Raw genomic sequence first — 130,676 nt, 5'->3', positions numbered from 1 at the left:
GGACATGTAAAAACAAAAGGACCAAAATATTTATATGTATACATAGGGTATACACACACATCTTCCCCCAAACCCCTCTCTGTTTCTCTCTCTTCTATCTAAACCTCTTCGATGGGGTACGTCACCACTGCCAACACAGATGACAAGCAACTCTTCAAAGACTCTCTCTCTCTCTCTCTCTCTCTCTCTCTCTCACTCTCACCGTTTCTCTCACTAGCATCGAATTCACTCCATTACAGCCTATCACAATTGATCTCCCCCACCACCCTCACATCCACTGCACTACCGTCTTCACCAATTTCATATTATTCTCGGAAACACAACGCTAATGATGTTCCAGATCTTGAGATGAAGGAGGTTTTCGACGACGTTGGCAACCAAGCTGTCGTCGATCTTGAATAGGAACAATTTGAGAATGATCTGTCTCTCTTTCTTACATTTTCTCTCTCTAAATGTATATATTGATGATGCATGTATTGGTGGTTGAATTTTGTTTCTCTATAAAAACCCTAACATTTTACAATCGGTTGCAATAAATTGATGATATATATTGATGCATGAATTTTGTTGTTATTGTTGATTACAATAGATACAAAAAAAAAAAAAAAAAAAAACAGAAAAAAAATGGTTGTTGTTTGCAACAAATAAAAAAAAGATGTAGCAACAGATAAGAAAATTTGTTGATTGCAACACATTGTAACCTTCTTGTTGTTGTTGATTGCAACAGATAAAAAAAAAAAAAATTTTGACAAATAGCACCTCTCTCGCTCTCTCTCATTTTTTTATGTATATCTACGTGGCGAGTGATTTCAACATATAACAAAAACAAAGTTTATCCTCTCTCCAAAAGGTTCATATATGTTCAAAAATTAAACAGATATGTTGAGACAAAAAAATGAATATATATGAAAATAATTTGAACATATAGATATTAATTTAAATGGATAGGTATAAATTTGAATAGATAGTCAAAAAAATTATACAATTAAAAAAAAGGTCAATAGATAATTATGGGGTAAATTTGGAAATAAAATGTCTTTCAAAATAATAAAATGTAGCTCTCACCATAATATTTCACAAATGTTGGACTTTTCACTGGGAAAAAAGATTAATGGGAGCTAATACCTTATACCCTCTTTAGATTGAATTTTTCAACAATTTTCTCTAAAAATACATCATTATTCACCAAATTGATGAATTATCCATTCACTGATAAAAATATAATTTGTTGTCTTTAGTCAAATTTAAAAGATGTTTTATGTACACAAGTATTTAAAGATAGGGGTTGTTTGGGGTGTTCTAAATAAGTGCACTTTTTGTCTTTTTGGACTAAAAAATTAAGAGAAAATATGGATGTTTAGATTAACTTTTTGACTTTTTATAAAAAAATATGTAATAAAAAATTGTAAAAATTGATTTGTAGAGAAAAATTAATATTGAAAATTATGCAGCCGTAATTGTTGATTTTTAATAAATAGTGTTAACTTTTTAATTTTTTGACTTTTTAACTTTTTACAATACGTCAAACTTGACCTAAGTAAACATATTTTAAAAAATTGTTAGCAGTAGGGGCCAATGGTAAGGATGGTTGAAGTTGTCGAAGGAGCTAGTGGCCAGGTGTTGTAAACACCCAATTTTAATAGGCTATAATAATTACACTAACAATGAAATCACAATCTTATGACCATAGTACCGGAGTAATAATTATAAGTAACACTGCCGAACAGTACTTCCGTGTGGAATTACTTTAGACTAATCCATTTTCCAATTAAAATCGAGTCCATTTTTCGCACCAAACTTGAATTGATCCTTATAAGTGAAGTTTATCAATTCACAAAGATATTATAAAAATTCACAAAGATATTATTTTATAATTCTATGTTTTATAGTATTATTATGCGTTCATTTAAGTATTACTATCTTATATATACTCATTTTATGCATCCGTTATTCATTAATTATCTAACATTTTGAATAGTAAAAGCATCAATTGATGACTTTATAATTATTCCATAAAAAATGGATTTAAATTTTATTGTTATTTGTCAATCACATAATATATAAATAAGAATATTACAAATTCACCCTTATCTACCTATAAATTGCCTAGAAATTAATATTTACCACACCTCACTGTACTGGGATCACACACTACACAAATTAATATTTACCATACAATCACCCACCTATAAAATTTTGGGTAAGTCTGGTTTCTGGACTTTTTCTATATTAAATACACTTACGCTAACTTATTTTGATTGAAAACGAATACTTTGTTAAAAGTTAATAAATGTTAATCCTGTAGAATATATTCCAAAATCGTGAAGAATTATCTTTAAGTGAAATTCCTTAAAACAGTAGATGCCATGCTTTAAAAAAGTGGAGAATTTTAATGTGAATCTTTTTTAAAAACTATAATGCACGCTAGACAAAAATATTAAACTAGTGGATTTTTTTTTTCAAATACTATAACCTGTGTCATGCTAATGGTTGGGACCTTATTTATTCATCTTTTGCTTTTGTTTTGTTGTGTGGTGGTATTTTTTCAAAGCTGACTTTATGAACAAAATATTAACAAATTGGGTTGTATTATGACTTTTGGTATATTTTGAAAACAAGTGAAAATAGAAATTTCAAGGTATTTGCATAGGTGAGTTATAGCGATCCCGGTTGTCCCTTTACTGTTCTGTTGTATTTCGGACTCAATTCCGTGGAGTTGGTAGTTGTATCTATCTTGTTGTCATTCTTTAATTCCATTTGTTCGGGTTTTAGGATGTATTGGGCAGAGTTGTTACAGGTTGGTTAGGCTTTGGTTTCAATTTTTTGTTGCCCAGTTTTTAGGAGGTCCGCTCGAGCGGGTCTTATTGCGCTCAAGCGGAGATTGCATGCTCCCAGTATTTTGGTGCTCTGCAGAACTTTTGCAGGCATGTTTTTCACGCTCAAGCGGGTTTATTTGCGCTCGAGCGGTAGAGCTCGAGCGGGTACTCTGGCGCTCGAGCGGGTTGTACTTTTTGGTGTACGTTATGAGAGGGGGAAATCTACGCTCGAGCGGACTGGTTTTTGCGCTCGAGCGGATATACTTTATTCTTGTATCTTGGCGCTCGAGCGGGCCTTATTGCGCTCGAGCGGACCTAGTTTTTTGTTCTTGACGCTCGAGCATTGTGTTCTCCACTCGAGCGGGAATGTCGTATATCAGTTGGCAGCTGGGCATTTTAAATCACTTTTTACATTCTCTCTTTCTCTCGTACTTTCTAAAAAGACATTTTAAGAGTTTCTCTCTCTAGAAACTCTCTTCTCTCTAGGGTTTGATCTAGTTAGAGTGTTTCCCTTCCCTTCGGCCTTTGTAAGAGTTGGGTTGATCGTCGAGGGCTACGTTTTGATCCGAGTATATTAAGTTTTGGAGCACGTCGAGTTTCTTCACCTTCTTTCCTTGAGCTCCGAATTTGAGGTAGGGATTCCTAATCACTCTTATGGTCTTTGACATAGACTTTTGGTTGTTTTAATAAAGTGTTGAAATTGGGTAAATTTTGGGACGTAGGGTTTCAAAATGTTAAAAGAGGATTTGTTATTTTGAGTCTAAAATGTGTATTGTGGGTTCAAAATAATGATATCGTTGTTGGTTGTTGATATTTGGACCATTGGGTCAATATGTGGAAGTCGGGTAGAAAACCCTAATTTTGGGACAATTATGACTTTATGGAATCGAGTTGGAAATAATGAAATTGATTCATTATATGGTTGAATAGTGGAGTTAGATTTATTAATCGCTCACTTTTGAAAACATTGATATTTTATCTGTTGGAGCTTTTATTATCTGTTTAGAAATAATTGTTTGGGCTATCGGTGGAGGGTAGTTTTGATTGTTGTAGATAATGCGTGATGATTAGGCAAACCAAAACTAATCAATTGGATATGTGATAGAGTATGACGGTTGGTAGAATACATTAACGTTATGTATTGATTGATTGTGTATATGACCTTTGTATATATACGTTGTGTGTGTGGGAGGAGATAGGGGATGTACTCCACGGTTTAGGGGAAGATAGGGGATAGACCTCTAAACCGAATGTTGTTTGGGAGGAGATAGGGGATGGACTCCACTGATACAGCTCATATGCTTGTCAGATAATATGTTGATACAGCTCATATGCTTATTTTTGGAAGTGTTGATACAGCTCATATGCTTATCTTTGGAAGTATTGATATAGCTGATATGCATATCTGTTGAAATATGGATACAGCTTGTATGCTTATCTGTTGGGATGTTGATACAACTAGTATGTTTATCTATTGTAAAAAATGGGGAATGTTTAATATGAGTCACTGTCTCATATAAGTGGTTGGCCAGGTTCTGAGCCGTTGATGTAAATTGTGAAATTGATAAGAAATGGAAATTGAAATGAAACATGAACATAGTGGTCATGAAATGGAAATGGGTTATGAATTGGTTTATGGAAATTGAACATTTATTAATTGCTAATGTCTTAGTCATTGCTCATACTATGTTTAGTATATCTCTACTGGGCGTTGGCTCATCCTTTATGGGACATTATTTTCAGGTACAGGTGGTATGCCACCTCCAAGGACATAGCTTGGATGATGATAAGAGTTGAAGGCTTTTTTTTTTTTTTTTTATTTTGCTTGTATTACATGTATATCAAGCCAATGGCTTATTTTGTATAGAGTTAGTACTATTTTTTTGTGTAACCAGGTGTTGACTTGGAAAGCTGTAAGCCCATAGGGCATTTGCTTTTGTTGCTAACATGTAATACAGTTGTAAGGATTACTCTGATGAATAGAAATGGTTGGTTTCTTTGATATCAATGCATGTCTAAAGTGATGGGTTTTATGTATTATTCTGAGGGCGTTACAACTTGGTATCAAAGCGTACCGGGTTCGAATACTTTAGGTACGTGGGAAGTGATTAGGATCACAATGGGTTTGTCTCACTTGATAGAGACTTAGGTGTAATGTCGTATGTTATGTGCTTAATTGATAACGTGCTTATGTGACTATGTGGGTATGGGATTTAATTTCTAGGATGTTGATTGGATCCTTGGGTTTCTGGGAGTCTTGTTGGAAAAGCACTTGATCAATGCTATTTCTAACTGGAACTCTAGTAACGCCTCGGGACTATCATTATCCGGAAATGAAATTCGTAAGTCCTTATGTGTTTATGTGCTTACGTGGAGTGAATTACAGTTGTCCATGTATTAGGACGCGAGTGTTTAGTTTTGGCACATTTATGAATGTGCTAACGTTCTTCGTTACCTTTATTAGGATGTCAGGGCGAGGACGTGATAGACGAGGCAGACGTGGTAGGCAGGAGATGCCTTTACCGGATGATATTCCGGCACAGCAAGAGGGGGTTGGCCAGGCCAATGTGGCCGAGCCAGCAGGTCAGGAGGCCATGGGCGCTTTAGCCCGAGGGATAGCCGATGCTTTGAGGGAGTCTGTGGGTATTTTCCGAGCTAAAAATCCAGTTCAGGCCCAGGTTGTTGAGGCAGGGCCTTCATTCTTGAAGAGGGAATTCTTCCGGTCCAATCCGGACGAGTTTGTTTGGGATCCGAAGGAGCCACTTAAGGCTGACGAGTGGTTGGAACAGATGGAGAAGACGTTCGAGATGCTTGGCATCGAGAACGGGGCTTTAAAGGTGACCTTGGCATCCTTCCAGTTGAAAGGAGATGCGGGTCAATGGTGGAAGTACGAGAAGGGCAGTGTTGGTGGTGCATGGGAGGCGTTTGTGAATGCTTTCCAGGAGAAGTTTTTATCTTCAGCTGCTAGGGAGAAGCTGAGAGAGCAGTTTTGCCAGCTTAGACAACAGGGCTTGTCAGTGGCCGAGTTTGAGGCTACTTTTACTAGTCTGTCCAGGTTTATATCTGAACTGGTGGCGTCCGAGGAACGCCGTTGTTTTGAGTTTGAGCGGAAGTTGAGGCGTGGACTCAAGTTGAGGGTTGGAGGGTCCTTTATTCGAGAGTACAGACGTTTGGTTGATGCTGCTGCTCATATGGAGATTATGATGCAGGAGGAAGACGAGGGGCAGAGAGGCTTCAAGAGGAGCCAAGATGGTTAGGGTGACGGCAGGAGACAGAAGGGTTCCAACCCTCAGCAGTCTCAGGGTGGTTTGGCTAGATCAACCTTTCCAGTGCCGAGTGCGGGTTCTGGGAGAGGTAGTCATGGAGGCTTGACTTGTTTTGTGTGTGGCCAACTAGGTCACAAGTCTTCGGTTTGCTCGCAGAAGGGAGGGGGTCAGCGAGCTGCTTCTTCTTTAGCTAGACCTCAGGGCCAGAGTCAGGGCAGGGGCCAGCCTTTGTCTTGTTATCAGTGTGGTCAGCCTGGGCACCTGAAGAGGTTTTGGCCACGGTTGAGTGCCACTTCAGGAGCGTCTGGTTCTAGGCAAACGCAGAGTTATCAGCCAACTCAGTCTGTGCAGGCCTCGAGGGCCAATCCGGGAGCTTCGTCGTCTTAGTCAGTGCAACAGTCTTTTGCTCCTAGAGGTGAGCAGGTAGATTAGGGGCCTACATGGCGCGTGTATGCTGTTACCGCGCAGGATCTAGTACCGGCTCCATCAGTAGTGAGAGGTACCTTTCTGTTTTGCAACTCGGTTGCTAGTGTTTTGATTGATACGAGTGTATCTCATTCTTTTGTATCTGCTGCATTTGCATCTGTTTTGGAATTGGAGTTAGCACAATTAGTATCTCCTATATGCGTAGTATCGCCGATTGGTGGTGAGTTGATCTTGAAACAAGGTGTTAGGGGTTGTGATATAGAGGTCGTCGACCATAGGCTTCCTTTTCCTTTTGTTGTCATGCCCATGAAGGGTTTTAATGTTATTTTGGGTATGGACTGGCTATCGTCATACCGGGCTGTTATTGATTGCTACCGCCAAAGGGTCATAGTTTGTACCTTGAGCGGGGAGTGTTTCCATTTCTTGGGGGATCGGGTTGGTAGTGTGTTGCCACCGAGGTATGATCCCCGAAGGCGGAATGAGCTTAGTGGTCTACTTGCTAGCTTTATGAGTGGTGAGTGTGATGAGACCCAGATTGTATTGCCGAGGGTGGTTTGTGAGTATTCGGATGTTTTTCCCGAGGATCTCGTTAGTTTGCTACCTCACCGAGAGATAAAGTTCTCTATTGATTTAGTGCCTGGCACAGCGCTGATTTCTATGGCACCTTATCGTTTTGCCCCAGCCGAGTTGAGTGAGTTGAAGACTCAGCTCCAGGAATTGCTAGATAAGGATTTTATTCGCCCTAGTGTTTCGCCGTGGGGAGCACCGGCCCTCTTTGCTAAAAAGAAAGATGGCACCTTAAGATTGTGTATAGACTACCGGAAGTTGAATCGGGCTACGGTCAAGAATAAGTACCCTATGCCCCATATAGATGATCTGTTTGACCAGTTGAAGGATTCCCGTTGTTTCTCCAAGATAGACTTGAGATCGGGTTACCACCAGTTGAGGGTTAGGGAGGAGGATATTCCGAAGACGGTATTCCGTACGCGGTATGGCCATTATGAGTTTCTGGTGATGCCATTCGGGCTTACCAATGCACCGGTAGTCTTTATGGACTTGATGAACCGGATTTTCCGGGAATTCTTGGATTGGTTTGTAGTTGTTTTCGTAGACGACATTCTTATCTATTCGCCTTCTGAAGAGGAGCACGAGGAACACTTAAGAGTGGTGCTTGAGTTGCTTAGAGCCCATAGACTGTATGCCAAGTTTGGGAAGTGTGAGTTCTGGCTAGGAGAGGTCAAATTCTTAGGCCATGTGGTATCCGGGGAAGGGGTGTCTGTTGATACATCCAAGGTAGAGGCAGTGCAAGATTGGGCACAGCCTAAGAGTGTGTTTGAGATCCGCAGTTTTCTGGGATTAGCTAGGTATTACCGTCGGTTTGTAAAAAATTTCTCCAGGCTAGCTTCACCGTTGACTAGATTGACGCGAAAAAGGGTCAAGTTTGTGTGGAGTGAGACTTGCGAAAAGTCGTTCCAAGAGTTGAAAGTTAGATTGACCACCGCTCCAGTCTTGATTATTCCGGAGAGAGGGTTGGGTAATGCAGTTTATTGTGATGCCTCACGAGAGGGTTTGGGTTGTGTATTGATGCAAGAGGGGAAAGTGGTAGCTTATGGCTCACGTCAGTTGAAAATACACGAGAAGAATTACCCTACACACGACCTAGAGTTAGCAGCAGTGATCTTTGCCTTGAAGATTTGGAGGCATTACCTTTATGGTGAGAGATTCGAGGTGTTCTCGGACCACAAGAGTTTGAGATATCTGTTTACACAAAGGGACTTGAATTTGAGGCAGAGGAGATGGATGGAGTTCATTGAGGACTATGATTTTGAGTTGCATTATCACCCGGGAAAGGCCAATGTTGTAGCCGATGCCCTTAGTAGGAAATCCATTAGTGATGTAACTTGTATAGCCATCCGGGAATGAGAGATGTTAGGTGCACTTGGCGAGTTTGATTTGCTCCTGGGTGAATCTGTTGAGGCTGCGGCCTTGTCTTTTGTTGTTGCACAGCCTACACTTGTGACCCGAGTATTAGAGGCATAGAGAGGTGACCTTGAGGTAGAGTCCTTCCAAGAGAAGATCTCCAGTGGAAAAGTTGAGAAGGGTTTGACGGTGTATCCCAACCAGAGTGTGAAATACCGAGACCGTTTGTTTGTGCCAGAGTCTTGCCGAGAGGAAGTACTCTGAGAGTTCCATCATTCACATCTTGCGGTGCATCCAGGAGGCACTAAGATGTATCGGGATTTGGGTCGCCAGTTTTGGTGGCGGGGTATGAAGAGAGATATGGCTGTTTTCATGTCTAAGTGCCTTACTTGTCAACAAGTGAAGGCCAAGCATCAGAGCCCAGCGGGTTTGTTGCAACCCTTGCCTATTGCCGAGTAGAAGTGGGAGCAAGTCACGATGGACTTTGTTGTAGGTCTTCCGAGGACTCAGCGGGGTAGTGATGCCATTTGGGTGATTGTAGACCGGTTGACTAAGGCGGTGCACTTCATTCCTATGCGCGTGAAAGATTCGGTAGATCATCTCGCCGACTTGTATATTCGGGACATAGTGAGATTGCACGGGGTCCCAGTGACGACCGTCTCAGATACAGATCCTTGTTTTACGGCTAGGTTGTGGTAGAGTTTGCAAAGTGCCTTGGGCACTAAGTTGACCTTTAGTACAGCTTATCATCCTCAGACTGACGGGCAGTCCGAGCGTACTATTCAGATCCTTGAGGATATGCTTCGAGGTTATGTCCTTGACTTTAGTGGGACGTGGGAGAGACACTTGCCCTTGGTGGAGTTTGCCTACAACAACAGTTTTCAGTCTAGCATCGATATGGCACCGTTTGAGGCCTTGTATGGCCGACCGTGTAGGTCTCCAGTGTGTTGGGCCGAGGTGGGTGATGCACCTTTGTTGGGTCCGGAGTTGGTTAAGGAGACGACAGAGAAAATTGAGCTTATCCGTAGGAGGCTTGTTACAGCCCAGAGTCGCCAAAAGAGTTATGTCGACCATAGGAGGAGGCCTTTGGCATTTGAGGTAGGTGATCATGTCTTCTTGAAAATATCACCTAGGCGAGGTTTGATAAGGTTTGGGAAGAGTGAGAAGTTATCCCCTCGGTTTATCTGTCCCTTTGAGATCCTTGAGAGGATTGGCGAGGTTGCTTATCGTTTAGCTTTACTGCTGCAGTTGTCCGGAGTGCATGACATGTTTCATGTGAGTATGCGTCGGAAGTATGAGCTGGATCCGTCCCATGTGTTAGATTGGACCGACTTGGAGGTAGATGAGGATGCCTCGTATGAGGAGAGATCGGTTCGGGTCTTGGATAGGCAGGATCAAGTCCTGCGTGGCAAGACCATTCCTTTGGTGAAGGTTTTGTGGAAACATCACGGAGTGGAGGAGGCCACTTGGGAACGTGAGTTGGAAGTCTGCGAGAAATATCCGGACTTGTTTATTGATGTGTAACCATGTACTGGTAATTTTGTAATATCGTTGAACTTTAAGAACATTATATGTGTCTTAAGTTGTAAAACATTGTGAATGTTTTGGTTAATGGAAATTTGTTATAACATTGCATATGTTCAAAGTATTGTGGAAATGCAAGCATGATGATAATGTTGCATGTATTATGGAATTGTGGAAAATGAGTTGAAATTGGTAAATTTCAAAAGAATGCATGTTGATAATGCAGGTTGTTATGAATAATGTGATATGCCTCTTGAAAAGAGATGAGATGATCGGTAATGGGTCGGATTATTTAATATTATGTTGTAATATTGTTGAGAATGGAGAAAACCTATTTCTTGAAAAGCTTGTGTTTAATTTCGGGGACGAAATTCTTTAAGAGGGGGAGGTTATAGCGATCCTGGTTGTCCCTTTACTGTTCTGTTGTATTCCGGACTCAGTTCCGTAGAGTTGGTAGTTGTATCTATCTTGTTGTCATCCTTTAATTCCATTTGTTCGGGTTTTAGGATGTATTGGACAGAGTTGTTACAGGTTGGTTAGGCTTTGGTTTCAATTCTTTGTTGCCCAGTTTTTAGGAGATCTGCTCGAGCGGGTCTTATTGCGCTCGAGCGGAGATTGCACGCTCCCAGTATTTTGGTGCTCTGCAGAACTTCTGCAGCCATGTTTTTTACGCTCGAGCGGGTTTCTTTGCGCTCGAGCGGGTTGTACTTTTTGGTGTAAGTTATGGGAGGGGGAAATCTACGCTCGAGCGGATGTACTTTATTCTTGTGTCTTAGCGCTCGAGCGGGCCTTATTGCGCTCGAGCGGACCTAGTTTTTTGTTCTTGACGCTCGAGCGTTGTGTTCTCCGCTCGAGCGGGAATGTCGTATATCAGTTGGCAGCTGGGCATTTTAAAATCACTTTTTACATTCTCTCTTTCTCTCTTACTTTCTAAAAAGACATTTTAAGAGTTCCTCTCTAGAAACTCCCTTCTCTCTAGGGTTTGATCTAGTTAGAGTGTTTCCCTTTCCTTCGGCCTTTGTAAGAGTTGGGTTGATCGTTGAGGGCTACGTTTTGATCCGAGTATATTGAGTTTTGGAGCACGTCGAGTTTCTTCACCTTCTTTCCTTGAGCTCCGAATTTGAGGTAGGGATTTCTAATCACTCTTATGGTCTTTGACATAGACTTTTGGTTGTTTTAATAAAGTGTTGAAGTTGGGTAAATTTTGGGACTTAAGGTTTCAAAATGTTAAAAGAGGATTTGTTATTTTGAGTCCAAAATGTGTATTGTGGGTTCAAAATAATGATATCGTTGTTGGTTGTTGATATTTGGACCATTGGGTCAATATGTGGAAGTCGGGTAGAAAACCCTAATTTTGGGAAAATTGTGACTTTATGAAATCGAGTTGGAAATAATGAAATTGATTCATTATATGGTTGAATAGTGGAGTTAGATTTATTAATCGCTCACTTTTGAAAACATTGATATTTTATCTGTTGGAGCTTTTATTATCTGTTTAGAAATAATTGTTTGGGCTATCGGTGGAGGGTAGTTTTGATTGTTGTAAACAATGCGTGATGATTAGGCAAACTAAAACTAATCAATTGGATATGTCATAGAGTATGACGGTTAGTAGAATACATTAACGTTATGTATTGATTGATTGTGTATATGACCTTTGTATATATACGTTGTGTGTGTGGGAGGAGATAGGGGATGTACTCCACGGTTTAGGGGAAGATAGGGGATGGACCTTTAAACCGAATGTTGTTTGGGAGGAGATAGGGGATGGACTCCACTGATACAGCTCATATGCTTGTCAGATAATGTGTTGATACAGCTCATATGCTTATCTTTGGAAGTGTTGATACAACTCATATGCTTATATTTGGAAGTGTTGATATAGCTGATATGCATATCTGTTGAAATATGGATACAGCTTGTATGCTTATCTGTTGGGATGTTGATACAACTAGTATGTTTATCTATTGTAAAAAATGGAAAATGTTTAATATGAGTCACTGTCTCATATAAGTGGTTGGCCAGGTTCTGAGCCGTTGATGTAAATTATGAAATTGATTAGAAATGGAAATTGAAATGAAACATGAACATAGTGGTCATGAAATGGAAATGGGTTATGAATTGGTTTATGGAAATTGAACATTTATCAATTGCTAATGTCTTAGTCATTGTTCATACTGTGTTTAGCATATCTCTACTGGGCGTTGGCTCACCCTTTATGGGACATTATTTTCAGGTACAGGTGGTATGTCACCTCTAAGGACATAGCTTGGTTGATGATGAGAGTTGAAGACTCTTTTTTTTTTGTTTATTTTGTTTGTATTACTTGTATATCAAGCCAATGGCTTATTTTGTATAGAGTTAGTACTCTTCTTTTGTGTAACTAGGTGTTGACTTGGAAAGCTGTAAGCCCATAGGGCATTTGCTTTTGTTGTTAACATGTAATACAGTTGTAAGGATTACTCTGAGGAATAGAAATGGTTGGTTTCTTTTATATCAATGCATGTCTAAAGTGATGAGTTTTATGTATTATTCTGAGGGCGTTACATGAGTGATGGCGTTGGTAAGGGATGGGGTGATGGGTAAGTAGTAGCTTGAGGCAACAAAGGAGCAATAAAACAATAAAAACTTCATGGCAAGAAAAGGGGTTATTTGACTCTATTTATTTGTGATGGGAACACTTGTCAACCAAAAACGTAAAATTAGTGTGGGTAAAATAGGACTGTCAAAAAAAATATATGTTTGCTATTATTATTTGAGTCGGCAAATTACGCCATCCCAAAAATATATTATTTGTGTATGTCAAATTTTTACTGTCTAAAAAGATGCCGTTTTGGGTAGCTGTAACAAGCCCGCGGGGGGACCTCGCTACAGCTCGGACTCGACTTTTCGTTAGTCACGGTTCTAAGTCTGAACCAAAGAGTCCAAATCCGGCAAATTGTTTTGAGAAAACTGATTTTTGAAAGAAGTGCCAAACATGGACTGCTTTGCCAGATACAAAGTCGCCACCTAAATATTTTATTTTGGGAAATTTAGGAAACCTTGACTCGGTGCCAAAAGGCCACGTGTCCGTCATCACCAAAGTTGCCTCGGCTCGGGAACTTGGGTACGATTGGGGAAGGTCACTTCGTGAGCACCCCCGCTCGCCCGGTCATAGACCGGCCTCTACTAACCATGATATCAATTTTTGAAAACATTGTATGTTCTTATTCCGGTTATTAGCCTAGGTTACTATGTGATGCTCGCAGCATATAAATATAGACTGGGTCGTCCGAATTGGAACAAAACATTTCATGCTTGTTTATTTGAAAGATGATTTGCTACTCGCAAGTAGGCTTAAAATGCAAATTTTACCACCCGCAGGTGGGTTTAGAAAAGATGGTTTTGCCACTATCTAGTGGGCTTAAAACAAACAGTCGATGATTTATTCCAATCTAAACAACTCAACCTTCACCCATAGGCATTCAGGCAGATATATCACATAAGCACATAGCCTCATGGTAAGCATGCTATTCATGGCAATCACTCACACGCATGCGAGGATGCTAAAGCATAGAACTTACCGAGTACTCCAAGCCAAAATAGGAACTACATTAGAAATCATGCATGATCCTAAGTATACAAAAATGCTTAATGCAACACATGCAAAATGCAACTATAGTAGGCTCGGCTATTCTAAGATGGCATATGAAATGCTACAACTAACATGTATTCAACTTTGAAATTGAAAGTATGATGCAGTTAGTATGATGCGCCGAGCCCGGTGCATGTAATACAGATGAATGAATGCAAACATGCTGTCATACTGTATGCTAATTTAAATATGCCCTAATCTAACCATCATAAGCGGATAAATAAAAGGGAGAAAGACGTGGGGTTGGAAGACATACAACACACTCACGCACACTTATTACAGTTGTGCCCTCACTCGGAGGGTCCGAATAAATATACAGTCCAAATATTACAGTCCCGAATAAAAGAATATTACAGTCCAAAATATTACAAAATCCTAATTAATTAACAAATTAACTAAGAAAGCAAATAAAACTGGCGTGCAAGCCAGGGACTGCCTTGCTTCTGGTGGATGATGCATGTCCGGACTGTCTTGCGCGGAAATCCACCGGAATGCCCCAATTAGCCTCTGTTTACACCTGTTCTTGGAATGCGTGCCAAGCCCCCAAAGGTTGCTGATTCTTCATTTTTGCTGCAACAGAGAGCAGGAAAGGGGCATAGCAAAGTATTTGCACAGATATATGCATGTCTCGATCCTCGTGCCACCAATCACGCATACCGAGGCATGATGGCCGAGGAGTCGAAATGCACAACTCAATATAGGATGAATGCACATGAAACTACAGCTAAAACCTAACTCCATCATGGGTAATCTGGAGTGTCGGTGACTGGGGAATTGAGACACATTCCGTCACTCGGAGTACGAAATGTACCTCGTTTCCCGTGCCCGGGCTAACTCCTATTCCGGACACGATGCAATATGCATGATATGCGTGAAATGCAACTAAGATGCAATCCTAACATACACAATGCTATGAAAATGAGATGTCTCGAAATGCGTGCACACGGGCACGCAAACCGAGAAAATGACAGAATGCACTGAAAATGAGGTGCCTCGAAATATGTGCACGCGGGCACACAAATCGAGGCGATGATAGGTGTCTCGAAATACGTGCACGCGGGCACACAAACCGAGGCGATGATATGAAAAAAGACAAATGGGCTTATACCAACATGAGTGAGCCTCAGCCACACTCACATAGGATGCCGATGGCAGAAAATGAGGTGCCTCGAAATGCGTGCACACGGGCACGCAAACCGAGGCGGTGCATACGCAATGCAAATGACATGAAAAATGACAAATGGACTTATACTAACATGAGAGAGCCTCAGCCACACTCACATAAGATGCCGATGGCAGAAAATGAGGTGCCTCGAAATGCGTGCACACGGGCACGCAAACCGAGACGGTGCATACGCAATGCAAATGACATGGAAAATGACAAATGGACTTATACTAACATGAGAGAGCCTCAGCCACACTCACATAAGATGCCGATGGCAGAAAATGAAGTGCCTCGAAATGCGTGCACATGGGCACGCAAACCGAGGCGGTGCATACGCAATGCAAATGACATGGAAAATGCAAAATGGACTTATACTAACATGAGAGAGCCTCAGCCACACTCACATAAGATGCCGATGGCAGAAAATGAGGTGCCTCGAAATGCGTGCACACAGGCACGCAAACCGAGGCAGTGCATACGCAATGCAAATGACATGGAAAATGACAAATGGACTTATACTAACATGAGAGAGCCTCAGCCACACTCACATAAGATGCCGATGAATGAAAAACGAAGTGCCTCGAGATGCGTGCACACGGGCACGCAAACCGAGGCAATGGCAGAATGCGATGAAATGATATGGAAACATGATATGGGCTTATACCAACATGAGTGAGCCTCAGCCACACTCACATAGGATGCCGTCGGATAAAAATGAGGTGCCTCGAAATGCGTGCACACGGGCACGCAAACCGAGGCAATGATAAAATGTGATGCAACATGGCAAAAATGATATGCAAGCATGCTAATGGAATTCCAGCAACAAAACAAGGGGAAAACAGCCCCGGGATGAGGCGAAATGACATGAAATGCAAGGAAATGTCCCGAAATGCAACATTAGGCACCCGAAATGACCTATAGCTATGCTAAACATGCACAATATGGACATGCAATGCAAAGACAAAAGCTAGACAGTCCCAAAAGATGCACTTTCACAGTTATAAACATGGCCAAACAGCAAGCATAGGTAAGGGAAAAATAGTATGCAAGAAAAGGGGGCAAAAGAGGGGTAATGAAGCAAGTGGTATAAGCAAAACCCAAAATGAAAAATTTCCTTCTACAACACTGAAGAGGGACCAAAAATATGAACATTTATAGTATATGGAAGCCTCAAAATCAGTATAAAAATATGCTAAAAATGTGATGCAAAACAAAGCTCAAAAGGTGCTATAACATGAAGTATACAAAATAATCACCAAACAGAAAAAAAGTGTTAATGAAACATGAAGTATAGATCAAAATAAGACTATCTCTAGGCCTGTAAAATGGCCGAAAACAAAAGCATGATAGGCTAACTAAACACGCAAGAAAACGAACCAAAAGGTAGCCAAAGAGGCAAGTGGTATATGCAATGCTCAAACTGAAAAATTCCCTTCTACAACATTGAAGAGGGACCAAAAATAAGCATATTTCCAGAACTGTAAAACAGCCAAAACAGAATACAAACATGCTAGAAATGCAATGCAAAATTAGGCTCAAACGTGGCTATAACATGAGGTATGCAAAATATTCCACAAATGGCCAAAGACCCTTAATGAAACATGTTAAGAAGGTCAAAATAAGACTATCTCTAGGCCTGTAAATCGACCAAAAACAAAAGCATGGTGGGCTAACAAAACATGCAAGAAAACGGTATTTACGAAGGGTATTGAAGCAAGTGGCATATGGAGGGCTCAAACAGGGTTGAGCCCTTAATGAGACATGAAAATGAGCTCAAAATAAGGCCACTTTCAGTTATGGCCGGAGCTCAAAGCAAAAAGCATGGATGACTTGCAAAAGATCCAAGAAAAGGGCCAAAAAGGGGAAATTGCAACTTACCCTTGAAGACCAATTCTTTTGTTGCTTCTTGGGCCAAATTTGTTGCCTCTTAGCTGCTGGAATTCCTCTCCTTGCTCTTGGAATGGAGTGGTGGTGGTAGAGCTTGGTGTTGTAGTGTAAATGGTGGTGTAGGACTTGAAGCTTTTTAGGAAAATGAGAGAGATGGAGGAGGATTTGTCTCTTGAGGCTTGAAGAACCAATTTTCTAACCTCCTAAAGGGGAGGAGAGGTTCTCTTTATATAGAGAAACCAAAGGGGCAAAGCTTCTCTTGGAAGCTTTGACCAAAAGGGCCAAGCTTCTCTTAGAAGCTTGGAGCAAAAGGGCCAAGCTTCTTGGAGAAGTTTTAAAAAAAGGGTCAAAAGGTTCAAGCTTCTTGGAGAAGCTAAACAAAAAGGTCAAGCTTCTTGGAGAAGCTAAAAAAAGGGGTCAAGCTTCTTGGAGAAGCTAAAAGAGGTCAAGCTTCTTGGAGAAGCTAAAAAAAGGTCCAAAAGGGTCAAGCTCCCTCAAGAAAAGGTCTCGGTTAGGAGAAGTGGCCGATTGATCAAAAATAGTGGCCGGCCATGAACTTTTAGGGTCCTCCCAAGTGTGTAGATCACAGATATGTGGTCGAAAGTTGGCAACACTAACTCCAAGGTGTTCAACATTAGCCCGGAAGTTGGGAAAACGGGCGCCGGGAGGCTCCGGAGGAGAGATAACTGGTTGCTGCAACAATTGCTGGCCTCCCACCCTTCAGTGACCTTCCCTGTGATAAAACAGAGGTACCTGCCAAAAATGAACGAAAACCATTGCAAAACGAACGTTCCGGGGCCAAAACACGCAGTTCGAGGTCCCGAAAATGGGCTGTTAAGCACCGAAAGTGGCATTCGACCTCGAAGTGGGTTTCTCAGCCCCCAGTGTCCCTCAAAAGGGAGCAAATAGGAAGTATGCCAAAAATCAGAGCAATAGGAGATGGTTAAGCGGTCCCGAACCGAGGCACACGGCCTGACGGCTCCGAAAACCGGGAACCGGACTCCGAAATGGGAAAAATGGCCTACGGCCACCAAATGTAGCCTACGGACATTGAGAGATGGTCTACAGGACCTCTCCCTCCCCTCAGGAAAAGAAACAGAGAAAATCGAGTCTGGTTCGCAAACCGAGACAAGACACAGAAAAGGGTTCGGGAGTCCGGAGGCAGGGCTCACGGCCGCAACTCCGAAACTTCTGAACGAGCACATCATGCAACATCACCAAGCGCTCAATTGGTGACGTCTGAGTCTTGAGGTCGGTCAAAAATGGGGTGTCTACAGTAGCCTAACAATTTAATTTTGTATCCAATTTTTTTCGCTCCAAAATTTCCCTCGCGCGCCTCTTCGTCCCACCTATTTTATCTTGCTTTTGCACATGCATCGTATGCCGTTGCAAAAAGTAATTAAAAAAAATTAAAGTCGTATCGTTTTTTAAACCTTATATATATCCTTCCTTTTTTTTTTTTTTTTTTGTCCCTAAATTCCATCTTGGTTCATCAAGAAGTAAGCAATACTCTTCATTAGCATCAGGTCATGCACAAATATTAGTGATGGTAGAGATTAATGGTAGTATGGGGGGGGGGGTTTGGACATCTATCTTTATGTGTTTGGTTGCCATTTTTTTTTTCTTTTTTCAAGTTTTGCAAAAAGATTAGTGATGGTAGAGATTGATGGTGGCATTAGGGCTAATCGTTTTATTGGACATTTATCTTTATGTTTTTGGCTGCCATTTTTCTGTTTTTTTTTTTTTTCAGGTTTTGTCGAAAGATTAGTGGTGATAGAGATTGACAATGGCATTGGGGCTAATTATTTTTTTAGATATCTATCTTTACGTTTTTGGTTGCCATCTAAACTTAAGTTTTGGATAATTCTACATTTTCTATTTAGAACTGTTGGTGATAAATACAAATAAAACATCAGAAAATACAAATAATAAAAATTACAATAACTATTGTAAGGGCTGAGGCGCAGGAAATTCGCTCTCTTTAAAGAGATTCAAGCCCCCTGCGGTTAGACAAAGCCTCACACCGGTGCAGCAGAAAAAACCTTGACTTGTCCCCCCAGGATACAACAGCTTGACTAAGTTGTGTGATTAACCAATACTGCACAATTGGTTGAACCCAAAGTTTTATCACATACACCCTTTTTTATTTGCCTGGTAATCTCACACAAAGCATAACAAAACAACAAAAACTTCTTTTCTACTCCAAGATAAGAAGTTAGATCAATATATATGAGATGAAAGCTTGGTGGACAAGTTTCTTGGAGGAGGATTCTTGAAAATTGCTTGGAGGCTCCTTGGAAGTAGCTTGGGGGATAAGACTTGACTCTTGGAAGACTTAGAAGAAGACTTGACTAGGCAAAGACTTGGAAGACTTGGTGGATAAGAATATGAAAGGAAATTAGTGGGCAATTTCCTTGGAAGACTTGAGAAGAAGACTTGAAGGATTCTTGGTCACCAAAAAAAGGATTAACTTGGAGGAAAAGAAAACAATTCAAACCAATAACACATTATAATGTTAAAATATCTGCCAACAAGAACATATTAATATCTTATGGTTTGTATTAACGAATTGTTGTTAATATTTTAATGCAATTGAACAAGTGATGGATTTATATTGATTAAATATGTTTCTATTAATATTTGGTTTGAATGTGAGTGAATGTGTATCGATAAAATTATTATTAATTTTTCTTTTTGGTTGGCATAATACTTGGATTTGAATGAATAATATATAGGAAAATTTTAAATAATTAAAAGGGAAATTTAGTCAAAATTTCTCCATTGGACCCTTATTTTGTGAAAATGACTACCCAAATTATTTTGCTTCATAAACCTCTTGAGGAAGTGGCTTATAATTGAGCAAAGATAGAGTAAAATTTATTTTTTTCCTTTGACAATATTGCCTATGCGTATATATATATATATATATATATATATATATATATATATATATATATATATATATATATATCACATAACTTTTTTGACGAGAAACTATTTTATTTATTTTATAAAAGTTTAAAAATGTTGTGTATGTATATTTTTGGTTAGTTCATCTACTATGTACTCTATTTTTTGTAACAGTAAAATGTTACTGTGAACTAGAGTAACATGTTACTGTCAAACAGAATAACATATTACTGTTTACGTCAATTTCGATGGTATTTTTATTTATTTATTATTTTTTAAGAATTTCATAATCAACATGGATCTTGTTTGATAGATCTTGATGAAAGGATTCTAAAAATACTAATTTCATTAAAAATCTTAATTTTATTAAAAATTGACATCTAGATGAAAAATTATATTATTTTAAAGTTTAAAATATTAAATTACTCACTAGGTATATTTTGGTAATACTAGTATGTGTTGGACTTTTTAAGGAAAACTTTTTATGGTTGTCCTTAATGTATTAAAGTTTTATTATGAGGGGTTCTGACCAAATCTCCCTAATTAAAATCTTATTTAGAAAAAATAAATATCTATTTTGCGACTGTCAAAATACCATCACAAATATAAATTTATTTTACAAAAAAATTATATTTTTTGTGACAAAAAAAAATTATATTTTTTGTCTCGTTAAATCTGATACTGGAAAATATTTTTTGCGACACTAATGTAGCAGGCACTAAAAGAAACATGATTATATTCATGACAGCAATACATTAATGCAACAGATAATTTTAGTGACAACATTTATCTCAAACGTTTAAAGTAATTTTTTTTTCATGTATATTTGCATTGGCAAACATTTGTGTCATTTAGTATCCATTACCGTCACAAATATTGTGAGCCAACAGGTTTTCCGTCTCTAAAACTATTAGTGACCCCATTAGTTTTGTTCGTTACTATAGCGACGCCATGCCGATGCTAAACCCTTTTTAGACGGTATTAAACCACTTTTGAGATGGCATGATGCCAACACAAAAACCTTATTTTCTAGTAGTACTTATTTGAAAAAAACAAAGTAAAAATCACATGTTGTAACATACCTAAGGGGTACCCGTGCACGTTAAATAGTTCAGACCCTTGATTTCTTTGACCTAGTCTCACAAATATAAAGTGAAACGTAGATGAGAGTTCTAATTTGAAAAGTTTATAGAAAATCCATTTTAGTGCAAAACTATTGCTAGAAATTGACTACATCACTAGATCTTAGAGTTGCCACCTAATATTTTGAAAAAATTAGAAAACTCGTGACTCGTGCCAAAGTCACTATTCATCGTTACCAAAGATGCTTGGCTCGGAATCTTAGGTATGAGAGGGAAAGATCATTAATTGAGCACACCCGCTCACCCGATCAAAAGATCGACCTCTACTAAGTCATGATATAAGTTTTATTGACTTTATATGTTTATGGTCTGATTTATTTAATAAATCTTGAAAATTACTATGTGAAACATACAAGTATAGACTATGCTACTCATTTTGAAGCAACGTGATTTTATGTGTTTTGAAAGAATTTTGAAGGTGTACAACTCAAAGAAATTGAATTTACAAACATGATTCATTCCAAATTAAGCGACACAACCTCCATCCACCGGTATTCATACAGTTATATCAAGTAAGCACGTACCCTCATGGTAGGATGCTAAACATAGTAAGAAAAAACACACACAAGCGGGATGCTAAAACATAAAAACTTACATATTTACCGACGTCTAACAAACAACTATAAAATAAAGTTAGTAAAACATGTATGATCTTATATATAAAATTCCTAATACAATTCACAGATGAGATGCAACTAAATATTTGGCTTCTAAGATATGACATGTAAATCATTTCAAGAGCATGAGGTAGCGTACATAATCACACAGAAATTGATTAAATCCACAAATGCAAACTTAGCCAAATCAAAATGCATGAAACATGGATATAAAGCATAGATATAATGAAAAACCAAAATATGATGTGTATTCACAAATAAGAGAACGAGATAGAAAGAAGTGGGGTTGAGAATTATTACAACTCTTTAAACAAATTATTACAAATCAAATGAGAGAGGGAGGAGGAAAATATTACAACAAAAATAAAAACCTTACAAAACACTAAAAAAACAAAAACAAAATAGAAGTTTCATGCGCATTAGAAGCCACCGAAAGTTGGTCAACATCAGAAGACTACACCGCTTTGTCCAAAAGAAGCTAACCGGCTGGCCTAAGCCAATCAAAACATGTCTTGTTACAACACCGAGAAAAGAACAAACAAGAAATATGTAGGTGGCTCAACTAACCATTTTCGGTTAGCTTACAACAAAACTAATATTCAACTTAAAACAAGAAAATGACAATAAAACTGAAAGTGTAAGAAAATGAAAGACTTGAAAACTAACCGCTTTGGTTGGATTACAACAAAATAATATGAAATAGAAAGCAAGTAAATAATTATGAGACAGCAAATATAAGAAAATGAAGGACTTGAAGTTCACATTCTAAAGAAATATTGAACTTCTTGATTTCCAATTTCCTCTTGATCACCCTCAAGTTTGTAAATTATGTTTTTAATCTTTAATTTAATAGTTTGGAATTTGAGCTTCAAATGTGGCTTTGGCTAAGTGTAAGAAATGATCACTTGGAACCTCACAAAGACTAATCTCTTTTTGATCAAAGCTCTAGAATTTGACTACAATAACATGACTTTGATAAATTTTGTAATAGAATATGAGATATAGTGTATAGCTTGAGAAATATAAGGTCACAATTAGCACTCAATTTTGGCTAACTCTTGAATTCAAAGCGTAAACTCTCTCCTTCTCTATCTTTAGCCTTCTCTCCTTAACCTATCCTCTTTCTCCTCTCAACACCTAATGTATACATATAGTCAAAACAAGTAGAGAAAATGATGGAAGACAAGAATGGAGCATTAATGAAGATAATGGAGCAAATGGAGCTAATGGAAGACAAAAGTGGAGCATTAGCTTCAATGGGTCAAGCACTAGACAATGGAGAATAAGTATACATGCATTCAATGTATGAATGAATTAGAAAATAGGTTTGGGAAGTGCCCACCTGAACCAATCAAAAATCTGGGCAAATCTGTGTTGGGGCGGTTGATCGGCCAGACAACCGGGGGGTCGATCGGCCAAACAACCGGGCGGTCGACTGACCAAGGAGGAATTCGGTCGTTTCACTCATGTTCGACCCTGTTTCGCTCCAGGTTCTCGACGGGACTTAAACACTTGGCCAAACTAGGCTTAAGGTGGAGAGTAAAGCTTAAAATTCATGTTTTTTTTACTAAGGATTGTGCAAGAAACATATTCTGATTTTCATCATTGGGTAATCAAAAGAAAGCGCCCAAGTTTTGGGGCCGATCAAAATGAGGTGTTTACACATATCTTATGTGATTTTATCTTCTGTTTTTTTCTTCCCTTAATGTCAAATCATCATACCCTTACACCAAAATCCTTCATACATACATTTGCTAATTATTTTATTCCATTATCTAAGAGACTTTTCATTAAGACAAACTATACATAAACAAAATCTAATAAGAACATACTAATGTAATTTACCAAATAATCTTCTTTTGCGTTTCTACTTATTATATTGAAGCATCCAATTTGTTTAAATTAAATATTTAAATATTTATTGTTTTGACGTCTACCCCATTTGTATTTTAAATATTAATTAGCTTAAGTTTACCAAATTCTTTATTAAACATTATTATATTTTATTTAAATATATTTTATGTATAATTCTATACAATATACATGAGCCAGTTCAATAGGTACATTAAACAAAAATAAATGTTCTACATCGATTAGTCTAACTATTTGTTTCTTAAACCAACCACCTATTAAGTTAATTATACTAGTTGGTTCTTACCCCAGCACCCACACCTACGCCACAACATACTTTTTATTTATACTTTTAAAATAATATTTGTATAGTTTTGTATAACTAGCAAGCAAACTTTCAATGTCGTACCCCTTTAACAAAAACATATTTATGGACGTATTCATGCTCTCATTGTTTTAATTGTAGCTTTCAATAGTTTAATATTATAAAAATTTATAATATATTTATTTAAATTATACTTTTATAACACGACATGATTAAAATTATTCATATGCTGTTAATCAAAGCATAACATAGCGAAAAAAAATTTATCAGATCATACCTTTTAGTAGAGCTTGAAGCGAAGAATCTCGTGGGTAAATCACGTGCTTCCGGGATGTGAACAACCAACCCAGCAGTGGAGTGATACTACAAAAGGAGTATCCCCCACACAAGTTACAGTGCAGAAGCTGGATCGTTCTCATATGGGAGAAAGTTAGAGAGAGAGTCTGGGAAAAAAGGTTATGGGTAAAAAACCACGAGCGCGGATCCTCGGCCGCCATTCTCAAGCAGCCCTTCCCTACAGCCCTCAAAACGACGTCGTTTTGAGGGCAATTTTCGAAAAAAAAAAAAAAAAAAATACACACAAAACCAGAACAGAACCGAAATCTGAAACACCCAAATCCATTTTCCCCCCCTCTTTCATACCCTTCAGATCTTCGTTTTCTTGTGAATCTACCATCACCAATCTATTTTTTTTTTTTTTTGATCTGAAGATGATGAAGATCTGTGTTGTTGTTGATGAAGATGTTGATATTGACGAAGATGGGGAATTAGGACAGATCCAGAGAGGAAGAGAATAGGAAGAGAGAAGAGGAAGATCTGTGTTGTTGTTGATGAAGATGTTGATATTGATGAAGATGGGGAAGATGATGATGATGTTGAAGATGATGATGATGTTTTCTCTGCAGATCCACGCTAAATTTGTTGATGAAGATGATATATATATATATATATATCTTTATATCTATAAAAATTTACAATACATATATATATATATATCAGAATTTTTTTTTTTTTTTTTAAATTTTGTTGATGAAGATGATATATATATATATATATATATATATATCTTTATATCTATAAAAATTTACAATACATATATATATATATATATATATATAAGGTTGAAAAAGATGATGATGATGTTGAAGGTGATGATGATGTTCAAAACTGAAGATGAAGGGATGTTGATGATCTGGATCTGCAGAATTTTTTTTTTTTTTTTTTTTAAATTTGTTGATGAAGATGATATATATATATATATATATATATATATATCTTTATATCTATAAAAATTTACAATATATATATATATATAAGGTTGAAAAAATCTGGATTTGATTGTTGATGAAGATGATGATGATGTTGAAGGTGATGATGATGTTCAAAACTGAAGATGAAGGGATGTTGATGATCTGGATCTGCAGAATTTTTTTTTTTTTTTTTTTTTGTTGATGTTGATGATCTGCAGAAATTCACTATTAATGAAGCATGAATGTTGGATCATAAACTGTGCATAATAGGCTTAATGTTGGATCATAAACTCTGCAGAAATTCTCCCCTCTTCTTCTCCCTACGTCTCTTCTTCCCTTCCCCTCCCCTGTTTTCTTCAAAAACCAAACAGACTGAAAAAAAAAAAAAAAAAAAACCTCTCCAAAACGACGTCGTTTTGGAGGGCTGTTGGGAGGACGGCCGGGAAGAGCGGCCGAGGATCCGGACTCAAAAACCACATAACGTATCTAATATCAATATATTATTCCCATCATATCAGATATATATAATCAAATATAATAACCAATATCTATCTATCCATCTATCCATATCTATTGATATGATAGATATAAATATCCTGAATGGTTATCCAAATAAGTTTTGAATTCAAATTCAAACTTACATGGATAAGGTTCAAAAGGTTCAGGTTCAAAGGGTCATGCCACATGGGCGCCCAATTTCTAACATCTCCCACTCGCACATGAGTTGGCATGACACTGCCACATCTCTATCTCAATCTCCCTAAAAATGAACAATCTCATACTAACTAATGCACCGTGCGACTGCTGAGAACACCTGCATGTGGGAGCTCTATACTAGAAACTCAAAATGAGCCAGCATAGAGACATCAACCCCAAAAAAACAGAAATAGTGTCTCATATACCCCAGACCCATCTAATTACACCGGTCCAAAAAAACATCTTTAATCCCTCAAAAAGAGCATGTTTGACCCTCTCAATTCTTGCAATATATTCACACTCAATCCGCCTCTTATACGAAGCGATGTGAGTTGCCGGCAGTGAATATACAACAGTGGTGTAATACTAGATGGTCTTCCCTTTGCCCTCATTCCATTTAGTTTAGGATTGACCGTTTTCCCAGTGATGTCCCTTAAGGCCGAATCATACATGACCGCAGGCAACATACCAAAGTAGTAGAAAATCAACCCCTTACCTTATGGCATAGTCAAAAGTCACAAAAGGGTACATAAATGAAGGTCATATCAATAATGACACGTAAGACTCACACGGTGAGGAAACAAAGATCCATTCTCTCACCTCATTACTCGGTCGCCAAGCACATATAGTATGAATACACGCTACGGTGGAGTAACTCTTCCAAAAGAGTGACGTCATACTCGATACACCGTACAGATATTAGTCTAGTCGTTTTCTAGCGCCTAACCCAAATTCTCTATTTGCTCGCCTTCCAGGCGCCAAATGAGATCTCGCATCTGGCTAATCATAACAGGCACAACATGAAAAGTGGGTACTAACATCCATATTTGGTCCTTAGCACGACCTCATCTTGGTTATAACCAAGGCGACATGCATAGTAGATAATTTAAGCCTCGCTTGGCTCCAAATAAAAATAAACCACTAGTCTCATCCTTGCTTGCTCCCAAGCACCAAGGGCGATTGCTCGTGTGAGTGAGCCAATCTTGCCTGCTGACATCATCATCTGTTAATCATTATGACACAAACCATAATAGTGTCAACATCCCATCATCTCATAACAAATAAGTGATCGATTTTACGATCACAGTCTGCGCAATTCTAAATTCCAAGCATAAGCCTTATCAGTACCTCTTACGATAAGCATATACAAGATCACTACCTCTTGCGCAATAACCTCTCTAAAGATATTTTGGTGACCGATCTGCTTCCATTCAAGATGCGCCCAACTAGCGCATTGAATCTTACAAGGAGCAAATTGGTATACTACTAGTAAAGCATTCTATCCATAGTCTCATGAGCAAGGTCAATATCTAAACAACTCAGTTGACCATTTACCAAAGATAATACTTATTATGCCGAATAAGCCCACACAGCGTACTTTAGGCTCCCATAACAAAGAAAAGATCAAAGAATATAGGTCATCTGTTTCTCCCAAAGACAATCCGAAGATTCACTCAATAGCCAAGGCTTTGGCTTTTACCGATAAGTAAGTCAATGGGTTTGCAATTTTGCATCTAGAATCATTCTAAGATATTCTTTATGTAAGTCATCGAAGACAAACCAGGAATTCTCCCAAAACAATCCTTAAGGATCGTACATCCGAGCATATAAATTATGTCACCCATGTCCATCATATCTAAAACAGAGGACTGCCCACCCTAGGTGGCGACAGCCTTATAAATTCCTGACTCATAATGACTAAGTAAGGAAAAACTTCTTTTGGACCATTGATCATGCCTTAGTGGTCTTCATCGATCATCGCCTATCATGGCTTGACGAAATCTAAGAACCACTATTTGGATAACTGTTTTAGGCTGTAAAAGATTTATTGGAACTAGCAACCTTTTTGCGCTCCTAACTTTTCACCATAAAAGCAAAAGGTAAATCCCTACGGATCTACTTATCCAATTCTCTAGCGAGAAAGTTGGGTCACAATGTCCACAAATCAATGTTCCAAACTTATGTCAATCATAGCCTAAGTCAAAATAACCTCACTCCCTAGAAGGAAGTCTTCTCATGGTCTACATTTTCCTCAATGGTGCGACTTTTCAGTATCTAGCAAGCCTTATGCCTCAACAATGACTATCCAAATTACGCATAATTTTAGAACAGTTTCGCGTCATAATGGAAAGTCAACTAAATTATAGAAATGGTTAACCCTCAAAGACTTTGTCTTCAACTGCGCAACATTGATCCACTTTCTAAAAATAGGGGACTAGAGCCTTTGGCATTATCCTAGGCTCTTTATCATCTTGTAGAGCAATCATGAATGTTTCCCTCTCAATCACCCAGTGATGACATGGAAAATTTTCACATTTGCTACCACGCAACAAAGAATGTAGAGTATTCTTCTTTAATGGAGTAATCCACTAGTAAGCACATCGCTCCCACTGTCTCTAGGATATTGGAAATTTCTCTCAATTCTCAACTAGGCTACATAAAGCGCTATGATTAGAATTCTATATCTTATAGAGTTCCAAACTCTATTCATGTCACCTTTACTAAGAAAACTTTATGTGACATAGTTACACTACCACAAAGCTGCTTACCTATATGCACATGACACGGAGGGTTTACATGACCGCATACAATAATGCGCCACATGACCCTATGTGTTTACAAGACAGCATACAATAATGCGCTATAGAACCCTAGGTCTTAACTTCGCAACCTTATGAGAAGTAAAATAAAGATAAGCTGCTTAACGGTTACAGATAGCCCATAGATGGCTCTTCACCAACCCATTACTCAAATGGAGTGTAAAATCTGATATGGAGGGCACTTAGTTAGGGATATAGGCAACAAACTAATGCAATTCTCAATTGGGAAACATTTTGCGCTATTATCCACCTAACATTAACAATATTTAATTCCTTATCTCTATTACACCATTATGTTGTTGAGTAATAAGAATAATCAATTTTCTAAGCATCCATTTCTCTTCACAGAGCTTTCTAAAAAATAACTCAAATAGATACTCGCCACCTTGGTCAAAACTAAAAGCACAAAAGCTCTTATTTAATTGATCTCGACCTCATATGTGCAATGTCAAAAAGCATCTCAAAACTTTTGACTTATGGGAGATCAAAGTCTTGACTCAGATGCGTATCGTAATCTATAAATGTGTCGAGATTGAGGCTTAGCTATCACATCCTTACACATATCTAGTCACAAATATCATAGTGGACTAAATGCGCCAAAACAAATGACCTTCTAACGGTTTTCCTACTTACTTGTGCGCTCCCATTGCGAACAAAGTTACACATTCACATGAGAGAAGGATGTCATAAGCGAGTGGGCTCGAGAAGGCCTACTCAAACCATCGTGTCATCATCTCATTAATGTGATTAAGGATAATAAGCCACCGGTTCATGACCAACGTCATAAACTAATTCCAATTATCTTAATGTGTGAGTTCTCGAAGACAAGTTTAAAAGGTTTAGGCCTAACTAGTTAATGACTCACGACTAATTCATATTCACTAGATCATAAAAGGATGTCATGGAGATATCAAGTGTGCCTAAGTCGCAAATTTAACTAGTAAGTGTTAATCCCCTGCACCTTCAAATCAATTTTATTCTCCATACAGTTTACTGCATCTAGTTGAAAAATGACAATTCTTCTTTTGCCATTTCTATTTCTCGCTTCATAGTTACTTGCAATTAATTCTACTATCCACAAGAAGGAGATAATAAGCTATCAATCCATGATAGCTCCTGAAGTAACTTAAGCGCGAATTAGGCTAAAGAGTCTTATTCAACACAATGCTCTCACAAGCAATGCGTCAAATTCTTAGAGTCATAACAACGTTGTCGGCCTTGACCTTTTCATTACTATGCTACAACGTTTACGTTTAGTGGTAAACGTTATTCAAAAAAAACGTTAGCCTAGCTAAGGAATTATACAAAGAAGCACCTCAACATGTCCCACACTCAAGTATGGAAACAATAAGTGTCCAGACTTAGACAAGTTGGCAATGCTAATAGATTTTGCAGCCACTTGGCGCTAATCTTTTTACTTAGTGTTAATAGATTTTGCTGCTACTAAGCGCTAATCTTTTAACTTCAAGTGATACTTTAATGCACATTATTATAGTGCGTGAAATTTTGCTCCATCCACTCCCAATAGTTGGGTAGAGAGCAAAACACTACTCATACTGGCTACTTGTCTTACACTTAATGACTAATTTATTTAAGCTTGCATTTCTTAGATGATGTGACTCTTGAATGTTACTTCATCCAATGATGCAACATCATTACAAGTCAAATTACAAAGTCAATCTGCGCAGCTCAATAGTCAAGATCATATACAGATCTATTGAAGGCTTAATAATTTCATAACTCCAAAACTCGCCAACCAAAACTACGTAGCATGCCGTTAACCATAGCGCATACATTAGTTTTTATTGTGCCAAACAAGGCAACAAAATCATGGCGACTTTGAGTCATGTTTCCTTACTTTGGCTCAATTAAGGTCTGACCTAAAGTCTCCAAGACTTTTGCTCATCTAAAGAACATGATTACACTGTTCACATTTGAACATCTCTACTAAGTCTAGGTCAACCAATTAACTTCTATAAGCTAAGTCAATTTAGAGAGAAATTCGCATTGGAATTAATTTGATTAGCATAATATAATTTTGCCACAAAAATCTAAATTAAATAGTGACAATATTACACAAGTCGCAAAATCGAAAATTCGCTATGCTCGTAATCATCTCTTGCGCCACAGGTGACAATTATCCAAAATTTAATTTAATTTATGAGCAAAATATTGATTTTCGGGAGTTAATCTACAAAGATTTCTCTTAACCGAATAACCTCCCATTGACTATGGCATGTCTAAAAGCATGATAAAAAATTTTAATTCCATACAATGGCATCATAATGTAGATTTACAACCAACTCATGCTATGTCACAATTAATAATGGAATTTAAACAAATAACAGTTAATCATGTTATTCTAATTACAACATATTAGAAACTCTAGGAAAAAAATGACAATATGCTGTATTTAATATTCAAATTATGCCATAACAGAAAGTATATCACTTCTGAAATTTTCTGAAATTTTATGGAATTTTAAATAACTAATAAACACACATAAAATTAGAAATAAATATTCCAGAATCTGGTAAAATGCAATAATCATACCAGTAAATAGTAAACTATAACAGTAGTCTACAATAAAAAATCCAGCCCCAGAAACTTAATCATGCAACACCAGTTGTATTTTAAAGCAGAAATAATCAATTATTATTTCAGGAAAAATATTTTTTATTTTCATAAAATTTTGAAAACTTTTACAAAAGATAGAAAATTTAATTCTGAGTCTAACAGTCCCAACCACGCTTAAAACAAAGCTATAATGAATTACTTATGACCATTTAACACGATTCAGAATTTAGAACAGAACAAACAGCGCCTTAGTACCAGCAGTCAAGCCAGCCAAGCCACGGAGGAAAAACGGCGCGGCTCAGAAGGCGGCTCAGCATGCGGCTCATCGAGCGGCTCAGCGCACGGCGTAAGCGTGCGCAGCGCGGCTGATGCGCGTAATGGCGCGTGTATGGTGCGCTTGGCGCATGGAGGCGCGTGGAAGCTGTTGACGGCGTCAGATGGCGCGTGACGCCTACGCGCCGCCTTCCACTGTGTTTTCTGGTCCAATTTCGATACTGCCGGACTCCATTTTTCAAAATAAATACATTTATGGCATTAAAAATGACATTTAATGGACATAAAAATGAGATTTTTTATGCTCTTAATCTAATGAGAGTGGACATCTTTCTCCTTTATCAATATTCATGCATATGTCATGTATATATATTTATATAAAAATATACACATATTTTAATGCATAAAAATAAGTACAAAAATATCCATATTCGCTCTGATACCAATGTAAATCAAAGCATAACGCAGTGAAATTTTTTTTTATTAGATCATACCTTTTGGTAGAGCCTGAAGCGAAGAATCTCGTGGGTAAATCACGTGCTTCCGGGATGTGAACAACCAACCCAGCAGTGGAGTGATACTACAAAAGGAGTATTACCCACACAAGTTACAATGCAGAAGCTGGATCGTTCTCATATAGGAGAGAGTTAGAGAGAGAGTGTTAGAAAAAAGGTAATGGGTAAAAACCACTTAACGTCTCTGATATCGATATATTATTCCCATCATATCAGATTTATATAATCAAATATAATAACCAATATCTACCTATCCATCTATCCATATCTATTGATATGATAGATATAGATATCCTGAATGGTTATCCAAATAAGTTTTGAATTCAAATTCAAATTCAAACTTACACGGATAAGGTTCAAAAGATTCAGATTCAAAAGGTTCAAAGGGTCACGTCACATGGGTGCCCAATTTCTAACATATGCTATGCATACTTTATCAAAAAATTGATATATACATAAAGATGACTAAAATAATTCATATGCTTTGCATACTTTCTAAAAAAATGATATATACACAAAGATGAGGGCTTTTGTTTTGTTTTGTCTTGTTTTTTTTTAATATTTATTTATATATTTTGCAAATTTGAGTGTTTACTTTGCAACATTACTAAACTATATTATTTATTTATTTATTTACTTTTTATGGATTTTATTTGGGAACCAACTTGCTTGCATTTAAAAAAAAAATGGGAAGATGTATATATATATGACCTAAGACGAAGGCCTTGAGATAATTATTATTTTTTAAAAAAAATTATTTAGAATAAATTATCAATAGGCCTTAATAGTTGGATAATTCCTACCAAGTTCTATTAAAAATAAATCTTAACAAAATCGTTGCTAAAAATAATTTTTTGTGACGATTTTTTGCATATGTCGCTAAAAATGAACAATTAATGACTTTTTTGTGTCATGATTTTTATAAATTGTGACTAAAACTTACAATTAGTGACGTTTTTCTATGACGAATTTTTCAAATTGTCAGAAAAAGTTGAAAATTAGAATTATTTTTGTAACGATTTTTTTAAACTGTCGCTAAAACTTTTAATTAGTGACTTTTTTTAAGACAAAATTTCAAACTGTCGCTGAAAATTAACAATTTGTGATATCTTTTAATATTGTTTGATAAAAACGCCATTAATTCTCAAAGGACTTATTGAACAATAAGTTCACTTGTTAGAACTTACTCGTAAGTTTCCCTTTTACTTATGATTAAACTTAAGGTCACCATATAAACTCAATGTTGTCTGACTCGGATAAATACAAAGTTTATTATTAAGATTATTTATATTATTTTAGAACAACTGTAAAGATAATCTTAAAGTTTGACTATTGGGCATTGTAACTGTTAGAAATGGTTTAGAAAATTCTGCACAAAACCAGAAAATTTAGTCTACTTTGGGCCAAAACTGACCCTCAGTTGTTTATTTTTTCGTGTCTCACTGATCTTGGTTAGGAAGGGTCAATTCCTAACAACTGGTATTAGAGTATTGATTCGGGTGGAAACGATGGCTACAGACGAAAATGTTAGAATCAATAAATTCAATGGCACAGATTTTGGCTTTTGGAAGATGCAGAATGAATACTATCTGTATTAGAAAAAACTGTATGAGCACCTTTTAGAGATGAAACCAGAAACCAGAAAAGATGAATAATGATGAATGGACTCTTCTTGATCACCAAGTGCTAAGTGTTATTCGGCTACGATAGTCTCGTATTGTTGCGCTTAACATAGCGAAGGAGAAAACTACAGTGGGGCCCATGGTAGCATTCTCAACATGTACGAAAAACCCTCTACCTCAAATAAAGTTTATTTGATGCGTAGATTGTTTTATCTGAGGATGACATAAGGTGCTTCGGTGGCTGAGCATCTGAACGAAGTCAATATTGTGGTAACACAACTGAGTTTTGTATCTATCGAATTTGATGATGAGGTTAGGGCTTTGATTCTTCCATCTAGTTTGCCAAAAAGTTGGAATGGTACTGTAACAGCAGAAAGTAATTCTTCAAAAAAAGAAAAGTTGAATTACAATGATATTCGAGATTTAATTCTGAGTGAAGAAATTCGCAGGAGGGAATTAGGGAAAACATAAAGTTTTGCCCTGAATATAGAAGCCAGAGGAAGATCAGCAGGAAAAAACTCGAACCGTAATAGATCAAAATCCAAACATAAAAGCAAGTCAAGAACTGGAGAGGGACGGAGTTGCTAAAACCGTGGAAAGAAGGGACATCTAAAGGGAGATTGCCCGACATTGAATAAGAACAAAGGTGATCAAAATCAGAAGTCTGCTAATGCTGCAACGGAGGAGATTTATGATGCTTTGATATTGAGTATTGACAGCCCTCTGAAATCTTAGATTTTAGATTCTGGGGCATCATTCCATTCTACTTCACAAAAGGAAATCATGGACAATTACATTGGTGGTGATTTCAAGATGGTTTATCTAGCTGATGATGAACCTTTGAAGATTATGGGTAAAGGGGATGTAACAATTAGGTTGCCAAACGAATCTGTTTGGAAGATACAAAATGTCAGACATGTGCCTAGTTTGAAAAGAAACTTGATTTCTGCTGGACAACTTGATGATGAAGGTCATGTTGTAACCTTCATGTGTTGTTTATGGAAAATCACCAAAGAAGCCATGGTTGTTGCTCGTGGTAAAAAAAAAAGGCACCATTTACATGACTACAAACAATAGAGATGCAGTAGCAGTTGCTGGTGAGAACGAAGACTTAAATCTGTGGCACCAAAGGTTTGGGCATATAAGTCAAAAAGGGATGAAGGTACTTGCATCTATGGGGAAACTGTCATATTTGAAATTGGTGGACATTGACTTTTGTGAGGATTGCATCTTTGGAAAATAAAATAGGGTCAGTTTTTCAAAGGATGGTAGGAAATCGAAGTCAAAAAAATTAGAGTTGGTTTATACAGATGTATGGGGACCTGCACCAGTTTCATCTCTTGGATGATCATCATACTATGTTACCTTTATCGACGACTCAAAGAGAAAGGTATGGGTTTATTTTCTGAAACATGAATCTGAAGTTTATACTACTTTTAAGAAGTAGAAAGCCTTGGTGGAGACTAAAACAGGTCTGAAAATTAAGTGCTTGAGCTCAGATAATGAAAGGGAATATGAGGAAAATGAGTTCAAGAAATATTGTGTAGAAAGTGGAATTAGAATAGAGAAGACTATTCGAAAGACACCTCAACAGAATGACGTTATAGAACGCATGAATAGAACTCTGAATGAACGTGCTAGAAGTATGAGGATACAGGCTGAATTACCAAAGATGTTTTGGGCAGATGCAGTTAACACTGCAGCATATCTGATTAACCGTGGTCCATCTGTTCCGTTGGATGGAGAGTTACCAGAAAAAGCTTTGAGCGGTAAAGAGGTAAATCTTTCTTTTTTTGAAGGTATTTGGCTGTGTTTCATATGTGCATATAGATTCTACTAATAGAAGTAAACTTAATCCGAAATTTGTTAAATGCATTTTTATTGGGTACGACATTGATCAATTTGGTTATCGATTTTGGGATGATAAAAATCGAAAAATAATCAGAAGTGGAGATGCCATATTTAATGAGAAAGTAATGTATAAAGATCGGGATAAGTTTGCATGTGAATCTGAATGTGTTACTTGTCATGAGCATGTTAAGTTAGAGGATATTAGTGAGAGTGATTTAAATAGTAGGATTCAGAATAATCCTGAAAAACTTATTCCATAAACTGAGCCACATACTCCTACTCCTAAGTTGAGATAGTTAGAAAGAGAGTCTAAACCTACATAGCGTTGGTCTCCATCTTTACATTATTTGTTGTTGTCTGATGGTGGTGAACCTGAAAGTTATGATGAGGCTTTATAGGTTGATGATTCAATTAAGTGGGAGTCAGCTATGCAGGATGAAATGGATTCACTGATGGCAAACCAGACATGGGAGTTGACTGAATTACAAGTGAGTAAGAAAGCTTTGCACAACAAGTGGGTTTACAGGGTCAAATAGGAACATGATGAGAGTAAACACTACAAGGCCAGATTAGTAGCAAAGGGATTTCAGCAAAAAGAAAGGGTTGACTACACTGAAATTTTCTCTCAAGTTGTGAAGTTAACCACAATCAGATTGGTGCTAGGAATTGTGGCTGCTAAAGATTTGCATCTTAAGTAGATGGATGTGAAGGCGGCTTTTCTCCATGGTGATTTGGAGGAGGAAATTTACATGAAGCAACCACAAGGTTTCTTGGCACATGGCAAAGAGGAGTTTGTATGCAAACTTCGAAAAACCTTGTATGGTTTGAAACAGGCCCCAAGGCAGTGATACAAGAAGTTTGATGGGTTTACGTGTAGCAGCGGTTTTACAAGATGTCAAGTAGATCATTGTTATTATTTCAAGAGGTTTGACAAAAGTTATATTATTTTGCTCTTAAATGTTGATGATATGCTTATAGCAGGATTTAGCATTGAAGAGACAAAAAGATTAAAGAAACTTTTGTCCAACCAAGTTGAGGTGAAGGATCTTGGAGTTACAAACAAAATCCTTGGTATGAGGATTCATAGGGACAAGGCAAATGGTACTTTGAAGTTGTCACAGGCTGAATATGTCAAGAAAGTTCTCAAGAGGTTTAGCATGGATGGTGCAAAACCAGTGAGCACTCCATTGGCTAGCCACTTCAGACTTACCAAAGAGCAGTCTCTGAAGACCGAAGAAGAGCAGGCTTATATGGAACATGTTCCATATGCTTCAACTATCGGTAGCATAATGTATGCTATGGTTTGTACTAGACCAGACATTTCAAATGTAGTGGGAGTGGTTAGTAGGTACATAAGTAATCCAGGCAAACAACATTGGGAGGCAGTGAAGTGGATCCTTAAATACTTGAGTGTTACTACAGACATGGCACTTTGTTTCAGACGAACCGGTATCGGGTTACATGGTTATGTTGATGCCGACTTTGGCTGGTGATATGGATAATAGAAAGAGTACTACTAGTTATGTTTACACATTGGGTGGTACAACAGTGAGTTGGATTTCACAGTTACAGAAGATTGTGGCCCTTTCTACAACAGAGGCTGAGTATGTTGCTATTACTGAAGCTCGGGAGGAGATGACTTGGTTACAAAATTTCCTAGTAGAGTTAGGTAAGACGTAAGAGATGAGTATTTTGCATAGTAACAGACAAAGCACTATTCATCTTGCAAAGAATCTGACTTTTCATTTTAGAACGAAACACATTTAGCTGCTATACCATTTCATTCGTTCACTTGTAGATGATGAAGTCTTGTCTCTTGAGAAGATCCAGGGTAGTAAGAATCCAGCAGATATGTTAAACAAGACAGTCACCGTTGACAAACTGAAGTTGTATGCAACTTCAGTTGGCCTTCAAGATTGGTGAAGGAAGATTGAGTTATTGCGGTATTCCTCTATATGATGAGGATAATGGAGAGCTTGTGTAATCAGGTTCCAAGTGGGAGATTGTTGGGTCGGTGGACCCTGATAAGTATTGTTCACTCAAACATTGGGTTCAATGGAGGGTTTGGGGGTACTTTCGTAATTTTCATGTGCTTTCGTGTAACACTAATTCTATACTTATAAATAGATGAGGGACACCTCTTTTAGGTAAAGAGAGAGTTGTATTTTTCTGATCATAGAGAAAACCGCAGCAGTCGTGGACGTAACCTTATTTTAGGGTGAACCACGTAAATCCTTGTGTTCTATTGTGTGTGATTTGTTTGATTCGTTAATTTTTTTCTTGTTTGTTTTTTCATATCTCACAGATCTTGGTTAGGAAGGGTCAATTCCTAACACCATGTACCGGTTATGGCGGGTATTGGTGGTATATGCCGCGTTGTGATTCATGTAGTATATTTGGTTATTCAGAATCATTATCAATTGAATGAAAAATTGATGCCAAAGTAAGCTCTATGAAAATGGTGTTTTGGTAGATTTCCCAAATTGAAGGAAGGAAAGCTTGCCCTACATTGGTTGGCTAGGCTAACATTGTATGGGTTTATAAGCATTGGGATTGGACCTTGGGGTAGGCCCCATGGGGCACTCAAGTTTTGAAAAGGGGGAGGTTATGGGCAAAATGGGCTAGACCCATTGGACCCAAAATAAACACGCATGTGCCGCCATCCAATCGAGCTGGCTGGGCTTGGGCACGGGTGCATGTTGCGAGGTTGGGTTGGGCTTGTTTAGTCCAATACTTATCTTTTTAGGCCAAAAACATTTGAATTTTATTTTTTCTAAAATTAAATTCTTACCGATTGGAATTTGAATTTCAGTTTGAAATTCAAAATAAATTCCAAATTGACCCCAACGTTTCTGAACGTTGGCATTTTAGTCCATTGCACCTTTTCAACTTTTTCCCTCTAACCTGAACAAGTTCTTTGTCTGTTCAAGTCTGTTCTGAATAGATTCTTTGCCTGTTCAAATCTATCCTGAATAGCCACCAATTCTCGTATAAATAAACTAGCCCTCCGTTGGGTTTTTAAATCAATTTATGTTATTCCTTCTGCTTCTGCTTCCTGCATTTTGCTACATTTTATTTTTTTGTGAGAAATAGTATAAACACAAAGTGTATTCACTGGACATTTAGTTTGTAGTGCTGCTACTAATTGTTGTTAGTCATTTTATCCTGGGAGATAGATGTCCACATTCTGAAAGCACCATAGAGAGGACAAATCTGTTTTAAGGAGACAGTGTTGAACACTGGAATTGATTGAATGTGCAAAAAGTAATACTGTAAGTAGTTTGTTTATAATTTTCATTTCTAGTTTCATTTTTTATGTTGTTTTTTTTATTTTATTTTTTAGATTCTGTTTTGTTTTTGTAACAAAATAAGAATTTGTTTTTCTATATTCTGTTTTGATTTAAACAGACTTTTTTCTTCCTTAATCTATTCTTCAAATACAATGAAGATTATCTAACAGTAACAAATGAAAGCATATATTTTTTTTTCAATCTAATTTTAAATTGATGTCAATCCCAACTACCGATCCATTTTTGTAATATTTTGTTTAAGAGGGAAAAAACCCAACACACCTAGTTTGGGAATATATTATTTTAATAATTTTTTATTTTTTTGCTAAAATATGAGAGGGAAAAATATTTGAGATGATTTTTTGATTTTTTACTAAAAAATATGCAAAAAATATAAAGAAAAATGAGTATTTTATTTTATTTTATTTTTTAGTTCGCTGATTTTTTTTTTTAAATTTAGTGACTTTTTTTTATTTTTATTTTTAGGCTAAAATTCAAACTCTCCAAATGAGGCCCTATTTTGCATGCTTTTTTAATTTTAGGGAATTTATTAGGCTTGTATCTTAATTAGTCCATAATTCTAATAAAAATCCTATTATTTGGGCATTTGATCAATTGAATCCTGATTATTATATTTATTGTATTTTATGGATTGTGTTGACCCTTACAAAAAATATTTTCTAAGTGTAAAAATTGGAGTTTTCAAAATTTACGATTTTGAAAATAATATTTGGCGGTAATTGTTCCTTATACATTAAATAGTCTAATTTGATTTTATGAAATTTTTCTACAAGGTATTAATCACTTTACTTCAACATCAAACTTAAAAATTTCAGTCGAAAAATTATTTTTGTACTAAAATTGGGAAAGTCACTTTTTGGTTTAATTGGATTTTGAATTTTTTTTTTTTGTATTTTTCTTTAAATCCAAATGGGAGGTATTTTCTTATTTACATTGCAAACTTAAGTATATGAAATATTAATGTAAGAGACTAAATGAAAGCATGTACTTAAATGGTTACATATGGAAATAAGGTTGATGTGCTGGGACTATTATAGGAACTGTGCTGTGTGACTAGCTGTGTTTAAGGTGACCGCTTGAGGCTCCCAATATTTTCATTGTAGACTTACAAAACTTCTAAGAGATTACGTTCACCGCTCGAGCGGTGAAATGTTCGCTCGAGCAATCTATTAAGGATCAACACTTAAAAAAGTCACTTTTAGGTCACTTTTCTTCATTCTTTCCATAATTTTCTCTCTCATTTTCCTCTCTTTAAGCCATTGTTGACTCTAAGCTCATTAAACCCTAGATTTTATCTCCTTAAAGTGAGAATCCCACCCTCGTTCCTTGTACAAAAATGATGAGCACAACGAGGGCTTTCTATTAATTTGAGCAGATTGTGTTTTCATTGAAGTTGGTCTTCTGAGTTTCTTCCTCTCCTTCTAAAGGTAGGGATTTCTTTGCTTCTCTTTAATATTTTTGTATAGAGAGATGGGTGGTATGTTTTTATTACATAAATCTTAAGTTGTAAGATATTTTCTTGAAATGCATGTAGAGAAATGTCAATGTTTCTAACTCAAAATAAATAACCTATGATTTTAAGTTGATTATGGAAGTTTTGAGCTATTGAAATATGATTACACATTTTAAAATGAAAAGCCCCAATTTTTTTTTCAAACCCTAGTTTTAAACTTTTAATTAAACAAGGGGTTTTCGTCAATTAACCTTAAATTCTTGAAATTGAGTTAAGGTTTGGTCTAAACAATGATTATTAAATGTGGTGAGAATGATCATTGAGTAATGGGTTCATGTATAGTAAATGAATAATGAGAATTGGTGTAATAAACTATGTAATGTGTATGGAATTAAATGGGAATATTCTGGAGAACAAATTATGTTCTTGCATAAAGGTAGATTTTACTTTAATTGTTATGTGTTGTGAACATAGAATTGAAATGATGAATTGTGGAATAAAGTTTGGAAAAAGGGTCCATTTCCTTTCGGCTATTCACCGGTAAAGCGTGGTGTTTGAAAGAGGTTCCACCTTCCTTTTGGAGTAGTGCCCAGAAAAGCATGTAGATTGTTGGGCTATATGGAGGTTTTGTGTTCCTTTTGGCTAGCCACCAGCTCCAATAAAGCGTGTGGATTGTTGGGCTATATGGAGGTTCTACATTCCTTCCAGCTAGCCACTAGTAAAGCATAGCCCTTGACAGAGATTCCAGCGTTCCTTCCAGAATAGTGCCTGGTAAACTATGTTAGTATAGCTTGGTGAAGCCAGTTATTGGCTTGTGGATATTTGTTAAGAATCTTGTGATAATTCCATTATGTGATCATGATAATTGCTTGATGTAAAAGTTGAAGTGTGTAAGGTGGAATACATTATTTGTGAGTTAATTCTTGTAACTCAATTATTTGAAATTTGTTGACTTATGCATGAGTCTAGTATTATGTGGATTATGTTAGGATAAAGAATCGTATTTAGAAAGCGAAACGTGTAAATAAGACAAGAGGGAAAACGAATCGAACAGAATAACTATCATATGTGAAATGTGTTATAGCATGCAAGTGTTTGGTGTTTTGGGAATTAATGAGTGTGAAAAGAGAACTACAAGTAGTAAATGATAAGTAGGCTTAAAACCTTTATCTGAGGAGACGAGATTTAAAGGAACTACTGGACTAAATTTTCGTAAGACAAATAGTTAACAAAGGAGGTTTCAATGAAATGGCAAGTGAGATTTTATGAAAAACTTATCTATTTATGTAATCTATTTTCCATACAAAGGACACATTAATTATGTATGTATCATCTGATAGCATTCATGATCGTACATATCTATTGATCTAATTGTTGGGAATTATTGTAGATCCCTACTGGACCTAGTGTTCATCTTATGTTGTTTAACCATTTTTACAAGAATGAAGTTGGTGTAACGATTTGAAGATCATGAAGTCCTAGTTCATTAAGACTTATTACTGTGTAAATTGTAAATGAAGTGTTAGAATGTTGTAATAAGGATATTATCCTTCTATTATATGTGATTATCGTGTAACCTTTTATATAAGCCTTGAGGCATGTATTGTGAACATTTGTATAGAACATTTCTATCATTGTAATTATGCGAGGTAAGCTTGTCAATGGGTTGGATTTGAGTCGGATCCGTCGAAATCTTATCCGATTAACCATTAATCCGAATCCAAATATTAAAAATCCGATTTCGCGTGATCTGATATGATCCATTTTAAACGGATATTTGATACGTACAATCTGATCCGATTTTTTTAAATCTCTCTCTCTCTCTCTCTCTTTGTGGTTAGCAAGCCATATGAAGTCAATAAAATACCAATTATAAAAAAAAAATTGTTCGTAACATCAGATTTTGAATACTTCTACTACTCATAAGATTATACAAAACTTTTTTTTTTTCCAGTATCTAACACATTCAATGATTTTTCTAAAAAAAATAAATAAATGCTAAATCATTCAGTATCTAACTTATAAAAAAAAATGCACCTAATATTTTTTTTATCTAACTCATTCAAAGTTAAATCATGAAACTTAATCAGCTTGCTTGTTTTCATTTTTCAGAAAACACTTTTCAGAAAATTCTACTTTCTAATTTTTCGTATTTTTTTTTGTTTTTATTGAATTTTTTTAATATTTTAAGCAATTTTTTTTTACTTTTTAGACACACTTAATATAAATACACTTAAAAAGTAAAAAGATCGTAAAAAAAATCTTTAAAAATTCACTATATACCAAAAATACAAAAAAAATATAAGAATTCAATACATTTTTTGTATTTTTATGTATTTATTAATTTTTTAAAATATTTTTTCACAAATTTTTTACTTTTAGATGCATCTAACTAAGGGGCATCTAAAAAAGTAAAAAAAATGTTTAAAATTTTAAAAATATTCACTAAAAATAAAAGAATACGAAAACTGAAAGAATACGAAAACAAAAAAAACTCAGTTTTCAAAAAACTTAATTCAGAAAACTCAAACCAAACACACTAAATAGTTTTTCCGCTATCTAACTCATCAGTGCTAAACTGTGGCAACCATAGACAAAAATAAAACAGTTATAATAGTTGATAATTAATTTATACATTTATACCAACATTTCACCACAAAAACAAAATAAAGTAATTAATGACAAATTATCCACAAGCTTCTCCTAAGTGAATTGTCTTAGACTTTCTCTGTATGCATTTAACTGACTTCTTCATCTCCTTCTTCATCAACACCATTATGAAGTCCTGCACAATTGAAATAGTAAATAGTTTAATTGAGCTTGGGTTCAAGGACAAAACAAAAACAAGCCCTTGTAATTCCAATGAGATGACAGTGAAAAAAGAAAAAAAGAAAAGAAAAGAAGAAGGTGTGTAGATAACTTCTATCACAATGCAAATGACATACAAAGTGATTCAATTCATCTATTTTTCTCAATTCCACACATATAAATATTTGCATACACAGTGTAGATGTCTAAACTTTTTTTATGAAAAAAAAAAAACCTTCTCTCTCCCCCTCTGTTTCTCTAAATTTTTTTTTGTGGGTAAGCAATGAAAAGCATAACCAAACTATGTAACTATCATATGCACAACAATCACTGTCAATACAAGTATGATAATTGTTGAACTCCATAAACCACAGTTGAAATAGCAGGAGCAGAAAAAAATTAATAATTTTTTGGAGAAAGAAAAGAACTTTATTTAGGAAGCAAAAGAAAAGCCCAGAAGAGGAAGAAATATACTGACCTACATATGACAAGGCTACAGCCTACAGAGCACAGAGTTACTCTCCAACTTAAGATAACTTCTCATATCATAATGAAAATGACAAACCAAGTAATTCAATTCAATCCATCTACTCATGTGAGCATTCTTCTACATCTACAATTTCAAAATAATGAGAGATTAAGATACTTATAGAACTAAACTAAAGAACATCTAATTATTTAAAAACTTCAATATTTCACGTATTTCTATTTTTGGTTGATTCAATTCAATCATTGCAAGTGATCAAGGCCACCACAATATCTGGAAGTAATAAAGCACGTTTCTCATCAATAACCCTACCTCTTATGCTAAATGTCACCTCTAATGCAACTGTAGTAGCTTGAACACTTAAAACATCACGAGTCATCCTTGCCAAAGTAAAATTTTTTGCTTTATTCCCTTTCCACCAATGTGGAATATTGAAACTCTTGTTACTTGGAAACACCAACTCCTCCAAGTACTGCTCCACCTCTAATTTTTGATAGGTGTAAATGTTAGAAGTACATTCCTGGGCATACCACATATGAAAACCAACCAAATTTTCTTGTTTTGAAGAACCGACAAGCAATTGACTACCACTTGAGCTACTATTTTCTTAAACAAGTGTAATGAAACTCATAGAATCAGAATAATCACTCCTATACTCATAAAAAAGATCAACAAAACCATTACGGACCCTCTGAATATGCTTATTAGCATCAACACCATAAATAAGCCCAAAGTAGTATTCCACCAAGTCCATTTTAAATCTCGAATAGAGAACCACTACAATTGCTAACACGAAAGAACATTCTTTCCATATTTTTCAAATTTCACTCTCATTGGACCAGCCATCAATCGAATGCAATCATACTCACTTTGCTCCCATTTTTTCATTTCGAGTTGAATAAGACAAATATCGGGAAAAAAAAATTTGATGTAGGAAAAGTTGTACCACTAAAGTGAGATGTATTATCAAAAAGAACCTTCAAGCATCCACAAATCACATTTGCTACATTCCATTCATCCTCAGAAGAATTGTGCTTATATTGGTTGTCAATTAGCCTTAAGCGATGGAATGCACTTTTCAAATCTAATGCAACTTCAAGCATTAAATAAGTGGAGTTCCATCTGGTAGAAACATTCATGGGGACTTTCTTTTTATGATGTAACTTAACATGATTCACTGCAACACCTAAATATCTCACACTTTCTCAGATTTTTAAAATAAGACTCCCAATCACCTTCAAACCATCCTAAACAACTAAATTCAATATGTGCGCACTATAACGCACATGAAACAAATGTCCACCCAAATGTAGTAATCCTTGGTCATCTAGCCATTGCTTTAAGAGTCTCACTATGGCATCATTACTCATTGCATTATCGACTACCATTGAAAACAACTTCTTATCTATGTCCCACTCCAAAATTAGATCTTTGATAAAGCTAAACAAATGGTCTCCATCATGCGGGTAATCAATGCATCTATAAGCAAGGATTTTCTTCTTTAACTCCCAATCATTAGTCACATAATGGGCAATCAAACATGTATAGGCAAAATTTTGATGGTTTGATGTCCATATATCAGTTGTCAAGATGATCTTAGAAGAGAGTTCATTCAAAAATTGATATAACTTGGCATTTTCTATTTCATAAACATCAAGGACATCTACCCTAACAGTGTTATGAGAAACAAGTTTGAACATTGATTGAAGATTATTGCAAAATATTTCAAAAAATTCATGCTCAGACATGTTAAAAGGATAATTATGCTTGATTACCATCCTAGAAAAATCCATACAACTTCTCTCTTGATTGAATTTAAAAGTTGCAACCTTAGGAGTCAATTCAGAAGCAATCTTACTAGCATCCCTACGGTCATTTGGTCCTTAAAGTACTGGACATGTCTTCGAAAAATTATTTTTTAAATAACTAGTCTCTTTCCTACTCTTTCCAACAAATTTCCTATTGCAATGCTTACATCTAGCTATGTCATTTCCGTTAGGTCCTTTAAATTTGACAAAGTCATTCCATACCTTTGAAGTTAGTTTTCGACTCCTCTTTGTAGGTCTTTGAGATACATCGTCATCCAACTTGACATCATCACCAATAATAGGTTCGCTATAATCCGAAGACATCTTTGGCTCAAAAACTCAAATATGCACTGCAGAAGAAATCAAACATAAATAACTAATGCAGGCTCTTGAATTCTTCCCATAAATTAGTCACATTTGTTACACTAATGTGAGCTTGAATTCATCCCACTTATATGATAAAAACAAATACTCACATTACATTCAATATTGACTTTGAAAAAGAACATATGTAGTGGGATGAAACAAATTTATTTTTTTTTAGAATCTGAAAATAAAATAGCATGGCTATATTTCATCTCATGATTTGGATTTCACTGGATATAATAAAGCTATGCTTTTCAAAACCATCATACCCACTTTAATAAAATAGTTTAAGAAAAATGGAAATTCAAACTTCCAAGTCATTTTTGATTGTTTCAATGGAAAGTTGTTTCCAGAAAAGTTTTCCATCTAAAAATACAAATTTTAGCTGCCCAAATCAAAGCAAAAAATGAATAGTAAAAGAGCCCCAAACTTCAAGTTTCAACCTACCCATCAAATAACAAATATATAGAGTCTCAAAAACATTTAAGAAAATGTTTCAAAATTGATTTCCCATTTAAACAAGGAAAATGTTAGAGGTCCCAAATTTTCTACCAAACAAATTACCAAAGGTCTCACATGGGTGTGGAGTCCACAAAATTGCGGACCCCACATCTATGTGAGACATTTGCTCATTTATTTGATAGAAAATTTGCTATCCCTAGCGTTACTCTTTAAACAAATAGCCTAGATCTCTTATATAAAGAAGAAACACAAGCACAAGGCAGTAAAAAGCAGATACAATGACAAACACAAACGGAGCACAACCATAAACCCTTAAAACAACAATTCAAAATAAATACACTAAATCCACTCAAAGAACATCAATCGTCGAAAAACCAGAGGAACCTAAGCCCAAGCTTAGAAATAAAAAACAAAACAAAAATCAAAGCCAAAAATTCAGAGAAAGCTTAGAAATTCAATTACCTGAAATAGTTTGATTTTGAGCTCTCCTGATCTGAGCTTGTTTCGTCGAAGTCAGAGAAGAAGCCCAGTCATCAACACTCGATTGGATGATGAGAGAGAAATTTGATTTTTCAGATCTAGGTATTCTTCGATGAGAGATGATAAAAGAGATGGTGAGAGAAAAAGATTTGATTCTTCGATGAGAGATCTGATTTCGTTTATTGGAATTCAATGTAATCAGATTGGGCAAACAAATGGACCAAATTGGATTTATCTGAATCTGACCCGTTTTAAATTGGGCTACGTAAATACAGATTAAATGGGTATTTGAATCCAGATTTGTATAAATGGACCAGGTTAATCGAATCAGATTCGGATTGGATTAGGGTTATACCCTAATGGGAGAGAGAACCTTATTTATTCTATCTAACGCATCTAATTACTATAATTATAATTTGGAAATGAATGTTTGTAAGAAATTTGGTAATGTATCTAAGTAAGAAAAAATTGAGGCGTAACATTTTTAATGCCTTAGCAATTTGATGATGTGAACATTTATATTTGACAATGTGAATGTTCACATTGACTTGTGAATATTCACATTGACAGTGAATGTTCACATCACAGAACATTCGCACTATCAATTAGGAGTGGGTATCGTGTCGTGTCATATTAGGTTCATGGAGCAAAAGGTTGAATATGAACACGACCTACATGTCATATATACAAAAACACGACCTATTAATAATCATGTCGACCTGTGGGAGACCTGATTGGCAATATTAACTCCTAAACCTATTTACCACGATACAACACAACACAATTGATCTAACACAAAAAACTTATTTATCCAATTTAATTTTTGTTCAAATTTTATTTATACAATCACCGTTCAACAATAATATGAAAACATAAGTAATAATAATAATAATAATAACACAATTTATTAATCTTTTATATGTTAATAAATGAATTGTTGAGATAAAGTCTAGGTCACGTGTCGCGTTTGGATTAACGGGTTACACACTGAAACAAACGGGTTAGATGTGTCAATTTTAGGTTTCGTGGGTGTCACACGCCCGGGGAGTACTCGAGACTTGAGCACTTCTCAAAAGGGAACCTCCTCGGGAGGCATAGTGGCTGGCAGGTAGACAGAACTCCAAGCAATCAACTCTGAGCCTGGTCATACTCTTGCTCACCTACATCATAAATAATACGGTTAGCTGGAGCTCAGTGAATAATAACAGAGTAAAGGTGTTAATGAATGATGTCTATAACAAATTCAGATCAGAAACATATTCATATTCATACTCAAATTCATATTCGTGTTCGAAGTTCATATATTCCATGTGATCATACGTGGTACATCCATTAGCGTTAACAAATCCAATGACCTATAAAGGGACGGCCATAAAGGCATTCCAATGACCCATAAAGGGACGCATATCATATGATGCTAAGGCTGCCATGAATACATTTCAAAGAATTAGACCATCATTCATTTAATTTCAAATAGTATTTCAGGAAACAAATCATATCATATCATCATGTTCAGAAAATATTTAACATTGAACATAGGTTTACAAAGTTATTACTCACTGCTTTGGCCGAATATAAAATGCTACAATTTGGAGCCATTTGCAAGTCGGCTCTCAAACGCCGACTAACTGTGGGCGCCTCGACCGAGTAAGATTACTTTTATAGCCGAGTATGTTAAAGGTGATACGGTGTAAATGAGGGCCCAACTGTCTTGGCTGGATTTCCATAAATCAGAAGGTGGGCCTTAAAAGAGCATTACAAAATGAGGAACATTATCTAAAAGGAAGGTATGTGAGAATAAACGGAATAACTTGAAATAGAAGTAAACTAGAGAGAGAATACTAACTTGTCCGTCAAAGTGCTAATTCCGGCACCCCCGATCGAAGTGTTCATTTCTTTTTCAGGTAGCAATCAGAGGATTAGGGACATTTGACTGGATTCTGGAGTATTTCCAAACCACATCACCACAATTGGTGCCGTCTGTGGGAATGCTTAAGTGCGTCCATAGTAGGCGTGACAGAAGATCCTTCGATAGTTGCTGACGATGTTACACCAAGAGATGCCATTACTCCAAGAAACATGCTTGGACCGGAGAATATCACCGCGCAACGGGCCTTGAACTTCGACCCAGTAGCTCAAACTTCTCACTCAACTTCTGTGTAGAAAACTGTTCAAACAATCATGGATCAAGCAAAACTAAATGAACAGCGTCTAGAAGATATGATTGTTGAGAACGAATGTCTGCGTAAGGAATTGGCCGTGGAGTTAGTCAAATCCCAATAGGCCACACGCCATGACCGGGGTCGATCCTCTGAAAAAAAGAAAGATGATTGACGACGATAACTTCAGAAACATAATAAGGGCAGTGATTCCGACTCACCATCTCAGGAACCCAAAAACAATGGGCGAGTAGATGTATCTAGCTCATCCGAAGGAAGTCCACATGTATGACACAAGCAGGAGAAAGAAAGTGATAATTTGGATGAAGAGGATAGATACAACCCTTTTGTACGACGCATTGCAAAGGCAGTGCGGCCTAAAAAGTTCAAAGCACCAACATTCACCCCATACGACGAAAAATTAGATCCCATTAACCATATTCGTCATTATAAACAAGCGATGACGTTGCATGCTGATGATGAAGCCCTCATGTGTCGAATGTTTCCAAGCAGCCTAGGACCGTTGGCCGTGAGCTAGTACTATAAACTGGAGTCGGCGTCAATAAGATGCTTTCATCAACTCCAAAAATCCTTCAGGGCAAGATTCATTACCAACAAAGTTCAGCCAAAGCAAGCCAACTCTCTCTGGGCAATGCAAATTAAACTAGAAGATATCCTCCATGAGTATTCAGCGCATTATTAGGAATGTTTCAACTTGGTGGATGATGCCTGCAATAATTCCATGGTCATTACCACTTTTAAGATGAGATTACATCATGATAGTCCTCTCCGCAGTTCATTGACCAGACGACCTTCGAAAATAGTTTGGGTGCTAATGAAGAAAGTTGAAGAATATTATAAGGTGAAAGACGATGCCCTACGCGTCAAGGTCGGACAGAAAGCCATTAAATTGGCTCCATCTGGTTTGGTTCAGCTGATAAGCGTCGTGCCATTAAGGAGCCCCAAACCTCGGACTCGAGCTAAACCAGACAACCAGCTCGATTTGCGCTGTTCAAGCAACCAATGTTCGTATCGTTCAAACGAACAATATCAAGTGGATAACAGGGGCACGAGACATTCAGACAATAAGTATACGGAATTAGTGGAGCCGGTCAGTAAGATCTTGTCCAAAGTCTAACATCTTCCATTCTTTAAATGGCCGTCCAAGATGATGAGGCCTTCTGATACAAGGAGAACGGATAAGCGGTGCGAATATCACAAGGACCATGGCCATGATACTGATAGTTGTTATGCACTAAAGGACCACCTGGAGGAATTGGTACAAGACGGTCGGCCGGTGCAACACATCCGAAAGAAAAATCCATCGAACACAGTAGCCCTACGGACAGATTCACCCCCACTTGGTGTGATCTACATGATATACAGCCTACTGTAGTCAGCCGAGCTGCATACAATTCAGTTGTAACCTAGCCTGCCCAAGCCAATCACACCAGCCAAACATCCCCATGAAATTGGCAAGATTAGCTTTGATGACACCAACCTATATGAAAAAACTATCCCCCACACTGATCCTCTTATCATCGAGCTACGCGTGAATAGATTCACAGTTGAGCGTGTTCTCATCGATCAGGGAAGCACCTCAGAAATAATGTATTACAAGACGTTCGTGAAACTCGGCTTCACTAATTTGGATCTGTTATTGGCCGATTACCCATTATTCGGCTTCAACGCTAACCCAGAATATCCCTTAAGTAAGATCACATTACCAGTACGGGCAGGTACCAGATCAATAGACGTAGAATTTCTGGTCGTAAAACTCCTGTCACCATACAATCTCATTATGGGAAGGACTTGGTTGCATATTATGCAAACCGTGCTGAGCATCTACTATCAACTTCTCCGCTTTCTAACTGAGTATGACATCGAGCAAATTCGGGGTTCTCAGAAATCGACATAACCATTCGATCTCATTGTTGCCGTAAAGAAGCCAAAGGAGCTGGAAGTGAACTCGATTGAAATACTGGATCGAGAGAGCCTCGAGGACATTAAGAAAACCCCCAGCAAAAAGGCAACTGAAGACCTTGACCGGATCGAAATCAATGAGAGCCTAACAAATTCTTCATTATGGACATTTCCCTGAATGAAGTTGACAGACATGATTTGGTTTCCTTCTTACTCGACAATCTCGACGTGTTTGCATAGATACCATACAAAATGTCGGAGGTGGATCCAGGCGTGGCTTAGCATCGTTTAAACGTTGATCCAAAATTCAAACCAATCATTTAGAAAAGTTGACGGTCAGCCGTGGAGCATGCATCGGCTATTGTTAATGAAGTTGACAAATTGCTTGATGCTGTGGCAATTCGTGAAGTAACTTACCCCACTTGGTTGTCCAATACTGTGGTTGTAAAGAAGAAGAGTGGATCTTAGCGTGTCTGTGTAGATTTTATGAATTTGAACAAGGCTTGTCCTAAGGATTGTTTTCTTCTTCCCATAATCGACCAACTTGTAGACGCAACGGTATATCATCAACGTATAAGTTTCTTGGACACCTACAGAGGTTATCACCAAATTGTCATGCATCCGAAGGATCAGGAAAAGACCGCATTCCTCACCCCAAGGGGAATTTATTGCTACAAGGTCATGTCCTACAGGCTGAAGAATACGGGGCAACTTACCAAAGATTGGTTACCACTATGTTCATGGAACAACTAGGCCACACCATAGAAGTATACATCAATGAAACGGTGGTGAAATCCAAGGAAAAGCACGCTCATCTAGCCGATTTAGCAGAAACCTTCAGCATTCTACGAAAGTACAAAATGAAATTGAACGCCGCGAAATGTGCATTCGGCATCGGATTCGGCAAGTTTCTCGGCTATATTGTCAACTATCGTGGAATAGAGGCCAACCCGAGGCAGATCTCAGCAATTCTAGAACTTGGCTCCTGTGACAACCCTCACCACTGTTTACTGATAAACCACTAATCACTGTTAAACTGAGACTGATTATGATAATTGACTGAATTAACTGAAATCACTAAACTGATTGATTGATTGTGCTAGTTTGAATGCATATCTATCTGTTGACTGTTAAATTATTTGTTCGTGTTTTATGCTTTAAACTGCAAATTGAAGGCCTTATCGGCAGCCGAATCTGAAATTGATTAGTGATATGTGTTAATCATAATTCATGTGATTTTATGGCATATTTATTTGAAATGTGATTTGGTATGATTTAATTAGATTAAATAAGGATAAATTGCAATAGTTGGCTTAATTACCAACATGCCATCCTAGTGGGCCACTACACCAAACATAGTGAGGCTTGAATGCACTTAGACACACATTTGCTCAGCCATTTTTCCTTGCTATAGCCGACTAGAGAGAGAGATAGGAGAGAGAGATTGATTTCATCTCATATTTGCTTGGAGACTTGAAGAAATTGTAGGAAGATTGCAAGAATAGAACTTCCATACCTTAAAATGAAGACTTAGGTGAGGAATTCAACCTCTTAATTGTGTCTTTAAGTTGGTTCTTGCATGGTTCATGTCATATTGAAGAGCTAAGTCATGATTTGGTTCTAGCATGTTGAATTGTAGCTCAAATCATGCATGCATGTTGCCATTCTTGAGTTTTGAAGTTATTGTTCATGAAATTCCTCATGCATGTCCATATTTTTGCATTGGACCATGAATTCATCTTGTTTCTGGAGAATTAGCTCATTAGAGCATGTAATTGAAGCTTTGAATTGGTTTAAACGCTTGCATGTCATGTTTGAGTTATGTTCATGAAAATTGATTTGAACTTGGATTTAATTGAACTACCTTTGGGCTTTGATTTCTCAAATTGATCTTTGAAACATGTTATACTATGGGTTTTGAAGTGTTTTCCAGAAAATTAGCCCAAATGGATCGAATTTGGTACATTGAAACTTGGTTTTGAGCTTGAGGTTCGAATTTGGAATTTCCAGATTTTGGACTCACGCTCGAGCGGAGTGACTGGCGCTCGAGCGTGAAATTCGTGCTCCCAGCACTTTGCACTGTTTTGCAGTCCGCTCGAGCAGGGTATTGGACGCTTGAGCGAGAACTTGTGTCACAGGCTCCAGCGGGTGTCGAGCGCCCAATCGAGCGTGATTTTCACACATCCAGTACTTTTGCAGTCCACTCGAGCGGGAAATCTTACGCTCGAGCTGAGACTTTTGTTTGCATATCCGCTCGAGCGGGGTAAGTGACGCTCGAGCGGGAACTCTGTTTTCTGAAAATATTTTTAAAGTACATCTTTGCATCCTCATTCCATCCTAGGCATTCCTAGGCCTAATTTAAGACATCTTAATGAGGATATTGATGTAGAACCACACCGAGTCAAACTAGGGATTAAGTTACTATTTTTTCCCAACTGTGTAGCTTAGTGTGTGTCCACTCTGTAACTGTGTAGGGTTGGCAACCAAGGACGCGTACTAGCTTATCTGTATCCCATAACTCTATGAGTAACAATGTTGTAAAGATATGTTCGAAAATGAATATTTTCTGAATGATCAATTGAATTGTTTACTGTTAACTGAATGAATGTTTGTTCTTTATTCTAAACTGTATTATGGCATCCTTAGCAATTACTGTTACTGTTACTGTTACTGCTACTGTTACAGAGATCTCTGTCGGTTCCCATGTTTGGAACCATTACTGATGGCCATCATTGCTTGTTTGGTCTTTCAAGATCTACTGTTTACTGTATTGTTCTGCTATTGGATGTACCACATATGACTGTTATGACTAAATGACTGATATACTGAATCAATTGACTGTTTTCAATACTAAAAGGACACTCATTCTTAACCTCTTTACGCATTACGTTATTCATTGGGCTTTAGCTCACTACTCATATATATATGTAGATGTACAGGCACCGGACCGTTGCTAGAAGCGTCAGGGTAAACTCCAGTTTTGTCAAGCCAACCTTTGTGCCTCACTTCGAGGTTCTTGACCCGTTCAAGCTGAGGCTGCTTCGGAGTTTTAGATTTCCCCTTTTTGTTTATAATCTATATAAACTAAATGTTGCTGTACTGTACTGTTCTAATAGGGATTAAGTCCCTGTCTTGAATGATTGTATATATTGTACATACTATTTTGTTTCTGAATGTGAATCTATATAAAAAGTCTTTTTGCATACAGACTGTCACAGCTCATTGGACATTGTCTATTTACTGTTTTGGCTTCCGCCATGCCCATGTACTCTATATTATTGTTTGACTGTTAAGCAGGCCTTCGGTAATCACGGATTACTGGCCGGTTACGGTGCTAAACCCATAGGGGCGGGTTTGGATCGTGACAGAGTGGTATCAGAGCGGTATCAGAGTGATACTTAACCACGAGTTATACCGCACACACGTGTCCAAATGAGCTATAGGATGTCCTAGAAAAGTGATTAGGGCATTACATGAGCATGATAAGTGTGTGTGGCTAAGACATGAATATAACTGTTAATGTGATAATCTATCTAAGTATGCAACTGCCTATGTTTATAATTGTTATAACTGCCTATAGTGAGATGAACAACGCAAGAAATGTTGATGAAACTGAATCCTCTGAGGCAAGAATGGCGAGGTTTGAGAGAATGGTGGAACTACTAACTGAAAGACTAGAACAACAACAGAACCAACAGCCCCCACCTCCTCCAGTACAACCAGAGCCACCTATTAATGATGATATCATAGCTCTGACACATAAATTTAGTAAGATGAAACCGCCATTCTTTCAGGGAGGCCTTGAACCCTTAAAGGCTGAAGCTTGGGTTCTTGAAACAGAAAAATTGCTTGAAGTGTTTCCGTGCTCTGAAGCACATAAAGTGTTGCTAGCTACCTTCACCTTACAAGAAGAAGCTAGAAGGTGGTAGATGCTGGTCTGTGACACCAATATTGCTACGGATTGGGCTTAGTTTAAGGGAGCCTTCTTCGAGAAATACTTCCCACAGTGTGTCAGGGACAGAAAAGTGACTGAATTTGAACAACTGAAACAAGGCACCATGTCTGTCGCAGAATATGAAACAAAGTTCACCAAACTTGCTAGATATGCACCACACATGGTGGACACCGACTACAAGAAGGCCAGGAAGTTTGAAGGTGGCCTCAATGTAGAAATACTGGACAGAATCAATGTGCTAAAGTTACTGAAATATGTGGATGTTCTTGACCGAGCCATTATGGCCGAAGCAAATATTGAAGCTTTGAAACAGACTGAAACACCCGCAACTGAGTGGCACGGGAAAAAACGGGGTTTTAAATTCAAGAAAGGCAGAAACAACCCACTGATCAAAAAGCAAAACTCAGGGTCAACCACAAGCTCTAGTCAGGGAAGTGGTTCCATACTGCCCTGTTCTGAATGTGGTAAGAAACACAAAGGGGTTTGTTATAAACTTTCAGGTTGCTTGTTACAGGTATGGCAAGGTGGGCCACATGGTCAAAGATTGCCCTTCCATTCCTCAGGGCAATAGTAAAGCTGCACCAAGCGCCGTAGCATCAACTGCTCCACCGAAACCCAACCCTAAAGCTACTGAAAAAGAGCCTATGAGGCAAGGCCAAGTGTTCGCACTCGTACCGGGAGACGTACAAAATACCGAGACCGTCGTGTCAGGTATCCTCTCAATTTGTACTCAAAATGCTTATGTACTGATTAATTCGGGGTCTACACATTCATATGTATCGCATGCTTTTTCGCGAAAATTGAATAGACCATTGGAACCCATGAATTACTTGTTAGCTGTATCTTCACCTGTTGGGGGATCTGTGACTTGTGCTTATATGTACCCTACATATGAAATTATTGTTGGAAAGGCACATTTGTATATTGATTTACTGCCATTGAACATTGACCATTTTGATGTAATATTGGGGATGGACTGGTTAACGAAATATCATGCTACCATAGACTGTGTAACGAAGCAAGTAGTTTTCCGCCCACCCGGACTGCTCGAATTTGTATTTAACGGAGTAGGAGTAGTACCTCCCCCATATCTGATTTCATCTATGAAAGTTTGTAAACTGATTAGAAAGGGGTGTAAAGGGTACCTATGTTCTGTATTGACCGTACCTACTGATGATAATACTGATGTGAACAATATTCCTATAGTCAGAGAATTCCCAGATGTTTTTCTAGATGGTCTGCCAGGGGATTTGATTGACAGGGAGATTGAGTTCACCGTTGATGTGATTTCGGGCACACAGCCAGTATCTAAAGCTCTTTACCGAATGGCTCCGATTGAACTGAAAGAATTGAAAGTGTAACTGCAAGAACTGTTAGATAAGAAGTTCATCAGGCACAGTACTTCGCCATGGGGCGTGCCAGTCTTATTTGTGAAAAAGAAAGACGGCTCACTGAGACTTTGTATCGACTACCGCGAACTGAACAAGGTGACCGTGAAAAATAAATATCCATTGCCGCGTATTGATGACTTATTTGATCAGTTACAGGGTGCTCAAGTGTTCTCTAAGATTGATCTCAGATCTGGATATCATCAACTGAAAGTTAAACCAGAGGACATTGACAAAACTGCTTTTCGAACGAGGTATGGACAATACGAATTCCTAGTTATGCCTTCTGGAGTTACCAATGCACCTGCTGCATTTATGGACCTTATGAACAAAATTTTTAAACCATTCATCGATGACTTTATTGTTGTATTTATAGACGACATTCTGATTTATTCTAAAAGTAGAGAAGAACATGAACATCATCTGAGACTTGCCTTACAGACCTTAAGAGAACAGAAACTGTATGCTAAACTGTCTAAATGTGAATTTTGGCTTGATCATGTTATGTTTTTGGGACATGTTATTAGTAGAGATGGCATTTCAGTTGACCCACAGAAAGTTGAAGCCGTGGTAAATTGGCCTAGACCAACAAATATTACAGAAGTCCGAAGCTTTTTGGGGTTAGCCGGGTATTACAGAAGATTTGTCAAAAACTTCTCCAAAATTGCCTTACCACTGACACAGTTGACTCAGAAGGGGATATCATTTGACTGGACTGACCAAAGGGAATCAGCATTCCAAGAGTTGAAAACTCGACTTGTGACTGCACCGGTTCTTACCCTACCTTCAGGTATGGATGGTTTTACCATTTTTAGTGATGCTTCTCATAAGGGTTTGGGATGTGTTTTAATGTAGAATGGGAGAGTTATTGCCTATGCTTCCCGACAACTGAGACCACATGGAAAGAACTACCCGACCCATGATTTAGAACTTGCTGCAGTAGTGTTCGCATTGAAAATCGAGCGTCACTACCTTTATGGGAAAACATGTGAGGTGTATACAGACCACAAGAGTTTGAAATACTTCTTCACACAGAAGAAACTGAATATGAGGCAGCGAAGATGGTTAGAACAGATAAAAGATTATGATCTGCAGATTTTGTATCATCCGGGAAAAGCTAACACCGTTGCCGATGCACTGAGTCGGAAATCGATTGGAAACTTAGCCTGTTTACTCACCGGATAGAAAGAGTTGCTTTGTGACCTTGAGAAATCTGAAATTGAGATTATTTTGCGAGAACAAGGCAGAACAATAGCTGCTATTTCTGCTCAACCGGCACTGATCGAAGAGATTAAAGAGAAACAACAACAGGATGACTTCTTGAAGAAGATCATCGATGTACGGGAATCCAAACCGAGGTCGAATTTCCTATTTGAGAACAATGTGTTGAAATTCCAGGAAAGATTATGTGTACCGAATGATTCTGAACTGAAAAGAAGAGTTTTGCAAGACGGCCACAATTCAAAATTGTCTATCTATCCAGGGAATACGAAAATGTACCAAGACTTGAAATTGAATTTTTGGTGGCCGGGAATGAAGAAAGAAATTGCTGATTTTGTATCAAAATGTCTTCATTGCCAACAAGTTAAAGCCGAACATCAACGACCGGCAGGCTTACTGCAACCCCTACCGATACCGGAGTGGAAATGGGAACATATTACCATGGATTTCATCATTGGTTTACCTCGCTCCAGTAAAGGTATGGACTCAATTTGGGTTATTGTTGATAGACTGACTAAATCTGCCCACTTCTTACTCGTCAAAACAATTTATAATGCAGACAAATTGGCTGTAATCTATATGGATGAAATTGTTAGACTGCATGGAGTACTTGTGCCCATTGTTTCTGATAGGGACTCAAAGTTTACATCGAGATTTTGGCAAAGTCTGCAAACAGCATTGGGTACTGAACTAAGATTGAGTAGTGCATACCATCCTCAAACAGATTGCCAGTCCAGTCAGAAAGGACCATCCAGACTCTGAAGGATTTGTTGAGAATGTGTGTCTTTGACTTTTAGGGAAATTGGGAAAGCCATTTACCATTGGCTGAATTCGCCTACAATAACTGTTTTCATTCAAGTATTGGTATGGCGCCTTTCGAGGCATTATATGGCAAAAAATGTAGATCTCCGATTTGCTGGGCAGAAGTTGGAGATGGGCCTTTGCTTGGGCCCGAGATTGTGTATGAAACTACAGAAAAAGTAAAACTGATCCAACAGAGACTGAAAACCGCGCAGAGCCGACAAAAAAGTTATGCGGATGTCCGAAGGCAAGACAAAGAGTATGAAGTAGGTGATCACGTTTTTGTGAAAGTGACACCAATGAAAGGCCATACTCGTTTCGGAGTCACAGCTCATTGGACATTGTCTATTTACTGTTTTGACTTCCGTCATGCCCCTGTACTCTATATTATTGTTTGAATATTAAGCAGGCCTTCGGTAATCACAGATTACTGGCCGGTTATGGTGCTAAACCCATAGGGGCGGGTTTGGGTCGTGACAGCTCCCCTCAATCAATCAAAGAATTTTTTAAGTTAATGGGAATGGCCGCCACCCTGAATAGGTTTATTAGCCGTTCCTCAGACCGTTGCCGACAATTCTTTCACACACTTCGGCAGGGCAAAGCATTTGAGTGGACCTCTGAGTGCCAGGCTGCGCTGGATGACTTGAAAACTTATCTCCGATTAGTACCACTCTTGGCAACCCCATCGGCAAGCGATCCGCACATTTTGTACTTGGTGGTATCCCAACGGACAGTCAGTGTCGTGCTACTAACAGAAGAACTTGGGGAGCAACGACCAATTTACTAAGTAAGCACGGCAATGGTTGACGCCGAAACACGATATCTACCACTGGAAAAGCTCATCTTTGCTCTCGTGAGGGCTACAAGAAAGTTGATGCACTATTTTCAAGTTCATACCATAGGGGTAGTAACGGATTACCCTTCCGATTAACGCTCTGTAGCGAGGAAGCATCAGGGCGAGTGTAGACACCCCATTTTTTACCGTCCTCAAGACTTGGACGTCACCGTCTGAACACTCGGTGATCATCTATGTTTGTGTTCGTCTTGAGTTCCCGGAGGTCTCGGCCACGCGCCTTGCCTCAGGATCTCTCGACTCGACTGTTTTGTGTTTGGTTTTGCACCAAACACTTGTGTTTTTGCTTTAGAGGGCAAGGAATGGCTTGTTGGCCATCCCCACACCTCACCGGCCATAGCTTGAGGCCACCGGCCACTGTTTTATTGCCATCGGCCAAATGTTTGGCCAGTCGGCATTATTGATGGTCGGTCGACCATTTATTTGGTCAATTTGGCATTTCTGGCTGGCCGACCACTGTGCATTTGCTTTTGGCAGATATTTTGTGTCAGCTGTGCTAGCTGGCACCCACTTTGCACCCCCTCCACACACGTGTATGGAGGGATTTCACTCTTGCTTAGCTTGTTTTGTAAGCTTTGCAAGAGTGATCCTCTATAAAGGGAGGCCTTCTCCTCCCTTCTCAAGGGTTACAAAAAAAGTTCTAGAGAGCTCTGAGATTAGGGTTTTGCATAGTGTATCTATCCATCTCTATATCTCTCTCTCTTTTTGCCTTTGTGTGTGTTTGTTCTTAGTTTTGCACTAAGACACCTACCATTACACTATACCTTGGTTGTTGAGGAGCCAAAGGGGTGTTCTTGAAGTTCTTGAGTGGATTCAAGCTAAGGAAGGTTGCTGGAGCATTGTTCTTGAAGAGGTCTACAAGGGTAAGAACTTTCCTTTTAAATACCCCATTTTTGCATAGGCTTTTAGCCATCCTTGCATCTTTTTTTAAGCTTAACTTATAACATACAAAAGTTCTGATTTTAAGTGCTTAAAATAGTTGTTTAAGGTTGTGTTGGTGTTTGGGGTTGTTTGACCCCTCTTAGGCCTTGTTTGGTCCCATTTTTGTGCTATTTCGGTGAGCTCCGGGACCACCTTGTTTTGGTCTCCTCACCACTGAAATCCAGAGGGATTTCAATGATGGGGATGGTGCTTTAAGGTCCTAAGAAGGAGAGGGCCATCCCCTCTCCTTGTTGCCTTCAATGTTGGCCATTTTAGCCTCATGTGTGAGCATCTTGTTTAAGTGCATGTTGGCCATGTCTTAAGTGTTATTTGTGCTTATTTTGCCATGATATAGCGCTGTTTTTAATTGGTTTAGACACACCATGCATGCTTAGCATACTTGTCTTGTAGTGCCATGAATTGCCTTAACATGTGCCTAGCATTTAGACCACTATGCTTACCTGTTTTGGCCTAGCTTTGTGAAGTTTTTATGCATGTTTTAGTGTGCCCAAGGTCTTTTTTTGGTTGCTCGGGTCATCGATGCTTTGATTTGTATAGCTACCATGTAACCCCCCTTTGTGAGCCTTAAGTGTTGACCCCTCTAGCATGCTTTACTTGCTTGTTTTAGGGGTTTGGCACCACTTATAGCATCATTTCAGTCCTTGTGGTATGCTTGTATGCTTGCATTTGATGCCCCTTTAATGCTTTAAAAGGCTTGTGTCTTATGCTCCATGTTTGGACCTTTATGTATGCTTCCATGTTTAGACCATTTAGATGCCATCTAGGTGCGTCTTTGGTCTTGTTTAGACCTGCATTGGACCTGTTTTAGGTCCTCCTGGCCCTTTGGGGCTTGCTTCATATAGCTTTGGTTTAAGCCCCCCCTTGAGTCTTGGACATTGTTGCATGCTTGGCTTGTCTTGATTACTTGGTTTGGCACCTTTATAACATGATTTTCAGAGCTTAGTATGCATGCCATATGTCTATGTTTGTCCCTTTTAAGTGTGCTTAAAAGTTGCTCTTTGATGCTTAAGTTTTGAACCGTGTGTGCATGTATGTTTGTGTGTATTTTGGCCCTCATTTCCTTAGCATTTGGCCACTGTCTTGGGCTTATTTGAGAGCTGCCCAAATTGGTATAAGTCCATTGTTTGCATGTTGTTGCATGCTCGCCTTGTGTGTTGTCACATACTTGGCCTATCGCATGTGTTGCATGCTTGAGTCACTTTGCATTTGGCATGCATTTCCTTGGCTAAGTTACTTTGCATGTCTCCATGCTAGTTCCCTCACATGTTATTGCATGTTTGCCATTAGCATTGTTGTTATATGCCTTGTATGCTTACTTGTTTAGCTCATGTGCCTATTGCACAAGGTTTTGTTGCTTGCATTTCATGGTGCATACTTAGCTCACATGCCTAGGTTGCATTGCATTGAGCATGCATGCCTTGTCTCTTGATCAAGTGATAGAGGTTAGGCCTTATATGTTTATTTGGTTTGCATTTTATTTGATATCAAAATGCATAACTTGACTTCTTGGACCATCACGCATTGAAATGCACGATTGGTGGCCCAAGGGTCGAGGACCATCCTCCTTTGAGTCATGAACATGATAAGGAGGGTGTTGGTGCACACATTTGCCTGAAATGCATTGCCATGCCATGTTTGCCCTCTGCTGCTATCAAAACAGGATTCTGCAGGAATACATGGTCGGCCGACCATTCTCAGTGCCGACCGACTAAATATGGATGGCCGAGAGATCAACAAATGGTCGATGACCACTTTAACATGGTTGATGACCAGGGAGTGATTCTGAAGCATCCTTGGGATTTATGCAAATCTCAGAGGAGAAAAACAGTGCCAACAGAGGCAACTTGTGCATGGTGATGGATTTCCGGGCGAAGCCAATCCGAGCATGCGTGCATCCCTCTTCCCGAGGCCTTTTACTGCTTTCGGTAGCTTAATTGATTCATTAATTAGTTAAGTGTTGTAATATTCAATTAGCTTATAGGTTAATTAATTTGTATTATTCATTCGGTCTCTCCGAAAGAGAGCATAACTGTGTAATAAGTGTGGGTGCGTGTGTGCATGTCTCCCAACCTCCACTTCTTTCTCCCTTTTACTCACCTGCTTTGATGGTTAGTATTAGGGCATATTTAATCTAGCATACCTTATGCTATGCATGCGTGCATTCATTCATCAGTATTGCACGCACCGGGCTCGGCACATCATGCTAACTGCATAGTATTTCAAATCTAACTTGAATACGTGTTACTTGTTGCATTCCACATGCCATCCTAGGATTAGCCGAGCCTATTCTAGTTACATTTTGTGTGCGATGCATTAGCCACTTAACATGGACTTGGATCATGCATTTGATTGCTAACATGTTCTTTGTTTTGGCTCGGAGTACGCTGTAAGTATTTATGCTTTAGCATCTCGCATGAGTGTGAATGCTAACATGACAGCATGCTTACCATGCGGCTATATGCTTATGTGATATATCTGCCTGAATGCCTGTGGGTGAAGGTTGGATTGTTTGAGTTGGAACAACTCATTGAAATCCGTGTTTTGGCCTACTTGCGAGTAGCAAACTTCAAACCATTTTTCAAACAAAACGAACATGCAATGCTTCGTTCCAAATTAGGCGATCTAGTCTATACTTTTGTGTTGTGCGCATCACGTAGTAAGATTAGCTAATTAACCGGAATAAGAATACATAACGTTTTCAAAACTAGATATCATAGTTAGTAGAGGCCGATCTTCGGATCGGGCAAGCAGGGGTGCTCATAGCTGACCTTCCCCAATCGTACCCAAGTTCTCAAGCCGAGGCAACTTTGGTGATGACGGACACGTGGCCTTAGGCAAACGAGTAAGGGTTTCCTAAATTCCCCCATAAAAAATATTTAGGTGGCGACTTTGTATCTGGCGAAGCAGTCCATGTTTGGCACTTCTTCCTACAAATCTGTTTTCCAAAACGATTTGCCGGATTTGGACTCTTCGGTGATTTATCAGTCTTGCATTGCACTTTGCAAGATCAGATTAAGAACCGACAAACAAATCGAGTCCGAACTGTAGCATGGGGCCCAAGGGCTCGTCTACAGCGAGTCTTGAAATGGGCTTTGAAACTTGGCCAGTATGATATCTAGTTTTTGCCTAGAACGACCATCAAAAGACAAGTGCTCGCCAACTTTGTAGCCGCATTCACGGGATGCCATATCGACTTAAAGTTCGATCAAGTGCAACCTAAACCTGACAGGCGAATATATGTTAGAGACATTTGGCAGATGTTCTATGACGGATCATCCAACCAACGTGGCAACGGGGCAAGCGTGGTGATCATGACCCTTAAAGGGGTCAAACTGGGCTTTGACGCATCAGATAACGAGACCGAATACAAAGCATTGCTAATTGGCCTTCGTAACGCACTTCACCTTGGTGCACGGTGGTTACTTGTTTTTTGTGACTTGAAATTAGGAATTAACCAGTTGAAAGGGGAGTATGCAGCTAAAAATGAATGCATGGCAGCCTACATGAAAATGGCGAATTCCTTGCTCACAAAATTCTACCACCACGAGTTGAATAAGATAACCCGGGATCATAACACGCATGCGGATGCCCTCGCTCGCCTATTCTCCGCCATTAACTCAGAAGTTAAACGAACAATCGAAGTAGGGTTCATCCCAAAGTCGAGTATCACCTCTTCTAAACCAGTTTAAATTAACATCATTGAACTAGGGCCAAGTTGGATGGACCCTATTGCTGCATTCCTTTCCTCAGAATAGCTCCCAACGGATAAGAAAGAAACCCGCAAGATGCGAAATAAAACCTTGCGATACTATCTGGATCTGAGGGGAAAGTTTTATAAAAAATCTCTCTCTGGGCCATACCTAGAATGTGTTCACCCAAATAAGGTTGAGGAACTCTTGGCCGAAATATATAAGGGTAGCTGTGGTGCTCATTCTGGAGGACCCTCATTGGCCCACAAAGCCGTAATGCAAGGGTATTATTGGCCGACCATGCGAACGGATGCCGAGAATCATGTAAAGAAGTGCAAACAATGCTAAAAGTTTTCCCCCTTAACTCATCTGCCTACCAAAGAATTAAACTCCATTACTAGTCCTTAGTCGTTCACTCAATGAAGACTTGATATCGTCAGACCATTGCTGCGGGCTCCAGGGAACAAACGATTCTTGATTGTCGCAACAGATTATTTTACAAAGTGGGTCAAAGCAGAGGCATTAACACATATTCAAGATGTTGATGTTAGACGTTTTGTATGGAAAAACATCATAACAATTCGGCATACCGAGAGCATTAATCTCCGACAATGACACCCAATTCGATTGTGGCATCGATCGGGAGTTATGCAACATATATGGTATCTGGCCCTACTTTTCGTCGTCGGCATATTCACAACGCAACGGTCAGGCTGAGGCCTCTAATAAAGTGATCTTGGACAGCATCAAGAAACGATTGGAAAAAACCATAGGCATGTGGGTTGAAGAATTGCCCAGTGTGTTGTAGGCTCATCGCACTACTCCAAGGCGATCTACTGGAGAAACACCATTTGTTTTATGCTTTGGGACACAAGCAATTATCCCTCTCGAAATCGGCTTGCCAACACTGAAATCCAAGGTTTTTGACATGGGTCGTAATGATATTATGTTAGCCTTTGATCTGACTTTGATTGAAGAACGCCGAGATCGTGCTCTTGCGTGCATGGCGCGGTATTAGCAACAGCTCACCAAGTCATATAACCAGTGCGCGCAATTGCGTCGTTATACATCTGGAGAACTAGCCCTTAAGAAAGTGTTTCCTGTTACTAAGAATCCAATAGACGGTAAATTAGTCCTCAACAAGGACGGTCCTTATCAAATTGATTCAATTGTCGGAACATGGGTATATTGGCTTTCAGACATGGCTGGTAGAAGTTTGTCATGCCCCTGGAATTCCATATATTTGCGCAAATTTTATCACTAAGCCAATTTGCATGACGCGCTAGTTTGTATCTAATTTTTGTTGTTATCCTAACATATATGTACACATTTACAAATTTCGTAATGCAATACCCTTTTTATCGCCGTCTCGTTAATAATGGATGAATCATGAAAGTCTCCGAATTCGAAGCACCCTTCGTGGATATCATGTTTGGACCGAATAAGCCTCCGAATTCGAAGCGCCTTTTATGGATATCACGATTGGCTAACAAAGACTCTGAATTCGGAGCGCCCTTCGTAGATATCACGTTTGGGCTAAATAAGTCTTTGAATTCTGAACGCCCTTCATAGATATCACGTTTGGGCCGAATAAGCCTCCGAATTTGGAGCGCCTTTCGTGGATATCACGATTAGCCAACAAAGACTCTGACTTTGAAGCATCCTTCGTGGATATCACGTTTAGGCCGAATAAGCCTCCGAATTTGAACGTGGATATCACGAATGGCCAACTCAAAGACTCCAAATTCGGAGCGCCCATCGTGGATATCACGAATGGCTAACACAAAGACTCCGAATTTGGAGCACCCTTCGTGGATATCGCGTTTGGGCCAATAAGCCTTAGAATTCGGAGCGCCCTTTGTGGATATCACGAATGGCCAACACAAAGACTCTGAATTCAGAGCACCGTTCGTGGATATCACGTTCGGGCCGAATGATCTTCCGAATTTGGAACGCCATTCGTGGATATCACGATTGACCAACAGAAAGATTCCTAATTCGAAATGCAATTCGTGCATGACCACGAATGGCAGAGTAATATTATGAATTCGGAACGCCCTTTGCATTTAGCAATACAATAGCGTGGGTCAACAAATATGCAATTATCACACAAGTTGATACAAACATTAAACAAAGCAATGTAACAAACACTTATTTCTTTCATCAAAGAGGTAAAAGTACATGGCTTCTGACAAATTCAAAAATACAATATGTTTCTTGATATCTAAGTTTTCTCCGACTTGACACCCCCTTCGTCGTCAGTTTTTTCAGCGTCGTAAGCTTTGAAAGGAAACTTGTAATTCTGGAGTAGTGGTGGCGCCAAATCTACACCCACGGCTTGCAGAGCCTTGGTCCATCCATTCTTAAAATCGCGATACTTGCATCGACAAATATCATCCGCCAACTTCTCCTTTGTCTTTTGGATACCGATTTTTCTACCGTAAAAAAAGTCTTGATTATAGGCCTGTGTTCTTATCGCCTCCTGTGCAAACATTCTTGTCGTATCTTGATCGGCTACGGTATGATCGAGCAAGCATTAGTTTACCCTGTCCATCACCACCGGGTTCGTCTGACCTGCCAAATAAGACTCGGCTGCCTTGGTCTTTTTCAGCTCACTTTTCGCCTTTTCTGCGCGGCGCTCCAAGCCCTGAATGTGGCCATCTTTCTATTCGATCTCTCTTCGCAAGGCACGAAGGCGCATACCGATCTCGTAGGAAGTGTACAGTCCTTTAATCGCTCCATGGATGCCATCTCGAAAAATTTCGTAATCAGGCCGACCGACCATTGATTGTTGGACTTCGAGAGGAAAAATTTGTCGCGTAAACTCTACTGCCACGTTCAGATCACGGATGATTGAGTCTACTTTATTCATCGATTTATTCCCAACAAAAATTGAAAAACGCAACAGGCGCAGTGACCTGCTGCTGGTTTCGTTTTGTGGTAAGGCATGTGCATCCCCAGCCCTGGAGCTCCCTCGCTGCTGTCTCTCTCGTGGAGACCTACTGTATCGACAGGGGGAGCAACGCCTTTCATGCTCTTCCGACGTCCTATTACCCGTTCACGTGGGTTTACCACCAGCCCCTCGGTTCATTTCTAAATCTAACTCAGCTAGCGTCCTGCCCTTCCCTCTGCTATTAAAGAATACTTTTCTTGACATATGAATCTCCTCAGGATGACACAACGCTTTTTTCCCTCTCACACTCCGCTATATTTGAGCAGAACATATTTAACGCCAATACAAGCCCCGCGCGCGCTTGGCCTAGCCCCCGCTTATTAATTGTGGTTGCAGCATTTACGAAGGCATTTTGTCGAATAAATTCAATGTCCTATTTGTTCCATGAACATTTTGTCCGTACATTCAGCGGCTATGCTTTGATCAGCTGGGGCAATGGCAGACTTATGAATATATTCAACTTATCTGCAAGTAATGTGGTTGAGTTATAATGAAAAGGTTATGATCTCAATTGATATGGCAGACTTATGAATATATTCGGCTTACCTGCAAGCAGTGTGCCAAACAAAGGCAATGCCCCATCTAATCCCATGAACGTTTAGTTCGTACATTCAGCGGTTATGATTAGTGATCAGCTAGGGCAAGGGCAGACTTATGAATATATTCAGCTTATCTGTAAGCAGTATGCCGAATTACGACGAAAAGGTTATGATCTCAATTGATATGGAAGACTTATGAATATATTTGGCTTACCTGCAAGTAGTGTGTCGAATAAAGGCAATGCCCCATCCAATCTTATAAATGTTTAGTCCGTGCATTCGGCGGTTATGCTTAGTGATCAGCTGGAGTAAGGGCAAACTTATGAATATATTCAGCTTATATGCAAACAGTGTGCCGAATTACGATGAAAAGGTTATGATCTCAATTGATATGAAAGACTTATGAATATATTCGGCTTACCTGCAAGCAGTGTGCCGAATAAAGACAATGCCCCATCTAATCCCATGAACGTTTAGTCTGTACATTCGGCGGTTATGCTCCGTGATCAGCTGGGGCAAAGGCAAATTTATGAATGTATTTGGCTTATCTTCAAGCATTTTGCCGAATTAAGATGAAAAGGTTCTGATCTCAATTGATATGACACAGTTTTGTTAACGAAATGGACATTTTCATTACCAATAATGATTTTCATTCATTAACAAAACAGACATTTTCATTAATAAACTATATTGCGTACAACCACTTTATACATAAAAATGCCTTACGTCTAAAATAAAGCGCTAAAAAAACTTGTAAAACAAAGCTAACAAAAACCAATAATGGTTGTTCATTAGAAAACCACTGATCAAAAGTCCAACTCCTCTAGATCCGATTCCAGCGGTTCGACTTCCAGTTGTTCATAAGGAATCGGCTGATCGAGAGTCACCTTAACGGCCTCCAAAGCCTTTAGCCATCCATGCTTGAAGCCTTGATTCTCGAACCTCAAGACTTCATCAGTGTACATCTCCTTGGCCTTCAGATGGCCGGCATCAAAGTCTTTGGTTGTTTCCATCTCAGGGATCTTCCTTGCCTTTTTTTCAGCTTCAAGATCAGCCTTCAACCGAGAAACTTCTTCTTATGCCGATTTCAGGGAGCTGTCTAGCAAGTTCGCTCGATCTTCAGTATCCTTACACAACTGATCGGCATTTTGAGCTTTTTTTTGCATAGCAACAGCCCTCATCTTCTCTTCTTCAGCCTTCACGATTTTGGATTCAGCCTTGGCCGTTGCCACAGCCAAATTGACAATTGCAACCATGGCCTTCCCCTTCTCAGCTTCGAGCTAGCCCTCAAGAAGGCTGAGTCTCTCTACTGCGTCGTAGTGACGACGACCGATCTTGGTAATTCTCCCTGCTGCTTCACAAAAACAACAAACCAGGACTTATTAGTCAGCATTAAAAACAATTCATATGATCCAAGGGATCAAAACTTACTAATATGGCCGACGATGCTGCCAGAACAATAGATACGACATCTGGTTCGGTGCGGAAGGTGGTCTTATCAGCTGGCAGAGAAAGAGCCGAAGCCACACTCAAAGCCACAACATGATCTTTGATGGCCGATCCACTGGATAGAACCGCCGCATTTTTCATCCTTAGGTTGGATGAAAAATGGCTCAGATAGTTCTTCAATGGAATATGGCATCTCAATCATTTGCCGTTTATCTGCTAGCGCTTCAATTAGATCGGAGACGATCTCAGCTTGACGTTTCTTCCCAGAAGAATCGACTTCCACGATTTGTTGGGGCTCCTTTGAAACATATAAAACTTCCATCATTTCGAGGGCCGTTTCTTCTCTAGGGGCTTGGCGTGTTGGAGTGATTTGGCTCGACCCAGAATCACCAGCCTACCTCCTGGCAGCCATCTTCTTAGTATTACGCCTCCTAGCGAAATGAGCAAGGGACTCTCTGCTTATTTCTTTAGCCTCGGATTCGGCCCCAGGGAGATTTTCTAAACCGATGAAAATGTCATCCTCTGGGGCTGAGAGGTTTGCTTAGCCAGAGGTAGATGGTTGGTCGGCTTAATCAAGCAGGTTGATATGCTCCAAAGCCAATTCAACTTTCGAATTCAATTATTATTCTACACGGTCATCGGATTGTGCGTCTTCGGCGATTGGTTCGTCAGCGTCAGAACTGTCAACACCAATATCCTTTAGGCTTTTGAAACTAGGGAATATAAGTGTAGTCAGATGTTGTTTGCCTCTCGGCACGGGAATATGGTTAGCACCCGAGAAGGTAGCGTAGGTGGGGTCGTATCTTAATAGAACATGGGTTACGCGCCCTTGCCCTTGAAATTTGGAGCGGCTTTTATAGTTAAAAGCAATCTTCACTTGCGCAAGAACAACTTCGACTGCAAATGCCAACGCCCTTTTTAACTCGTTACCTGCACGACAATCTTAGATCAATAAAAGATTTACGCTGAATTCAAAGTTTACAAAAATAATATCATAACAATCTAGTTAGCCACTTGGCTCCCCTTTTTGCCTCGGCACTAGGTCTTAGCGATTCTCTCCTTCGTCGAATTCCTAATTACTTGTGACGGCGACTATAACATCATCAACCCTCTTTCCTGAGATGGCAAGCATGGTCACCAAGTGATGATCAATGTCTTTACCTCTCAGAAAATAACGGCCCTGTCGACCGGACGACTTCGCGATCACGTAACAGTGCCGAATAGCTGAGATTCCTAAGTTAAGTCCTAATTGCCAATTCAACTCTACGATTCCCATGACTATGCGGTAGAAATTCACATTAGGTTGGGAGGGAATAAGACCTCAACAACTCATGACCGACCCACGAAAGGGATGGAGAGGAAATCAGACTCCACTCTTAGCGATGGACAAAAGGGGGAAAATAATGGTGTTTGTATCAGCCCGTTCCATGTCCAACACACTGTCTGTGACAAGAGACAGGTGTACATCGTCTGGAATGGAAAAATGTGGACGGAAGGCTGAGACTCGTTCCTCTGAGAGGAAGGCTTTCAAATTTCTCACCATCAAAAACGGAATACGAACCAAATGTATACTAAATAAAAACAAAACAAAACAAACAAGAGACCGGAACGAGAACTGAATGAAAAAAGAAAGGGGAACTTACAGGTTGGAGGAGATGAATAGTAGAAAACGAAATCACAGAGGTCGCAAAGGAGGTTGATGAAAGGGATGCTAGAGAAGGTCGTAAGTCTCTTGAGCTAAAAAAATAATAATAATACGAAAGGACAGTTTTCAAATCAAACATTAAATGATTGTCAAACGCGAAGGGGCGGGAAGTTGAAATGATTGTGACATGGCATATGTTTTGACGAATCAGTACCAAAAGGAGTGCAACCGCCGTATTTCCGACTTTCAAGGGTTTGCCCGACTTGAAAGCCAAAATCGACCAAACATGCTGATCATCTTAATCTGAACTCGGATGTTTGGGGGGCAATTGTGGTGGCCGAATATAAAAAGCTACAATTTGGAGCCATTTGCAAGTCAGCTCTCAAGGGCCAACTAACTGTGGATGCCTCAGCCGAGTGATATTACTTTTATACCCGAGTATGTTAAAGGTGATACAGCGTAAATGAGGGCCCAGCTGTCTTGGTCGGATTTCCATAAATCATAAGGTGGGCCCTAGAAGAGCATTATAAAAGGAGGAACATTAGCTAAAAGGAAGGTATGTGAGAATACACGAAATAACTTGAAATAAAAGTAAACTAGAAAGAGAATACTAACTTGTCTATCGGAGTGCTAATTCCGGCACCCCCGACCGGAGTATTCATCCATTTTTCAGGTAGAATCAGAGGATAAGGGACGTCTGACTGGATTCTAGAGTATTTCCAAACGATATCACCACACTCACAGATGGCTCCAATAGCAGAACAAATATGGTAGACGGATTAGATAGTCTACGATGCATAACCTACACAATACATAATGAATACACATTGAAACACACATTCAGAAAACACTTAACTTGTTTCTTTTTCTATCTTGGTGTGTTTCTAATCCCTATCCTCATTATCATGTCTTAATTAAGGCTTAGGAATGCCTAAGATGCAATGAGGATGCCAAAATATAAGTTGTAACACTTAGTTGAATTTTTGAAAACAGGGTCTTCGCTCAAGCACAACTTTGGTCGCTTGAGGAGTCTAAAAAATTATGTAAAACTTTTGGGAGCTCTCATTTTACGCTCGAGCGCAATTTCCTACACTCGAGCGAAGAATAAAAAATAAGGGTGGTCGCTTGAGCGCAAGTTCTGTAGCTCGAGCCACGACCCATGTTTGTAAAGTCCTGGGAGCTCGAATTTTATGCTCAAGCCAACTTTGAGTCGTTCGAGCGAAAGTACAAAACAAAGAGTGGTCGCTCGAGCGTAGATTCTGTCGCTCAAGCGAGGATGCAGGATTCTGAAATTTTCAGATTACTTAGTCAAGTTCAAAATCTATTTTCAAAGCATCAAAACACATCCTTTTGGGCCAAAACTTTGTAAAACTTGACTGAACTTGTAAAACATCAAGAATTAAGGATCATTTCAATAAATCAAGGCCCAAAAGTAAGCCAATTGTTCAAAATTCAACTTAAAACTTCCAAAACATAACATGCATGAATTGTCTTGAACTCAAACCTTCTAAATCATGATCAAATCATAAGTTTATTTTTAAAACATGTTGAATTCTCCAAACAAGATAAAATATGAACATACATGAAAGATTTCTTTGAAAATAACTTCAAAACTTCATGAATTATGCATGCAATGCATGAGTTGGTCCAAACTCTACCCTTTAAGCTAAATTCTTTTATTTAACCACTTTAACCTCTTGAATTCATGCATTAAATGCTACAACTACACAACTAAAGGAGTGAATTTCTACCTCAAGCTTTGAATTCTCAAGTGTAGAGGTTTAATTCTTCCAAAATTGAGCAATTCTTTGATCTTCCTCTTAATTCTTTCAAAATTCCTCTTAATTCTTCCAAAATTGAGCAATTCTTTGAGTTCAATATCCTACCTTCTCTCTCTCTCTCTCTCTACATTTTTGAGGTTCAAGAAATGAAGAATGACTTGATTCTATAATATATTGGCGTTACATAGGCTAATTAGTGATTGCCAATTAGGCTTAACCTAAGGCTAATCAATTAACATTATTTTATTCTAATTATTTGGTTCCGAATCAGATTTTAATTAAACTTACCATAAATTTCTAAAAATTTCAAGTTACACATTAACCTAGGCAATTTCGTGATCGGATGCCAATAAGGTCTTAAATTCGCGTTCCGAAACAAAAACAACGACAGATTTTTCTACAACATACATATATAAGTGCAAATAACATATAACACATGCAATTAACGTAGAATTTCATCTTAATTACTTATTAGGCATTCTTAATCATGGTTTAACAGTTAACCACAAATCGGGGTTGTTACAGAAATGGACTACAATACTAGATCTCAAAGTCGCTACCTAATATTTTAGAAAAATTAGAAAACATGTGACTCGTGCCAAGGCCGCTATTCGTTGTAACCAAAGATGTCTCAATTCGAAACCTTAGGTATGAGAGGGAAAGATCATTAATTGAGTACCCTCACTCACCCGGATTAAAAGATTGACCTCTACTAAACCATGATATGAGTTTTATTTACTTTATATGTTCATATTCTGATTTATTTAATAAATCCTAAAATTTACTATATGAAGCAAACAAATATAGATTATGTCATTTATTTTAGAACAATTTATTTTCATGCATTTTGAAAGAGTTTTGAAAATGTATAACTCAAACAAATTGAGTTTATAAACATGAAAATCAACATCATTCCAAATTAAGCGACACAACCTCCATCTACCTGCATTCATAGAGTTATATCGAATAAGCAAATAGCCTCATGGTATAATGCTAAACATAGTAAGGAAAACACACACGAGCAGGATGCAAAACATAAAAACTTATATATTTACCGACGTCTTGCGAACAGTTACAAAACAAAGTTAGTAACATATACATGATCTTATATACAAAATCCTAATGCAATTTACTTATGAAATGTAACTAAAGATTCGACTTCTAAAATATGACATGTGATTCATCTCAAGAATATGAGATAGCGCACATAATCACATAAGAATTAATTAAATCCATAAATACAAATTTAGCCGAATCAAGATACATTAAACATGGATGCAAAGCATGGATATGATAAAAAGCCAAAATATGATGCATATTTAGAAATAAGAAAAGTGAGTAAAAGAATGGGATAGAGAGAAGCGAGTGGGGAATTATTACAACACTTAAATAATTACATATCCGAATAAGGGAGGAGAGGAAGAAAATATTACAACAAAATAAAACCACACAAGTCTCTCATATTAAAAAACAAAATCTGTATATGCCTCGGAGATCATCAACAAGAAATTGCCTTGTTTCCTAAAGAGAAACTATTCTGTTTTGCGTTTGGAAAATCATCTGGAAATTCCTTTGGAGGAAGTGATGAATTTTTTGATTACAAACTCTTTTCCAAACTCCCTCAGGTTATGGAATATGTTTTTGAAATCTTAGCAAGAAAATTCAAATTTCTGGTTTTAATGTTGTTTTTGTGTTTTACAGTGGTATATCAGTGAAGAAATGAGAGGTGAAAGGTCATAGCTCTAAGGTTCAGAGATGAAAGTTCTCAAATTCAAATATTGTGCTCTCTCGAACACTCAAACTTGTTGAAAACAAATTTTTCTACCTTTTCATCAAAACAAATCCTCTCTCTAATACGTAGTGGAAGGTCTTCTTTATAAAATCCAAGGTGCTTTAAATATCTAAACCTCCTTGTTTTTTAAACAACCAAAAGTCTTCACATAAGAAAAGAAGGAAAGTGTAGTCGTTGTGTTGGACTCCTCCTTTTTTTCCCTCCTCCACAACTTATAGGAAATAATAATCTCTACTCCCCTTTTGAAAACCAAACCCTCTCAGATTCCTTATAACAAAATCCCCCTCTCTCTCTAGACTTTTATAGTAAAAAACCCTTAATAATAATTAAAAAAAACAAATAAATAAACAAGGAGAGAAAATATGGTAAAGAAGACAAGGCCAGAAAGATGGTGTCAACAACTTCTTTTGAAAAAGGAAAAAAAAAAGTTTCAAATAGGTCTAAAAGTATTTGGTCAAAACGAGTGAAAGTTGGGATTAAAGCAAAAACCCAGTTTTTTTGCTGAGAAATTTGTAAAATAACATATTCTAATTTTCATCATCTGGTGTTTGAAAAAAAGTGCCCAAGCCTTAGAGCCGATCAAAATGGAGTGTCTACAGTTGCCCCTCTTTAATAGAGCTTGAAGTCATTTTATGACGTGAGAGAATGTCAATGCCTGAAAACAACCCTTTTGACAAGGCCATAAGACTTGGGCAAACAAATAAGATGCAAATGCAGTTGGTTGAACCTAAGGGTTGCCTACGTATCCTTTTGCAAAGAATCAAACCAGCGTAGTTTAGGGGTTGTCGCATACCCGGGAGGTAGCCACCCACACTAAACAGTTCGGACCTTCGATTTCTTTGATCTAGTCTCACTAATGCAATGTGAAACATAGATGAGAGTCCAGATCCGGTAATTTTCTAGAAAATTCATTTTATTGCCAAACCTTTGCCAGAAATGGACTACATCACTAGATCTCAGAGTCGCCACCTAATATTTTTGAAAAAACTAGGAAACCCATGAATTTTGCCAAGGCCACTGTTCGTCATAACCAAAGATGTCTCGGTTCGGAACCTTAAGTATGAGAGGGGAAGGTCATTAATTAAGTACCCCCGCTCATCCGATAAAAAAATCAGCCTTTATTAAACCATGATATAAGTTTTATTAACTTTATATGTTAATGTTCAGATCATTTAATAAATCTTAAAATTTACTATGTGAAGCAAACAAGTATAGACCGTATCATTTATTTTGCAACAACTTGATTCCATGTATTTTTGAAAGAGTTTTGAAGATGTGCAACTTAAAAGAAATTGAGCTCACAAGCATGAAATCAATATTGTTCCAAATTAAAAGACACAACCTCCATCCATTGGCATTCATAAAGATATATCACATAAGCAAGTAACCACATGGTAGAATGCTTGACATAATAAGAAAAGCACACACAAATGGGATGCTATAGTATAAAAACTCACATATTTACTGACATCTCATGAACAGCTGCAAACCAAAGTTAGGAAATATGCGTGATCTTTTTATACAAAATCCTAATGCAATACACACAAAATGTGACTAGATATTTGGCTATTAAAACATGCCATGTGAATTATCTCAAGGCATGAGTTAACACATGCAATCATGTACGAATTGATTAAATCCATGAACGTAAAATTAGCTGAATCTGAATGCAAGAAATATGGACGTAAAACATAGATATGATGAAAATTAAAACATGATGCTTATTTGTAGATAAGGAAAGCAAGTAAATGAATGGGAAAGAAAGAAGCGGGGGCAGGGAATTATTATAACATTGGATAATTACAAAACCAAAAAAAGATGAGGGGAAGAGAATATTACAACATAAACAAATCTTACAAATATCTCAAATAAAAAAAATAAATAAACAAACAAGATATGCATGTGCCTTAGAGATCATCCACCAGAAATTGCCTTGTTTATTACTCTGTTTCATCTTTGGAAAATCGTCTAGGAATTCCTCCATTTTTATTTTTATTTTTTATGCAACAAGACCAAAACAAAGCAAAAAAAACCTTTCCGAGAGAAAGGCTATATGATATGTATAAAATCTAACAAATATTCATCTGGAATTATCTCTTGTCAATCTCGTTCAAGTTCATTGGAGACCAAAATTAAAGCTTAATCCGACAATCTTCAAAAAGTGTTCAGAATTTCACCATTCTGACCTCACGGTTGTGTCTGGAATGGTCCGTTTAGTTAGGGTTAACCTTCGCTACACTTCCGAGAGCCTCACTAAAAAACTTCCCCAAAAATTAGGCCACACCACAATTATCCAAAAAATTTGGGTCAAAGTGCAATTTTCACAACTCAGGGAATATTTCGTTAACATCAAGGAATATTCACCGTCTACCTTTAGAGAAAATAATGAATTTTCTGATTACCAAACTGTCTTCCTAATATCCTCAGGTTATGGAGCATGTTTTGAACTCTCAGTCGGAAAATTCAAGTTTTTTTTAGCTTCAATGGAGTTTTTGGGTTTGGGTTGTTTTAGTGAAGAGGCAGTGAAAAGAGGTGAAAGCTCTCAGGTTCAGATGTTATGTTCTCTTGAAAACAAATTTTTCTTTCAAACTTTTGAAAACCAAAATCCTCCCCCCCAAATACCTATTGGAGTATGATATTTATCATCAACTCTAAGCACTCTCCAACTATTCTCAATTCGTTGTTTCTTCCAAATTGAGAGAAAAGAGTCAAAATAAGATGCCTTTCTTAAAGGTGTTGTCTGGTCCGTTTTCAAAAGCTCCCTCCTTTTTTAAATCATTTTAAATATAATAATAAAAGATATATATATATATATATATATATGGTAAGTGGTGCACAACACCGAAAGTAAAGAAAAATATATCATATAATATATATATACACATAATATAATAACAACCTCCTTTTTGAAATCAATTGCTCTATTTTTTTAATATAATAATAAAATATATATAGATATATGATAAGTGGTGCACGACACCAAAAGTAAAGAAAAATATATAATATAAGATATACACATAATAATAATAATAATAATAATAATAATAATAATAATAAAAGAAAGTGGAGAATGAATGATTTAAAACAATTTGGCTAAAACAGGTATAAGGCTGGGATTAAAGCTTAAATCTGATTTTCCTGCTGAGAAATTCATAGAATAACATATTTCAATTTTTCATCATCGAGTGTTTAAAAGAAAGTGCCAAAGTCTTAAGGTAAGTCAAAATGGGGTGTCTACAGGGGCAGAATGCAAATGATATGCTCAAAATGCAATTGAAAGTTGGACTTACATGCTTCATGAAGCCAGTTTCGTTTTTCTTTTTTTGAAAGTTTATGATTTATGCAATGCAATGCAATAGGTAATATATGAGGCAAACCTCATGCAAATGATATGAAGCATAACAAGGGTTACAATCCAAACACACTTACATGAGAGAAAGAAATGTAGTGTTAACCATCAACCCAAAAAGGGGATAGTATTAACTGATGGATAGTTTTAACCAACAACCCAAGAAGGGGGTAGTATCAACCGATGGTGGTAATTAACCAACAACCTAAGAAAAGGATAATATTTTCATCCCGAAGAGGGGCTAATATTAACCAAGTGGTGTTAAAAATCAACCTGAAAAGGAGGCCGGTATTAACTATTGGAAAAGGGCTGTAACCAAATGTTTGAACAATTGTAAACAAGTGATGTGAATGGATTGTAACCACGTGATGCAACGGTGTGATAGTTGTAACCATACATGACAGATGTAATAGATAGTGCAAGTGTAATGGTGAATGCAAAACCATGAAGGGTGCGATGTGAGACATACAATATGCAACGTGACTAATGCACAACAATAATATAATGGATGCACAACAGATGAATACACAAATTGATTTTTTTTTTAATTTTTGTTTTATATATATATTTTTCATTTTTTTGCTTTTTTTTTTTGGGGGGGGGCTTAGGAATGAACACCAATGTATAGCTTCAAAATTTTCTTTGTTTTATGAAAATTTTATTTTTTCTTTGTAATGTTATAATCAAGGGCTTCACCCTTGAATTTTCAATAACATGAGTTTTGTGTTGCACATCATGGCATGAATGGCATAGCACTTGGGCATAAAAACATTTTCTTTTGAATTTAAATCCAAGAATGATTGAATTTCAATGAGTTTTGAATTGGGTATTGAGCCTTCAACTGACCAGAAATTAAAAAAAGACTCCATGAAAGAAAAACAATCCAAACACACTCATTTACACTTGTTGGAATGAAAGGCACTCAAAACATAACTCGAAAGCACAAACCATTAAGTCTACGCAAATTCTGCAGTTTTTCATTCTATATTGATATCAATTGGCCGACCGGCTAATTAATTGGCCGGTCGGACGATTAGTTGTCCAACAAGTTAAAAAATGAAGGACCTACTGATTTATTAACCGGCCGGCTGAATGAACTAATGAACCGACTGAATAATTGGCCAATTGGCTAAACAAGTCGTCAGCCGGCTGAAACAATCGGGAAACACACCTGGAGTCATCTAAAAACTTGAATGGCCGACTGAATTGTTAGCCGGCCGGCTGAAACATGTAACATGAGACTTAAGAGTGCGGGGAGAAAATAGAATTCCTAACTCGACTATGCCCCTAGTTCATTGCTTTGAATTTTTCTTTTTCTTTTTCTTTTTTTTTGCTAAAATGATTTTGTGCAACATGAGAGTTAGGTTAGCATGCTCATTCCACTCTCTGTTTTGAAATCATATTAGTCAACATGAGAGTTAGGTTAACACGCTTATTCCACTCTCTGTTTTGAAATCATATAAGTCAAGCTATGAGCACTGAAAAATTTTCTTTTTTGGGTTCAATGAATGGTTTGGTTTTGCAAAACTAAAATAATTTTTAAGAAAATTAGTCAACTTCATTAAAAATCCTCAAAATCTATTTTCGCAAATGGTCATTGCTCGAATAACATTAAATTAACCCTTGAGATACACAACCTCAACTCAAATAACCCAAGCAAGATATATTACATTACCACCGAATCTATCTTGCAATTGAACCCATCATGAAAACAGAATGGGACAACTGAATCGAACAGAGATGAGCCAATCAAACATGGACGGGAACAACCAAGTTGAGAAAAATATACCAATCTAACATAAATGAGACAAGCAAGTTGAAAGTGGTTGGGATCAAAGTTCAAAATAAAGCTACCTACGTATCCTAAAGATAGGAATCAGGCTTTACGTAGTTCATGGACTAAGGTTCACTCAGATATTTTCACTCTCCTTTTGCGCTCTTAACTTTTGCCAAAGCCTCCTTTTCGAATTTTCGACTTTGCAAGCTTTTCTTCATTTTTGTTTCTTCATTTTTTCTTTGAATTTTCTTTCTTTTTCATTTTTTTCATTCAAATTTTTTTTTCTACTCTAACTTTTGCCTAGGTCACCATTCCAGGTTTTTGGCCCAGTGAGCCTCTCAAGGATAGTACTTTGTTTTAACTTGTTCATATTGATTGGTTGTGAGATCTCTGGGTCTTCTAAATCCATGAGAATGATTGCTACTCTTGACCAAATAGACATGATGATGTAGAGACCTGGCTAATTGGGTCTGAATTTGGCCTCAGGGTTATAGATAAGAGTTCGATTGTCCTTTAGCACTAAATCTTTTTCTCTAAGATTCCGAAATTTGATTTTTTTGGTTCAATGCCTATGCAATCCTGCGTTGACACCTTATCCTTAGCATTTGCCCCTTGTGGGTGTAGGTCATTTTCTTAAATGTCATAATATCAAGGATTTTCATCTTGAACCTCTTTTGTTGCGGTTATCATTTGCTCTATGAGGATCAGATGCATTTTAGCCCTGATCGGTATGTCCACCATTGAAGCTAGGGTTGCCAAACAGTCGACAAACCAGTTATTCATTCTGATTAGGTAGGTGACTAAGTTTGAGTCCTCGATCACATCCATCCTTTTTGTCCTTAGTTTTAGGGTTGCTTCCAATCCGGCTGTCTCATATTCTGGTTGACTATTTAGATTTTGAAAGCTAAAAAGGGTTAGGTCTTAAGGTCGAGAGAGATCATATGCTGTACAATATCAGGATCAATTCCTGGCATGTCTTCGTAGGACCATACAAAAATTTTTTTTTGAAATCTTTTGATAAAGTAACCAATTACTCGTGCTCATCTGAAGACAATGTAGAACCAATCTGGATCAAGCCAGTATCCTTCTCAGTACGCGCATCAACATAAATGATCTCATCCATTAAGGGCTTAGCACACCTTTTTTCCTCATAGTCGTTCAAATTTCAAATCCCGAGGATATTTTTCCTCTTCGTTTTCATCAGAGTTTTGGAAAAAGTTTTGAAAATTTTTGGTCAATGCAATGATTTAAAGACATAGAGAAGTAGATGAAAATTACAGCATTTTCATTCAAAACTTTTAGCTCGATGGTTAAAACAGACTCAAAAAGACAAGAAAAGACAGACATAGAAATGATAGTGATGTCTGAGTTATTACCCCTGAAATCACCAAACTTAGACTTGCAAGAATGACTCGAGCCTGATCTAAACTCTATAGACTTGGTGGAATCAAATTCAGGCTCAACACTCAATTCAGAACTCAGAATAAAACCATTCTCGATAGTTAAAGTGCAGGCCATCAACCGTGTCTAGAATGAAATTTGTGCAATTCATATGTGGTCTATCCCCAATCACAGAAATGATCACAATATCCCCTGAGTTTATTGGTCTCACGTTAGTCTCAAGATCCATCAAATATTCATCTAGTGTCAGACCCATAACTTCTCTCGTACTTTTTTGCTTCTGGATCACTCCATGGCTTAAGAAAACCATAAAGAGTGAAGTGCATGCCCATGAGAATATCTGCCATAATATCCAGTTTTGGCTCCACATCTGTCACCACGGGGTTTTGGGGATTTAGTTGGAATCGAGATGCATATATCATGAATAAATCAGCGCTCTCTAGAATAAGCACTTTGGGGTTGGGCAGATGGGAATGTGTGATGTATATGCTGGGGTTGAAAGGGGGTGGTAGTGTATGGATGAGGTTAAGATGGAAAGGCGATGGGGCTTGGTCATAGGGAAGCAAAGGGTTGCTAGTGACCTTGTTTCTTTGGGGTGTAGCTATGATCTTATTATCAATAAGATCATGAATCTCATGATGAAGGCAGATACAACGGTTAGTATCATAACCGTGTTGTTGGTAGAAGGCATAGTACTTGATGGGATCATGGCTACGTGAAAGTGGACTAGGAAAAGGTTGGGGATCAAGGAGCTTGATGTGCCCCTTTTTTACTAGAATTTCCATGGCATAGGTTGGAGACACGTAGAAAAGGTGAAACCTTTGGGATCGAGGTCAGGTTAAAGTGGTTGGTTGTGGGTTGACATCGGCAAAAAGGTTGGCCATTTTGGTAAAAATGGTGATAGTGTTGATCTTTGAGGATATAGAATCAGCAACTGTGCTACTACTGATAGTAGCATTAGAACTATTAATAAATGTCTTTCTCATAGGCTCATTTCTTTCTATAATGATTCCCTATTTGATAGCATCCTCAATTTGAACCCCAATCTCATAGAGGTTCTTGAAATTAAAAATTAGGAGAATTATCATTTTCTGCAATAATCTTCCATGCAGATTTGTGACAACCATACGGACTTGATCTTTTTCTAACGGTTGGTTTGTCATCATGGCTGCCCTTTACTTGGGGATAAATGCCATGAAGCTCTCGTTGGGCTATTGTCGGGTCACCTCCAGTTCCTGAGTGGTTACTTTGATCTGTGTATTATAGGAGTATTATATGACAAATGTTTCACCTAACTCCTCCCAATTTTGCTTGATCAAATCATCCAACTTGGCGTACCAAGTAGCAGCCACTCCTGACATGGGGTTGGATAGATAGGAATGTGTGATGTATATGCTAGGGTTGAAAGGGGGTGGTAGTGTATGGATGGGGTTAAGATGGGAAAGCGGTGGGGCTTGGTCATAAGTAGTAATGGGTTGGTGGTGACCTTGGTTCTTTAGGGTGTAGCTATGATCTTATTATCAGTAAGATCTTGAATCTCATGATGAAGGCGAATACAACGGTTAGTATCATGACCATGTTGTTGGTATAATCCATAGTACTTGATGGGATCATGGCTACATGAAAGTGGACTAGAAAATTGTGGGGGATCAAGGAGCTTGATGTGTCCATTTTCTACTAGAATTTCCATGGCATAGGTCAGAGACATGTAGAAAAGGTGAAACCTTTGGGATCGAGGTCGGGTTGAAGTGGTTGGTTGTGGGTCGACATCAGCAGAAGGGTTGGCCATTTTTGGTAAAAATGGTAACAGTGTTGATCTTTGAGGATATAAAATCAGCAACTGTGCTACCACTGATAGTAGCATTGGAATTGCTAATAAATGTCTTTCTCATAGGCTCATTTCTTTCTATAATGATTCCCTATTTAATAGTATCCTTAATTTGAACTCCAATCTCATAGAGGTCTTTGAAATTAAAAATTGGGAAAATTATCATCTTCTGCAATAATCTTCCATGTAGATTTTTGACAACCATACGGACTTGATCTTTTTCTAATGGTTGGTTTGTCATCATGGCTACCTTTGCCCTTTACTTGGGGATAAATGCCATGAATCTCTTGTTGGGTTCTTGTTGGGTCACCTCCAGTTCCTGAGTGGTTACTTCGATCTGTGTATTATAGGAGTATTATGTGACAAATGTTTTAGCTAACTCCTCATAGTTTTGCTTGATCAAATCATCCAACTTGGTGTACAAAGTAGCAGCCACTCCTGACATGGTTCTTCTAAACAAGAAAAGCTTTTGAGCTCAAGATAGGCCCATAAGCTTCAAAATGTCTGAGAATAGGGGGATATGAACCATGGAGTCACTAGCCCCATTAAATCTATCTATGTGCAGCATTTTGAACTGCTCAAGCAACCTCACAGTTATTTTCGTAAACCCATCCTCGATGTCTAGAATGGAGTTGATCCCTTGTATTTTTTGAACATTTTCTATAATTTTAATATTTTTAGCATAGGCGGGTCAACTTCATCAATATCTGTGGAGAAAAGTGCTCCCATTGGCTGTGTGAGAACCCTAAGATCTTCTTGTAGATTAGGTTCATGAAGTTCTTCAACTGGCGAATGTGGTTGAAGAACCAAATAAACCATTGGAGGTGGATGAGATGTAGACATCCCAGATAGGCGTTGCAATCCAATAAGAGCCTCACTGTTTGCGGCAACCTTGTTGGTAATAACATCCGTGCTTTGTTGAAGAGACAAAAACATGTTTGCTATATCTACCAGAGGTTGGTTCGTTATCATTGGAGGTTGATCTATCACCACTGGAGGTGGATCCATCACAGATTCTATAAATTCCGATTGGAGAGGTCTAGAGAGGTACTGACAGTAAGGTTTTAACCTTTCTCCTTGTAACTGGCGGTAGAGAAACTAACATTAGATGTCCTTGAAGCAAATTTACAATTTTATAGAGTTTACCATCGTGAGTCTACAAAACTTGGGGATATTAGATCGTTCTAAAGCTATAGTGCTACGACTACCTAGCAAAACAAAAACTGAACTCCTAATCAGAATTTTAGCAGCATTCCGACTCGATTGATCATTATATAACATGCTAAAACACTGAACTCAACCCCTCAAAATGATATGCCTGAACCACTGATCAAAATTTGAGAACCCCTATATAGATCCCATATATTGCACATAGCAAGAAAGAGAACAAACACCCTTATGGAGGGTAGAGTTATTCTGTTCTAGCTTTGAAATGATCTAGGGTTTCACTATTCAAATAAATGGCATCATACATCCTAGAATGGGGTAGCATCATGTCCTAATTTTGGAAGTTATTAGAGTTTACTATATGCACTAGGTCAGTCTTGGTCAAAAAGAGTACCTTAGCAAGACACCGATACACCTACCCATTCCATCCCCTATAAGTGAACGGTGGATCAAGCGGTACGTTGGTGATCTAGATCCAAGGCTTGTGCTCCCACCCTGACAGAGCCCATGTTCATTTATTCATTCGAAGCCGAATAGCCGTCTAGGATAACATGTGACAAGCACGAGACTTAGGCACACCAATGTATGCAATGCAATGAACATATAATTGAAAATAAAAATCATATCATGGAGTTTGATTCAAGGTTTCTTAATAGCTCCAGCAGAGTCGCCAAAAATTGTCGCATGCCCAGGGGGTACCTAAGTGCGCTAAACAGTTCGAACCCTAGATTTATTTGATCTAGTCTCACAAGTGCAATGTGAAACATAGATAATAGTTCAGATCTAACAACTTTCGTAGAAAATCTATTTTATTGCAAAACCTTTGCTAGAAATGGATTATATTACCAGATCTCAAAGTCACCACCTAATATTTTAGGAAAATTAGGAAATCCATGATTCATGCTAAGGCCATTGTTCGTTGTAACCAAAGATGTCTCGGTTCAGGCGCTTAGGTATGATAAGGGAAAGTCAATAATTGAGCACTCCCGCTCACCCGATCAAAAGATCGACCTCTACTAAACCATGATATGAGTTTTATTTACTTTATATGTTTATATTCTGATTTATTTAATAAATTCTAAAATTTATTGTATAAAACAAACAAATATAGATTATGTCATTTATTTTGAAACAATTTATTTTTTTGCATTTTGAAAGAGTTTTGAAGATGTACGAAATTGAGTTTACAAACATGAAAATCAACATCATTCCAAATTAAGTGACACAACCTCCATCCACCTGCATTCATAGAATTACATCAAATAAGAAAATAGTCTCATGGTAGAATGCTAAACATAGTAAGGAGAACACACACAAGTGGGATGCAAAGCATAAAAACTTATGTATTTATCGATATCCCGCGAACAGTTACAAAATAAAGTTAATAAAATATACATGATCTCATATGCAAAATCCTATTGCAATTCACTCATGAAATGCAACTAAAGATTCAACTTCTAAAATATGACATGTGAGTCATCTCAAGAACATGAGGTAGCACATATAATTACATAAGAATTGATTAAATCCATATATGCAAATTTAGCCGAATCAAGATGCATGAAACATGGATGTAAAGCATGAATATGATGAAAAGCCAAAATATGATGCATATTTACAAATAAAAAAAGCGAGTAAAAGAATGGAATAAAGAGAAGCGGGTGAGAAATTATTACAACACTTGAATAATTGCATATATGAATAAGAGAGAAGATGAAGGAAATATTACAACAAAATTAAACCTCACAAATCTCTCAAATTAAAAGACAAAATCTGAATATGCCTCGAAGATCACCAACAGGAAATTGCCTTGTTTACTGATGAGGAATTGTTCTATTTTGTGTTTGGAAAGTCATTTGGAAATTCCTTCGGATGAAGTGATGAATTTTTTTATTACAAACTCTTTTCCTAACTCGCCCAGGTTATGAAATATGTTTTTGAAGTCTGAGCAAGAAAATTGAAATTTTTGGTTTTAATGTTGTTTTTGGTGTTTGGAGTGGTATATCAGTGAAGAAATGTGAGGTAAAAGGTCATAGCTCTAAGGTTCAGAGATGAAAGTTCTCAAATTCAGATGTTGTGCTCTCTCAAACACTCTTGTTGAAAACAAATTTTGCTACTTTTTCATCAAAACAAATCCTCTCTTTAATACGTAGTGGAGGGTCTTCTTTATAGAATCCAAGGTGCTTTTAATATCTAAACCCCCTTCTTTTTTTAACTACCAAAAGTCTTCACATAAGAAAAGAAGAAAAGTGTAGTTATTGTGTTGGGCCCCTCCCCTTTTTCCCTCCTCCACTACTTATAGAAAAAAATAATAATCTCTACTTCCCTTTTGAAAACCAAACCCTCTCAGATTCCTTATAACAAAATCCCTTTCTCTCTCTCTAGACTTTCGAAACCAAAATCTCTCTCTCTTTTGACTTTTGCAATAAAAAACCCTTAATAATAATTAAAAATAAAAACAAGGAGAGAAAACATGGTAATAAAGACAAGGCTGAAAGATGGTGTCAGTAACTTCTTTTGAAAAAAGAAAAAAAAAATTGAAATGGGTCCAAAATTATTTGATCAAAATGAGTGAAAGTTAAGATTAAAACTTGAACTCGATTTTTCTATTGAGAAATTCGTAAAATAACATATTCCAATTTTGATCATCTGGTGTTCGAAAAAAAACACTCAAGTCAGGCCAGTCAAAATAGGGCTTCTACAGTGGGTTTAACTCGAACATGACATGTTTATTATACGGGTTCACGGGTTGTGTCATATTCGAGTTCATGTCATAAAATGCTCAATCTTGACCTGTTAATTTTGTGTATAGTTCGAGTTGTGTTATCATGTCATGTCAAAATTCTCACCCTTGCTGTCAATATTAACATTAATGCGCTCTTCACCCTATTATTATTAGCGATATTTTGCTAGCTATGTTAGAGCATCTCCAATGGTTTGCCATTGCAGCTGCTATTGCCAAATTATGGCAGCAGTTCATAGAAATCCATCTCTAATGGTAAGTTTTGGTAGTTGCTATCTTTGGCAAATGCTAAAACTTGTGTCAAATATGGCACAAGCTTTGCCAACTGCCAAAGTTGCCAAGTCAGCTTCAACCAACCGTTTCCTCCATCATTCCATTTTTCATCATCCAACATAAACATAGAAGCAAAAATTCACTAAAAAACAACCAAAAAATAAAAATATAAGCAAAATTTCAAAAGTAAACACAGATTGAGCAATTTCAATTTCAAGCCAAGTTTCAACACAATTTCAGCTTCAATAATTTCAAGCAAAAATAAAATAAAATAAATTGGACAACTATTTTCAGAATTAAAAAAAAAATAATACTTGACACAGAGGGCTGATCTTTTCGTGTTCTTTGGATGGTCTTTAATAGGGTTTCGGGTTTGGATCATCACTGACAGAGGGATCGTTGGAGAAGAGGCCGTCATTATGGTGTTGGGTTTGGATCATCACTAACAGAGATGGATCATCGGAATCAAGGATTAGAACATAGGGAGAGATAGATCGAAGAAAGAAATAGAGGATCATTTTGGTTAGGGTTAGGGTTTTGATCGATGGAGATCGATAGTTTAGAACGGATGGAGAGAGAGAGAGAGAGAGATATATATATCGAAGATGAAGAAGAAAATGAGAAGAATATTGGGGTTTGAGGGTTGGAGATTGGTGGTGGAGATGAGAGAAGGGGGATTGGAGAAGAGAGAATGAGGGTTAGAGATCGGAATAAGGGACTGAGGGAAAAGATGATTGGAGAATAGAGAAAGGGGGTTTGGGGTGATAAAGAAGAAGATGAGCCATTTGAGAGATAATGAGAGATAGAGAGCTGGGTAGAGAGAAATAGCAAAGGTGGGAGTAGATTCTGGAATCAAGAGAGAAGTGATAAAGAGAGATAGAGAATAGAGAGAGAGAGATATTTTGCTTCAATCTAGACCGTTGGATTGTTTAATCCAATGATGCTCTTTTGTCCTTGGAATATAAAAATTAAAAAGACAAAATAAAAACATTCAGTGTCATTTGAAATATATATTTTTTAATTTTTATATTTATCTAGTTGAGAATAATATAAATATATAATTCTTTTTAGAAATAGTTAAAAAAGGGTCACAAAAGACAAAAAATAAACAAAAAAAAATCACTGAAAAACCTACATCCAAACAATACGTACAAACTTTGAGGAAAAGTTGGTTGAGATTTGCCGAAATAGCAAGTGAACCATTGGAGCACCATTGCTATAATTTTGCAAAATAGCACTATTCATTGCCAAATTATAGCAATGGCAATGGCAATGCTATTTTAACAAATATCATTGGAGATGCTCTTAGTGGCATGGTCTATTAGAATATAAGAAAATAATTTAGATTAAGTGAAACATAAGTAGATAAGAAAATGATTTATGAATAAATGCATCTTTAATTTTATGTCACTCTCAACTTTAGGCCTCATTTAAGAAGTTAAAATTTTAGTCAAAAACTACTAGAGAATGAAAATTTTAAAAATTTAAACTTATACAAAAAAGTTAAAAATTATTTTTCATTCATTATGGCCTTGTTTGGTTTGTATTTTGAGATATTATTTGAAAAATAATTTTAGGGACAGAGTTTAGAAAATTTAAAATTTTGTTTGGTTGTATATTTTGAAAATAGTTTTGGAGTTTTAGATGATTTTATTTTATTTTTTATTTTTTTGTGTAGTTGATTGAGAAAGAAAGATAAGAGAGAAAAAGTAATTGATTGATATGTAATAGAGAGAAAAATGATTTTTTTATTATTTTATTATTTTCAACCAAACATGTTTTTAGAATTTTTTCTCTCAAAACATATTTTGAGAAACAAACCAAACATGTCATATATTTTTTTCACGTATTTTTGTAAAAATTCATTTTTTTCCATATTTTTCTTAACCTCACATTTTAATTAAAAAAATAAAAGATCACTAAAATAAACACTTTCCAAACAATGTTTAGATCCTCTAAAGTGATCTTAGAAGAACATCGCGTTATGAAGGGTTGAGATTACCTTCACCAAAACGACATTGTTTTGATGAAAAGAAAAAGGAAAAAATAAAAAAAAGTTATGAAAAAAAGTAGTCCTTCATCACCAGTGCCATCATAGTTTCTCTAGCCACCCATCGCTATTGCTATCACCGTCCACTGGTAACAAACCAATCGACATCATCCTAATTTTGCTCAAACACTTCACCTAAATCATCACAATTGGGACTCCTAATTTTACTCTAAAGGACTGAAGTTATTTAGAATGATTTAAATATGTATATTTTTTTGTCTTCTTATGAAAATATGCGAAAAAAATAAAAAAATAATGTGAACTAAATAAATACACTTATCTAAATAAATGCACTTATATTCATCATATCAATCAAACAAAATAGTGAACTACTACCACCATCATATATCAACCATCCAACGGACGAGGACCACCCATCATCAAGAAACAATACACTGAGCCACATTGGATCAAACCACCACCCACACTCTCTGCACGACCGCCGCCACCACTGCAAGCAGCACACTGCATTACCCCTCCCAGTTCACTTAGCCCCGGCATTGCTCCCTCTACCCTAGCAACACCATCCCTTCATCACTCCTTTTCCCTATCCCTCCATCTTCCCATTCCTTGTGTTAGGGTTTGAGGTATTCAGTCTCAAATGGCACCATCTGCAGCTTCCGATTCTCCTACAACACCCGACAATGCAGAACGTAATCTCCAGGTACTTTCATCGCTACCTATATTCAATTTCACCAGTAACATTCTTTATGCTATGCTAAATAGACAACAACGACAATAAAACTCAGTTTGATTCCCGAGAAAATCATACCAGCTGAAAGAAAAATTAACAAAAAAGAAAAAAAGATTTCTTTCATATTGTTTGAGGTTCTTTTCTGTCACAGCCTTTCTTTGTTCTTCACAAAGCGTCACTTCGTAGTTCCGATAGAAAATCGGCAGGAAAAACCAGTACCAAGGCCAGAACCAGAAGAAGAATAGATTTAACCCCGACTTCTGAGCAATCCGAGGCTGCCTTTGCAGGAGAACACTATGATGATCATTTGCGAACTGAGACTTTCAATCGCATTTGGTCCAAAATTGAGTCCACCATCAAGGTTCGTCCTAAACTGCTTTTCTTATCTAAATTTAGGAAAATTAGTTGTGAGTGTTAGTTATGAAATGTTGGTTCTAACACATTATTTTGGTTATGATAATGTTTGGTTATGACTCATTAATTTTTTGTAATTATGATACAACTGAAAATGATTTAGTTATGAGGGTGTGTACACTAGCATGACCCCTAAATTTATTTCTCCTTTTTTGTTGGTTCCCGATTATTTGTAATAACAGAAGCGTTGTAAACTAAGTGGCTAGGGGGAGTGAAGAATTCAGCTCATATTTGTCATTTCCATAAGGCTGTCATCAAAATTTTAAAGGAACAAGTTTTTATATTTGTAATTTCAGGATGTTTTGAGGAATATCAATGCTGCCGTATTCAATGATATATGTTGTTGGGTTCAAGAGTCATTCCATGCAATTCGTTTATGTGGAATGCCTGATAGAGCTAAAGCCACTCCTTCGTACCCCATTGTCATGGATCCTTTATCTAAGCAGCTTTGCACTGGCCTGGTCTTCACCAGTATGCTATTTTTATGTTTTATTGTTTGCTCTTTTATATACAGTTGCATATATGCTCGTAACTTTGAATTTTTTTTTCTTTCCTTTTTGTTTGCTTTGTTATTTGCCAAAAATAAAATTATTACCTGTTTGATGATTTTCAGAGAATATGGAATTTGTTGATGATCTATTGACATTTGAGGACCTTGGTCTACATTTGAGATCTCACGGGTGCCATGTGGCTAACCTTTCATCATTTGACTTCTCGGTTAAGAATGGAATTGCCGGTTGTCTCAGAGGTTTATTGAGACAGTTTCTAATGGTTGGCCTGGATGTAAGTAACACCAATAAATTTGTCCATCATTCAATCTGGTTATGTTGATGAAGTGCTTTTTTGATACCTGTTTCCCATGTTTTCATGCAGGTGGCTGATATGTCTATCTTAGCATCATGGTACATTGAACAAGGGAACTACGATAACCCAATGGTTGTGATTATTGATGATATGGAGAGGTGCTGTGGGTCTGTCTTGACTGACTTCATCCTCATGTTGAGGTTTTGTCGCTTGCCTTACCTCCCAAGTGACCATTAGTTGGCTTCCAGCATATATCTGTTGCTCTATTAGTTATCCCACTTGAGTCCAACTTTCATTAAGTGTGTGATTTATTAAACTTGGAATTTGAGAACTAGAAGCAAGTCTACTAGATATGAAATAAAACCACAAATTCATCAAGCAAGTGCCTGCCATAATACAATATTGAATGTGATGGATTAAAGAGTGAGTTGCGTGCTGGTAGGTAATATGTGACAGGCTTATGACTTGAGTGTCTCTCTTTAAGTAATAGTGTTTTACTGCACATGACATCAGCTGCAGAATTTCAACAGCAACTTTAGCCTCAAATTCATGCATGCATAATGTCTCACAGTACTTAGGACCCTGACGTAGCTCTCAAATATCCTTGACCAATGTATTTGTCCTTATGCCCTTGACTGTAACAGGATAAGTATCGAGAGCTTCCTCAATCTGTCGTACGATGTTACAAATTAACAACAGATTTTATTGGCCTTTCTCGTGCCATGCCTTAACCTGTTCCCTACTTCAGCACTCATAAATTGGGAGAAAATGGTTTCAGGGGTATCTTTCAGGTTGTCATGTGTCAAAGACTCAAAAAAAAAAAAAAATTCTTTTCTCCATGGGGGAGATCAGTTGTGTTTGAGTTACAAAGGATCTTAAAACCATTGACTATTAGTTAGTTTTATTAGATCCACGAAGCTAAGCAGATGACCCAATCTTTTTGTTAAATATATTTTTTTAACATGTATAATGAGTGTAGGATCATTTTACTATATTGTATGCCTTGCCATTTCTTCTTTTGAATGCTTACCCCTCTGATATTAACAGTGAATGGGTAGTTAAGATCCCAATCATCTTGATAATTGGGGTTGCGACAACTGTTGATGCCCTAAGAAGCATACTTCCTTCAAATGCTCTCAAGTACCTGTCCTCTCGTAAGTTTGTTTTGGGATCTCCAGCTGAGAGAATGGATGCAATCATTGAGGCTGTCCTTGTGAAACAATGTTCTGGGTTTAGTGTTGGCCACAAGGTGGCAATTTTTTTGAGAAATTATTTCATAAGACAGGATGGAACGCTGACCTCATTTGTCAGAGCTCTCAAGGTTTGTATTCAATTAAATGTGGATTTTATTGCTATCAGCTGTGTCTTGACAATGGTTGGCAGATCTTTTCATGTGCTTTTCAAATTATCTTTTTTAGAAATATGCTAATGTGATGCAATTACAACTGGTTTGCAGATAGCAATTGTCCAGCATATTTCCATGGAGCCTCTAAGCTTTATACTTGGTGGCTTATTTAATGAACATAGTCAGGTTGAATTTTCTTCTCCTCTGATAGGATCTTTAAATGTCTCCTGTTTCAAGTTGTGCTGTAGAAATCATCTTATATTTTGAAGCCATGACATGCTTCAAAATTTTATTTTTCTATTCTTCTTATGTTTTGGTTATTATGAATCACGTAATAGGGCATTTTGACACCACTGATGTGTCTCAAGCAACAGGAGAATCATCTAGATCTGATGGTTATGAACTCTTTTTGAAAAGAGATTGCAATATAAACCTTCGTATATATTTATTGTTTATCATGTTCATGATAAGTAGTAAGTACTATCACATACTATGAATTACATAATCAGCATTTTCAAATTTTTCATGCTCGAAAATTTTCAAGGTGCATACACTTGCCAATTTCATATTTGTATTTATATTTATATCAATAGAGATGTACATAAATAATTCGTGCTTGCCTTTTCGGAAACTTCTTAATTCTATTAATTATTTAAGCTTTAACACTTCAATGCTTCTTGACTGTCGCAGGATTTATTGAGTGAAGGACTGCCCAAAATGTTTTTTAAGCGGGCTTTTGATCTTCCGTCTTGCAGGAGGTACATAGAATATGTAATGAAAATATCAAATAAGTCGTACTTTTCTCATGAAATTTCTATCGAGTCCTATTAATATTATGTTAAGATTGAGAGGGTTGATTCATGTGTTAATAGAACTCAATAAAAATTTTATAGGAAAAGTAAGGACTTATTTGATGTTTTCCCTAATATTTATCAATTGCAACCATTGCTCTTTTTGTAAGTGATATAGATGCTACCTTTGAGAAGGATGAAATTCTGAATTTGGTTGCAAATCTGTCACAAGGAATGAACTGGCTGAACCAAATGGAGACATTTTGGTTCAGGGCTTGTCTGATTTGAAGAGATTGCAGAAGTTATGGAGTTCTGTACTTATGGTGAGGCTTTATCCCCAACATGATCTTCCTATTGTGATTGCTGCAAATGCATCGTTACAGTTGATTCAGTCGATAAGTGACAAATGTCAAAGTTGGCTTTTCAGTGACACAGTACTCTCAAAATCCGTTGTGAAGTTTATTAGTATGAATGTCGTTCTGTTTGCTATTGCATTCATAGCCTTTTTAAGCAATAAAAAGGAAAATAAGAAAATGTGTTTTTCAATTTTCTTTTAAAATTTTCCATATATAGCCAAAGTAGCTGCTGAAGTTGACAATTATTCTAGCTGAAGCTTTCATATTGGTGAAGTACTGGTGTATTCAGAAAGAGGCTAATGTCAATCCCTAATCCATCTTGTGGGCTTGTGTGTGGTTGGCTTCAAAAGTGTGATAAATCCATGCAATTAAAGATGATATTTTGACTAAGAAAGTGTTGCCAGATTTAGTGTGTTGGCAATTTTTACGGACAAAATGTGTGCTAGGTGTTTAGGTCAAGTTTATAAGTTTGAGCGTCCAAATTTTTAGGAATGACGATGTTTGGAGACAATGGAATGGCGGCATTTGAGCTTCCTAGAGATTCAGAACATTGTGCTCGAAGCCCACTCAAAGTGTCCTTGAGCATAATGACATTGATTTTGCAGAATGCAGGTGTGCTTCAAGTGGAAGAGTGCTTGAGCGGCAAAATGAACTTTGGAATCCAACCCTTAGTTTAGGAAAACCTATAAATAAGGTAGCACACATTCAGTTCTAGATAAATTGATATTGCCTAAGAAGCCTAGCCTCTCTAGAGCCCTTGAAGATCTAAGAACCCTAGGCCTTCTTATTCAGACAAGTAGACTGGATTTGCTTTTGCATTGAAATTGATTTTCAAAGCGCTTCTTTGAGTGTTTCACACATCATACAACGCTTAAGTCACTCCTATTGCATTTGTTATTCCTACCTTTTGGCCAATTGTGATAGAGAGACATGGAACGGAGATATAGACAACAGAAGGCTGACGGGGCTGTCAGGGCCACTTGTGAGTGAAGTTTGAGCTTGTGAGTTCATGGGTGAAGATGTCATGCTTAGATATATCTAAGGGTGGGTTGTAAGTTATTTTCTTGTCTTTTTTTTTTTTTTTTTTTTTTGAGCATTAATAAAAAGGCATGAAACATTGAGAGGATAAGGAGTCCTTGAACAATGGAAAGAAAACAAAGCAAAAACGACAAAACGAATTGAAAAACATCCAAAACTAAAAATGGCAAACAACAGCCCAATTCCTAGAAATCACAAAGAATGGAACTCCTTTAAACAGAGGAGATACAAAAGCCCAAAACGGAGCCAAATAACCCGCCTTATCCCACGGAGATGCCACATCTGACTGCTTATCATTAAAAACTCTAGCATTTCTTTCCACCCAAATGGTCCAAAAGATAGCAAAAACAAAGCAAGACCAGTGCTATTGGACAATGAAGGAATAAATGATCCACCTATTCCGCATTCCTCTTTCACATTATGCATCACTGAGGACCAAGGACACCTTATGCACCACTAGGTTTAGATATTATATATCTTTTTTATTCTCACCGGTAAGATTGCCCATGGCTTTTTCTTGGCGATTGTTGTTCCCAAGGGGTTTTTCACCTATATCATTTATGTTACTGTTTTCTTCATATAGAATTGGCGAACTTAATTGATTTATACGTTGTTCAATTAATTATTAATTGGTATTTAATTACAGTTGTTTGGCATATTGAAACCCCCTTACAGGCACAAACTGTCTGCCTCCGCCCTTTTTCAGAAAGAACTAGATTGCTTTCAGAAGTAACTTTGGTGGGTTGGATTATTTTGACCAAGATGCACACATTTTGTTTAAATGTAATCTCTTTCATTGACAAACTGAATACTCGCAACTTAAACTTTGGCTGCCTTATAGCCTAAATCAATTGAAACTAGGATTAGATGTTATATATCTGCAAAGAACTGGCACCCTTCATATTTTTGTTTTGAGACAGATTTTCAAGGTATTTTACTAAATTTGATTTGATCTCACTTGAATTATTTTCGCACTATAGGTGTATGATTGCTTTTCATCTTCTACCATGTCTGTTCAGGATGTCTTTGTATGACATATTACTGCTTCCTTATACAGTTATTAACTATTTGTTTTGCTCCTCTCAAATTTTCCAACCCTCCCACAATAAAAAAAAAATAAATCTAAAATGATGTTTTAATCCATTTGCACCATTGAAAATACAGAAAACCTATATTATCAGGAAAGTAGATCATTGTATGGAATGGGAATAGAAACATGGTATTCAACAGCATGTTACTTCATGATGTGGTGTGCTGAAGTTAGGTTGGAACCTTGTGAGGTTATGCCTGAATCTGAGTTTATACTATTTGCACTAAGCTATGGCCCCTTAGGTGTGAACAAAAATTGCACCATAAATCTTCTTATGATTTATTGGTATCAGTGATATTCGTCTGATCTTCATTTAATCCTTTGCTGCAAACTTATCACTTTGTTGCCATGTGTATATTTCTATTAATCTTATTTGTTAATGGGGGTGGTTGTCACCGCTGCATAGCCCTGCCATTGCTCCGGGAGGGCAGAGGGGCCTGATTGCTGAACCCTGGATATTTTTATGAAGGAATTAGAAACAACTCTTGCGCAACTGCTGTTATGAAACTTTTGAAAGATTGGTAGAAAATCATGATCAGATAAACACCTAAAACATGAAAGACATCCCCACAAATAAGACATGTAAGAGACTGTTAACTGTCCAAGTGGATGTGAGAGAGTATCCCCTCCTTTTAAAGGAGTCCCTTTGTTCTTGATCTTTACGGATTGGGCTGCTGTTTGCCATTCCTAGGGTTAGGAGTTTTGTGCTTTTGTTTTGCTCTCTCTTTCTTTTTCTTTGTATGAGGACTTCTTGTCCTCTTTCACTTTTCTTTTTAATGAAATTTTGTTGACGCTAAAAAAAAAAGAGGATGTGAGAGAGTAGAGTGGATGGTGGAAAAACTCTCCGAATTTAAATCTCATTGTCTTCTGAAGCTCTACCAATGTAACTTATTGAGGCATTCAAGGATTTACTTTGAGGCTTCCCATATTGGTTAGGCTTAGGGCTGCAAATGAACTGAGCTGTTCGTGAGCTCAGCTCAATTCGGCTCGTTAAGAGCTCGGTTCATTAAGTAAATAAACTCGAGCTAGACTTTTAGGCTCGTTTAATAAACAAGCCACTAATTTATCTTTATTTAAATAATAGAAAAATATATTACTTACATATATATATATATTAAATAATATAAAAATTTGTATAAATAATAGGATAATAATATATATATATATTATTTATAAACCAAACCGAACCGAACCTTAAGTCTCATCAAATGGGGTCGACTACATGAATCTTTCTTCTCCAGTTGACTCTATCAACGACCATTTGGTTAGTCAAATTAAGGAGATTCATATCTCTATTTACTACACTAGCCCATGTCAATATAGGTCTGTCCCTTTTCCTAACACTTCCATCTACTGTCACTGTATCGCATCTCTTCACTACTACTTCTATTGGCCTCTGTTGTATATGACCAATATAAATATGTTATTTATATATTTAAATAAAGTAGTGTAGAGCTTCGAGCCAAGCTTGAGCTTTCTTAATATTAACAAGTTGAGCCGAACTTGAGGTGGATTAGTTATTGAGCCGAGCTCGAGTTAGACTTTCAAGCTCATTAAACAAATGAGCCAAGCTTGAGCTCTGCAAAGCTCAACTTGGCTGGGTTCGTTTACAGCCCTAGTTAGGCTTATTAGATGCCATTTTTTTCCTTATAAAACTTATTTTACTTGTTAGAAAGCTATGAAGCACTAACAATCCAAAACAAGTGTCGTGGCAGTGTCGGACACAACGGGGACATCATTTGTGTTTGTGTCATCATCCGTGTCCGTGCTTCTTAGTAAGAGAGAAAAAGAAAAAAAAAAAAAAAGATGTCATTTTGCATTATTATTTATATAAAAAAAATGTCATTATGCATTACGAGTTCCCTGACTAACGGTTGAAACATTTTACAGGCCTTAATGCATAAGATTTCAAGACTCTTGTGGAATATTTATGAAAAAATGTGTATATTGGGATAGTTATTAAAAGGTCTGAAGAATACATTCTAGAGACTAGGATAATTTATTATATTCCCAAGCTAAGAAGCACGTACACAAATACAGATGCGGACACAGGACACGGCAATTTCAAAAAAATGGGGACACAACAATAAAATATATTTTCATATATTTTTATTTGCTATCTAGATTAATATTACATCTACAAACAATCAATATTAACAAAAACTAACTCTAATTCTATATATATATTTAAAAAAACAACACTTCTAAATTAATACTTGTAGTTTATATATTTTTTATGAATAATCTATTAAGTATTTAAATTTAAGAAAAGTAAAAAATAAAAATTCGACATTCAACATACATCAAAAGTACTAAATAAAATGGGGGAAAATATAACTTGGCATGTCCCTAGTGTGTTCTCGGCGTGTTCCCTGAAAATAAATTAAGGGGACACGCTATGTGGTGTGTCCCATATGTGTCCCGCCGTGTCTGTATCTTCAAAGTGTCCGTGTGTCTGACACGGATACAACACTTGTTTTGAAGTGTCGGTGCTTCATAGCTCCGATGTCTCTTTTTATTTTTTTTATTTTTTCCTTACAGTAGTGTAGGAGAAATAAACTCAAGGAGAAACCTAAGAGCTGTGAATGCTATTTAGGAGTTTTGGGGATTTTGTTCTCTCTCAATCTGGAATTAAAAAAAGTTTCCACAAAAAAATGTTGGAAAGTTTTAAATTATATGACAGGAGGGGCTCTTTAATGGGGCTCATCAATAATGGAGGTTGGAAGCTGGGGTATTCATCTTCTTTATATTCTGACAAATAAACTTCAGGAGATTTTATATTTATCTCTTAGTGGTCATCTTGAAAGAAGTGACTGCCATGTGCTCTTTGTGAGCATTTGAGTAGACATCTTTCAACAGGAAGAAAAATTGGATATATCAGTCCTTGTCAGTGTGTTTTCTTTATGTCTTTTACCAATTGTAGTCAGCGGTGACGCCAGTCATGAGTGGTGTCACTCAACTTACTGAAAGATGAATTTTTTTATATACTATATATAATTTATGCGCTTGGAAAAAAATTAATACACTTAATAGTCACTGGAAAAGCAGTTTGAACCCTGTCAAAACTCTATAAGAATTACATTTGTTTGTTTTTTGTTATGATTTGATATATTGATTAATTGTGTATGTATTAGTATAAAATTATAAATTCTTTTGAAAATTGTTGTGATTTGTTCAAATTAAGGTTTGGATTAGATGGAATTGAAATTTGATGTCATTGTTTTTACCACATGCAAGTTGATTGTGTATCTACATCAAATTGACCATGTGTTTTTTAATTATTATTTAATTAGGTCTACCATTATTGATAAATTTCTAAAAATAAAAATCAATTGTATCTCAAGATTCATCTCCTACCCAAGAAACTTGTGGTGCTAGTCACAAATATTTTTTGTTTTTAAAGCTAACTTGTATTGACATGAACAATCTACGTGCTACAAAAGTTTATGTATATATTTACATGTATTTTTGTTAAAAGAACAATAACATAATTATATTATTATTTTTTATTTATGGTTTTAGATCTTTAAATTAGTTTGTCCATTTATTGGTTACAGATGATGGATATTGATAGTTGTGAAGTTTCTATAGGATTTGTAGAATTTAAGGGATGTTTGGTATCGTTTTCATTTTTTGTTCAGGAAATAGAAAAATGGAACTTGACACATAAAACTAGTTTGACAAACCATATTCAGGAAATTTCTGAAAATACTCTTTTTTAGGTAATACTTTGAAGTTACTTTTTGAATTTTCAAAAATTGTTTTTGACAAAAATGAAAACAATACTCGTTTTCAAACTATTGTTTTTGTTTTTGAAAACACGAAAAATGAAAACAATACCAAAAAGGTTTTGAATGTTACTAACCACTAGCAAAAATTTTTGGAGTGGAACTTGAGTGCTGTAACTTTGTTTACTACAATGTATGTTATATTTAATGTCTTCATTTTTTTTTCACAGTTTTGGTTGAAGTCGAAACATTGTAATTTCTTATCTTCTTCTTGGTTGCTATTTTATGGAAAATATTTGTTCCATGATTTCCACTCTATGACATGTTCCAAGACTTCAAGATCCTTCCATGCTTGGTTATCACTGACCTTCACTTGAGGTTGCAATTTATTGCTCCCACAGCCCCTGGGGCAGTTGTGTTTGTGTTGATCCGCATTTGTGCTGGATTGATAAACACGTCATCAAAAGTATTTCTTTTTCTTGACAGATGAACTTTGTTGCAGTGCCTGTATGAAGCTGGAAAAAGTCGTAAGATTCCCATGTTAGACTTGTACTGTGAGGCACTTGATCCGGACTTACACCACTCGAGGGCTTCTGATCCACACTTGGGACTAGAAATAGATGTTCGAATGTCTTCAAGTGACCACCATGTGCATGGGCGATTGCACAATTGTGGTTTTATCCCTCAGGTGATCCGCATGGTCAGGTAGGTAATGTAAATTGCTTTTGGTTACTAATAAAATCTTCTTTAATCATCATCATCTTTCTCACAATCTTCACCCTAGAACAACTAAATTTTTTTTATTTAACCTGGTTTCATGCTATGTACATTTATTTTAACTTTAATCTTCTTTATCGTTTAATCCAAGTAAGGACTTACGGGAACTTCTAAGGCGCTCCAAATCCCCCATTCCATTATGATTAACTTGACCTATACTTCCTTTATCTGTCACTATGTTCTCAGGACGAACTATGCATCTTAATTCCTAAGATGGGTTATAGTTCTATATAGTCTTCATAATACTGGCTGTTTCCCAGATGCTTTCTTACCTCTAGATATGATAAGCAATAATAAATGTTTTTAAGGCAACAATTTTCAACTTTCCTTGGTATATGTTTTTAATTTTCCTTGGGTTTGCTCCATTTAACTGTATTTGGAGGCCTAGTTCTTCCATTCAAATGCCTTACAGTTCCCTAATCGAATAACTGGGGTGTGCATGGATCAGGTTTGGGCGGTTTGGGGAGAAAAGTTCAATTGAACCACCCTAGGCAGGTTGAGATTTTTTCCACCCACCACCAAACTGCCTATCCTCTAAACCAACAGATTCATTGGATCATTTTGTCGGTTTCAAACCAACGCTTTTGGCGGGTTGGGTGTTGCACTTCATAAGTCCATCTAATTAAAATCATATAACAACAAATCATCACAGGGAAACCCTAACCAGACAAATTACACATACTTTGCATATTTGTAAACTACAATTTTCATGAACTTCATAGCTATCTGACTTCTAAGATAGAGAAGGTGGGTGTGGGGGGCGACGGCAGTTAGTAGTGGTGTCAGCAAGGTTGGGCAGATGCAAAAGAGAGAGAGGTCTGAGACAAAGGTGGGTGTGGGGGGCAGTGGTGGTTGGTGGTGGTGTCAGCAACAACAAAAAGGTGGGGGTGGGGCACGGCAGCTGTGTCGGTAGGAGCCTTAGATAGAGATGCTTGAGCAAGGGATGAGTTATGTGAGAGAAAATGACAGAAAGGGGTGGGGGGTTGTCACTCACCTCATTCCTTAGTTGCATGAAGCGGAAGCGGGGGTGGGGGATCGTGGCCACTTAGGGGAGTAGTAGATTAGGAGCGCTTATGTATTATTTTTATTAATTATATCTTATTTATTATAATAGATAAGGAATAATAAATTATGTTAAAACAAATAAAAAATACAAATTAGATGTTTTATTTTATAAATTTTTTAAGATTTTTTTATTATATATGATTTAAATAGATTTCTTTTAAACAATTAGATGATTTATTTTACTTATTATATGTTAAAAAGTTAAGAAATAATAAATTCTGTTAAAAAAATAAAAAAGAAATAACAAATAAAAATTATATTATATATGATAAAATAAATAAATTTTTATTTTAGAAATAAAAATTATATTGTTTATGATAAATTATATTATATAAAACAAATATGAAAACGGAGAGAGGGAGAGAGAGAGAGAGAGAGAATAGATCGAGAGAGAGAAGCAAACAGAGACAGAGAGAGAAGCAAACAGAGATCGACAGTGAGAGAAGAGAGGGACGAAGGCAATCAAAGACTAGGGCTTTGAAGGGAAGTCAAAGGGCATGAGATCGAAGCCAGCGACCAAGTTCTCTCCTTGCCTTCTCAAGAGTGCTTTCTTCTCACATCATATTCGCGTTTCCCTCTCCTCAAATTCGTGATTCTGTTGCAATTCTTCCTCAAAAGCGCAGAATCACGCTTCTTCCTCAGAGTCGTCACCATCTGAGACGATTCCTGCTACTAGCCTCATTCCATTAGGGATATCAAAGTTTGGATTGTGTGTGGGTAGGAATGGTAGTACCAACCGACCTGCACAAAGTGGTCATATAAGTTATACCCCTCCCCACTCACCCTCTCAAACTGTGCGGGTTGGCTGACGTTTTGCACACCCCTCCCAATGACTGTAGTTACCAAATGGCTTCCACATATAGTTATCTTTTGCGATTTCATTCTTCTTCTTCTTTTTTTTTTTAATAAAAAAAAATGTTTCATTTTTCTTTATTTCAATTCACAAAAAGGACTTATCTTTCCTGAATGAAGCACTTTGTCTGGTTAATATATTAGTAGCATTTGGTGTCACTTGCTACAGATGGAAAGGTTTCACTTTGTACTAAAGTAGCTGACATTTCTTGGAATAGCCATATCAGTCGGATGAATATCAGATATTAGTATTATTCCACTCTGGCTTGTAGTTGCATGTCTACCACATCTTTCTTATGCTCACATCACAAGTGAAATTTTTTGCAACTATTGTTATTTTTTAAAAGATATCAAACATTTTGCCTACACTGCTCTGTTTGAAGTAAGGAGTTGTTTTTATTTTTGTGTGTCTAGTTTTTAAAGTATGCATGTTGAGGCACACCCACAAATAAGTATTTCTCTAATCTCTTTAAGCCACCTTCTAGACATTTTGTGCTAACATTTTCGCCAGTACACGTAATTTAGGACAACCAAAAATTGAAGCCAAGACACTTAAATTGGGACAGAGGGAGTAGTTACTAGACTATAACTTTAAACCATGTAGAATATTGTTAAAATGTGTTATTACCATATAACTTAAAACCCAAACTTCATGCATATGCTAAGTTGCAAGTTGTTGCTCAAAGTTTGTTTTGACAATCATATCTACAAATTAAATTTGAAATATGTTAGGCCATGATCTTCCATATGTTATTCAACTTTATGAAGCCTTTCCTTTTGTTTAATTATATGAGAAACTTTTAACCTATAAGTAAATTTAGTTCCTTTTGTATGCTGTTATTACAGTACTAAATCATAGTTTAATCAGGGATCTATCGGCAGTGCCCCTATGTCAGTTGCTCAACAGTTGGGAAAAACATACTGAGGGCATAGTTGAGGTATGATTACTGTTCGCTATTTTTTGTTCACAAATCTATATTCTTCTTCTTCTTCTTTTTTTTAAATCTATTCTTAATTTCATGATCAGGGCCTCTCAGTGAACATGAATGTTATTTGCGTAACAATTTTTATCTTAATGCCACCTCTGACATGTGATATTTTGGTGGCAATGATACAAAGAAGTGATAAGAAGCTTTCTTGCTTATCTTGCTATCTACAAACCCATCGTAAGCTCTATTAGCAACTTGTGAAGTGGATACCTGGCTATTATAGAACCAAGTTTGCATTTTCTGCTTTAGCATATTTGTGTATTGGATACTTGGCTGTTACAGAACAAAGTTAGCACTTTCTGCAAACAAAGAGACTTGAGTCCAAGATCTCCCCCAATTTGAGTTCTAATACCATATTACATAGTCTTGGGTAGAACTCAACCCCAAAAGTTAGCTGTTGAGTTGAGGTGCTCTCACACTAATATATTGCATATTACTGTCATACCCAGTCAATGTGGGACTTCAATTCGCACACTCCCTTCACACACAACGTGCTCACTGTGCAGCATTTGTTGTTTGCAGGCCAAGGACATGCACCCTACCCATTCTTCGGTACTTCAACTTTGATACCATATTAGATCATCAATTGTCTCAAAATTTTAAACTGTTACGAAATAGGCCCAACAATGTATATCACCTTATCAAGCTATTCAACAATATCACCAACCCAAAAGCCCTGAAGCACTCACAGAAGTACAATGGCAACATTACTCCTAAGCTAAGTTCTAAGAAATGGGGATTTTTGTATGTTATATCTGATGATGCTTGCTTTGAGTTGCAAATTTCCTAACATGCTGTTGTTGTAGCGGTTATGTGGTTTTGAGTGTATTGACTGTGCCATGTGTCATGATCCAATTTTGCCATTGTTTCTTCCACATCACTTTCACAGTCATCATTGATAATGGAAGGACTGAAAACCTTGTGTCTCAGGAGATGGTTAACAAGTTTAGGTCGGAACTTATCAAGCAAAAAATAGAAGCTTAGGATGGAAACCCAAAAATTGGTAAAACCATATGAGGTGGCTTACTTTTTAACCTATTGATGCTACACTTAAATTTTACGATGTGTAGTTACATGCTAGTGAAGCATATCAAATTGTTGATGAAATTAATTACTGAGTGTTGTTTTTAGAGATTTCATATTATTTCATATTGATATGCTTTAGTAAAAAAGTTTAAAAGAGAGGCTTTGTAAAAATTTATGTATTATTGATTGATGTTTATTGATATATATTACAATGATTCATGATTCCTTTATATAGAAGAGGGTGAGTGTGTAGTAGGTAAGGAGTAGGTGAAGTGGAGGTGGTAGTGGTGTAGTGGGTTAGGTTTAGTGGAGTAGGTGAGGTGGTAGTGGTGTAGTGGGTTAGGTTTAGTGGAGTAGGTTTAAGTGGGTGAAGTAGGTGGAGAGTAGGTAGGTGGATTTTAACAGCCCCCCGCAAACTCAAGGGGGATAGGAACTAACCAACTTGAGTTTGGAGAGAGTAACAAAACAAGAAAATACATAAAAATAAAAGAGGATAAGAGACACTGTATGGTCGTGTCAGACCATTGGTGAAGACACTGGATGGTGGTGTCATAACGTTGTAGAGGACACTGTATGGGGGTGTCATAACCATGTAGAGGACACTGTATGGCGGTGTCATAACGGTGTAGAGGACACTGGATGGCGGTGTCAGACCGATGTAGAAGACAGTTTATGGGGTCATGTCGGACCGTTGTAGCAGACAATGTTGTGACAGTTGTGGTGACAGTTTACGGAGTCTTGCTGGACCCTTGTAGAAACTAACCGGAATCAATGTCGGGACAGTTTACAGAGTCTTGTCGGACCCATGAAGGAGCTAACCGGAATCAATGTCGGGACAGTTTACAGAGTCTTGTCGGACCCATGAAGGAGCTAACCGGAATCAATGTCGGGACAGTTTACAGAGTCTTGTCGGACCCTTAAAAAGTCGCACTCTCAAAAGGTGTGCCCAATCTTTCAAAAGGCGTGCCATCAAAAGGCGTGCCATCAAAAGGCGCGCCCACTTCATCAAAAGACGTGCCCGACAGAAAGCGTCGAGCCATCAAAAGGGGCGCCTGACACGCGGCGATGCACGTGATTGACAGAGCGCGTGTCGGCCTCGTCGTCTCTGTCTTTATAAACCAAAGCGAAGTCTGAGGCTTGGAAGCATAACAAACCAGTTGAAACCTCTTCGTTCTCTGTAACATTCTGTAACCAACCCTTCTCTAAAACACTCAGCAACCCAAAAACATGGCTTCTTCTTCCCGTTCAGCTACCCAGAACATAGCCTCTTCTTCCCGTGGTCTGCTCACTCTCTTTCCCGACCTCAACGAGTCAACAAGAGAGATAACTGGTGCGGTGGCCTGTGAACCTCAACCAAACACCTCTGGTTTTGCTCCGTTGAACTTTCCGATGCGGTCGGTGGAGCAAAAAATGGCAGTGCAAACGGATATTGAAGCTAATCAGTATACATTGAAGTCCTGTGTTGAAACTATGACTGCGGTCACAAACTTGTCGCACCGGCTGCAGAGTAGGACAAATGAGGTGCAGCAGTTAAACGCCCAACTGGCTCTGCTCCAACGCATGTATAAGGATGCGCGAGCAGAGATAAGTGTGCTAAAGACAGAAAACAAGGAGCTGAAGCGGAAGGCCACCGTGATGTTCCGATTTGGAGGTCCACCATATGCTGTAGTGGAGGAGCAGGGAGGAGGCAACTTGCTTGGTGGTCTAGGAAGCACGGAGGCAACACCGGCAAGGACCACCCAGGACGGAGGCAAGAAGAAAAGACCGGCGGTTGAGTAGAGAAGAAAAATCCCACTGTGGGTGTGGTAGTTTTGTTTTTGTTTGTGTGGGTTTTTTTTTTTTTTTTTTTTTTTTTTTTGATGTAAAAGTGTGATCGGGGTTGATCCCCTGATATGAATAAAATGACAAGGTTGTGGAATGTTGTTGGTGTTATTTTGCGGTGTTGTTTTGTTTAATAAGAAAAATAAAATAAAAGAAAATAATGGATAAAGAAAATAGAGAAAAATATTTGTGGATGGGTGATAAGAAAAAAACAGCAGTGTGATTATTATTATTATTATTATTATTATTTTTTTTTTGGTGGAATATAAAATAAATAATAATAAGAGAATGGAAAATGGGTGATGCTTACTAACAAGGGATAGGGAAAATATATTATAATAAAATATACATATATATATATATATATTAAAATAAAAGAAAAGGGTGAAAGAACGTGGATGAAATAAATTAAGAGAAAGGAGAGATATGATTAAAGTGGGTTTGAAAGTGGGAAAAGATGAGAGAGAGGGAGATAGAGTGGGTGCATGATGATGATGTTGGGTCCATGGAGAGAGAGAGAGAGAGGGATGTCCAAGAAGCTTGTGCTTTTGACAGTTACACATTACCCAAGCTGTATGTGAAGATGCATGTTACTGTCTTACACTTCTGCAAGCTTGGTATTCTTTGTGGGGCACTTGCAACACGTGACATTGAAAATTGTATTCGAAAATGATGACATCTCCAACATGAAACGTCTTGGAAGCAGCCCAGGCCTTGTAATCAATATTCCCAATGATGGTTCAACCAGCGGAGTCCCCAACCTTGTACACTGCTGCCATTGAAACCTTCAAGCCAGCAAACATGGCTACCAACAACAGAGCCACAGCTCTACACCCCACACCCAAATCCATGGCTAAGAGAGAGAGAGCAAATCGGGAAAAAAACAGCAGTGACGAGCAGAAAAGCAGCGCCAGAAATGCCAACGACGACGACGAGTAAGAGTACAACCACGGATATGTGAGAAGCGAGGTGAACGGCGATAGAGGCTAGACGATGATGCGGGTGCCGCCGCCGACATAGCGGAGGAGGGGTGTAAGAAAATGTTGAAGAAGTCAAGGTATGTGTAGAAAATAAGCGGAATAGGTTGAGGTCCGGCGGGCGGCCAAGGCGAGGTTGCCGCCCGCCGGTGAAGCGAGAAATACTAAGGTCTTAACCTTGCTCTGATACCATTTAAAAATTTATGTATTATTGATTGATGTTTATTGATATATATTACAATGATTCATGATTCCTTTATATAGAAGAGGGTGAGTGTGTAGTAGGTAAGGAGTAGGTGAAGTGGAGGTGGTAGTGGTGTAGTGGGTTAGGTTTAGTGGAGTAGGTGAGGTGGTAGTGGTGTAGTGGGTTAAGTTTAGTGGAGTAGGTTTAAGTGGGTGAAGTAGGTGGAGAGTAGGTAGGTGGATTTTAACAGGCTTGGTGCTTGATCATACATGTCAAAATCTAGAAACAATTATGACAACTTAGTTGCCAGAAATAAAAAAAGGAAAATGTACAACTTTAAAAAAAATAATAAAAAAATAATAAAAAAAAAGCATCAGTATTTTGTCTATCCTCAGTGAAGGGAAACTAAGAGAAAGTAGTTTGAAGGATACCAAAATGCATGGAGAGGCCTTATAACTTGACCTTATTGATTCTATTGGATCATCTCATTCAAAAACCAACTTAAATGGAAAAAAGAAACTAACAACTGAGCTACAAATCTTGAGCAGTCCTGTTTCTCCAGGCCCATGCCAAACATTTTAAAATATGTGAGCATGAACCTCCAGGAAGTGTGAACCACCCACTCAGTGTTGAGTTCAGCAGAAGTTCTTGGACCGTGCTTTTTTATATGGTCCGGTACCAAGATTTTATCGAAAGGAGGAATTATAGTGTCTCACCAAGGTTTTAAGTGGACTGGAGGAATGTATTCCCACCAGAAAACTATGACAGAAGTTGTTGAACAAATTACTCCAGAGGAAGGGTCGTATGTTTAAGTAGGAGTTTGTGACAAGTCTAAACAGTTTAGAACTTTTATGCATTAATATTGTTTTTATATTTCTACAATCAACTACTTGGCATTCATCATTTGCATGGTGTTATGAATTTCCGGCTTAATTACTCAAACAGCTTATCTAGGTTGCACCCTAAAAGCTGAAAACATATCTTTTCTATCCTTTTAGTTCCTAATTTTGAAGTCACAGTGATATGAACATTTATTAGCAGTTTTTAATTAATTTTTTTTTAAGCCTTTTTTTTTTTTTTATGTTTTTGGTTTTAGTGATTCAACATTATTTAAGCAGCTGTTGTCTTTTTGTATGCTATTGAATGATTGGGCTTACTGCCAAATTTTTACCTTAAAAAATAAACCAGTTGAGGAGGAGACATAATTGTGATTTTGAATGATGTGTTTGTCTTAGATCCATGTGAAAGTACGGGAGCTGCAATCTTTGTTGAAATTTGAGGAAGATAGGGGTTTGAAGCAAGATTCGACAGACATATCCAGGTATTTCTCACATTTCATTTTTACTGCAATTATTAGGTGTCGTACAATAATAAATTAATCCACATGAGGCCTAAAATAAAGAATAAAAAGTTTTGGACTGAAATAGGATCTAAAATAGTAAAAAATTACTCTAAAATAGTTTTAAAAAATGACTAAAATAGTAAAGACCAAACCACCACGTTAATCCACATCCACCCATTAACCCGCACGACTCGCTCAATCCGTATTTGCTAATTAAACGGACAGATGCGGATTGATTTTCCCAATCCGCCTAAGTTCAGATGGATGGATGGGAGGCCACCCGACCCAACCTGATCCATGAGCACCCTTACCCAGGACACTATCTGGTTGTTCACCCAGGAATCTTGACAACATGGGAATAGTTCACCAAAGAAAATGTACAATTATTGTACGTTGACCTATTCTCATTCATTGTGTAACTTTTTAATGGAATAGCTATTTTGTTGCTTTAAGAGGTGTTATCTGCACCTAAATAATTTTAGATTCAGAATTAAGGTCATAACCTCCTATGGCCGTCTCTTCTTTTGGTGTCCTGATCTTAATCCTTGTCAATTGTCACTCATAAAATTCCTAAAGTTTGTTATTCTGACTATTACTATTTCTGCTTTGACTTTGAAAACTATATGCAAATTAGCCCATTCGCTATATTTAACTCTCGTAATTCAATATCTGGTCACATGTCATTACTATATGTTATGTGCTTTAAAACTCTTACTTTTGCAACTTGCTTGTTCTGGTCTGCTTATGTGTTTATACTGTATATTTAAAGGAGGTGTTGAAATATTTGGTAGGAATGTAATTGACTTCAGGGTCATTGTGGGTTACACAGCTAGTGGCTTTGTTTAACTTTGATCCTGTGACAGGAGACAGAAAACTCGAAGGTATTTGAATATTGAAAAGGATGCAAAAGCATTGAATGAGAAAGCTGCTGCATTGATTAATTGCATGGTGAAGTATGGGCACCTTTCTCCTATATTCTTATTTTTTTGTTTCTTGTCATTTAACATTTTCATACCCTTGCATTTGTCCAATAACATCATTTTTTGTCTTTCAAATGTATATTATGTTTTAAGATATTGTGTATGTTCTATTTGGATGTATTTATCTTATGCTGCTTCTTTTGCTTTGAATTATATTGTGAACACCTAATCCTGAGAAGTCATCTTTTATTAATTCTTCTATAGGGTGTAGATCTGCTTTCACTTGTAAAATCTTAAGAACATTTTATTCAGTTCCTAAAATGTTTTTTGTTTGTTAATGTCACGCGTTATTGAAGAATTATTCATCCTTTTTGCTGGGCAAACTTAGAATTCGTGTCCAGATGAAATATGCAAATGGTTATATAATCGTGTGAGTACTTTTGGGCCCAAATCATCAAAAGTGGTATTATTTTTGCAAATAAAAAATTGATACAACTAAATGAAAGGATTGATATAACTATATATGGTAGCTTTTCTGGAAAAAAAAGTTCTCCTGCGTAAATTCTCTTTCTCTTTTGTTTGATCTCCAAAACTGTGCTTTTTTATTACCTTGAACCCTTGCCAAACCTCGGTACCAATGGAAGCATGTCACCAGCTAAATTTTTAAAGGCTACAAATATATTGCAAAGCAAATGAAAACAGTTATTTGGTGATTGGCATGCACTAAAAAAGTGCACTTTTTTTGCATATATACACTTATTTGGGTTACATCAATCAACATCTATCAACATCTCCTCTCTACTTTTCTACACATTTTTTTTTTATAAAAAGTCAAAAAGTGCACATTTTGAACATCCCAAACATCTCCTTACTTGCATTATTACTACTGTTTTAGTTAGTATTATTGTGACTTCTTAATGAAAACAAATTTTTTTGATGTTATTAAAATCTTCTATTTGTGATTTCTGGACCCTTTGGTGCCTTTGTTCTTTAGCCTTCCAGTTTAAGTTGTTAATCTCTTGGGTGCATGAGCTGTAGCTTCAATTATTCTTTGTTGAGAATCATATGAATAAGTAATTGGATGGTTATCTCCCCTTTGCATTTGGATAAGCTTTTCTTGTGTCTAATTTGTTCTTTGGAACTGGAACCGGGCTATTTGTTAACAGTTTTTATACAAAAGAAAATTGCTAGAAGTATTAGAAACAATGAAATTTCTTGCTGTTTTTCAATTGTGATGTCTAATATGTTATAGTAAGGTCTTAAATTTAAAGGAGTGGGTATTTTAAGATTATGGGTGTTGACGTGTAGGCAATATATCCTTACATATTTGCCACACTAGCATGAGCTTTGCTTTGACAAATATGACGATTAGTTGACTCAAAAATTGTTTGAATTTTATTTTGTGTCAACATTAATTAGAGAATTGTGTCAAGATGCGAAGCTACTGCCTTGCAACGTCAATTTCAAGCTATGAAGTTACTGCCTTCCAATGTTAATGATTTCATTGTTATTAATCATTGATTATGTCTATCAAGAAAAAAACTTTAACCATGAGAATCTCTTGGTTGAGAATTTTTATTTTTAAAATTTTTCTTTGTGCTAATATATTGCACTGCTCAAATGCTTTAATCTTGTGATGATTTGATTATGAATCAGGAATTATATGATGCCCATTGAGTCCATACCTTTCCATGAAATCATCTGCTTTAAGAACGTCGACAAACTTCAAGCAGTAAGTATTTTTGTAATACTGAAACTAAGAATAGAAATCAAATGGAAAATGTTCACTGACTACTTATTGTTGTTAAGATAATGCAAAATTTTGGTAACTACACAAATCATTTAAGAAGCTACATATGAGTTGATAGGTTCTATTGATTTCTATATTATATTTTGATATCTGGTCTGAAAAAGCCCCTTAGCTAATGACTGTCACTTTGATTTTTGTGAAGGTCTGGAATGAGACTTTGTTGGAAGTTTGATCTTACCGAATTTGAACACATATTCCTATGTATTTGAGTAAAGTTTTAAATGGTCGTTTTCTTTTATGAGAAGCAGAGTTGGGGAAGATGGAGCTAAAATCTGGCCTTTACTCCCATTAAGTGCAGATTTGTTATTTGTCTTCACCTGCTTGAACTTTCAACTGAAGCACTCTTTTATTGTAGGTGCAAACTAACTAGATATGCTGCATTATTAACACAAGCAAGCATTCATGAAGTCTACTTTTCATCACAGGATCATGATGACCAAACTTGGCTAATAGGTTTATGGTGTCCAGCAAACTACTTAAAGCAAATCCACTGCAGTTCAGTTAATTACTGTAGTGGATACTGAGAATCCATGGAAATTACATTGTGGGAGATATTAGCATTGTATTATACCAAACCAAACTAAGCCTTGTGTTTTAATCAAGTTTGGTTGGCTACATGAATCATTTTTCTTCATTCCACTCTATCAATGGCTATTTGCTTAGTTAAATTAAATAAAATCATATATTTTTTTTACTACTACATTCAATATCAATTTAGTTCTTCCCCTCTCCCTGACATTTTCATTTAAAGTGATCATATCACTTTTCCTCACCATTGCATCTACAAGTCTTTGATGTACATGACCATACTATCTTAACTTGTTCTTTTTCAACTTATCTTCAATTGTTGCTATTCAAACCATTTTAGTATAAATAAGAGTTATTGAGAGAGAGAACCCTAAGTAATTCTTAGCACACTGTCATTCTTTCTCTTTTCTTCTATTTTATTTCTTCTTATTCTCTAAATCTAACTTGCTATCAGAGCTCAATCCGCGTTCTTCCTGTTCCTTTGCTCTTTACAGCAGGTCTTATTTTTCTCTTTTTCGCCTTCTTTTGGATTCAATAAATATATATATATTCAATATGGTCGACTGAAGACTTATTTTTCCAAATTTTCCTTAATTTTCAAAATTTAGGGTGCTATTTGTTTAAATCTATTGATTGGGGCACTTTCTGGTTACTTGGAAGTTTCGATCTACCTATATGGGGGCCAACTAAGCCTATGGAGGCTTTCCCTTGTTTCAAATTTGTTTTTTTTCAATATGTTTTGGTATTTTTTTGCCAAAGCAATCTCAGGTAAAGCTTTTTCTGCACTATTAGGCAATGGAATAACAAATTCTTTCAATCTCTCACACCTGTCACATGTTTACTCCTCTCTAACATGGAGAGACAAACACAAGTTGCAAGAATACATGTAGAATGGCGTACAAAAACCCAAATAAAATAAAATAATCGGGGTAAATTTTGAGAGTTGAAACCTAGGCAGACTGAAACTTTTATACCATATTAGATACTCAGTTTTTCCAAAAGGATGATGGTTAAAAATGTCCGGCTCTTGCTAGTTTGTTAATCTATAGAGATTAGTTGTTTTGATTCAAAATGGATTTTTGATTTTATTTTTTTGTTTGTTTTTGAAAATGGGTTGGGAGAGGAAAAGATGAGATTAATTTGGTTTTCTTGTAATTTATATTTAGTTATTTATTTATTTTTAAAGCCTCTACATGAGTAAGTCAATATTTTCAATTTTGGATTCTTTCAATTCCTTTAAAGAATGTTCATGCTATTCCAAGCTTGTTTTTAATTGCTGTAGTCCAAACTCCAATCACATGTTATAAATTCTTAAGCACCATTTTATTTGGCTCTTTATATAACATGTCACTACATTAGGCTTTGATAGGAGACCTGAGAAGAACAATCCAAGTTGATCTTTTGGAGTTCCAAAAATTTCTGAAGTGTAGTTGCTGCAGCAAGAGTGGCAATATTCCATTTCCATCCATGCATGACACCTCAATTATGTAAGTACTTCTGCACGTTTTTTCCTCTAAATGGAAAGTTAGTCGTTGAGTTGAAAAAGATGGGGGAATTTAGGGTTTTGAAAGGTGCACCAAAAGGATAGGGTTTTGCCAATCAAATATATGAATTTTGGGGCTGTTTAAGTGCAAAAATTCAAGAAAAAAAAGAAGAAGAAAATGATAATTATAAGAATTACTCTTAGAGGCCTTAGGCATTACACCTAAGGTTTGATTGCATCTCACAATCCATAATAGAGATTCGTAACTCTTGAAATTCTCTAAAATATCAACTCTATTAAATTAGAAGCATTGCATGGCTTTATATAGACTTTAGAGACTTCCTATTCCAACTAGAACCAACAAAGGGAACTACTAAAAATACTTCCAAAACCAATAAAGACCAAATAAGAAACATAAATAAACCTATAAATTATGTTGCTTGAAAGTCATGCCCTGTCTCATCTGTGTTGCAGGTACATTCTGGCTCAAGAGCACGGTGACCTTATCAATCTCCATGACTGGTATCAATCTTTTAAAACAACTGTTCTGCACCCAAGGATCAAAGGGAAGCACAGGTCAAAGCAGTCACCATCACCAAAGAAGAGAAAGGATGCTAATGAATCTCAAAACAAGAGTGAAGCATTTGTTCAGTATCCTGTTTCTTTTTATTTTAGCTTAGCATTTTTTACTTGTCACCATCAATGTGGTCTATTTGACAGATAATAATGCATTTCAATTTGCATGACATGTGGCAATTGAAAGATTGCAGTCTTTGTGCATAAGCAGTCATTTACTTTTTTGGGGTACATACAGGCAGTCATTTAATTTTTTGCTGCAAACTTCTCAAAGTCTTGCAAGGTTGAGACTGCTAATTATTTTGCACTAGCTATTGACATATAAGTACAGGAGCCCAGAACCCCTTTTTGAAATTTATTGGTTTGGAAGGGGCCATGTTGCTCAACTGTGTGAATGTGCCCAATGGTCCTCTGGAAATCCTTGACCTCATTTTGTATAGAGCACGGTTCTGCAGGGCAGTTACAGAGCTCCAGATTACAGGGCTGCTCCGGATGCCTAGCAAAAGACGTCCTGATTATGTGCAGAGAGTGGCATTTGGTCTGTAGTCTATTGAAGAGGTTTGGTCCAGCTTAGCCATTTTTTTTGCTTGCCCTTCTTATCCTAATGTGATTGCATGCTGATTTATAGAGAGTCACTAATTATTCTCAGGAAACTAAGAAATGATGTTCTTTGCAGACTAGGATGCTTTTATAGCAGTCAGGAAGCACCATGAGTATTTGGATCCTTGTAAATTGTTGGGTACAGTACAGTTGATGGTCGGTGAAAGATTGCATAAGTAATGGCAGCATCATATTGGCTTTCTTGAGAGAGAGAGAGAGAGAGAGAGAGAGAGAGAGCATAAATGTAGAAGAAATTGATCACCAAATTCCTTGGATTAGCTATCTATTTTTTTGACAGAACATAGATGGAGCCAAGTAAACAGCACATATGAGGGAAAATCAATTTAGGGTAAACACCTACTTTAAGCCTATCTATTAGATTGCCAGATGCAAAAATTGATTGTTTCTCTTCTATTATGCACGACTCTTTGTTGTATTAGTTTATTTCCTTCCATTTGTTTCTTGTATTGGTTGTTGAGCTTATAAATGCGTTAGTGGAGTATGATTATACAATTTCATGTAATCCTTTTATTTTTATAAATAATCTCTTACAACAAATTTTTATTTTTATATTTTTGTATTAAATGCTTTTAAAAGCATGTTGGATTGGGTCCCCATTCGTTTGAGATAATTGACCAACACTTAGTAAGCAAGTTGGGTCCATATTTATCTTCTAATATGTCAGCAGCTATCATGATAGACAACCTTTTATTATGCTTTTGACACAATCTGTACATGAAATTGGCAGCAGCTACTATCTTGATGGGCTACCTTTTGGGCTTTCCCTTAAACCTCCAATTGACATCTTCCTTTATAAATTCTGAAGAACCTTTTTTTTGGGCTATATCAGTAAGCCTTTTGAGTACTATCTTGATGGGCTACCTGGGGAGCCATTTTTGGAGATTGACATCTGAGTAGAGATCAACTCTAACCACAAAATTTATGCTGCCTTCCTTCTCTTTGGCCATCCAGATCAGGGAAGTAGGAAGAAGAGACTGGGGGGGCGGGCGGGGTTGTGGAGGAAGAGGGTGGCCGGTAGTGGACTAAGGGACGGAGGAGGGGATGGCTGATCCACAGTAGTTGTGTGTATAATTGTTTATTGTTTCAGCAATTTAGTCTTGACAATTGTCATTGTCGATAGTGTGCATTTTGTTGTCACTGTAGAAACAAGTAAAATTGAAACAAGACAAATTAGTGTATTGGTAAGAGGATAAATTGTTTACTTTTTTTTATTATTTTTGTTTTTTGAGGAAATGACTTTTTATTTGAGTGGTTCTATTTGCACACTACCATATCTCTCAGCATACACTATCTCTAAATTTCTTTTATTATATTTGTGTACCTGTTAGCAAAATTTCTGCAAAGTTACAATCGACAGATGATTTGACTAGAAACTTCGCTAACCCAAACAAATTTCAACAAGTGGTTCAAAGAAACAAATGAAGGAAGAGAAATAAGAAATTTAAGAATAATAAAAGATAATTTCATTAATCTTTGTAGCTAACGGTTCCAACATCTGCTCCAACACAAATTTTCATTCTTGTGCATGCATTTTGGTACAAGGGGCACTTGGTGCCATGTGTCTTTTAAATTTTTTTATCTGGTGTAACTTTCGCTAACTTCTAAAAGAACAAGATGCTGTCACACGTCTTGTAATAAAACAAATAAGAATAATAATAATAAATATAGCCACGGTTATTCTTTAAAAATAGTTTAATCGAGGTCACAATTGATAAAAAATAATTTATAACCTGAAGAGTTCCTTAAGCAACTTACCATTTTGGACAAAATTCTACAACTTAATCTTTGAGTACACACCCTCTCTAAACACCATCAACTACCGCCATCACTACTAGCCATTATCGTCCATCTTTCGTTGTTCTCTCCTCATCTTTGATAGTCGTCATTAGCCACCATGACCTGTGCTCCCCAACTACCATCCTAGTCCCTATATCCTCCTAACCTCGTTGCCCCACCTCCACTCCCTCGCTACCACCACTAGTGCAATCCTACCTCTCACGACCCTCTAGTCCTTTTTCGCCACAGTTCTACTGCCTTTCCCCACTGCAAGAGAGAGAGAGAGAGAGAGAGAGAGAGAGAGAGAATTGTGATGCGAAAGGGAGGCGACATGAAGGGTGGCAATGGCCAGTAGTGGCAGAGGTTAGGGTTAGGGCGTACATGTTTGGAAGATAAGGTTATCTTGATATTATTTGAAAATTGATGATGTGAATTGTGAAAAAAAAAAAAGAATATTCAAATTGTGTGTAGTGTGCACTAAGCAAGTGGTATGTACTAAGAAAAGTGGTGTACAAATAGAATTTTCACAAACACAATATGTGAATCTCATAGTTTTGCAAGCAAATTTAATTTATTTGCAAGTTTGCACATATTTTCAAGTTTTAAATACCTAGTCATTTATAGTGTCTAAAGCATAAATAAACAAAACCACTTTATCATATCCTTCTTAAATATGTCGTTTAATTTTGTAATTGAGTAATCACATGTAACTGTAAAAATATTAATATAAAAATGATGCTTAATGACTTTCGTTGTATTGGTATTTTTTCATAATAACACAAGAAAAATATATAAAATAAATTAAATAGAAATGATAAAATAATTTTTTTTATTAAAGAAATACATAATAAACGACACAACTAAATACAAAAATAAATTACTAAAAGAACAAATTATTAACATGGATAACCAAAGATTAGAACTCGTTGAGGTAAATTAAATTCTGAAAAATTAAAGAACAAATAATAAGAAAAGAACCAAACCGAAATAAATTAAATAGAAATGACAAAATAATTTTTTCATTAAACTACGAAATACAGAATAAACGACACAACTAAATGAAGAAATAAATTAGATTACATTACTAAAAGAATAAATTATTAACATGGATAATTAAAGATTAGAACTCGTCGAGGTAAACTAAATTCTAAAAAATTAAAGAACAAATAATAAGAAAAGAAGCAAACTGAAACCTATGTGATACCATAATTTCCTTAAAATAGATTCACCGCCTCTCGATGGGTGTTGAAGGTATGCCACCATCTACCTCTCAGGATACGACGGTTGAAACCAGCAAATGCAGAAGCACTTTCTGAATAACTTCAGCGAACTTGACAATGGTTGCACTCTCTCTAGCAAGAACCAAAGAATGGGCTAGCAAAAGAATATAGGAAAATTTTCTTTAGTATAAAAAAAAATCTCTAACTTTTCTATCTCAAAACACCATCTCTATTTTCCATCAAAAATCTTTACGAAATTATATTCCCAAGTTGGAGGGGAAAAGCTTCTATTTATACAAGTAGGGGAATTTCTAGCCATGAAGGTTATACATTAATAGGGTCATCAACTCTAGCCATTAGGACTAGAGTTACAAAGGTTGAAAACCTATGGCTACTAATATGATCATCAACTCCGTCATCAAAAGATGAGAGTTACAAAGATCTAAACCTCCCATGTGCTTAATAGATACAAATAAATATGTATATAATAATGGTTGAATAAACCAACTAGATGGGTCACAAAATGAATACTAATGCTGGGTCATAACCCAATCCAAGCCCAATTCTCAAACACATGCATAAGCTAAGCCCAACACAACATAGCTTAACTCAAGCTCAAGATTAAGTCCAAGTCCAAGATCAAACCTAGCATATGCACAAGTACAAGCCTAGGCCCAGTCCAAACTAAAACTAAGACTAAGTCTAAATCTAAGTTCAACTTTATTGATGCCCATTTTATGAGACAATTCTCATACACAACTCAATGGTTTCGATTCATTATTTTTGTATAACAATCTTCTCACTTAAGATAATACAAAACCACTCAGACCCACCTTAACCGGCGGTTGGGTCCCACTTTAATTTCAAATTGAAGTTGCCGAAAAACCATTATTTTCCAACACGTTGAATGAAGGATCTCTAAACAGAAGAAGAGAAAAGAGAGAACTGAAATAGAGAAATAAGAAATAGATAAACTAAAAGTTAACATAGATATGGAGAAGAGGAAGAAGAAATAGAAAACGGATACTGAATTAAAGAGACAATTGAAATAACAAAAAAGACAATGATGAAATTTAAAAGAACAATATGACAAGATGAAGAAAATAAAATAACAAAGAAGAGTAGGGGGTAAAGAGCAACATCCCTAAAGGTAAAAGAACGAAAGTTGAAAATTTATACTATTATATTAAGTGATGGATGAATTTGGTGTTCAAACCTTTATTTGCTTCTCATGTCTCCTTACGCCACGTGTCTTTTATTTTTCTATTTAAAACCAAAAAATTAGATAAATGGGAGGAGTGTGACTTAAACCTTGAACCATGAGTCTACTTAACTCTTACTACTTGAGTAGTACAAAATATATAATAAATATTTTATTCTATTTTTATTTATTTGAATTGCCAACCGCTAGTTTGAAAGTATAAATTATCGCTCCGTTTGTTTTGACATGAAATAATTTACATCTGAAAATAATTTTCATGTAAATTGATTTTGCACAAAATTATATTTTTCTTTTTTTTTAGGTGTTTGGTTGACAATTGTAACAAAAAATTTCTATTGTATGTGTTGGGTAGAAACCAGTGAATAGCCACCATTTTTTGAATATATCAATGTGTTTAAAGGGCCAAGTTGGAAGTAATATTTAAAAAATTGATTTATGAAATTTTTAATAATAAGTAGAATTATAACGAAAAATATTTTACTTACTTTTTGCTCAGAACAATAGAAAGGAAGCCTAAGAGCATTAGTATCAGGTTGTCTATAATAGTTTTTGGGTTAAATTAGTAAGGCAAGCTTCAAAATCACTCCTTCATCAGCCTCACTACACCAAAATTAAATTTGGCATTATGAGTAAATACATATAACAATGCATTGTTCACAAGTTATACAATATTTTATTATAGTGATCGAACATCCTGCCAGTAATTTGGTCGGACATCTTGCAGGACGACCAGTTGTTGCCCTATTTTATTATTATTTTTTCAAATATAAAATATAATATTTGCCGGACATCCTGCAGGTCATCTGCCCGGAGATTCTACTGGATGACCAGCTACTACACCATCATATATCTATATATATATATATATATTTTATATAGAATATGAAACTGCAAGTATATAGATAGATAACAATACAAATCCTGTACATTATATGGATGTCCGGCCAGACAATCGCAGTTGGCAAAAAAATATATATATATATATATTTCCAAGGAATGTGAAACTACATATATATACATGACAATACAAAATTAGCAACTTCTCCTATACTACTTTGGCTGCTTTTTAAATGATACAAAATAAATATTTTATAAAATTTAATTTTAGAATAAAGAGTCTGATGTAGTGTGTACTGAGAGGGTAATTTGTGTAGCCCAATTGAGTCGAGCTAAGCAGAAGTAACTTTGAAGTTTGAGCTAAGCTACGTTTTGGAGTTAGCTTGGATTTGGACCAAACAAAGGGTTAGGCCGGTGTAGACATCCCATTTTTGACCGACCTTAAGACTCAGACGTCACCGATTGAGCGCTTGGTGATGTTGCATATCGTGCTCGTTCAGAGGTTTCAGAGTCTCGGCTGCGAGCCTTGCCTCCGGACTTCCGGACTCTTTTGTGCTTTGCCTCGGTTTATGAACCAGGCTCTATTTTCTCTTCCCGAAGGGAGGGAGAGGTCTCGTAGATCATCTCTCAGTGGCCGTAGGCTACGTTTCGTGGTCGTAGGCCATTTTGCCTATTTGGAGTCCGATTTTTGATTTTTCGGAGCCGTTGGCCGTGTGCCTCGGTTCGGGACCGCTTAACCATCTCCGTTTGTTCCGGTTCTTGGCATACGTCTTATATCCTCCCTTTTGAGGGACACTGTGGTCCGAGAAATCGACTTCGTGGTCGAACACCACTCCCGGTGCCTAACAGTCAGTTTTCGGGGCCCCGGGCTGCGCGTTTCGGCCCCCGAACCTTCATTTTGCATCGATTTTGGTTCGTTTTTGGCAGGGACCTCTGTTTCATTGCTAGGAAGGTCATAGAAGGATGGGAGGCCAGTAATTGTTCTGTCATCCAACTTTATTCCTTCATCGCCCTCCGTCGCCCGTTTTTTCTCACTTCAAAGCCAATGTTGACCATCCTTGGGCCATTTTCTTGCACCCTAAACCCTATATTTGTGAAGTACACATCTGGGAGGCCACCAATATTTGGTGGCCGGCCAGTAATTTCTTTTGAACCTTTTGAACCCCTTTGAAAAGTGGGATGTTCTCTCTCCTGGTTCACTATCTCCAGTTTTTGACCACATGATTGTGTTGAGCACACATGGGAGGCCACCAATATGTGGTGGCCGGCCAGCAATTGTTCTTGGACCTTTTGACCCCTAGCCGACCGGCCATGGGAAGTAGCCAACCGGCCACCTGCAACCTGGATAACCAGCCGGCCTTGCTCCTTGCTGCAGGTACATTTCAAATATGCATCTCTTTTCCCCCCAGATTTTGTATCCGGGAGGCCAACTTTTTGGGGGGAAACTTGAATTCATTTCCCCCCCATTTTTCCCCCCTTTTCTCCCTCTCTTTTGCCTATAAAACCAGCCTCCCAGCTCTGGTTTAGGTGTTAGAAAATTTGCCTTTGAGCTCCCATATTGTATCTCTCTCCCTCTACAGTTCCAAGCTTCAAACCTCTCAAGTCCTACACTCATTTCTACACCACCACCTAACACCACACCACCACTCCATTCCAGAAGCTTGGAGGGCCTTCTCAGAGCTTTGGAGGCACCTTTTCTCAAGCCAAAAGGCTGCTAAAGTTTGGTCTTCAAGGGTGAGCAACATTTCCTCTCTTTTAAGCTTATTTTTGTATCCTTTCTAAGCCATACATGCTTGCATATTTGGACTCCGACCCTAACTGAAAATAGCATTATTTTGATGTCTTCTTCATGTTTGTTTTAGGGTCCTTCCATGTTTAAGGTCCCTAGCTACCACTTGCTTCATTACCCCTCTTGTGTGCCTCTCTCTTGCATAGTATTTTAGGCCTATATGTAAACTGTTTTGAGCTCTGTAATAAATTGAGAAGTAGCTTATTTTGAGCCCTTCTTCAACATTGTTGAAGGGCTCATCACTTTTTGAAGCTTCCATTTGCCACTTGCCTTTATATCCCTCTTTTGGCCTTATTTTTGCATGATTTGTTACCCCCTTGTGTTTACATTTTTGGACTCTGGTCCAAACTTTAAATAGCCTTATTTTGACCCCCTCTTCATGTTTGATCAAGAGTCTTTCACTGTTTGAGGCTCCCTTTTTACACTTTGTATTTAAATCTCTTTTTAGGCCTTATTTTGCATGGTATTTTAAGCTTATTTATTCACTGTTTTGGGCTCGGTTGTAAACTGTAAAGTGCTTTATTTTGAGCCTCTCTTCAACTTTGTTGAAGGGCTCTTAGCCATTTAGGGCCAGCAGCTTCCACTTGCTTCATTACCTCTCTTTCGGGGCCATTTTTGCATGCTAGTTTAGCCCTATTTGTGTTCATTGTTTGGCCTTACCTAAAACTGTAAATATGCTTGTTTTAGGGCTTCCTTGAATCTGTCTTCACATTTCATGTTCAAATAATGCATGTTATGTATAGCTATAGGCCAATGCATATGCCTAGTTTCGTGTTTCGGGTTCATTCCGTGCATCGGGTACCATATTTCCATGTTTCGGGGCTGTTTTGCATCGTATTTCGGTACTGAAATTTGCATACTTGTATTCCATATTCCATGCCTTGCCATGTCTTGTTAGAGTGGCATTTTGTGCCTTAGGTTCGGTCCTCGGTTTGCGTGCACGTGTGCGCGCATCTCGAGTTGTCTCATTTTCATCGTATGGCCTCTTATGTGAGTGTGGCCGAGGTCCACTCATGTTGGTGTAAGCCCATTGTGCATTGTGTATGCCATTTCATTTCATAGCATTGTGTATGCTATGTTGTATGTTAGCGCATTGTGTATGCCATGTTACCTCGTGCATCGTGTATGCCATTTCATAGCATTGTGCATGTTAGGTTGTATCTTAGTTGCATTCATGCATGACATGCATATTGCATTGTGCTTGGGATAGGAGTTAGCCCGAGCACGGGAAACGAGGGACGTTTCGTACTTCGAGTGACGGAACGTGTCTCAATTCCCAGTCACCGACACTCCGGATTATCCATGATGGAGTTTGGGTTTTGTTGTGTTTATATGTGCATTCATTTCATATTGAGTCGTGCAATTCGACTCCTCGGCCATCATGCATCGATATGCGTGATTGGTGGTACGAGAATCGAGGACTACACTCCCTGAAGAGTAGTCATGCATACATATGTGAAAATACTTTGCCATACCCCTTTGTTGCTCTCTGTTGCAGCAAATCAGGAGTCAGCAGCCTTCCGAAGCTTGGCACGCATTCCAAGAACAATTGCAAACAGAGGCAAACCGGGGCATCGCGAGGGATTCTCCGCACAAGGCAACCCGAATATGCATCATTCATCATCCAGAGCAGATTCGAGGCAGTCCCTGGCTTGCATGCCAATTTATTGCTTTACTAGTTAAATTTGTTAATTAATTAGGGTTTTGTATATATTTGGACTGTAATTATTTGGGATTGTATATTATTTATTTGGACCCTCTGTGCGAGGGCAATGTTGTAATAAGTGTGCGTGTGTGTGATGCATGTCTTCCAACCCCACGTTTTTTTCCCTTTTATTTACCAGCTTATGATGGTTAGATTAGGGCATGTTTCAATTAGCATACAGTATGATAGCATGTTTGCATTCATTTCATCTGTCTTGCATGCACCGGGCTCGGCGCATCACACTAACTTCATTGTATTTTCAATTTCAAGTTGAATACATGTTAGCTGTAGCATTTCATATGCCATGTTTAGAATAGCCGAGCCTGCTATAGTTCCATTTTTGCATGTGTTGCATTAGACATTTCTGTATAATTAGGATCATGCATGGATTTCTAATTAGCTTCTGTTTTGGCTTGGAATACTCGGTAAGTTTTATGCTTTAGCACCCTTGCATGCGTGTGAGTGACTGCCATGAATAGCATGCTTACCATGAGGCTATATGTTTATGTGATATATCTGCCTGAATGCCTGTGGGTGAAGGTTGGGTTATTTGAATTGGAACAATTCATTAATTGTGTGTTTTAAGCCCACTAGATAGTGGCAAAATCATGTTTTCTAAGCCCACCCAAGGGTGGCAAATCCACGTCTTAGCCTACTTGCGAGTAGCACCATCAAACCATTTTCAAACAAACAAACATGAAATGTTTTGTTCCAATTTAGGCGACCCAGTCTATACTTGTATGCTGTGCGCATCACATAGTAAATCTAGGCTAATAACCGGAATAAGAACACATAATGTTTCCAAAAATAGATATCATGGTTAGTAGAGGCCGATCTTTGATCGGGCGAGCGGGGGTGCTCACGAAGTGACCTTCCCCAATCGTACCCAAGTTCCCGAGCCGAGACAACTTTGGTGATGATGGACACGTGGCCTTAGGCAAACGAGTCAGGGTTTCCTAAATTTTTCCAAAATAAAATATTTAGGTGGCGACTCTGTATCTGGCAAAGCAGTCAATGTTTGGCACTTCTTTCAAAAAAATCTGTTTTCTCAAAACGATTTGCCGGATTTGGACTCTTTGGTTCAGACGTAGAATCGTGACAATTTTAGAGTCCTGAGCTGTAGTGAGCCCAATATCGAACGGAACGGGGGGGACTCGTTCCTCGCTTGGGCATTCGGGGGACGTCTACAGTTTCTGGCGACTCTACTGGGGAGTTTGGAGAACTTGACTCGAACTCATGATATCTGTTTTTGACTACACTTGTGTGTTTCTTTGCATTGCATTTGCATTGGTGCACCTAGGACACCATGTTTGCTATCTGCTATTCCTGAACGGTTTGCCGGAGGCTTGTCTTGTCAAGACATGACCATAAGGCTGACCGGTTGTGGGCTCTACCAGTATGGGAACACAAACCCTGGTTTTACCGGGGCACCCTTTTTGACCATTCGACCTAGTGCATATTCGGATCCATAGTGACCATTCCAAACTAGGACAGGTTGCTTACCCGTTTATAGGTTGTTTGAAACTGCTGCGTGCGTAGTGAAACCCTAGCTCCTGACAAAATAGGACAGGGAAACCCTACCCCAACATAGGGGTGTTTTGGCTCTCACTTATCTGTTATGTGCTGTAAGAGTGCGTCTCTACAAGGAAAATGCATGTATCAGTTTATGAGTTTGGGCACTCGGCCTGCGGGCATCAGTCAGTATTTGAGAATCAGTTATCTGCGGGTATCAGAGATTCAGTTTTGGGAACAGTGATTCAGGGATAATGATCAGTGTTGGAGGACAGTGTGTATTCAGCTTATCGACCGTGTGTTGTTATGCCCGGCTGTGTGTCATGCATTTACTTTAAGCTGTTATGCTGTCCGTTTATCTGTTTATTTATTTCCTTATCGCTTTATTTATCTTTTTACTAGGGCAGTTTTAGCATAATTGCTTCCGACCCAGTAGATATTTCCCAAGCACTTTGGACAAGAGGTCGTCGGCTCAATCGATCCGAGGATCTGGTTGACGGGCAGCCAGTGTTTCATTCTCTACCCCCAATTGTCAGAAGAAGGCCAAGAAGACGCAGTGTGTCTGAGCAGAGGTTACCAGAACAGTGGTCTACCCTAGCAGTGAACAGTCGGGCTGAGGTTTTAGTTTCTGCCATAGAAATACACATACCCGTCGGTCAGCAGGATCAGCAGAGTGTAGCCGGAATGGAGGAAATGATGCGCTAGCTCCAAGAGAGCATGAAACAAATGCAGGAGGACGCCGCCCGCCAAGCAGAGTTCTCTAGACAACAGGCCACAGTCATGGCTCAGCAGGTCGAGCTAATCACTAGATTGCAACAGCAAAATACAGCATCGGCCTCACATCAAGTTCCTCCTCCACCAGGGGTCCCGTTACCCGAGCAAGCACCTACTGTCCAGAATGCTCTGCCAAACACCCAGAACACCTTACCCAATGTCCAGAACATCCAAGAGGACACGGACCTTCCAACGGGGCCAGCTCTGCCCCCGCTTCCGCCTCAACTGTCCAAGACCCATACACCCAACCACCCGGACTCTCCCTTCGAGTTCGAAATAGACCATACAGCTCTGAAACTGAGCAAGCTCGAGAAACTTTTCAAGAAATCACAAGGAGCAAAGGCTATTCCGGATATCGAGGACGGATATACCGATGTGGCCGTAACATTGCCAGATAGATTCAAGATGCCGCAGATTGATCGTTTCGACGGATCCGAGGATCCCATGGTCCACCTCCGGTTATTCTCAGATATACTGCGGCCAATGGGCCTAACCCGACCACAAAAGCTTTCACTGTTCGGCCGAACCCTGTCAGGTGTGGCCGCTATCTGGTACGCGAAGTTGGAAGATAAGGTAAAAAGAAGTTGGGATGAAATGACCGAGGCCTTTGTGGCACAATACTCGTATAATACCCAGATCGAGATTACAACTCGTGATCTCGAAACGACAAGGCAGGAGCCCATAGAAACTTTCTCAGATTTTGTAACTCGGTGGAGGGCGAAGGCATCGATGATGACTTTGAGGCCCACTGATAAGGACCAAATCAGGATGATTGTGCGCAATCTCCAACCAAAATTAATGCAGAAGATGATTGTACTCCCCTTCCCCACCTTTTTAGATCTACACGAGATGGGGGTACAAATCGAGGATGCGATGAAGCAAGGTCTGATTGACCAAGACAGGGAGCAATCCCGGAGAACATTTAACCGCAACAATAACGCAAGCCCGAGTGGCGCTGCAACCGCAAGAACTTCGGAGGTTAGCATGGTCGCCACCATTCCCCCTCCCCTTCCAAGGCCCATGGTAGCCACACCCTTCTCCGGTGCATCCGGAAGTAATACCCAGACCACTAAATACCAGCCCAGAGGCCAAAGAACCTTCACCCCACTATACATGCCTTTGTCTAAGGCTCTGGGGGTCTTGATCAGAAAGGGGCATCTAAAACCCCTAGAGCCGAGGCCATTGCCGAATCCACTCCCTCCCTCTCACAACCCAGCCAAGTACTGTGCATATCACCAGCAGCACGGTCATGATACTGACCAATGTTTCAGGCTGTGTCACGAGATTCAAGACCTCGTTGACAAAAATGTGATTTTGCCGCCAGAAAAACCCAACGTCACAACCAACTCCCTCCCTACACACAACCAAACTCCACCTCCCAAAAGAGTCAATCTTATCCAGACTGGGGTCGTGTCTTACGATTCTAGCATCTATATTACCCCCACCCATCTACCTAAGCCGGAAGTGCTCCTTCCCGACTGCACTGACTTCTTGTGCATGTTGGACATCTCCACAACCCAACCAAAGCCAACGGTGGTGACCATCGAAGATGGGGCAGGGCAGACTTTAGGAAAGAATGGGATTGTTGAGTCTGGGATTGAACAGAGTTTTGCTGGGGAAGTCTATGATCCAAGTGAGTACATCCTGTCAACAAGCCAGATTGGACTGGGTATAGAATTGCCAGAGAAGGAAGAGCTGTGTGTGATCCAGGGGGATGGATTTGAGTAAGGGGCAAATGATCTGACAGCTGTGGAGGAGGACTTTGCCAACTTGCAATTTTTCGATGACCAAGAATCAGGGGGCGCGGCAGTCAACTGGTTCGATTATGAGGAATCGGCAGAGGCCACTGGATGGCTGGATGATCAACCAGATGTGGTGGAAGAATCCCAACCAGAACAAGGCCCGGCAGGGGCGAGAATATCAGCTGTGGCCGGAAGGGCCGGAAGTCAGGTTACATTGCCGGAGAGCGCCGGTACAAAGAATTTCGCTCAGGACGGAAGCATTGTGAATGCAGGGAAAGTTGAACAACAAACTGCACTGACGCAGGTAGAACAACAGGGTTCTGAGAGAATCGGGAAAGCCAAAATCCATGAGGGAATCGAAAGTGCCGTGCGCACAAGAACAGAGGATGTTGTGAGCATGCAGGCCAAAAGTGCTGCGAGTACAAACATGTCCGAACCAGACAGATGCCTTTTGAATGCCAACGGAATGTAGTGGGAAGACGATGACTTATGTTTTGCCTACACAGACGAAGACTGGGGAAGCAATCAACCGGACGACACTTGGTACCTCGATGAGGTTGATCACATGACAAGAAGCGGGCGGTACTTCAAGCCCCCGCACCTAGACCAACCCGAGGCATCTGGGAAAGACAAAGAAGTCGAAAAACAGAAAGAGAAGCAGATCGAAGAAGAAGCTGTACTGAAACAGCTAAAGAAGATACAAGCAGATTTCTCCATCTGGGGACTGCTTATGGCGTCGCGAGTACATAGACAGGCTGTCTTATCTGCCATGGACAAGTCCAAACTCTCTATAGATACTACACCAGAACAGTTGGTTGGGCTGGTTTTTCCGGGAGGAGGTTCCCCGGCATTAACCTTTTCAGACAAAGAACTACCGCCTGAGGGCACAAATCACAACAAACCCCTCTACATTTTCGTGGAATGTAGAGATAAGTGGATACCGGTGGTACTTGTTGATACCGGGTCCGCCATCAATGTCTGCCCAGCCAGAACAGCATATGCAATCGGGTTGAAGCCCGCGGACTTCGTGCCAACTACTCAGGTGATCAGAGCATATGATAATACTAGCAGAGAAGTGATGGGGACTGTCAAAGTTCAAACCCAGGTTGGTCCCGGACAACACAACATTGAATTCCATGTCTTGGACGTTCCCGCAACCTTCAACCTACTTTTGGGGCGACCGTGGTTGCACCAGGTCAAGGCAGTCTCTTCCACTTTACATCAAATGTTGAAGTACCCTCACGGGAATGGGGTGGCTATTGTTTTCGGGAATTCATCAATCCATCCGTCGCCAGAAGTGTCCACACCACTCTTGGAAATCGAGCATGGCACTGAGGATGTGTTCTTATCAGGGTTCACTTTGGCTGAGGCTCGAGGGGTGCAGAATATTATGGCTGTGAATGAAGGGGTGTACGTCAGCGCTCAATTCGTCTACCTCATGAACAAGTTACAATACATCCTCGGGATGGGATTGGGAAGGAGCGGCCGGAAGGGTGTCGCAGCATTGGCCGAAGTGCCACATAACCCTCATACCTTTGGCTTAGGTTATCTGCCCACCAAAGAGGACTGGGTGAGGAAGGGTAAAGAGATAGCTGGGAGAGCCAGAGCAAAGAAGGCGGGGAAGCCTTTTGAGTTGATGCATAGGCCCATTCAGGGTACCCTAAACGGACGCTTCGTCTGGAAGGGAGAGGATTTTCCGTTTTGCGGCTTCCCAGAGCCATGGCTAAACGCGGAGAAGAAGCGCGTGCCAGGTTTCGAGATCTTCTTCAACTTGCAACTACCCGGGATGACGTTGCCGAAGAGCAGACAGACCCATCAGCTGAGATTGGGCAGTGTAAGGCGGTGGATTCTGAAGGCGTTGAAATTGAGATGGGGGTAGCACTGGCATGTCTACTTTCAGATCCTTAGATCGACCAAAGGTGCTTGGGGGATAACTCCTCGGTTTCCATGATTGGGGATGAAACGGCTGCGGGCCTACCAGCAACTATTTTGGATGCATCTATCGCACCCTCTCTCACTTGGCAGTACGATGAGGGATTTTTGTCTAGCAGCACCGGGTCAGGTAGTGAGCCGAAGTCTGATTCCGCCGAGTCTTGCGAGTCGGAATCAGGTTCCAGTTCGACTGAGTCTGAGTCTGGTAATCCTGGGGATGATAACCCGGATGCCACAGTTATGTCCAGGTCATTTTTTTCGTTCTCATTTGAGTCTATTGTAACCGAGAATTCGGACGATTTGGATGTGCTTAATGAGAATCAAGTAACTGTGGTTTCCGAGTACTTTTCTGTGCCCTTAATTTATTGCATAAACTCAGACTTTCAAAATTTTGATGAAAACGACGAGGAGGAAATTCCTCCAGTTTTGCAACGTTTAATTGAGCAGGAGTAGAAGAGATTTGTCAAACCCTTAACGGATGAAATCATTACCATAAATATTGGTACTGAGGAGGACCCGCGGCTGGTCCAGATCGGGTCCACGTTGTCTTCGGAGGAACGCGAGCGCTTAGCCGCTTTATTAAAAGATTTCAAAGACGTTTTCGCGTGGTCCTACGAAGACATGCCTGGGATCGACCCTGAGATTGTACAGCACCGGATCCCCCTTGACCCCGAGACCCGACCTGTCAAGCAGAAACTCAGAAGGATCCGCCCGGACTGGGCTCTCAAGATTAAGGAAGAGGTTACCAAGCAAATCGATGCAGGCTTCCTGCTGGTATCCGAATACCCGACTTGGTTGGCCAACATCATTCCAGTGCCGAAGAAGGATGGCAGGATCCGGGTGTGCGTGGATTTCAGGGATTTGAACAGAGCTAGTCCGAAGGACGACTTCCCCTTGCCGCATATTGATGAGTTGGTGGATTTCACAGCAGGGCATGCTTTGCTCTCATTCATGGATGGCTTCTCAGGGTACAATCAGATAGTAATGGCACCAGAAGACAGAGAAAAGACTGCATTCACCACCCTGTGGGGAACATACTGCTACAGAGTAATGCCGTTTGGGTTGAAGAATGCCGGAGCTACTTATCAACGGGCCGCGACCACAATATTGCACGACATGATCCACAAAGAGGTTGAGGTGTATGTGGACGACATGATTGTCAAGTCCAAAGAAAGAGAGGGCCACTACACCGCCTTGCAAAAGTTCTTTCAAAGGATCAGAGAATTTCGGTTGCGGCTAAATCCTCAGGAGTGTACATTCAGTGTTGCAGCGGGAAAAATGCTGGGATTTCTGATTACACAAAGGGGCATCGAGGTCGACCCTTCAAAAATCAAGGTCATCTTAGAAATGCCACCACCAAGGACTGAAAAGGAGGTGCGAGGCTTTCTGGGTAAAGTACAATTCATAAGACGGTTTATCTCGAAATTAACCTTGACTTGTGAACCACTTTTTGGTCTCCTGAAGAAAGGCAAGAAATTCCAATGGGACGGCCGATGCCAAGCTGCTTTCGAACAGATCAAGGAGTATTTACAGAACCCGCCCGTGTTGTCGCCACCAGAGCCGGGAAAACCGTTGATATTGTACCTTTCAGTGACTGAGACTACAATGGGCTGCATGCTCGCACAAGAATCAGAGGATAAGGTGGAGAGGGCCATCTACTATCTGAGCAAGAAGATGTTGGATTACGAGACCCGCTACACTCCGCTGGAGAAGGCTTGCTTAGCTTTGGTATGGGCTACCAGGAAGCTGCGGCACTACTTGTTAGCTCACTCCGTAATGTTGGTTTCACGACTGGATCCCATCAAATATCTTTTCGAGAAACCGGCACTTACGGGTAGGCTAGCTCGTTGGCTGCTGTTGCTCTCCGAATTTGATCTGAAATATGTGACACGCAAGTCAGTCAAGGGAAGAGCAGTAGCAGAATTCTTAGCCGATCATCCAGTCGAAGGGGGTGAAGTAGTTGAGTACTTATTCCCAGATGAAGCCATTTTGCACATCGACGACGAATATTGGACGATGTACTTTGACGGAGCGTCAAATCAATACGGGTATGGGATAAAAGTGTTGCTGATAGCACCCGACAATTCTCGTATCCTTCTAGCCTTCAAACTCCGGTTCAAAGTCTCGAACAACGAAGCAGAATATGAGGCATGCATTGCCGGTCTGGAAGCAGCCCTGGAACTAGGAACAAGACGGTTGGACGTCATCGGGGATTCAAACCTTATTGTGTCTCAAGCAAAAGGAGACTGGAAAGTCAAAGAAGAAAAGATGATGATGTACCACCAGACCTTGGACTTGTTAATTCCTCGGTTTGAAAAGCTAAACTTTGCTCATCTTCCAAGAGAGAACAACAGGTTCGCAGATTCTTTAGCAACTCTATCTTCCATGATAGACATCCCGTTTGGAATCTGGATGCGTCCAGTCGTCATTGACCAGAAATTTGCACCTGCCTATGAGTCGATCGCTGCTATAGATGAGGTTCAGGACGAAAACCCCTGGTATTACGACATTTGGAATTTCTTGGAGAAGGAAGCATATCCGCCAGGGGTAAATGCTAAGGATAAAAGGGCAATCAGAAGAATGGTCGTTCAGTTTATCATCTGTGGGGGTAAGCTGTATAAGAGAGGTCATCTGGGAATGCATAAGCTGTGTGTTGAAACCGAGGAATCGAAGCGCCTGATGGAGGCCATCCATGGAGGAGAATGCGGTGCGCATATGAACGGAGTAATGCTAGCACGAAAGATCCTCAGACAGGGTTACTACTGGTCCACCATGGAGGAGGATTGTATCGGTTTTGTTCGGCGATGCCACAAGTGTTAGATTCATGCAAACCGCATGAACATCCTGCCGTCGAAGCTGTACAACATGACTTCGCCATGGCCATTTTCAGTTTGGGGAATCGATGTGATCGGGGCTGTCACTCCAAAGGGGTCGAATGGGCATGAGTTCATCCTAGTTGCGATAGATTATTTCACGAAGTGGGTCGAGGCCTAATCGTATGCGGTGTTGAAGGCGTCACACGTTGCAAAGTTTATCAGAAACAACATCATTTGTCGCTATGGGGTCCCGAACGAGGTCGTTTCAGATAATGGTTCCCACTTTAAGAAGGAAGTGATTGACTTGTTGGAGAAATACAACGTGGCTTTCCATAAGTCATCTACATACCGGCCGCAAACCAACGGAGCGGTCGAGGCCGCCAACAAGAATATCAAACAC

General features: G+C 38.0%; 1 protein-coding gene and 1 long non-coding RNA gene across 8 annotated transcripts; one reads left to right on the top strand and one right to left on the bottom strand.

Moving 5' to 3' along the window:
• Positions 1–42,221: 42,221 nt before the first annotated feature.
• On the bottom strand, positions 42,222–86,538 carry LOC114273165 (uncharacterized). Of its 2 annotated transcripts, XR_014339354.1 has the most exons (5): positions 85,985–86,524; positions 46,025–47,202; positions 44,957–45,084; positions 42,918–43,052; positions 42,222–42,416 (listed from the first exon to the last, which is right to left on the bottom strand). It is a non-coding gene; the product is annotated as an uncharacterized LOC114273165 (long non-coding RNA). The 2 variants fall into 2 exon arrangements; XR_003632957.2 differs by lacking the exon at positions 42,918–43,052 and having other exon boundaries at positions 85,985–86,538.
• Positions 86,539–88,036: 1,498 nt separating this feature from the next.
• ORC3 (origin recognition complex subunit 3) lies at positions 88,037–113,500 on the top strand. 6 transcript variants are annotated; one of them, XR_014339351.1, is made up of 19 exons: positions 88,071–88,384; positions 88,566–88,775; positions 89,125–89,299; positions 89,442–89,611; positions 89,702–89,832; positions 90,680–90,953; positions 91,089–91,163; positions 91,668–91,735; positions 92,001–92,091; positions 93,838–93,900; positions 98,483–98,685; positions 101,543–101,612; positions 106,907–106,992; positions 107,877–107,966; positions 109,590–109,665; positions 109,886–111,758; positions 112,229–112,405; positions 112,771–112,888; positions 113,007–113,500. XR_014339351.1 is itself a non-coding variant. In XM_028214920.2 (19 exons), the coding sequence occupies exons 1-18, from the start codon at positions 88,322–88,324 to the stop codon at positions 112,874–112,876; spliced, it is 2,256 nt and encodes a 751-aa protein (XP_028070721.2). In that variant the 5' UTR covers positions 88,071–88,321; the 3' UTR covers positions 112,877–112,888; positions 113,007–113,500. The 6 variants fall into 6 exon arrangements, 4 of the variants coding, with proteins under 4 accessions (XP_028070723.2, XP_028070721.2, XP_028070722.2 ...); XM_028214920.2 differs by having other exon boundaries at positions 111,631–111,758; XM_028214921.2 differs by having other exon boundaries at positions 111,631–111,758; positions 112,980–113,185.
• The last annotated feature ends 17,176 nt before the right edge of the window (positions 113,501–130,676 follow it).

This window comes from Camellia sinensis, chromosome 1 (assembly GCF_055761805.1).
Source record: "Camellia sinensis isolate YWXY chromosome 1, ASM5576180v1, whole genome shotgun sequence".
In the NCBI taxonomy this organism is placed as follows: Eukaryota; Viridiplantae; Streptophyta; class Magnoliopsida; order Ericales; family Theaceae; genus Camellia; species Camellia sinensis.
The sequence above is the reverse complement of the archived record's forward strand: the minus strand, read 5'-3'. Positions and strand labels throughout refer to the sequence as shown.

Excerpts from the sequence above, each read along its gene's own strand:
- ORC3 (XM_028214920.2), top strand. The coding sequence starts at position 88,322 with ATGGCACCATCTGCAGCTTCCGATTCTCCTACAACACCCGACAATGCA. Across the intron at positions 90,954-91,088 it reads CATTTGTCAGAGCTCTCAAG|ATAGCAATTGTCCAGCATAT; the intron begins GTTTGTATTCAA and ends ACTGGTTTGCAG. Across the intron at positions 101,613-106,906 it reads ATACTGAGGGCATAGTTGAG|ATCCATGTGAAAGTACGGGA; the intron begins GTATGATTACTG and ends TGTTTGTCTTAG.